We start from the raw sequence: 144,179 nt of genomic DNA on the forward strand, positions 1-144,179 counted from the left end.
ATAAAAGCTTTTTAACTGCAGCAGCTTTAGTGGACGCTACTGGAGCTAGAATTACGCGGCTGCTGGCACGAGACTTGCCCTCCAATAGATCCTTGTAAATGGATTTAAAGTGTATTCATTCAAATTAGAGGGACAATTTAAATTAAAAAGCTTAGAGCTGCCTCCACCACAGGGGGGCTATCTCGACCCACCAGCGGACAGGCACCATTATTGGGAGAGGGGGGCTGGCCGTCAGGGTTCACCGCGGCTGTGGCACAAACCCGGCGACACGGAGGTGGCACGGGCAGGAGCGGACTGGTCGTCTCGACTTCTCACTTTTTGGATTTTAGAAGGGCATGACATGCCTATATCTGTGTCTTCCCCTCCTTTTACTCCTCCACCTCTTTTCTTTTCGCATGACTATATGTACTTGTCAGTTTTCCATGTGTTAGTTGTGTCTTCTGAGTAGTTTGTCAGCTTTTGGACAACTTTGAAGGTGTTTTCTATGTGTTTCTATGTGTTTTTGTTTGCCTGCCATTGGTTTTAACGGTGTTCGAAGGTGTTCGACGAACAGTTCGACGAACAGTTCGGCGAACACACGGGTGTTCGACGAACCGAACTCGAACACTACGGGGGTGGCTCAACACTAGTGCTGAACACTTGACGGTCCCACGGTTGGCAAGTTGGAACTGTGAGATTCACTACGTGCACCACTGGTATTTTGTGGAAAAGCACATGTAAGATTCTGCAACAGTCTCTGCTGATACTCCTGCATGCGTGCATCCCTTTCTATGGCAGGAATAATTTCTGCAAATTTACTTTTGTACCGGGGATCTAACAGTGTGGCAACCCAGTAGTCAGGATTATTTCTAATTCTCACAATTCGAGGGTCATGTTGCAGGTAGTGCAGCAAGAAGGCACACATGTGTGTTGCGCATCCAGGAGCACCAAGTCCCTGTTGTGTTGGTGGTGAGGTAACAATCATGCTTCCTTCCTCTGTCCTCTCCCCCCAACCTGGCACAACAGAAATGTGATCAAGGTCTCCCTCATCTGATGAGTCTTCCATCAGTTCGTCCTCCATTTCTTCCTGGGCTCCTGCACCTTCCTCACTAGTTTGGCTGCTACCATGCGCCCTTGTAAAACCATCTCCCCCACCCTCACATGCCTGCCGCCTTGGTGCTGCCGACCGTCTGGACCTTGCAGATGTTAGCCCTTCCGCATACAACTCCTCCTCCTCTACTTCCTCCACCTCCTCTTGTGCCACCACCTGACTCCGAATTCTGTTTAACATGTGCTCCAGCATGTAAATCACCGGAATAGTCATGCTGATAATGGCATCGTCAGCACTAAACATCTTCGTCGCCATTTCAAAACTGTGCAGAAGGGTGCATAGGTCCCTGATCTGAGACCACTCCTCCAGCGTGATTTGCCCCACCTCTGAATCTCGTTGGCCCAGGCTATACGTCAGAACGTATTGCACCAGGGCTTGTCGGTGCTGCCACAGTCGCTGCAACATGTGCAGAGTTGAATTCCACCGGGTAGGCACATCGCATTTTAGCCGGTGAAGTGGCAGGCCCAACGACTTCTGTAGAGATGTAAGTCGCTGAGCTGCGGGATGCGAACGGCGGAAGTGAGCACACAGCGACTGTGCCCTCTGCAGAAGGCCATCTAGTCTGGGATAGTGGGCTAAAAATTGCTGGACAACCAGGTTCAACACGTGAGCCATACAAGGCACGTGTGTGACATTGCCCCGGCGAAGGGCCGCACCCAGGTTTGCAGCATTGTCGCACACGGCCTTCCCTGGTTTCAGGTCCAGTGGAGACAACCATTCATGAAATTGGTTCTCCAGAGCTGACCACAACTCCTCAGCTGTGTGACTCACATTTCCCAGACATTTCAATGTAAAAACCGCCTGATGACGTTGAGCCCTATTGCCAGCATAGTAAGGAGGTGTGCAGGATCCCTTCTGCGCAGTTAGAAAGCTTGTGGCATGACCAGACAGGCTTTGGGTGCAGGTGGAAGACCGAGAGGAGGTTGAGGAGGCAGAAGCAGTGGAGGAACTTTGACATAAAGAGGATTGACGCACAACTCGTGGGGACGGCAAGACGTGGACAGCAGCCCCTTGTCCTGCTGTCACCATAGTTACCCAGTGCCCAGTCAGCGACATGTAACGCCCCTGTCCATGCCTACTCGTCCAAGTGTCTGTGGTGAAATGCACCCTGTCACACACAGAGTTTCTCAAAGAAGCGGTGATGTTGTGTGCGACATGCTGGTGGAGCGCAGGCACACCTTTCTTTGAGAAGTAGTGCCGACTGGGCATCTGGTGCTGGGGCACTGCGACGGACATAAGGTCTCGAAAATCCTCTGTGTCCACCAGGCGGAAAGGCAGCATTTCTGTAGCCAAGAGCTTGCAGATGGTGAAATTCATCCTCTTAGCTTTCTCATGGCTAGGAGGAAATGGTCTTTTACTTGTCCACATCTGAGGGACCGAGGGCTGGCTATTGTGCTTAGACGGGGTTGATAAGGGTGTCCCCGGCAAACTGCCGGTCTGTGAGGAAGATGCAGGCGGACATGTTAGGTTGCCTTGATCCAAAGGTGGTGCTATCGATGTCGGACAGCGCTCACACCAGCTGGTGTTACCACCTCCAAAGAAAATGATGACCTGCCAATCACGCTGGCTGTTGCGGGTAAAGAGGTGGCAGGTCTGCGCCCCAAAACAGGTGTGACTGCTGTCCCCCCAGTCACAGAGGATGAAGAGGCCGCGGATGCACAAGATATGGCAGACGGTGGTTGGCCCGACTGGCTAGGCCGCATTGTAGCACACTGAGCTTCCCACTGCAACTTATGCTTCATGTCCATGTGCCGGTTCATGCATGAAGTACTCAAACTATGTATTTTTTGGCCTCTACTTAGCTTTTGCTGACAAATGTTACAGATAACACGAGTTGGGTCATCTTTATCGATCTGAAAAAATGCCCAGGCTATGCAAGGCTTAGCACCCATGCGACCTGAAGAGCCACCACGACTTGTGGTGAGAGGCAGAGTTGTGTTTGAGGATGCAGTTGTTGACGTGCTTCCAGTACTACGTCTCTGTCCAGGAAGGCGCAATCTGACCTCGTCATCACTAGCATCTTCCTCCACCTCCTCTGCTGACCTCATCTCTTGGCTGACTGTGGGTTGACAGTAAGTGGGATCTCCAACCTCATCATCATCACCCTGTGCGTTATCACACCCGTCGTCTTCAGAGCCAACCTGTTCCTGCCCTGACAAAAAACTAAAGTTGTCGCTCCAATCAGGTATTTGAGTCTATCATCGTCTTCCTCATTGTCTCCACCAACAGGAGTTACAGTTTGGGAATGAGGGTCTACATTATGGTCAGAACCTTCTGCGTCTGGTCCTGGATCCGACTCATAAAGATTCTGGGCATCAGTGCATATCATTTCCTCATCTGGATTCACAGAAGCGCTCGAGTCGACCTCTGATTCCCAGGCTATAGTATGAGTAAACAGCTCTGCAGACTCAACCATCTGTTCTACCTCATACTCAGACGGGCAGCTGGAGATTTGGGAGCTGTGAGGAAGCAAGTGCGATTGGGGTGACACCTTTGAGGACTGGAGTATTTGTGATGTTGAAGTTGATGTGGAGGAGAGCCCACTTAAAAGAGCACTTGATATCCGTTGAAGCACCTGCTGTTTTTGTGCCTCATCTGGAATTTGTAGCGATTGGCGTGGCCGTAAGAAAGGGATCTTATCACATTGTCCGCTAAAAGAAGTAGACATTTTAGTTTGGCTGGAAGATGGTCTTTCTTCTGCAGATGTTACTGTTGCTTTAACACCTACCCCACGGACACAACCTTTTTTCCCCTTCCCAACACGCCTATGCCCCTTTCCACCAGCAGCAGGCCTTTTTCCATTCATTTTGGTGGTTAACTAATTCACAACTCTGGAGTTGTTTGCACAAAAAAACAATGGATGGGAAACGAGCAGAGCTGAGTGGCCAAACTGTGGTATTAGGCCAAAACTATTGGCTGGGATAGATGCAGAAAAAAATTATATTCAATTTGCAACCTGATGGAGGTCAGTATAGATGGACTAATAGAGCATGTCCCACACACTGCTAGAAGCCCAAATATTTTTTCAGAGGTAGATGCAGAAAAAAATATATTCAGTTGCAACCTGATGGAGGTCTGTATAGATGGATTAATAGAATAAGTCCCACACACAGCTAGAAGCCCAATATTTTTTCAGAGGTAGATGCAGAAAAAAATATATTCAGTTTGCAACCTGATGGAGGTCTGTATAGATGGATTAATAGAACAAGTCCCACAAACAGCTAGAAGCCCAATATTTTTTCAGAGGTAGATGCAGAAAAAAATATATTCAGTTTGCAACCTGATGGAGGTCTGTATAGATGGATTAATAGAACAAGTCCCACACACAGCTAGAAGCCCAATATTTTTTCAGAGGTAGATGCAGAAAAAAATATATTCAGTTTGCAACCTGATGGAGGTCTGTATAGATGGATTAATAGAACAAGTCCCACACACAGCTAGAAGCCCAATATTTTTTCAGAGGTAGATGCAGAAAAAAATATATTTAGTTTGCAACCTGATGGAGGTCAGTATAGATGGACTAATACAACAAGTCCCACACACAGCTAGAAGCCCAATATTTTTTCAGAGGTAGATGCAGAAAAAAAATATATTCAGTTTGCAACCTGATGGAGGTCTGTATAGATGAATTAATAGAACAAGTCCCACACACAGCTAGAAGCCCAATATTTTTTCCGAGCTAGATGCAGAAAAAAATATATTCAGTTTGCAACCTGATAGAGGTCTGTATAGATGGATTAATAGAACAAGTCCCACACACAGCTAGAAGCCCAATATTTTTTCAGAGGTAGATGCAGAAAAAAATATATTCAGTTTGCAACCTGATGGAGGTCTGTATAGATGGATTAATAGAACAAGTCCCACACACAGCTAGAAGCCCAATAATATTTCAGAGGTAGATGCAGAAAAAAATATATTCAGTTTGCAACCTGATGGAGGTCTGTATAGATGGATTAATAGAACAAGTCCCACACACAGCTAGAAGCCCAATATTTTTTCAGAGGTAGATGCAGAAAAAAATATATTCAGTTTGCAAACTGATGGAGGTCTGTATAGATGGATTAATAGAACAAGTCCCACACACAGCTAGAAGCCCAATATTTTTTCAGAGGTAGATGCAGAAAAAAATATATTCAGTTTGCAACCTGATGGAGGTCTGTATAGATGGATTAATAGAACAAGTCCCACACACAGCTAGAAGCCCAATATTTTTTCAGAGGTAGATGCAGAAAAAAAACATATTCAGTTTGCAACCTGATGGAGGTCTGTATAGATGGATTAATAGAACAAGTCCCACACACAGCTAGAAGCCCAATATTTTTTCAGAGGTAGATGCAGAAAAAATATATTCAGTTTGCAACCTGATGGAGGTCTGTATAGATGGATTAATAGAACAAGTCCCACACACAGCTAGAAGCCCAATATTTTTTCAGAGGTAGATGCAGAAAAAAATATATTCAGTTTGCAACCTGATGGAGGTCAGTATAGATGGACTAATACAAGAAGTAGCACACACAGCTAGAAGCCCAATATTTTTTCAGAGGTAGATGCAGAAAAAAAATATATTCAGTTTGCAACCTGATGGAGGTCTGTATAGATGGATTAATAGAACAAGTCCCACACACAGCTAGAAGCCCAATATTTTTTCAGAGGTAGATGCAGAAAAAAATATATTCAGTTTGCAACCTGATGGAGGTCTGTATAGATGGATTAATAGAACAAGTCTCACACACAGCTAGAAGCCCAATATTTTTTCAGAGGTAGATGCAGAAAAAAATATATTCAGTTTGCAACCTGATGGAGGTCTGTATAGATGGATTACTAGAACAAGTCCCACACACAGCTAGAAGCCCAATATTTTTTCAGAGCTAGATGCAGAAAAAAATATATTCAGTTTGCAACCTGATGGAGGTCTGTATAGATGGATTAATAGAACAAGTCCCACACACAGCTAGAAGCCCAATATTTTTTCAGAGGTAGATGCAGAAAAAAATATATTCAGTTTGCAACCTGATGGAGGTCAGTATAGATGGACTAATACAACAAGTCCCACACACAGCTAGAAGCCCAATATTTTTTCAGAGGTAGATGCAGAAAAAAATATATTCAGTTTGCAACCTGATGGAGGTCAGTATAGATGGACTAATACAACAAGTCCCACACACAGCTAGAAGCCCAATATTTTTTCAGAGGTAGATGCAGAAAAAAATATATTCAGTTTGCAACCTAATGGAGGTCTGTATAGATGGATTAATAGAACAAGTCCCACACACAGCTAGAAGCCCAATATTTTTTCAGAGCTAGATGCAGAAAAAAATTATATTCAATTTGCAACCTGATGGAGGTCAGTATAGATGGACTAATAGAATGATGCTATGCCCAAAAGATTTTACTTCACTAGGTGCAGTAAAAAAATTGGTATTCTATACACAGGTGGTATATCTTGCAACACAGATAGGCTACTCCACTGACTAACACACTCTGCAATAGGCCAAAAAGGATTAGCTTTGCTAGATTCAGCCAAATGCTGTGAAAAAAACTTGCACAGCACTGGCACAGACCTGCCTGGCAAAAACTGATAGGAACTGATGTAACCTAGTCCTGAAAAGGACTGCAATTACAATTAGTCTTTACTCCCACAATCTATCTATTTAAGAGCACAGACCTGCCTGATAAAAGTCGTAGGAAATGCTGTAACCTAGTCCTTAAAAGGACTGCAATCACAACTATTCCCTACTCCCAAGCTATCTGTAGATTTGTGCGAAAATTGGCTTGAAATTAACAAAGTATAGCGCACACAGCAACAGTGGTGCCGTCTAACACGCAGCTGCAGCAGTGAGAAAATGGTGGCGACGGGGAAAATGGCTTGGTCTTATAGGGCAAGGAGATGTGACATACACTGCCAATGACACATGCCCTTGCTTGTGTGAAAAAAAGCACTTCGCTCCGTGTGTGCGCTGCTGATAGGCTGAAAGATTGCACCTCCCCACTGCAAATGCGGGAAAGAGAAAAAAAAATGGAGATCTTCATTGTTCCTGCAGAGATCCATCCCCTGCCCCTCCCCCCACCCTGCTGTACACTCAAACTACGTATTAACATTAATTTTCATCATTACTGAGAAAAAATCCAGTTATGATTTTGGTGCACGAACATTTATCGAACATAACCTCGAACAGCCGAATTTTTCTCAAATTGTTCGTGTTCGCCGAATGGCTAGAACACCGCCCAAAACAGCTCGAATTTGAGATTGGCGAACAGTTCGAGTAGAACAACGCTCATCTCTACTAATCACCTCACCAACCTCACCAATGCAGATTGTACATTGGAATTCTGCATGCTGTATATGATCGGGTTTATTGTGGGGATGACAGCGGCAAATACTAAATTCAAAAAAGAATCCAGAATATCAGAGTAAGCTGGAATCATATACACTGCTAAACATGTCCCATAGTAAATGGAGATGATTATGACATGGGATGAGCAGGTGGAGAAGGCTTTTTTTCGATTTTCTTTTGACTTCATTCTGAAGATGGTGGAGAAAATTTTAAAATAAGAAATAAAAGTGCCCATCAAAGGGATAAAAACAAATATCAAAATTTCCATGCCCATTACTAGAAAAAACATTTGCATGGTTGTGCAACTAGTCAGTGTTAGTGACTTAATATCACAGAAGAACTGGGGGATGATGTTGGAGTGACAGGAGGACATGTATAAAAGTGAGAATATAACAATTAATGAGTTTACAAAGGCGCCTGCCCAAATCCCAATAATTATCAGGAGGCAATTTCTCTGACCTTTGATTTGATGATAATGTAACGGGAGGCAGATAGCAACATATCGGTCATAAGCCATAATGAAGAGGAGAATTTCCTCTGCTGTCCCCACAGCTACGAAGAAGTACAACTGAGTATAACATTGTGAGGCGGAAACAATGTGATTCCCAGACAATAACATGTGCAGTAATTTAGGAATCGTGACCGATGTATAAAATATGTCTACAATGGATAAATTACAGATAAAGAGATACATTGGTTAATGTAACTGAACTTCCAGACATATGACTGTGATAACGGAGGAATTGACAAATTTTCCCACCAAATATATGATGAAGAATAAAGTAGAAATAATTGGTGTATTACTTGATTCTCCAAAAGAAGGCAAAAGATTAATGTATTTAACAGAAGTCTGATTTTTCATTAGTGTTATATTTATATTTTTGTTAAAATAGTATCAGAAATGTTGATGTTGATCCACTGGTCATCAAAGGTGATCAGGTGATTATTCCTAGTTTTATTCTCTTATATCCTGTATTAGAAAGTATATGATGTTTTTTTTTTGTATTTGATCACTCAAATGCAATTATGCTCTATTTAAGATAGCTGAAAAATACTATTAATAATATGTTATTTATATTGATTACTGTTTGAACAATCATGCATAAACATCTGGTTTCTTAGGTTTTTTAATTTATTTTTAATCATTTGGTTATATTTTAAAATTTGTATTGTTGTAAAAAGGCGTCTGTTGAAAAGAAGAGAAAGTGTTAATCTTGTTATTTTATACTATAACTAGATAAAATCTCATGGACATATTTTACAATTTAACATGTCCCTATTATAATAAAATGAATTTTTCAGCTGGACATGACCCCCTTTACTGTGAAACTGCACATTTTAGAGTGGTCTTTTATTCTGGCAGTCTAAGGCACTCCTGTGCAATAACCTTGCTTTCTAATGAGCTTCTAGATATGTCACACCTGTGAGCTCATGAAAAATGGGAGCAAATACAAAAATACTGCGCTTTTATTTTTGTTCAGTGCATGAAGTTTTGAGAGTTAGTCAGACCCTCCCGATCTGGTTGATGGGTTGTCCTCAGGACTAGTGATATTTTTCATCTAAAATATACAATAAATCTTGTAGTCAATATAACAATACTATATAGAATAGAAAATGAATAGAAGAACAATTTATACAGTTTATGCGATGTTTTGTAACATTTATAATACTATGAAAAAGTTTTATGCAGATGTGAAATAAATGCTGAAGGTAGGAAAGCTTTCAAACTAAGAAGTGTTTGATTCTTTTTATCAAATAATAAAATACAAAGTGAATGAACAAAATAGAAATTGAAATCATATACATTTTCCATGACCCCATGACCCTCCAAACAGCATCAAAGCTTTGATTCTTCTAGGTTCACTTGCACATATTAACTGAAGGAACTCGGCAGAAGAATGTTCCAAACTTCTTAGAGAAATGACCCCAGATCATCTATGTATGAGACTTGTGCAGATCATTCTGTCTCTTCATGTGATCCCAGACAGACAGGATGATGTGAGATCAGGGCTCTGTGGAGCCGGATCATCACTAACAGGACTCCTTGTTCTTAATTACATTGGCTGGATGTTTGGGGCCAATCTCCGGCTCCAGAATAAATTTGAAGCCAATCAGACGCCTCCCTGATGGTATTACATGATGTATAAGTATCTGCCTGTATTAGAGATGAGCGTTGTTCGACTCGAACTGTTCGCCAATCTCAAATTCGAGCTGTTTTGGCCGGTGTTCGAGCCGTTCGGCGAACACGAACGATTTGAGAAAAATTCGGCTGTTCGAGGTTATGTTCGATAACTGTTCGTGCACCAAAATCATAACTGGGATTTTTCTCAGTAATGATGAAAATTAATGTTAATACGCAGTTTGAGAGTACAGCGGGGTGGGGGGAGGGGCAGGGGATGGATCTCTGCAGGAACAATGAAGATCTCCATTTTTTTTTCTCTTTCCCGCATTTACAGTGGGGAGGTGCAATCTGTCAGCCTATCAGCAGCGCACACACGGAGCAAAGTGCTTTTTTTCACACAAGCAAGGGCATGTGTCATTGGCAGTGTATGTCACATGTCCTTGCCCTATAAGACCAAGCCATTTTCCCCATCGCCACCATTTTCTCACTGCTGCAGCTGCGTGGTAGACGGCACCGCTGTTGCTGTGTGCGCTATACCTTGTTAATTTCAAGCCAATTTTCGCACAAATCTACAGATAGCTTGGGAGTAGGGAATAGTTGTGATTGCAGTCCTTTTAAGGACTAGGTTACAGCATTTTCTACGACTTTTATCAGGCAGGTCTGTGCTCTTAAATAGATAGATTGTGGGAGTAAAGACTAATTGTAATTGGAGTCCTTTTCAGGACTAGGTTACATCAGTTCCTATCAGTTTTTGCCAGGCAGGTCTGTGCCAGTGCTGTGCAAGTTTTTTTCACAGCATTTGGCTGAATCTAGCAAAGCTAATCCTTTTTGGCCTATTGCAGAGTGTGTTAGTCAGTGGAGTAGCCTATCTGTGTTGCAAGATATACCACCTGTGTATAGAATACCAATTTTTTTACTGCACCTAGTGAAGTAAAATCTTTTGGGCATAGCATCATTCTATTAGTCCATCTATACTGACCTCCATCAGGTTGCAAATTGAATATAATTTTTTTCTGCATCTAGCTCTGAAAAAATATTTGGGCTTCTAGCAGTGTGGGGACTTGTTCTATTAGTCCATCTATACTGACCTCCATCAGGTTGCAAACTGAATATAATTTTTTTCTGCATCTAGCTCTGAAAAAATATTTGGCCTTCTAGCAGTGTGTGGGACTTTCTCTATTAGTCCATCTATACTGACCTCCATCAGGTTGCAAACTGAAAATATTTTTTTTTTCTCCATCTAAATCTGAAAAAATATTTGGGCTTCTAGCTGTGTGTGGGACTTGTTCTATTAATCCATCTATACAGACCTCCATCAGGTTGCAAACTGAATATAATTTTTTTCTGCATCTACCTCTGAAAAAATATTTGGGCTTCTAGCTGTGTGTGGGACTTATTCTATTAATCCATCTATAAAGACCTCCATCAGGTTGCAAACTGAATATAATTTTTATCTGCATCTACCTCTGAAAAAATATTTGGGCTTCTAGCTGTTTGTGGGACTTGTTGTATTAGTCCATCTATACTGACCTCCATCAGGTTGCAAACTGAATATAATTTTTTTCTGCATCTAGCTCTGAAAAAATATTTGGGCTTCTAGCAGTGTGTGGGACTTTCTCTATTAGTCCATCTATACTGACCTCCATCAGGTTGCAAATTAAAAATAATTTATATCTGCATCTAGCTCTGAAAAAATATTTGGTCTTCTAGCAGTGTGTGGGACTTTCTCTATTAGTCCATCTATACTGACCTCCATCAGGTTGCAAATTCAAAATAATTTTTTGTCTGCATCTAGCTCTGAAAAAATATTTGGCCTTCTAGCAGTGTGTGGGACTTTCTCTATTAGTCCATCTATACTGACCTCCATCAGGCTGCAAATTAAAAATAATTTTTATCTGCATCTAGCTCTGAAAAAATATTTGGCCTTCTAGCAGTGTGTGGGACTTTCTCTATTAGTCCATCTATACTGACCTCCATCAGGTTGCAAACTGAATATATTTTTTTTCTGCATCTACCTCTGAAAAAATATTGGGCTTCTAGCAGTGTGTGGGACTTGTTCTATTAATCCATCTATACAGACCTCCATCAGGTTGCAAACTGAATATAATTTTTTTCTGCATCTACCTCTGAAAAAATATTTGGGCTTCTAGCTGTGTGTGGGACTTGTTCTATTAATCCATCTATACAGACCTCCATCAGGTTGCAAACTGAATATAATTTTTATCTGCATCTACCTCTGAAAAAATATTTGGGCTTCTAGCTGTGTGTGGGACTTGTTCTATTAGTCCATCTATACTGACCTACATCAGGTTGCAAATTGAATATAATTTTTTTCTGTATCTAGCTCTGAAAAAATATTTGGGCTTCTAGCAGTGTGTGGGACTTGGTCTATTAGTCCATCTATACTGACCTCCATCAGGTTGCAAATTAAAAATAATTTTTATCTGCATCTACCTCTGAAAAAATATTTTGCCTTCTAGCTGTGTGTGGGACTTGTTCTATTAGTCCATCTATACTGACCTCCATCAGGTTGCAAATTGAATATAATTTTTTTCTGTATCTAGCTCTGAAAAAATATTTGGGCTTCTAGCAGTGTGTGGGACTTGGTCTATTAGTCCATCTATACTGACCTCCATCAGGTTGCAAATTAAAAATATTTTTTTTCTGCATCTAGCTCTGAAAAAATATTTGGGCTTCTAGCAGTGTGTGGGACTGGTTCTATTAGTCCATCTATACTGACCTCCATCAGGTTGCAAATTGAATATATTTTTTTCTGCATCTAGCTCTGAAAAAATATTTGGGCTTCTAGCTGTGTGTGGGACTTGTTCTATTAATCCATCTATACAGACCTCCATCAGGTTGCAAACTGAATATAATTTTTTTCTGCGTCTACCTCTGAAAAAATATTTGGGCTTCTAGCTGTGTGTGGGACTTGTTCTATTAATCCATCTATACAGACCTCCATCAGGTTGCAAACTGAATATAATTTTTCTCTGCGTCTACCTCTGAAAAAATATTTGGGCTTCTAGCTGTGTGTGGGACTTGTTCTATTAGGCCATCTATACTGACCTCCATCAGGTTGCAAATTGAAAATAATTTTTATCTGCATCTAGCTCTGAACAAATATTTGGCCTTCTAGCAGTGCGTGGGACTTTCTCTATTAGTCCATCTATACTGACCTCCATCAGGTTGCAAATTAAAAATAATTTTTTGTCTGCATCTAGCCCTGAAAAAATATTTGGCCTTCTAGCAGTGTGTGGGACTTTCTCTATTAGTCCATCTATACTGACCTCCATCAGGTTGCAAATTAAAAATAATTTTTTGTCTGCATCTAGCTCTGAAAAAATATTTGGCCTTCTAGCAGTGTGTGGGACTTTCTCTATTAGTCCATCTATACTGACCTCCATCAGGTTGCAAACTGAATATATTTTTTTTCTGCATCTACCTCTGAAAAAATATTTGGGCTTCTAGCTGTGTGTAGGACTTGTTCTATTAGTCCATCTATACTGGCCTCCATCAGGTTGCAAACTGAATACAATTTTTTTCTGCATCTAACCTAGCCAATAGTTTTGGCCTAATACCACAGTTTGGCCACTCAGCTCTGCTCGGTTCCCATCCATTGTTTTTTTGTGCAAACAACTCCAGAGTTGTGAATTAGTTAACCACCAAAATGAGTGGAAAAAGGCCTGCTGCTGGTGGAAAGGGGAATAGGCATGTTGGTAAGGGGAAAAAAGGTTGTGTCCGTGGGGTAGGTGTTAAAGCAACAGTAACATCTGCAGAAGAAAGACCATCTTCCAGCCAAACTAAAATGTCTACTTCTTTTAGCGGACAATGTGATAAGATCCCTTTCTTACGGCCACGCCAATCGCTACAAATTCCAGATGAGGCACAAAAACAGCAGGTGCTTCAACGGATATCAAGTGCTCCTTTAAGTGGGCTCTCCTCCACATCAACTTCAACATCACAAATACTCCAGTCCTCAAAGGTGTCACCCCAATCGCACTTCCTTCCTCACAGCTCCCAAATCTCCAGCTGCCCGTCTGAGTATGAGGTAGAACAGATGGTTGAGTCTGCAGAGCTGTTTACTCATACTATAGCCTGGGAAACAGAGGTCGACTCCAGCGCTTCTGTGAATCCAGACGAGGAAATGATCTGCACTGATGCCCAGAATCTTTATGAGTCGGATCCAGGACCAGACGCAGAAGGTTCTGACCATAATGTAGACCCTCATTCCCACACTGTAACTCCTGTTGGTGGAGACAATGAGGAAGACGATGATGAGACTCAAATACCTGATTGGAGCGACTACTTTAGTTTTTTGTCAGGGCAGGAACAGGTTGGTTCTAAGGACGACGGGTGTGATAATGATGAGGTTGGAGATCCCACTTACTGTCAACCCACAGTCAGCCAAGAGATGAGGTCAGCAGAGGAGGTGGAGGAAGATTCTAGTGACGACGAGGTCAGGTTGCGCCTTCCTGGACAGAGACGTAATACTGGAAGCACGTCAACAACTGCATCTTCTCACCACAAGTTGTGGTGGCTCTTCAGGTCGCATGGGTGCTAAGCCTTGCATAGCCTGGGCATTTTTTCAGATAGATAAAGATGACCCAACTCGTGTTATCTGTAACATTTGTCAGCAAAAGCTAAGTAGAGGCCAAAAAATACATAGTTTGAGTACTTCATGCATGAACCGGCACATGGACATGAAGCATAAGTTGCATTGGGAAGCTCACTGTGCTACAATGCGGCCTAGCCGGCCGGGCCAACCACCGTCTGCCATATCTTGTGCATCCGCGGCCTCTTCATCCTCTGTGACTGGGGGGACAGCAGTCACACCTGTTTTGGGGCGCAGACCTGCCACCTCTTTACCCGCAACAGCCAGCGTGATTGGCAGGTCATCATTTTCTTTGGAGGTGGTAACACCAGCTGGTGTTGAGCGCTGTCCGACATCGATAGCACCACCTTTGGATCAAGGCAACCTAACATGTCCGCCTGCATCTTCCTCACAGAGCGGCAGTTTGCCGGGGACACCCTTATCAACCCCGTCTAAGCACAATAGCCAGCCCTCGGTCCCTCAGATGTGGACAAGTAAAAGATCATTTCCTCCTAGCCATGAGAAAGCTAAGAGGTTGAATTTCACCATCTGCAAGCTCTTGGCTACAGAAATGCTGCCTTTCCGCCTGGTGGACACAGAGGATTTTCGAGAACTTATGTCCGTCGCAGTGTCCCAGTACCAGATGCTCAGTCGGCACTACTTCTCAAAGAAAGGTGTGCCTGCGCTCCACCAGCATGTCGCACACAACATCACCGCTTCTTTGAGAAACTCTGTGTGTGACAGGGTGCATTTCACCACAGACACTTGGACGAGTAGGCATGGACAGGGGCGTTACATGTCGCTGACTGGGCACTGGGTAACTATGGTGACAGCAGGACAAGGGGCTGCTGTCCAAGTCTTGCCGTCCCCACGAGTTGTGCGTCAATCCTCTTTATGTCAAAGTTCCTCCACTGCTTCTGCCTCCTCAACCTCCTCTCGGTCTTCCACCTGCACCCAAAGCCTGTCTGGTCATGCCACAAGCTTTCTAACTGCGCAGAAAGGATCCTGAACACCTCCTTACTATGCTGGCAGTAGGGCTCAACGTCATCAGGCGGTTTTTACTTTGAAATGTCTGGGAAATGTGAGTCACACAGCTGAGGAGTTGTGGTCAGCTCTGGAGAAACAATTTCATGAATGGTTGTCTCCACTGGACCTGAAACCAGGGAAGGCCGTGTGCGACAATGCTGCAAACCTGGGTGCGGCCCTTTGCCGGGGCAATGTCACACACGTGCCTTGTTTGGCTCACCTGTTGAACCTGGTTGTCCAGCAATTTTTAGCCTACTATCCCAGACTAGATGGCCTTCTGCAGAGGGCACGGTCGCTGTGTGCTCACTTCCGCCGTTTGCATCCCGCAGCTCAGCGACTTACATCTCTACAGACGTCTTTGGGCCTGCCACTTCACCGGCTAAAATGCGATGTGCCTACCCTGTGAAATTCAACTCTGCACATGTTGCAGCGACTGTGGCAGCACCGACAAGCCCTGGTGCAATACGTTCTGACGTATAGCCTGGGCCAACGAGATCCAGAGGTGGGGCAAATCACGCTGGAGGAGTGGTCTCAGATCAGGGACCTATGCACCCTTCTGCACAGTTTTGAAATGGCGACGAAGATGTTTAGTGCTGACGATGCCATTATCAGCATGACTATTCCGGTGATTTACATGCTGGAGCACATGTTATCAGAATTCGGAGTCAGGTGGTGGCACAAGAGGAGGTGGAGGAAGTAGAGGAGGAGGAGATGTATGCGGAAGGGCTAACATCTGCAAGGTCCAGACGGTCGGCAGCACCAAGGCGGCAGGCATGTGAGGGTGGGGGAGATGGTTTTACCAGGGCGCATGGTAGCAGCCAAACTAGTGAGGAAGGTGCAGGAGCCCAGGAAGAAGTGGAGGACGAACTGATGGAAGACTCATCAGATGAGGGAGACCTTGATCACATTTCTGTTGTGCGAGGTTGGGGGGAGAGGACAGAGGAAGGAAGCATGATTGTTACCTCGCCACCAACACAACAGGGACTTGGTGCTCCTGGATGCGCAACACACATGAGTGCCTTCTTGCTGCACTACCTGCAACATGACCCTCGAATTGTGAGAATTAGAAATAATCCTGACTACTGGGTTGCCACACTGTTAGATCCCCGGTACAAAAGTAAATTTGCAGAAATTATTCCTGCCATAGAAAGGGATGCACGCATGCACGAGTATCAGCAGAGACTGCTGCAGAATCTTACATGTGCTTTTCCACAAAACACCAGTGGTGCACGTAGTGAATCTCACAGTTCCAACTTGCCAACCGTGGGACCGTCAAGTGTTCAGCACTCAAACCGTAACAGAACCACAGTATCTGCTGGTAACATCAATTTTGCGGAATCATTTCACCACTTTTTTAGCCCATCCTTTGCAAGGCCACAGGAGACAAGTAGTCTGACACATAGTCAACGCCTAGAGACGATGGTACAGGAGTATCTCCAAGTAAACATTGAAGCCATGACTGTGTCACTGGACCCTTGCTCTTTTTGGGCTTCCAATCTGGATAAATGGCCGGAGCTAGCCACTTACGCCTTGGAGATCTTGTCATGCCCCGCAGCCAGCGTTCTGTCTGAACGTGTGTTCAGTGCTGCTGGTGGTGTGCTGACAGATAAGCGCACGCGGCTCTCCACTCATAATGTAGACAGACTCACGTTCATAAAGATGAACAAATCATGGATCCGAAATGACTTTTCTACCCCTGTGTCATCCTGGGGAGAGTAAAAGCTTGATGATTGGTTAAAATCACCCTACCAACCGTTTTAAGCTTTCAAATTACTAATCATGTTTATCTGTATCTTGGCTGGAAAATAATTTGGGCTTTGTAGCAGTGTGCAGCACTGATTCTATTAGGCCATCTATAATAAGCTCCACCAGATTTAAAATTACTAATCATGTTTATCTGTATCTTGACTGGAAAATAATTTGGGCTTTGTAGCAGTGTCAGCACTGATCCTATTAGGCCATCTATACTAAGCTCCACCAGATTTAAAATTAATAGTAATTTTTAGCTGCATCTAGCCCGGAAAATAATTTTGGGGCTCCGAGATGCGCAAGACACATAAGTGCCTTCTTGCTGCACTACCTGCAACATGACCCTCATATTGTCAGAATTCGAAGTAATCATGACTACTGGGTTGCCACACTCTTAGATCCCCCAAACTTTTCGATCAACCTTTTCATTTTAATAAAGACCAAAAAAATGGTCATTTGTGAAATTATAAGCATTAGCAGGTTATTAGAAACTGAAATCAAACAGTTTTCAACTCAAAACTTTATTCTAGGTGATGTTACATTTTCACATAGGACCCCTTGTTCGAAAGGAGCTTCTGAACTCTCTCGTCCATTGAATTTGTCAGGTTTTGGATGGTTTCTGCTTCAATTGTTTTGCATGAGGACAGAATACCCTCCCAGAGCTGTTGCTTAGATGTGAACTGCCTCCCGCCATCATAGACAATCCTTTTGATGATGCTCCAGAGGTTCTGAATGGGGTAGAGGTCAGGGAAGCATTGGAGTCACACCATAAGTTTGTCCCCTTTTATGCCCATATCAGCCAGAGATGCAGATGTTTTATGTGCATCATGAGATGGTGCATTATCATGCAAAAAAATGATCTTGCTGTGAAATACATGGTTCTTCTTCTTGAACCATGGCAGGAAGTGCTGTTTGAGAAAATCCACATACATTATGGAGTTCATCTTTAGCGCCTTCAGGGATCCTAAAGTGGCCGACAATCTCTCTCCCCATGATTCCAGCCCAAAACATTACTCCACCTCCTCCTTGTTGGCGCTGTAGCCGTGTTTGCGTGGGGTGTCCATCAACCAGCCATCCTCCACTCCATCCATCTGGACCATCGAGCGCTGCACGGCACTCATCCGTGAACAAAACAGTTTTGAAATCAGTCTTCATGTAATGTTTGGCCCACTGGAGCCGTTTCTGCTTGTGTGAAGTGGATAGAGGAGGTCGACAGGATGGCGTATGCACAGCTGCAAACCTCTGAAGGACCCTGCATCTTGTTGTTCGGGGGACGTTGGAGGCACCAGCAGCTTCAAAAACTTGTCTGCTGCTATGACAAGGCTTTTTTGCCGCTGCTCTTTCAACCTGACGTAATTGCCTGTAGGAAAGAGTCCTCAATTTGCCCTTATCAGCACGCACACGTGTGTACTGTGAATCAACTACATACTTCTTGATTGCCAAGACACTTCATCCTGATCATCGCACAATGTTGATTGTAGTCATGCCTTGACCTAAACACTCCACAATTTGTTGCTTCTCAGCAGCCGACACATCCTTTTTCTTTCCCATTTTGGCAGAAAATGTAGGCTGCTTAATAATGTGAGACAGCCTTCTTAAGTAGTCTTGCCTTTCATTGGACACACCTGCCAAACTAATTAGCACAGGTGTCTGCAATTGCTTACAGTGATATAAAGAGCCCTGACACACATCACCATCAATGAGTTTAACTGACAAACAAACAAATTCTTCCCTTATCACTCCTAAACACTTTTTGCATGATAATTTGGAACACAGTGTACATGTGCTTTTCCACAAAACACCAGTGGTTCACGTAGTGAATCTTACAGTTCTAACTTGCCAACCGTGGTCTGTATGGAGTTGTTCAATAAAGGGCCCAAAATTAAGATAACATGGATGGGAGAGGTCTCTATGAATAGGAATTCCTAAGTATTTGATACCCTGTGAGGGCCAGGCAAAGGGAAAGTTTCACTGGATGGAATCCTATATGGATTTGGGGAGGGAGACCTCGAGGGCCTCAGACTTCGCTGCATTGATTTTAAAATTTGACCATGTAACAAAGTGATCTATTTCAGCCATAACAGCATGGATGGATATATGTGATTGAGTGATATATACTAGGACATCATCAGCAAATAGAGAGCACTTGTACTCGGTGCCTACCACCTCAATCCACCTAATATTGGGGTTATGGCGAATTGATGAGAGCAGGTGCTCCGTCACTAGGATGTATAAAAGAGGGGACAGAGGACATCCCTGCCTTGTCCCATTGGTGATTGTGAAAGGTGATGAAAATGTTCTGATGCACCCCCTGGGCCTTGGGACACCCAGAGCCGGACCCTTTTTGGTGGATGCTGGTGGTTGTAGTCTTCGTGGCGGCGACCCGGTTCCATGGCTCAGGGTGGTCAAACCAGTGGCAGAACTATTTATGTGGTTTTGATGTTTAAATGTCCGACTACGCCACCCGTGGATTGCGGTCAGAGTGAACCGCCGCTGCAGGGCAGACCGCTGAGCCTGGTGTTGTGGGTGCAGAAGAGCGTAGCATAACTCCCCACGGGAGGAGTATAGCCTCAGGGCAGTGTATGCGGAGGATGGGGGTGATGGTGCAGGGCAGCAGCAGTAACGACACGGAGTCAGTGATGCAGTCCAGGGCCTTTACTCACAGTTCTTATTATCCAGACCACGTCTGCAGGTAACGGCTGCCCACGTCGTACTGTGCTCACCAGGTGAGGAGCTCAGACAACTCCCAGATAACTTTGGAGCGCTTCACAGGACCCCCTTTGTGTGTCCTTTTTCTAGCCTTTCTTACCAACCCTTCTGTCCGGCTGTCTCGGGCCTCCTCTTGGTAAACTTGGCGCCAGTTTCCCTGACCCTATGTGCTGCCCTCCTAGCTGGTGTAGCGAGGGGCTGCGCCACATAAAATGTCACAGCCTCCGGTTTCTAGCTGAGGGTCGTTTCCTGCCTCCACTAGTTTTGGGGACCGGTCTCCCCCTTTGGCCTGACCCCTCCACGCAGGTGGATTCGGGCGTGCGGTGGCGACTCGCCTGTCCGCACCCCTGGGATCCCTTCATTCCTCGTTCCTGGAGCCTTCTCCGCTCCTCTTCCTTCCTTCTCCCTCTTCCAGGCCTGGGCCTCTGTTACTAGGACTGCCTCCGGAGCAGAGCTCATGCAGAGCCCCTGCTCCCTGCCACTTCTGCTCAGACTTCTCTGCACTGAACTTAGATGGTGCCCACCTTTTATACTCCCTTCTCAATGCACCCAGGAACTGCTTCCTCCCTGCTCCTGCACTACAGGGTTCCCCTTCCTCAGTGTTCCCTCCCCCCACTCCAGCCAGGGACAGGGACTGTCGTGCCCATCTCAGAGGCATATTGGTCGCCCTGCCCCACGGCACTGTGGTGTAATGCATGCAGGTGTCGGGTCCTGATCCACACTCCATCCTTACCTGAGAGTGGGATATCACACCTCTGGGTGAGGTGCAATACCTCTGTAGCAACCGAGCCCTCAGGGTGCTACAGTTCCATTTATCTTCAGCCTAGGTGACGTATTGTGATACAGGGCCGTGATTTTGGCTATAAAAGGGTCCCCTAGACCCCTACCCCAAGCTTTATAAGAGAATCATATATGGCGTGCCAGGAGACTCTATGGAATGCTTTCTCAGCATCCAACGAGAGTATCTAATTACAAATTTTTAACTGCATCTAGCCCAGGAAATACTTTGTGCCTAGTAGCAGTGTCTGCTAGTCAGCGGATTATCCCGGCTGTTAAGCAAGCTACACCACCTGTAGTTTGGACACTTAATTTTTTCAAAGGAAATGATTCGGGACCACAGGATACTCAGTGAAGAGCATCAGGAGGCACCCCAAGGCATAGGGGCTGGGACTGGCAGTAGGATGCCTTGCGGTGGACAGCCGAGCTCGATCCTTATAAAAGCTTTTTAACTGCAGCAGCTTTAGTGGACGCTACTGGAGCTGGAATTACGCGGCTGCTGGCATGAGACTTGCCCTCCAATAGATCCTTGTAAAAGGATTTAATGTGTATTCATTCAAATTAGAGAGACAATTTAAATTAAAAAGCTTAGAGCTGCCTCCACCACAGGGGGGCTCGCTCGACCCACCAGCGCACAGGCACCAGTATTGGGAGAGGGGGGCTGGCCGTCAGGGTTCACCGCGGCTCTGGCACAAACCCGGCGACACGGAGGTGGCACGGGCAGGAGCGGACTGAACGTGTCGGCTTCTCACTTTTTGTATTTTAGAAGGGCATGACATGCCTATATCTGTGTCTCCCCCTCCTTTTACTCCTCCACCTCTTTTCTTTTCGCATGACTATATGTACTTGTCACTTTTCCATGTGTTAGTTGTGTCTTCTGAGCAGTTTGTCAGCTTTTGGACACCTTTGAAGGTGTTTTCTATGTGTTTCTATGTGTTTTTGTTTGCCTGCCATTGGTTTTAACGGTGTTCGAAGGTGTTCGACAAACAATTCGACGAACAGTTCGGCGAACACACGGGTGTTCGATGAACCGAACCGAACTCGAACACTACGGGGGTGGCTCAACACTAGCCTGTATTTCTCAGTATTGAGAACCCCATTATTCCTGACAAAATTCCCAACTTCACTGGCTAAAATCTAACCCAAACCTGCAGGACCCATCACCACTCATCACTGTTCCTCTGGACCCTCATTATTGTGCCGCTCTTCAGCCCTTCGACAACAAACTGCCTTCTGTTACAGCAAAACAATTCACATTTTGACTCAACAGTCCAGAGCACCTACTCCCAATTTTCTGCACCCCAGTTCCTATGTTTTGTGCATAGTTGAGCTGCTTTGCTTTTTTTCCCCACATTGAAAGTATGGATTTTGGACGCAATTCTTCCATGAAGGCGAATTCTGGCCAGATTTCTCCATACAATAGATGGTTGTAGCTGGGTCCCACTGATTTTAGCCAGTTCTGAGCTGATGGTACTGCTGGCCATCTTCTGATTTGGAAGAGAAGTAAGCATGATGTGTTCTTTAGTCGCTGCACTAAGTTTCCTTGTCAGATTGTTAGAACCTTGCTGTTAGGTTTTTTTTTCCTTTGCTGGTCACATGACCTTGTTGGCCTATTTAATCCTGCTCCGCCCTTCTGGCTTTGCTGGACTTCATTGTATATCTACTTTCTAGCTAGCCTGTGCTCTGTATCTAACTCTGTTAGTTTGCTTGGTCTACGGACCTCTATGTTCTATCTATTTTGTTTGTTCGTCTGTCTGCTACTATTTCTGTTAGGAGGTGTCCCATATTCCTCCCAGTCCTTAGTACTTGTAGGGATTCCCTCCCCACATCTATAGGTCTTCGTACAGACTAGATTAGGACTTTAGCAGGTCTGATCGCAGGATCAGGTTCCCTGTTACATCGTAGGGATTCAGCTGAGTCTTATAGTAGGGACAGATCTCCTCTCTTTCCTTAGCTTTGGTAGCAGAACATAACAGTAAGTCCAGCCTGCAAATTCTCTAGGGAAAGATTTTTTTATTTTTTTTTTTTTTTGTTCCATCATGGTGTCGGTTCAGGATTTGGCTAAACACCTGCAGGGACTCTCTCTGGAAGTGGCCGAGCTCCGTCAGCACGTGAGTAACTGTCCTGGAGCATATTTCTTGGAGCCTAAGGTATGTTTGCCGGATTTATTTTTTGGTGAACATCGAGAATTTTTTTCATTTAAAAATGCTTGCTTATTGTATTTTCGTTTGAGACCCAAGTCCTCTGGGGATGAATCCCAGCGCGTAGGGTTCATAATGTCACTTTTGCGCAAAGAGCCTCAGGAGTGGGCCTTTTCTTTGCAACCTAGTGATACATGCTTCAGATCAGTGGATAGTTTTTTTTCTGTTTTAGGACTATTATATGATGATCCTGACCGTGTGGCATCAGCTGAGACTGAGTTGAGACGTTTAAAACAAGGATCAGGTAATGTCGAAAAATATTGTACTCATTTTCGTCGTTGGTCCACTCAAACAGGGTGGAACGATTCTGCTCTGAAAAGTCTATTTCTTGCTGGGCTCAGTGAAAGGGTTAAAGACCTGCTAATTGCTTATCCTACACCTGAGGATTTGCAACAGGCTATGCAATTAGCTATACGGGTGGATAGAAGACTGTGTGCTAGGGTTAATGAGAGCAAATCCTCTGCTATGTCAGTTTCTGGTTATGATAATGTGTGTACTAACAGTGGTGAACCGATGGAGATTGGATCGGTGGCACCTCGCTCTCAAGAAAAAGACCGTCGTTTTTCGGAAGGCTTGTGTTTCTATTGCGGGAAATCTGGTCATTTGATTAAAGGCTGTGAGCTTCGTATGAAGAAAGAAAAAAAAATGGTCAGTCACGCCCGTATTGCCTGTTTAAATTCCAAGGGTATATTTTTAGCTGCTTCCACGATTGCTCAGGAAAAATTAATGGAATTTCGGGAGTTTGTTGATTGCGGGTCTACACTGAATGTAATTGATGGGGGATTCGTGGAAAAACTCAATTTAAAACCTGAACCTTTATTATCCCCCATTGCTGTGGTTTCTGTGGATGGCTCCCCTTTGAAGAATATTACTCTCAAGGTCAGTGAATTTCCTCTCACTATTAATGGTGTTCACCATGAGAAATTGGATTTGGTAGTGTTGAATAACTTGCCTTCTCCAGTAATATTGGGTTTGCCCTGGTTAAAATTTCACAATCCTGTACTGGATTGGTCTACCAGTGAAATTAAATCCTGGAGCCATAAATGTTATGACAAGTGTTGTAACGGGCGTATTGCAGCTTTGGATAGGGGAGAATTGCCTGTTCCTATTCAGGATTTTTGGAGAGTTTTTTCTGAGAAAGAATCGCAGGTTTTGCCTCCCCATAGAGACTATGATTGTTCTATTGAATTTGTCCCTGGAGCGACTCTTCCTAAAAGTCGTTTATTTAACCTTACTATTCCTGAGAGGAAGGCTTTGGAGGAATACATACAGACAAGTTTGACCGCCGGTCACATTAGGCCCTCTAAGTCTCCTGTGGCGGTTGGATTTTTTTTTGTAAAAAAAAAAGGACGGCGGTTTACGTCCTTGTCTGGATTTTCGTGAGATTAACAAAATTACGGTACGCAATCCTTACCCACTGCCATTGATTCCTGATCTGTTTAACCAGTTATTGGGGGCCAAGTGGTTCTCTAAAATTGACCTTAAGGGGGCATACAATCTGTTGCGCATGAAGGAGGGTGATGAATGGAAGACTGCTTTTAACACTCCTGTGGGTCATTTTGAGAATCTGGTTATGCCTTTTGGTCTTACTAATGCTCCTGCATTTTTTCAGAATCTGATTAATGACATCCTTAGACCTTTGATCGGTAAAAATGTGGTTGTGTATTTGGATGACATTTTGATTTATTCGCCAGATCTGGAGTCTCATTGGCGGAGCGTGCGTGAGGTATTACAGTTATTAATGGACAATTCGCTTTTTGCTAAGCTGGAGAAATGTGAGTTCGCTGTACAGAGAATTAGTTTTTTGGGCTACATTATCTCCAGCAAAGGTTTTGAGATGGATCCGGTTAAGGTTCAGGCTGTGCAGGAATGGCCTAGGCCTATTGGTTTGAAATCGATACAGAGGTTTTTGGGTTTCGCCAATTACTACAGAAAATTCATAAAAAATTTTTCTAGTATTGTCAAACCTCTGACTGATCTCACCAGGAAAGGTGCTGATGCGGTTCAGTATTCTTCTGAGGCCATTGAAGCTTTTGTGTATCTCAAGGAGAGGTTCACCTCTGCTCCCATCCTTATGCAGCCTGATGTTACTAGGCCGTTTTTGGTTGAGGTTGATGCTTCCTCTGTGGGGGTTGGCGCAGTATTGTCTCAGGATAACGGGGATGGATTACATCCCTGTGCCTTTTTTTCAAAAATTTTTTCGGAGACTGAACTGAATTACGATATTGGTAATCGGGAATTATTGGCTATTAAACTCGCATTTGAACACTGGCGCCACTTCTTGGAAGGTGCGGAATTTCCCGTTCAGGTTCTTACGGATCATAAAAATCTGATATATCTTGATGCTGCCAAGCGCCTGAATGCCCGTCAGGCTAGGTGGGCACTGTTTTTCTCGCGGTTTAATTTCTCCGTTACTTACATCCCTGGTACTAAGAATGTTAAGGCGGATGCCTTGTCTCGCAGTTTTTCTCCCATAGTCGGTGCTGAGAAAGAGGAAAACATTTTACAAGAAGGTGTTGTGATAGCTGCTTTAGACTCCGTTTTGGAAGATGAGATTCTTAAAGCTCAGGAGAATGCCCCATCTAACACTCCTCATGGGAGGTTGTTTGTGCCTGAGACCTTTAGGAGAGATTTGTTTGTTGAGTGTCACGAATCTCGGTTGGCAGGTCATCCCGGAATCTCTGAGACCAAGAGACTGGTGGGTCGCAGTTTTTGGTGGCCTGGATGGCAGAAGGAAGTCATTAAGTGGGTGCGCCAATGTACTATATGTGCTAGATCTAAGTCCTCACATACTCCTGCTGCGGGGTTGCTTTGTCCTTTGGAGGTCCCCAGTGCTCCTTGGACACATTTGGCTATGGACTTTATAACTGACCTTCCCCCCTCTGAGGGTTTTACTGTCATCTGGGTGATCGTGGACCGTTTTAGCAAGATGTGTCACTTGGTTCCCTTCGTCAAACTGCCCTGCGCTAAAACTCTCGCTAAGGCCTTTGTCAAGGAAATTGTCAGACTTCATGGCGTTCCTACTGACATTGTTTCTGATAGGGGTCCTCAGTTCGTGGCTCGTTTTTGGCGTGCCTTTTGTGACAGGTTGGGAATTCATTTGTCGTTTTCGTCCGGATATCATCCTGAATCTAATGGCCAGACAGAAAGGAAAAACCAGGATGTTGAGCAGTTCTTGCGTTGTTTTGTGGCAGACAATCAAGAGGGGTGGTCTGAGTTTCTGCCACTTGCCGAATTTGCTCTGAACAATCATACATCTTCTTCTGCTGGTTTTTCGCCTTTTTTTTGTTGTTCTGGGAGACATCCGTCGTTTGGGTCATTCTCCAAGTTGGGATCTGCCGTGCCTGAGGAGGAGAATTTTTCCGGTGATTTGGAAAGAGTTTGGACGGATGTGCGTGGTAATCTTCAGGAGGCCAACAGAAAATCTAAAGACTACTTTGATAGGAAACGACAGGAGGTTTTGTTCGCTGTTGGTGACATGGTTTGGTTGTCCTCTAGGAATCTGCGGTTGAGGATTCCTTCTAAGAAATTGGGTCCCAAGTTTGTAGGGCCCTTTAAGGTGCTTCAGGTTGTCAACCAATCTGCTGTTAGGTTGGAGGTTCCTACCTCCTGGAGAATTAATCCGGTCTTTCATGTCTCTCTGTTAAAAAAAGCTGTTGTGTCGGATGGTGACGCCTCTGCCTCTGTTCCTCCGGTGGTGGAGGACGGGGAATATGAAATTTCTCGCATCCTTGACTCTAGACGGTATAGAGGTAGTTTGCAGTATCTTGTGGCCTGGAAAGGTTTCAGACCCGAGGATAACTCTTGGGTGAGGTCAGATGATGTTTCCGCGTCCAGACTTATCAGAGCGTTTCACAGGAGATTTCCTGATAAGCCTGGTCCTAGGGGATCCGGAGGATCCTCTTAGAAGGGGGGGTACTGTTAGAACCTTGCTGTTAGGTTTTTTTTTCCTTTGCTGGTCACATGACCTTGTTGGCCTATTTAATCCTGCTCCGCCCTTCTGGCTTTGCTGGACTTCATTGTATATCTACTTTCTAGCTAGCCTGTGCTCTGTATCTAACTCTGTTAGTTTGCTTGGTCTACGGACCTCTATGTTCTATCTATTTTGTTTGTTCGTCTGTCTGCTACTATTTCTGTTAGGAGGTGTCCCATATTCCTCCCAGTCCTTAGTACTTGTAGGGATTCCCTCCCCACATCTATAGGTCTTCGTACAGACTAGATTAGGACTTTAGCAGGTCTGATCGCAGGATCAGGTTCCCTGTTACATCGTAGGGATTCAGGTGAGTCTTATAGTAGGGACAGATCTCCTCTCTTTCCTTAGCTTTGGTAGCAGAACATAACACAGATCAGTCTAGAGTCACCAATGTTTTCCATTACTTGTTGCTTAATTAAAACGAGTTTGAACAACACATCTTGAAACCCCAGTCTGCTTTTATGTCTTTGCATGAGGAGACCTTGCTGATGCAGTAGAACTACCTTGTGTATTGTTAATGTGCTCAGTATTGCCATAGTGTATGACCTGTGACATGAAGCTATCTTCCACATCCTCAACTTTGTAGCAGAGTTTGTCTATTCCTCACCCAGTTTTAATTTTCCTACACAGCTAGCTGTGTTTCAGTTAATTGCTATATTTCAACCTACAAATGAAATTGATAATCAATATCACCTGTCTGGTATAGTTGGTTACTCATACACCTGAATATAATCCTACAAAATCCCTGACTTTTTGAAAATGTACCTAGAAGTACTGATGCTGTTTTTAAGGCAAAGGGTGTTTTCATCAAATATTGATGGGATTTAGATTTCTCTTTTGTTCATTCACTTTATATTTTATTAATTGATAAAAATAGACTATTTTTGAAAACATATCTTACCCTGCAGCACAGCACTTTTTCCACACCTGCCTAAAACATTTCCACAGTACTGTATAATTTTAGATTATCCAGACAATTTAACTAAAAAAGAAAACAATTAAAAAGACAAAATTAAAGAATTGAAAAAAAAATAAAATGAAATGAAAAACGTAAAAATTCTTAAAAAGTAAAATTTTGTAATTTCCTACACCATGAAGTTCTGATATTCATTCTTCTATACACCGTGGCTGCTCTTGAATTGCTTTCAGCTCATCATTCTGCACAGCAACTTGTAGAAAAATTGGAAAATATATCCCAAATCTCTTCAAATATATAAATATGTTTTTCTGTATAAATATATTTCATGCATTATTTCCATCATTTGCACACTTTAGCTGCTCATTTAGACGTACATTAAATTTATTTACATTTTATAATTATGATAATATCCCAAGAAGACATTGCTATTGACCTGAGATATTTAGTTTTCTTGCATTATTGTTATATTCTATTCAAAAATGCAAATAAAATGAAAATTGGAAAAATAAATAGTTATAACAATAACCAACATTCAACTACAGGAAATGTCAAAAACATACAGAACTGACATAATATTCTGCATTAAAATGTAATAAAATCACAAATTTAATGCAAGTAATAACTTTTTTTAAATTTGTTTTAGCTGACCCGTTTAGTATAATAGTTCATGAAATAAAATTATAATAAAAATTCCAATGTCTCATTAACATACCAGTATAGTATAGGCTCGCCCGGATGTAAAATTCTTTACTGGAGTGAGAAAGATCTGTGTAGGTGATTTATATTGTGCTGGGACAATTATGACCTAATTGTCATAGATTTATAATTAAACACTCGGAAAAATATGCAATAATTATATCACCGAATTCTTGTCTCTTGTGTCCTGAAATATTATATAATTAAGATCTTTGTTTTAGATCTTAGTAAATAATTTAATTTTTCCTCAACTTCTAGACTTAATTCTCATGTACAAGTCAGAAGATGAATATTTAATGAAACAAAAATATTTTCGGGGAGAATATTAATATTTAATCAACATTTTTGTTCTTTTGACTGGAAAGTAAATCTAATATAGAGAAAAATTACTGCCTTACACCAAATGACTGAACGGTCCCAATATGTTTCGCCACAAAGGTTTCGGTAATCTTGATGGACCCTAATACAAGTATCATTATCTCCTCTGGATCTCAGTGTCCTCCTCATGGCCACCACAGCTCTTTTTTGCCATTGGTATTCTTCTTTGAGATGCTGCTATGTTCCTCTTGTCCTGCTGCTATTGTCTTGGAGAGCAGTGTCCTGTCCCTATCCACGTGTATACAAAAACTTCTGCCCTTTTAAAAGGCCAGTGCATTGTAAATGCTGATATGAAATACCCGGAAGCTGCCAAGAGACAGTATAATGGAGTATAATATTTACATTCGATCTCTGCCAAACCTGTTACCAATTGACTGATGATGATGTCCTGAGAATACGCCATCGACGAATTTGAATAAAAATCTGCTTCGAATTGCCTTCAAAATTCAGATTGTGATTGCAGGGGAGGCTTTAAAACACCACTCAAATGTTGTTTTTTTATTTTCAGTGCTGGAATGGTGCAACTAATCTAAGTTCCCTGACACTAGTACTATACTCACCAGCCCGTCTTTATCTTTTATTGGCACTTCTCCAATCCCACACAGCCATCTTGTGATCGCAACTTCTGACTGACTAGAAGTCAGAGGTATCGGTCATAATTTCTCAATTTAAGTCTATGAGAGCCTCCTTCTGGCCTCATAGATTTACATAGAGTTGTGACTTCCTGATTGCTCCAGCAAACACTGGAGTGATCCTGCTGGTCACAATGTGCAGAAGACTGAATTAAGTAGTGTCGATAAAAGACGAAGATGGTGGCTGATAAGTATGAGAATAACTGCAGGGATCTGAACAGCATTGCAGGGAACTAAAGTATTTAACCTATATACTTACATCTACTCTGCCCTCCGCACACAGAGAGAAAAGAGGGATGGAATGTTTACCAATATTTAGTAACAATACCGAAGAGGCAATTTGCATGTGACAATACTGAAAACTTTTTTGAAGTTATGATTTATGAATTGTTTCCATTTTGTCTTTAATGTACTTATTTTTTTTCTTTACAGAGTTCTGTTGTAATACTAATGCTGGCATCCCTGCAGGCTCCCCCTTCCTTCTCTCAGCAGGGACGCCAACATAACCACTGACAAAGTTGCTTGGCTGCTTCTTCTTGTTCTGCCTCGGTCCCCGGCTTCCAGCTCCTACGTACTGAGTGTGGGTCTTCTGGCAGCGCACCTACTGCACTTGTGCGCTCCTTTTCTCTTAAAGGGGCAGCAGGCGAGCTCTGTATATACCATCAGTAAATAGCTGGCAGGCATCTAGTATTTAAGGCACACTCCCCTGTAGGGAGGTGTCTATACAACGTCCTCCTTAGAATTAGTTTAGTAGCCCTTGCTAGTTAGTTGTCAGGATCCTGAATCCTAAAGTTATTCCTGCCCCTTGAGTGGCCAGGGCCTGAATTTGTACCCCTTGTCCTAGTGTGGTCAGTGACTGAACCTGAACTCCATGGCCCTTGTGTGGCTGAGGTCTGAACGGAGTCTGCACCTAAAACTGCATCGGTGGTCCCTGAACCCGAAACTGCACCAACAGTATCAGAACCTGAACCATTCCAGCGGTACTTGAACCTGCACCAGTGTCTGTCTTGGATTGTGTTCCAGAGTCTGTAATGTCAGAGCCTGTTCTAGTATCTGAATTTAGCCCTGCCTGTGACTCTATATCAGTATCTGTTCTATCTGATGACCCAAAACCTGAAAAGTCCAAATCCTGTCCTGCCAATCAGTCTGACTCCATGTCTGTGTCTGTGATCTTGACCTCTGGGGTCATCAGCTGCAGTACCAAGGGCTGCCTGGGAGTGGTACATGGTGGCTACCTTCAAGCTCAAGTCTAACTCCATCATCAGGAGATCCAGCGAATACAAGGTGGCTGCTTAGCCATGCACCTCTTAGGTAAACCTGGCCCCGTGGGACAGCGGGTCCACAATCCACATGCGCCACACACGCATTTGTGACAGTTTGTACAGGCCATGAACGCTGCTGGTCACTAGACCCCTTTGCGCTCAGAGCTGTATCGACAGATGATACATCAGCAAGATCAGCAGTATAAAATGTCCTATCTGCAGAGTGTGAATACTCGGTTGGATGCCCTGCTTCATTCGCTCCAACCCAAGTTGCAGCACCGCCGGCCATGACTAGTCAGCCTGCAACTTACGCTCCTGGAGCTGAACCCATCCTGCCTGCTCCATCACTTTATGACAGGAATCGTAAACAGTGCCGTGAGTTTCTTGAAGTGTACACACAGCACTATGAATTATTGGCCCATCAGTTTACCTCTGATAGGGTGAAGGTGGGATCCTTAATGTCCTACCTAGACGGAGAGGCCCTAGTTCTGCTCATCCATTTATGGAAGTGGGGATCCTGTGACCTCAGATTTCCAGGCCTTCATGGTGACCTTCCATAAGGTCTTCAATGAGCCAGGTCTTGAATCTTCTGCTGCATCTCCTCTTCTCAATTTCCAGAGAGGTGACGGATGAGAGGAAGCTGTTATGTCTGGCTCGATCCTTCCAGAGACCACTAGTTCCCCAACCTACTGATACAGGACAGTTGTGTTCTCTGAATCTATGCAATTTGATCATGTCAGGCTGGCTGAGCCGCAGCCAGAGCCCCGTCATGCTAAGGGATTGAACTACTGCTGTGGTTGTGTGGAACATTTCATTCATAGTTATCCTGAGAAACCTGAGAAACTCCAGAGCTTAGGGTCAGTAAGAGAAGCTACCATAGGCAAGAGTAAGACTTCTCCACTTTTGACTCTGACTGTTCCCATATCATGTGGAGGCTCTCGGGTCTTTGAGTTGGCTTACCTCGACTCTGATTTGGCAGGAGTTTTCTTGCGGCAAGTCATGGTGCATCAGTGTCGTCTTTGCGTCCGTCACCTCCAGAAACCTTTGATGGTGTCACAAGTTGAAGGAAGGGTCCTATCCGATGGCCGTTCAAGTAGTTACTGAGCAGGTGAAGCTCCAGAGAGGAATATTACTTACAGAGTATATTACCTTCTACATGTTGCCTAGTCTATTCCATATAGGTCTCCTGGGTCTTCTGTGGCTATGGGCTCATGAGCCTGTCCTAGACTGCAGCTCCAGAGAGGTATTTAGTTGGGGATAGCCTTGTCACAAGTAGGGTGTGGCTACTGTATGTCCAGTTTGGTCACCGTTGACTCCATCTCCCACTTGAGCATGCTCTGACATCTCCGAAAGAAGGGAAGTGGAGTCGCTAGCCCCACATAAACTGGGCAGTTGTTCCAGAGACTTGCCTCTGGAATCCTCACCCCCTCTAGGATGTATCATCCCAGACACCAAACTGGAGAAGGACCAGGAGAAGGTATGTTCAATTCTTTCCCTAGCATTTGGCCTCAAAGAGGAATTGAGGTACATTGGCCTGTTACCGGGGTTTTCTCCATCTCTTTAAGTGGCAGCGCAAGCATTCTGAATATGATTCCAGCCAATAGCTAGGAGGAATAGAGTATTTAAGGCACACTCCCCTGTAGGGAGGTGCCTGTACATCGTCCTCCTTAGACTTTGTTGAGTAGCCCTTGTCAGCTAATTTAACCTGGACCAGTGTCTGTCCTGGTTTGTGTTCCAGAGTTCATACTGTTCGAGCCTGTTCCAGCTCTGCCTGTGGCTCCATGTCTGTGTCCATTCTGTCCAATGACCCAGAACCCGTGTAGTCTGAACAGAGTCGTAGTTCTGTCCTGCCGGTGATTCTGAATCCGTATCCATGTCTGTGTCCTGACCCCTGGGGTCAGCAGCTGCAGTACTGGGGACTTCCTAGGAGTGGTACCTAGAAGCTAAATGCAGCTCAAGTTTAACTCCACTATCAGGAGCTCTAGGTAAGACAAGATGGCCACTTAGCCCCTCCTAGGTAAGCCTGGCTCTGTGGCACAGTCGGTTCATGATCCACGTGCGCCATACGTGTCTGTGACATCTATATTCTCTATGTAGTAGGATTTATTATAGATATGACTTTTGTATAGACTAATTTGCAAATACGATCCAGATTTTCAGACATCAGATATCCAGATATAAGAGATGAGCTGATGAGGCAAAATTTGAATTAGTCTATTCATAAGGTTTTTCCTTGGAAATTCAATTTGTGGAGATGTAATTCTCTGTAAGATTAAAGTCTTTTATTATGCTCTAAAGCAGTGTTCCCCAACTCCAGTCCTCAAGGCCCACCAACAGGTCAGGTTTTCAGGATCTCCTTAGTATTGCACAGGTGATGGAATTATTGCCTGTGCAGGTGATGTAATTATCACCTGTGCAATACTAAGGAAATCCTGAAAACATGACCTGTTGGTGGGCCTTGAGGACTGGAGTTGGGGAACCCTTCTCTAAAGCCTCCCCCGACCCCAGAGCGCAATAAATATAAGATGTAAAAAATACAATCCATTATTTAAACATATTTTCTATAAATGTTCAACATGACCCTTTTTCCCCATATTCACATGCCCTTCTGCCCAATTTTTATTTTTCCTTTTTCATATCCCGTACCCATCTTTCTTATTGTAACATGTTTATTACTTATTATGATAGTTATTCTATACTGTTATCATATTTTTAAACATTAAAAAAAATAATATAAATATATAAAAAATCCATATACTCACCTCACCACTCACCTCTCCGCTTGCTCCGCTCCTTACCATCACCGGTTGGTGTTCACGGCATCTTCTATCCAGGAGGCCTCTATGTATGCCTGCGTATGAACACAGAGCGCGCAGTGATATCATGACACCGTGACCTTTCGCATACTTGTGCAGAACCCTCTCAGGCCCTCATCAAGACAAAAATCCCAGCCCAGTGTGAGAGGCCTAGTGATTTCAGCATGAACAAAGGCAATCTGAAGATGTGGCAAAGACAAGACAGGTGGCACAGAGGGGTTCGATAGGTGAGTACAAGGATTTTTTGTAACAATTTGATGGCCTTTTACAATTCAGAAAAATAGCAGCCAGTGGCCGCAATTTTATTGTACCTGTGCGGGAACAATTTACAAAAAATCTGCATTTTGGTGAATGAGGATTTTTGTAAAATTGTAGTACAATGTGTCTTGGGGTCACTCTTTAAAACACACATTCCCATCATTAATGATCTCACCAACCCCAACAATGCAGATTGTACATTGGAATTCTGCATGCTGTATATGATCGGGTTTATTGTGGGGGTTACAGTGGCAAATACTAAATTCAAGAAAGAATCCGGAATATAAGAGTAAGCTGGAATCATATACACTCCTAAACCTGTCCCATAGTAAATAGAGATAATGGTGTCATAAGATGAGCAGGTGAAGAATAGTGTTGAGTGAATTTGTTCGGCGAATGTTCAAAAGTTTCAAATTCGCCATGAATATGGCATATTCAGATTCATGATCGCAAAGGCGAGAAAATTTTCTTAAAATCGGAAAAGTTCGATGATTTTGCGCGGGACCGCGAATACAGGGTAACCATGGAATTTTGAACAGTTTTGTTAGCATAGTGTATGATGAGCATTACATGTGCCAGGTGAGTGTGGGGGCTGTGGAAAGCTTAGAACAGGTCAGATCAGCTGCGCACTGTTTTTTTTTCCTGTGGGGGGCAACGTTAATTGAGGAAAGCGTGTCCAGCCAATCATAGCGCAGGAAGCATCTACACTGTCCAGACATAAGGGCTTCTGCAATTGGCTGCAGAAATCACATGTCCTCTCAATATAAAAAGTGACAGTGTTCCCTCAGCGCCATTATATCCATGTCACTGCTGGAGACAGACGCAGCTCAGTGTTCTCCTGTGTAGTGAGAGATATTAGCTATATAGATGGTCACTTGTGTGGTAGTCAGTGTAGATAATTCCTGGCCCGTGTACCTCTGCAACCACTGGTGCAGCACATTATTGGTGTTCTTGTGTAAGTACTGAGATTCTGACAGAAACAGAGGGCCCATGCCACACAATAGTGCTGTACACCGCTGGTATAGAGCTCCATGTCTCAATATACCTTGAATCTTTTTTTGCACTTGCTAATGTGATATAGCAAACGCAGTGCGCCTTTTCATTTACTGGGGCTGAAATTGTGCTCTGCACAGTCTGCAGAGCTTCTTATTGCGGAGCACAAAATCTGTTTTTTTTTCTGTTGCTTTTGTGATATTGAAAGCTGCGTGCACTAAAGTTTTTTTACTGTCAGATATTATTTTAGTGGAGTTGAACTTCAGGTGGTTTCAGAGTAAAAAAATAATTTTTTTTCTCTTGCTACGTCCAGTCCAAAAAATATTTTTTTCTGTGCCAAAAGTCATGCAGTGCTATAAGCCAGCTACTACGTCAGTGGCGGTCAAATTCAGCTTGTACGCACTTTCAAACCTATATATATTTTTGGTTGACAGGCAGAGTCCCCCAAAGGTTTTTTAATGTGGCACAGTTGATCCAGTCTGCTAAAAGGCAGATCCTGGCCTGAACTTGTCCTTGTTTCACAGTAAAAAAAACAAAACCTCTCTTACTAGACCCAGTCCAAAAAATATTTTTTTCCTGTGCCAAAAGTCATACGGTGCTATAAGCCAGCTACTATGTCAGTGGCCGTTAAAGACTGGACGCAGAGCTTATGCAGGGTAACCCAAAAATATTTTTTTGCTCTGAGTAAAGTGATACAGCTGGCTTGATCTGAGTTTGAAATATTTTGGAGCATATATTCTATGTCATACTGGCCTCATCCACATTCAAAAAAAAATTCTTCAGTTCCTAAAGTAATACAGCAGGGGACATCTCAGTTTGAATTTGTTTGGAGAATATCTCGTAGGTTTTATCGGCCTCATGCACGCTAACAAATTTCTTTTGTCTGTTAGTAACGTTATACGGCAGGCCATATCTTACCTTGTCATTTAGTGTCGCTGAAATTCAGGTGTGTGCTGAGCTATTGCACAGGAAAAAAATGTATTTTTCTTTAGTTAATTGCGTGCTCCTACCACTGTATCTGACCAACATGTGTGGGAAAAAGAGAGGGCGTGGTGGAAGGGGGAATAGGCTTGGTGTTCAAGGTGTACATGGGGTACATGGTAATGTTAGTGAAAGCACTAGTGACACCAACACAAACAGGTCCTATCCAAAGACAACTGACAACTTATGTTAGTTGGCGGCCTACTTCACTCCTTTCCTTTGACAGCTATACGCCTTGTTGATAAGGCTGAGAAAGAGCAGGTGCTCCAGTGGATGGCAAGCTCTGCTCTAGTGCCCTCTCCTCTTCTTCCTCCACTTCAACATCACACACAGTACAGTCCACAGAGGTGACTCCCCAATTACCCATGCTTCCCCCGCATCACAACTGGCCAACTGCCCAACTGACTGTAGCGAACCACAGATGGGCAAGTCTGTAGAATTCTTCACCCATTCTACACCATGGGCATCAAAAGTGTACTCCAAACAGTCACAGAGTCAAGGGGAGGAAAGCATCTGCGTCGATGCCCAAATTTTTTTTAGCTTGGATTCAGGGCAGGACGAAGTAGGGTCCGAACAGATTCCTGACCCTCGTCACTAGACATTAACCGCATGGGAGGGAGGTGATTCCGATGAGACTCAGATACCTGAGGCTCATTCGGACTGTAGTGTGCTGTCAGGTCAACAAGAGGACAGGGGTCACTCTGAGGACGAGGAATGGGATAACACATTGGATGATGATGAGGTTGAAGATCCTACTTGGTGTGAACCCAGAGTCATGCAGCCGAGTAGCTCATCTGAGGAGGTGGAGGAGGAAGATGAGGAGGTTACATTTTGCCCAACGGCACAGACACGGAGTGATTCAAGCACGAGGAGCACTGGCCAGCAGCAGTCACAGGTCTGCAGCTCACAGGGGTTGCAAGGGTTGCCTAGCATGGGCCTATTTTGTCACTGCAAAGGATGAGCCAACTCACGTTATCTGCAAACTTTGCAATAAAAAACTCAGTAGAGGCAAAAACTGCAATAATTTGACTACTACATGCATGAGCATTCACATGCGCAAACAACATTCTTTACGCTGGGAATCTTACCGCGCTGAAATGCGGACCAGCGCACCTCAACAAACATCAGCTGCCCCATCAAATGCATTCAATGCTTCTTCCTCCTCCTCTGTTTCCATGCCAAGTATTGTCATGCAGGTTTCCCATCACAGAAATTCTGGTTCTTTAACCGCTCCAGTCAGGCTGAGGGACAGCCCGTCAGCTGTAATGGAAGCGGACACGCTTGCTGTGTTTGTTTCACCGAGCACACCGCATGTTTCTCAATCCACTATAACATCTGCACTTCACTCACGCTCCACCAATTTTTCCGGTTCACCATACTCCGCCCTCTCTCAGCACCTTAGCTAGCCCTCGGTCCCACAGTTGTGGTTCCGTAAAAGATTGTTTCATCCTACACATTACAAAGCTAAGAGGTTGAACTCCACCATCTCCAATCTGTTGGACACTGAAATGCTGCCTATCTGCCTGGAAGATACAGACGGTTTCCGAAATCTGATCGCTGTTGCAGTCCCCCAGAACCAGTTGCCCAGTCGCCATTAATTCTCTAAGAAAGCTATGCCTGCGCTATACCAGCATGTCGCAGACAACATCACCTGTTCCTTGTCTAAATCTACGTGTGCCAGGGTGCATTTCACCCAGACACCTGGACAAGTAAGCATGTCAAAGGGCATTACATCTCATTGACTGGGCACTGGGTGAATCTTGTGGCTGTGGGGGCAGGCGGGGAAGGGGCTGCTCCACAAATCTTGGAATACCAAAGGCTTTCAGAAGAAACCTCTGTATTTCCTACTTCCTCCTCTGCTTCTGCGTCCTCCACCTCCTCTAGGGCATCCACCTGCTCACTCAGCCTTAATGAGACACGTGTTCCAAGGGTGCGGAGCGAATACACACCACCTCCGTACTGTGCAGTCAGGGCTCACCGTATTCAGGCAGTCTTCAAATTAATATGCCTTGGAGATTGCAGTCATATAGGTGAAGAGTTGTGGGCACCTCTCCAGGCTCAGTTTGAGCAATGGTTGTCTCCGCTGAACCTAGAACCAGGGAAGGCCATGTGCGATAATGGTGCGAACCTGTTAGCCGCCCTAGGCCGAGGCAAGCTCGCACACGTGCCTTGCATGGCTCACGTCCTCAACCTGGTGGTACAGTGATTTCTCTGCCACTATCCTGGCCTGGATGAGCTGCTTCACAAAGTACGGAAGCTGTGTGCTCACTTCTGCCTTTTGCACCCCTCATGTGATTGACTTGCATTGATACAGAGGTCTTTGTCCGTGTCAGTTAACAGGTTGATCTGCCTTGTGTGGTAGAATTCCACTTTGCACATGTTGCAGCGACTGTGCCAGCAGCAATGAGCTCTGACGCAGTATGTCATGACGTATAGCTTGGGGCAACGTAGTACGGACTTGGGGCATATCACGATTGCGGAGTGAGAACAGATTAAGGACCTCTGTACCCTTCTGCATGGTTTTGAAATGGACACTAAACTGGTTAGCACAGATGATGCCGTCATCAGCATCACAATTCCGGTTATATACATGCTGGAGCAAACTTTGAATACCCTGCAGCCGGAGGTGGTGGCCCCAGAAGGGATACCAATGTCTCAAATTTCCAAACTGTCATCACACAGGCGGATGCCAAGTGATGGTGGATTACAGCAATCAAGGGCGTTTGGTGATACCAGACAAACTGTTAATGAAGGTGCAAGAGCCGAGGAACTAATGGAGGAGGAAGAGGTGATAGGCGAGCAGCTGTCAGAAGATGAAGAGGATAATCATCCCCCCTCGTTTGAATGTGGTTGGCAGGAGGGGATGGAGGAAACAAGCATCATTGTTACGCAGCCCACAATACAGTCTGGCTTTGGACCTCCTGGAAGAGCCCGTCATATGAGTGCATTCTTGATGCACTTGATCAGCAACATGATCCCCGTATAGTTAGGATTTGAAATAATGCTGACTACTGGGTTGCCACTCTGTTAGATCCACGTTATAAGAGTCAATTTTGACAGATGCTTCCCGCCCTTGAAAGGTACCCGCTTATGTTGGAGTATCGAAACAAGCTTTTAAGCAACGTTAATAGATTTTTTTCCCAAGATAACAGTAAGACACATAGTGTGCATCGCAGGTGTAGTCTTTCAACCTCCGGCACGTCAGTTCGTCAACGCCAAAACATTAGCAGCAGCAGCAGAGTAAGTGGCAGAAGCAATTTCTGGGAGACCTTTCAAACATTTTTTGCACCAGCTCATGCACCAGAATAACAAAGTTAAAGTCTGACACGTGGTGAACGACTGGAGAGGATGGCATACGAGTATCTAGAGTTCAATATCAATACCATCAGGGAGGGTTTGGATCCTCTTACATTTTGGTCTTCAAAAATGGATGAATGGCCTGAGCTCGCCTCTCATGCGTTAGAAGTTTTTTCATGCCCGGCAACCAGCATTCCCTCTGAACGTGTGTTCAGCGCTGCTGGCAGTGTCTTGACGGATAAGCACATCCGGCTGTCCCCTAAAAGTGTAGACCGCCTAACTTTCATCAAGATGAACAAGTCATGGATCTCCAAGGACTTTTGCATGCCAATTGCAGACTGTACAGAATAGGAAATGTTGTTGTTTTGAGTGTGCTGCATTGATCTCTTGAAATTGTAGTCTGTGATATGGCTTCGGTTCGTGCTCTTGCTGCTGCTGCAGGTTTTAGGCCCTAATTTTGGGAAATGTGGGGAATTCTGAGTGTGTCTCCATCCATTGGGTTTGCTGTAGTGGGACAGGTTTGGGTCTGCGTTAAACTACTTGTAGTCTGATGACTAGTGTTGAGCCACCCCCGTAGTGTTCGGGTTCGGTTCGGTTCGTCGAACACCGTTAAAACCAATGGCAGGCAAACAAAAACACATAGAAACACATAGAAAACACATAGCAAACATCTTCAAAGGTGTCCAAAAGCTGACAAACTGCTCAGAAGACGCTCTCTTTAAAAAAGCCGGCTGGCAATTCAGCAGCGGCATACACCGGTACCCGACAATTTAGACAAGAAGGAATAGAGCCTCACACATAGATTAGATAGATAGAAACATGTCAGTCACATATATATGAAGTACAGTGACAGTGTTGGTTACTGTACTTGTCATTTAGTGTAAAGGATTTATCAAAAAAAATAATAGTGTTTTCGTGCACCGTCTCTTTAAAAAAGCCGGCCGGCAATTCAGCATCTGTACCCGACAATTTATAACAGAAAGAATAGAGCTTCACACATAGATAGATAGATATAAACATGCCAATCACATATATAATAAGTACAGTGAGAGTGTTGATTACTGTACTTGTCATTTAGTGTTAAAATAAAGGATTTATTAAAAAAAACAATTGGCGTGGTGTTCCCCGTAATTTTAGTCTCTAGCGGAGGTTAAGCAGACGGCTGGGGCAGATGTTTGAAGCCTGGGAAGGGGGTAATACCCACGGAGCTTCCCAGGCTACTAATATCAGCCCCCAGCTGAATACCTAGCCTTTACTAGCTACTAAAATGGGGGACCCCCCCCAAAAAATGACGTGGGGTCCCCCCTATTATAATAGCTAGCAAAGGCTAGGCAGACAGCTGGGGGCTGATATTAATAGCCCAGGAAGGGTGCCATGAATATTGGCCCCCTCCCAGGCTAGAAACACCAGCCGTCAGCCGCCCCAGAAATGGCGCATCCATAGGATTTTTGGCACTTAGCATCGCTCTTCCCACTGCCCTGTAGCGGTGGCAGTGGGGTAATAGGGCTGGGGTTGATGTCAGCTTATAATGCCAGCTGACATCAAGCCCAGGTTAGTAATGGAGAGGCGTCTATAAGACACCCCCATTACTAACCCCATAGTGAAAGTTAAAAGAAAACACAAACACCCAGAATAAAGTCCTTTAATTGAAATAAAGACACAATTCTTTATTGTTCTAAATTAAACTATACTTACCATCACGCCCATTCCAGCTGAAGCCAACGATCTCCTGCAATAAAAGAAAAATAATAAAGCAACATCATCCTTACCTTTCCATGGTTCCCACGACAGCATCAGCTCTGCTACATCGAGATGACAGGCTGGACCGCAGCAGAACGCTGCCATCCAGCCTGTCATCCCACAGACACTGAGAAGCGCAGGCATGCTTGCGCTCCTCAGTGTCTCTCTGTGACGGCATCCAGATGAGCCGAGGTCATGTCCAATGAACTCAGCTCACCTCATGCACGTCACTGACAGCGTGGGAGAATTCTCACGCTGAAGCGCTGAGTGCAGGAGAATTTTCCCACGCTGTCAGTGACGTGCATGAGGCTGATATTTAAATTTGGCGCACAAATCGGTGATTGGTCGCAGGCAGCGTCCGCGACCAATCAGCACAGTAGTGTTTAACTTTGGCGGCAAGATCAGTGATTGGTCGCGGTCAAAACGGCGACAAATCACCGATTTGTGAGGCACATTTAAATAGCGGACGCGACCAATTGGATGTCAGCGCCGCTCCCCGGTCCTCCCTTTACACCCTAGCCGCATGGATGTCACCGGCGCTGCCTGTGCGGGTACTTCCGCTGCGAGAACCCGGGACATGAGCGGGTGCTCGCAGCAGAAGTATCCCGACCCGCAGCGCCGCTCCCCGGTCCTCCCTTCACACGTTAGCCGCTGATGTCTCCACAGTATCCGCATGGTGTTACAAAGTTCCGGACATTTGTGTTAAAAATCGCTGAATGGTCGCTGGCGCTGCACGCGACCAATCACCGATTTGGGCGCCAAATTTAAATATCGGCCGCGACCAATCACCGATCTTGGCTCCACATTTAAACACCGCTGTACTGATTGGTTGCGGACGCTATTTAAATGTGGCGCCAAAATCGGTGATTGGTCGTGCCCAGCGTCGGCGACCAATCAGCACAGCGGTGTTTAAATGTGGAGCCAAGATTGGTGAATGGTTGCGGCCGATATTTAAATTTGGCGCCCAAATCGGTGATTGGTCGCGAGCAGCGCCAGCGAAAAATCAGCGATTTTTAACACAAATGTCCGGATCTTTGTAACACCATGCGGATACTGTGGGCTCATCAGCGGCTAGGGTGTCAAGGGAGGACTGGGGAGCGGCGCTGCGGGTCGGGATACTTCTGCAGTCGCTCATCTCCCGTCTTCTCGCAACGGAAGTATCCGACCAGGCAGCGGCGCTCCCCGGTCCTCACCAATACGATTAGCTGATTGGTCGCGCTCTCCGCACGCGACCAATCAGTGATCTTGGCGCTAAAGTTAAACACCGCTCTGCTGATTGGTCGCGGACCCTGCCCGCGACCAATCACATTTAAATAGCGGCCGCGACCAAACAAAGAGCTTGGCGCCAAATTTAAACAACGCTCTGCTGATTGGTCGCGGACGCCAGACGCGTCCAATCAGTGAGATTGGCGCCAAATTTAAACAACGCTCTGCTGATTGGTCGCGGACTCCAGCCGCGACCAATCAGCGAGATTGGCGCCAAATTTAAACCCCGCTCTGCTAATTATTCGCGGATGCCGGCCGCGACTAATCAGCATTATTGGCACCAAATTTAAACACCGCTCTGCTGATTGATCGCGGTCGCCGTCTGCGACCAATCAGCAGTATTGGCGCCAAATTTAAACCCTGCTCGGCTGAATGGTCACGGTTGCCGGCCGCGACCAATCAGCAGTATTGGCGCCAAATTTAAACCCCGCTCTGCTGATTGGTCACAGTTGCCGGCCGCGACCAATGAGCGATTTTGGCGCCAAATTTAAACACCGCTCTGCTGATTGGTCGTGGCCGGCGATTGCGACCAATCAGCATTATTGGCGCCAAATTTAAACCCCGCTCTGCTGATTGGTTGCGACCGCCGGCCGCGACTAATCAACATTGTTGCCGCCAAATTTAAACACCGCTCTGCTGAATTGTCATGGTCGTGACCAATCACCATTATTGGCGCCAAATTTAAACACCGCTTTGCTGATTGGTCGCGACCGCAACCAATCAGCATTATTGGCGCAAAATTTAAACACCGCTTTGCTGATTGGTCGCAACTGCGACCAATCAGCATATTGGCGCAAAATTTAAACACCGCTCTGCTGATTAGTCGCGACCACCGGCCGTGACCAATCAGTGATATAGTCGCCAAATTTCAACACCACTTTGCTGATTGGTCGCGGTTGCTGGCCGCGACCAGTCAGCGATTTTGGCGCCAAATTTAAACACCGCTCTGCTGATTGTGCCGGGTCTGCCGCATACATATTTTAGAATACCCGATACGTTAGAATCGGGCCACCATCTAGTTTAATGAAATAATTAAAAAAAAAATTGAAGTGGGGCTTCGCACTATATTTGTGTCCAGCCCGGTACAGCAGGCAGGAACGGGCTGCCCCCAACCACCAGCTGCCTATTTGTACCTGGCCGGACACAACAATATAGGAAAGCCCTTTTTTCTTAATTATTTCATGAATTTCATGAAATAATTTTAAAAAAAAAATACGTGGGGCTTCGCCCTATTTTTGTGTCCAGCCAGGTACAACTAGGCAGCTGGGGGCTGGAATCTGCAGTGCAGGGAGGCCCAAGCTTTCTGGGTCCCCCCAGCTGCAAATTGCAGTCCCCAGCTGCCCCGGAAAATGGCGCGTTCATAGAAGCGCCATCTTCTGGCGCTGTACCCAACTCATCCAGGGCCCTGGTGCGGTGGCTCACTGGGTAATAAAGGGGTTAGGGCCAGCTTGGCATTATCAGCTGGCCCTAAGCCCGAAATTCATGGGGTCACGCCAATATTAGACATGACCGCCATGAATTTCTAGTAAAGTATTTAAAAAAAACACAACACCCAGAAAAAAGTCCTTTAATGGAAATAAACACACAATTCTTTAATGTTCTAAATTAAACCATACTTACCGTCACGCCCATTCCAGCTGAAGCCAATGTCTTCTGCAATAAAAGTAAAATAATAAAGCAACCTCATCCTTACCTTTCCATGGTTCCCAGGACAGCTTCAGCTCTGCTACATCGAGATGACAGGCTGGACCGCAGCAGAACGCTGCCATCCAGCCTGTCATCCCGCAGACACTGAGAAGCGCAGGCATGCTTGCGCTCCTCAGTGTCTGGCTGTGACGGCATCCAGATGAGCCGAGGTCATGTCCAATGAACTCGGCGCACCTCATGCACGTCACTGACAGCGTGGGAAAATTCTCCTGCACTCAGCGCTTCAACATGAGAATTCTCCCACGCTGTCAGTGACGTACATGAGGTCAGCTGAGTTCATTGGACATGAATGAGCTCACCTCATGCACGTCACTGACAGCGTGGGAAAATTCTCCTGCACTCAGCGCTTCAGCGTGAGAATTCTCCCATGCTGTCAGTGACGTGCATGAGGTCAGCTGAGTTCATTGGGCATGAACTCACCTCATGCGCGTCACTGACAGCGTGGGAAAATTCTCCTGCACTCAGCGCTTCAGCGTGAGAATTCTCCCACGCTGTCAGTGACGTGCATGAGGTGAGTTCATGTCCAATGAACTCAGCTGACCTCATGCACTTCACTGACAGCGTGGGAGAATTCTCACGCTGAAGCGCTGAGTGCAGGAGAATTCTCCCACGCTGTCAGTGACGTGCATGAGGTGAGCCGAGTTCATTGGACATGACCTCGGCTCATCTTTATGCCGTCACAGCGAGACACTGAGGAGCGCAAGCATGCCTGCGCTTCTCAGTGTCCGCGGGATGACAGGCTGGATGGCAGCGTTCTGCTGCGGTCCAGCCTGTCATCTCGATGTAGCAGAGCTGGAGCCGTCGTGGGAACCATGGAAAGGTAAGGATGAGGTTGCTTTATTATTTTACTTTTATTGCAGGAGATCGTTGGCTTCAGGTGGAATGGGCGTGATGGTAAGTATGGTTTAATTTAGAACAATAAAGAATTGTGTCTTTATTTCAATTAAAGGACTTTATTCTGGGTGTTTGTGTTTTCTTTTAACTTTGACTATGGGGTTAGTAATGGGGGTGTCTTATAGACGCCTCTCCATTACTAACCTGGGCTTGATGTCAGCTGGCATTATAAGCTGACATCAACCCCAGCCCTATTACCCCACTGCCACTGCTACAGGGCAGTGGGAAGAGCGAGGCTAAGTGCCAGAATTGGCGCATCCTATGGATGTGCTATTTCTGGGGCGGCTGACGGCTGGTGTTTCTAGCCTGGGAGGGGGCCAATATTCATGGCACCCATCCTGGGCTATTAATATCAGCCCCCAGCTGTCTGCCTAGCCTTTGCTAGCTATTAAAATAGGGGGGACCCCACGTCATTTTTTTGGGGGGGTCCCCCATTTTAATAGCTAGTAAAGGCTAGGTATTCAACTGGGGGCTGATATTAGTAGCCTGGGAAGCTCCGTGGGTATTACCCCCTTCCCAGGCTTCAAACATCTGCCCCAGCCGTCTTCTTAACCTCCGCTAGAGCCTAAAATTACGGGGAACCCCACGCCAATTTTTTTTTAAATAAATCCTTTATTTTAACACTAAATGACAAGTACATTAATCAACACTGTCACTGTACTTCATATATATGTGACTGACATGTTTCTATCTATCTAATCTATGTGTGATTCTCTATTCCTTCTATTCTAAATTGTCGGGTACCGCTGCTGAATTGCCGGCCGGCTTTTTTAAAGAGACAGTGCATGAAAACACTATTATTTTTTTTAATAAATCCTTTACACTAAATGACAAGTACAGTAAGCAACACTGTCACTGTACTTCATATATATGTGACTGACATGTTTCTATCTATCTAATCTATGTGTGATTCTCTATTCTTTCTATTCTAAATTGTCGGGTACCGCTGCTGAATTGCCGGCCGGCTTTTTTAAAGAGACAGTGCATGAAAACACTATTATTTTTTTTAATAAATCCTTTACACTAAATGACAAGTACAGTAAGCAACACTGTCACTGTACTTCATATATATGTGACTGACATGTTTATATCTATCTAATCTATGTGTGAAGCTCTATTCTTTCGGTTCTAAATTGTCGGGTACCGGTGTATGCCGCTGCTGAATTGCCGGCTTTTCATGTTTCACTGTTGGCACTGTTCCCATCGATTTGGGCAATCACTGTAATGCCACAACCACCATGGCTGTGGCATTACAGTGAGTGGCAGACAATCCCTGCATGATTGGTGCTCTAAATAGCACCAGACATGCAGGACACGCTTTTGGTGCACGAACAGTTATCGACCATAACCTCGAACAGCCGAATTTTTTGCAATTCGTTCGGGTTCGTCGAACAACTCGAACACCGCCCAAAACAGCTCGAATTTGAGATTGGCGAACAGTTCTAGTCGAACACCGCTCATCTCTACTGATGACATTGATGCCACTTTGGTGGTGTTAGGCCCTCATTTAGGGCAATGTGAACATTCCTGGTTAGGTCGCCATCTCCTGGGTTGGCTTGTACTGGAAAAGGTGTAAGTCTTATTTACACTATTTGTACAGTAGTGATATTGATGTCACTTTGCTTGTGTCTGCCACTAATTTTTTTAAATGTGAATAATCCTGATTGGGTCTCCATCTATTGGTTTGGCTGTAGTGGAACTGGCTTAGGCCTCTTTTGCAATACTTATACTCTAGTGAAATTGATGCCACTTTGGTGGTGTTAGGCCCTCATTTAGGGCAATGTGAACATTCCTGGTTAGGTCTCCATCTCCTGGGTTGGCTTTACTGGAAGAGGTGTGAGTCTTATTTACACTATTTCTACTGTAGTGAAATTGATTAGACATTGCTAGTGTCTGCCACTAATTTTTTAAATGTGGAGAATCATGATTGGGTCTCCATCTATTGGGTTGTCTGTAGAGAAACTGGTTTTGGCCTCCTTTGCAATACTTATACTCTAGTGAAATTGATGCCACTTTGGTGGTGTTTGTTAGGCCCTCATTTAGGGCAATGTGAACAGTTCTGGTTAAGTCTCCATCTCTTGGGTTGTCTGTGCTGGAAGAGATGTGGGTCTCATTTACACTATTTGTACTGTAGTGAAATTGATTACACTTTGCTGGCATCTGCTGCTGATTTTTGGAAATGTGAGGAATCCTGAATGGGTCTCCATCCATTGGGTTGACTGCAGTGGAAGAGGTTTTAGTCTCCATGCATTTCTACAGTTATACTGTAGTGAAATTGAGCATTTGGTGCAGACATTATTCTCCCCAAATGGGTACACAAACATGATAAACTCTAAATTGATTTTCAATAAACAACCATGAGCCGCCCCATCAAACACCTCTGCTGCTTCTTCCTCCTCCTCTATTACCGTGCCAAGTTGTGTCACGCAGGTGTCCGACAGAACCAGCTGTATACCCGCTGCAGTTAGGCTGAGTGACAGCCCGTCAGCTGTAAGTGAAGCGGACATGCCTGTTGTATTTGTTTCTCTGAGCACACCACACTTTTCTCAATCCACCGTAACATCTCCACCTGCACCTCACTGACGGTCTATCAGTTTGTCCGTTTCACCGTACTCTGCACTCTCTCAGCACTGCAGCAAGGCCTGAATCCTTCTGTTGTAGTCACATAAAAGATTATTTCATCCTACACATGACAAAGCTAAGAGGTTGAACTCCACCATCTCCAATCTGTTGGCCACAGAAATGGTGGTCTTCGACCTTATTTTTTTAAATGTAAACACTTCCGATTGAGTCTTCATCTCTTGGGTTGGCTGTAGTGCGACAGATATGGGTCTGCATTAAACTACTTGTAGTCTGATGACATTGATGCCACTTCGGTGGTGTTAGGCCCTCATTTAAGGCAATGCGAACACTCCTGGTTAGGTCTCCATCTCCTGGGTTGGCTGTTCTGGAACAGGTGTGGATCTTATTTACACTATTTGCACAGTAGTGAAATTGATGCCACTTTAATGGCGTCTGCCACTAATTTTTTTAAATGTGGGGAATCGTGATTGGGTCTCCATCTATTGGTTTGGCTGTAGTGGAACCTTCCTGTTCAGCAGTCTAAGTTGTGTAAGGTTGCACACTAGTCCTTGCTGCACTCCTCATACAGACTCTGCCTGCTGCACTCCTGATACAGACTCTGCCTCAGGGCCGGCTCCAGGTGTTTGTGAGCCCTGGGCGAAAGAATCTCAGTGGGCCCCTTTAACACATAGCACTATTCATGATGCACATATACCACAGAAGATTTCACCTCTTACATTACATGAGTAATATCTATTGTAAATTCTACAATAGCTCAGAAACTGGCGAATTCTCTTAACGCACAGTGCAGACCGGACAGTGTAGTCCTCCATACAGTATTATGGGCCCCATATATTGCTTAATGCAGAATACTGTTCCCCATATAACGCTCCATACAGGATACTGGACACCTTATAGCGCTCCATACAGAAAACTGGCCCCCACATAATGCCCCGTGCAGGATGTCACCCCACCTTATAATGCCCCATGCAGGATGTCACCTTTCCCCCCATATAATGCCCCATGCAGGATTTCACCTCTCCCCTCTATATAATTCCCCAAGCAGGATGTCACCTCTCCCCCCCATATAATACCCCATGCAGGATGTCACTTGTTCCCCCCCATATAATGCCCCATGCATGATGTCACTTGTTCTCCCCCCCATATAATACCCCATGCAGGATGTCCCTTGGTCCCCCCCATATAATGTCCCATGCAGGATGTCACTTGTTCTCCCCCCCATATAATGCCCCATGCAGGATGTCACTTGTTCTCCCCCCATATAATGCCCCATGCCTCCATACATATAAAAGAAAAAAATCAAATAGTCACCTCACTTCTCACCTGCTGCTGCTGCTCCGGACCCCTCACTCACGCCGGAATCTTCCCAGCTGGGGAAGAGACCGGAGCTGCTGCAGAGGTAGGGGGCCTGAGCAAGTGGGTGGGAGCGGGCGCTGACACCGGCCTTCACCGCTCACAGGACCCCTTGTTCGAAAGGAGCTTCTGAACTCTCTCGTCCATTGAATTTGTCAGGTTTTGGATGGTTTCTGCTTTATTTGTTTTGCGTGAGGACAGAATACCCTCCCAGAGCTGTTGCTTAGATGTGAACTGCCTCCCGCCATCATAGACACTCCTTTTGATGATGCTCCAGAGGTTCTCAATGGGGTTGAGGTCAGGGGAGCATGGGTGCCACACCATAAGTTTGTCCCCTTTTATGCCCATAGCAGCCAGAGATGCAGATGTGTTATGTGCAGCATGAGACGGGGCATTATCATGCATGAAAATGATCTTGCTGCGGAATGCAAGCTTCTTCTTCTTGAACCATGGAAGGAAGTGCTGTTTGAGAAACTCAACATACATTATGGAGTTCATCTTTACCCCTTCAGGGATCCTAAAAGGGCCGACAATATCTCTCCCCATGATTCCAGCCCAAAACATTACTCCACCTCCTCCTTGTTAGCGCCGTAGCCGTGTTTGCATGGGGTGTCCATCAACCAGCCATCCTCCGCTCCATCCATCTGGACCATCGAGATCATTTCATGCATGATAATGCCCCGTCTCATGCTGCACATAACACATCTGCATCTCTGGCTGCTGTAGGCATAAAAGGGGACAAACTTATGGTGTGGCCCCCATGCTCCCCTGACCTCAACCCCATTGAGAACCTCTGGAGCATCATCAAAAGGAGTGTCTATGATGGCGGGAGGCAGTTCACATCTAAGCAACAGCTCTGGGAGGGTATTCTGTCCTCATGCAAAACAATGAAAGCAGAAACCATCCAAAACCTGACAAATTCAATGGACGAGACAGTTCAGAAGCTCCTTTCGAACAAGGGGTCCTATGTGCAAATGTAACATCACCTAGAATAAAGTTTTGAGGTGAAAACTGTTTGATTTCAGTTTGTAATAACCTGCTAATGCTTATAATTTCAAAAATGACCATTTTTTTGTTCTTTATTAAAATGAAAAGGTTGAAAACTCTGCTGTGCATAATAATTTGGAACATGCATTTTGAGTGCAGTTTGAGTTTTTTATTTTTTTAAAAATATACTGTTATGATAGGCAGTTTGTACAAAAACCTTTCACTTGTACTCTAATAGTTATTTGACTGGAAAATTACAATGACTGTAATTCATATAGGTAATTTGGGAAAATCTGAGAAAATATTATTTGCATAATAATTTGGAACACAGTGTAGTTTGTCCTACTGAGTCCAGCTGCTGCGCGTCCATTTGTCTGTCCTGGAGTGGCACCTGGCGTTCATTGGGAGCCAAGTCTAACCTCACCATCAGAGGTGCTAGTGAACAGTCCGGAGCTCGCTTAGTCACGCCCCTCCAGGCTCTCCGGGGTCCGTGGCACAGTGGTTCCACAAACCACATCCATGACCGTGCGCCCTCGCAGGCAGGGTCCTCTCCCCTGTTGTACCAGTCGGTGACCCCTTTTGACATGTAAAGCGCAACTGAATAAATGTCGCTGTCACAGTAATAATAATTATAGTACTTTACTCTGGGTCAATTGATGGCACTTCCCTGGTGTCTACCCCTAATTTGATGTGTTTTGGTAGCTTTTGGTCCCATTTCTAGGTGTTGTATATGCATTTTTTTGGTCCCCCCATTGACTCCTATGGGATTCGGAATTGTTCGGCAAACATTCGGCGAATATCAATTTGTTCGGCTAATTTTTCCGAACCGAGCATTGAAATGTTCGCTCATGCCTACATATAAACAAATGTCAGATTATACCTAGTAGGTAAGTGTGGGGTCTCCCAAAATAGTGACACAATGGTAAAAGAGTATCCATATTTAAATCATATGATGTTGTTTGAGGATAAAAGGAGGGACCATCATACCCATTGATAGAGTCAGCTTGACTTATTACCAAAGAAAGAATGAAGTCCCCAACACACGTTTCACTTTTTAAGCATTCAACTTTCGCAAGGGGAGTTGGTAACAGCAGTACCTACCAGGACATTTATGTATCCATGGTAGCAGTCACATGATCGTGGTCATGTGGTCAACTACCACCAATGAGATCGGGAGAGGCGGCGCATGCACACCACACCGTGCGCATCATCCAGTCACCGCCCACCCATCAGACTGCCATTGCGCATGCCCAGGAGCATGGCTGGTTGCCAACATGCACAGACAACATAACGATGTCGAAAGATGCCCAGAGACGCGCACAGGCCTTCCCTCCTTTTTTTAATTCATCACACACCATGGATTACAGATTGAAGCACCTTTTAACAGATTACCTGCATGGATATACATTAGCAGATACACCATAATTGAATACCATTAGAAACACAGAAACGTTATCAAAATATTATATTTTGCTAATTGTTGCACTTTGTCTGGGTATATTGTATTATGGTGCTTGTGAAGACCCCAGGGTCTGATACTACTCAGACAACACAGAGTGAGGGTAAAACAGCGTGGAAATACTATATTGAACCACAAAGCAAACAATAAACAAATAGAACAGTCTCAGCAAATACCCTAGATGGTACAACATTACACAGTCCTCACCCTTCCACTGGCCCGCCTTGGATAGAACAGCTATGACTTTGGGACATCCAGGGCCAACTACCTCCACCAGTGGCCCCCCACTTCTGGCAGGCCCCTGCAGAAAGAAGGTAGCGACAAGCTTAGAAAGCTAGCAGTCTATCGAGGTACAAGGCTAGGAGACCCGAGGGTCCCACCCTGGCCTCTCCAAGAGTTTCCATGGGACCAGATGACTGGTGGGTCCCAATTTGGCTTCTCCAAATGTCTCCATGGATTGCAGGTGACCAGAGGGTCCCACCTGGCAACGCAAACGTTATATCCATGGGGCCAGGTGACTTCATCGTCCCAACCTGGTCTCCCCAAAATGTATCCATGGGCTCTCTGATGGCCAATGGAGCAGATCCATATCTTTCTAGTCAGGGCCATATACCCTTAGGCCAGAATTAGGTAGAATTCAAATCTGTGTCTCTTTGGTTAAAGTCATGCTTCCAAGCTGATTGTCTCAGAGAGTCTGATTTTTGATTCTCCTTGTAAAGTCCAATTTCTGTTTCAAGTCTGACTGCTACATAAGCACATGTCCCTTAAAATAGTTATAGTTGTCCTTTTAAGTACACATTCACAAGTAAGAGGTTAGGGAGGGCATTACTCACAGGACTCAGGTCTCATTATTTGTGCATTTAATCAATTTACGTAGTTTGTCCTCCTGTTTTGTGAGTCAATAAACCACAGGGTCCACACAATGGATAATCAACAACATAATTAGCAAACATTCTTTGTTCCAGAGGCCAATAGAAGACAACAATCAGTTATACACCCAATCAGGATTATACCCCGGGCCGGATCCAGGTTTTTTTGAGCCCCGGGCAAAATAATCTCAGTGTGCCCCTTTAACACATACCATGATTCATGGTCCACAGGTACGGTGGAGAAATATAGGTATACAACACAGGGCCCAGGCTGTCCCCTCATCCTTCACATACGCAGACATGCACACATGCACAGTAGGCAGATATGCACACACAGTATGCAGACATGCACACACACACAGTATGCAGACATGCACACACACACAGTATGCAGACATGCACACACACACAGTATGTTGACATGCACACACAGTATGCAGACATGCACACACGCACATACACACAGTACGCAGACATGCACACACACAGTACGCAGACATGCACACACATACACACGGTACACAGATATGTAGACATGCAATACACAGACATGCACATACACAGACATATACACAGATACGTACACATACAGATATAGATACATATTTGAAGACAAAGTCTTAAAAACACATATAAAACAGACATAAATATATATGCACAGTCATACACACTGAAATACACAGATATTCACATCATACATGCACACACACACACACACATAGAAATATTTTTAATATGTGGATTGGGGAAGCTGGTAACAAGCCTTGCTCACCTGCCTCCAGCCTGTGTCCTGTCCAGCTCTTCAGGCATGGGGCAGTGCAGGGCTGCCACAGTCACAGACCCGGCCCTGGACCATCAGGGGGGCCAACTCGCTGTTGGGGCCCAGGCCGCTCCCCCAGCATCTCTGCAGGACCACTAGCGCTGCTTGATTGCTGTCATTTCCCCAGACATGGCTGCGCGCAGTGCGTTGTACAGCTGTGTCTGATAGTAATGACGCAGCAGGGGCGACACACAAAGGCGCAGTGTCACCCCTGCCATGTCATTACTACCAGACACAGCCGCACAGCGCACTGTGCACGGCCATGTCTGGTGAAGTGACAGCAATCAAGAAGCACCACACCGGTGGTCCTGCAGAGATGCTGGGGGAGCGGCGCACGCCCCAATGGAGAGTGGGCCCCCTGATGGTCCAGGGCCCCGGTAAAGATGCCGGCCCTGGTTATACAAATAATCGTATGTCCTTCTTGACCAGCCACATAAATACACAAACATTAAAAAGTAAACACAAAGATAATAGTGTATTTCTCTTTAATTAACAAATTGAATTGTCTGGCTGATTAAGATTATAGGCTGTATCGTCACAGTGATACTTATTGCTTTACATATATTATATTATATATACCTTTCCTTTAAAATCCCCAATGGGATTTTACCATTTAAACTCCATGTTCTCCTTCTGTTCATACTATACTATTTTGGAGTGATTCAGATTTTCCACGTTGGTAGTTTTTTTTTTACCACAGGCAGTGGTACTATCCACATTCATTATGCAATTGGGTATATTTAGCTTTTGCTGTGGTGGTTTTGTCTGGTAAGTAATACTAGCATAGAGAAAAATTACTGCCTAAGGCTATGTACACACTTGGCTTTTTTGCTGCTTTTTTTTTGTAGACAAAATCTGGTCTCTTGGCAGGAAAGAATCTGCAAGCAAAAATCATGTTTTGCTGACTTTTTTGCTACTTTTTTATGTGGTTTCGCTATGTTTTTTGCTGCGGTTTTCAGGATCCCAAAGTTAAGCTTTGCTTCCACCATACAATCATGAACAATGCAAGATGTATGTTACACCAAAAAACATTTTTGGAAAAAAGGGCAAATTGATCAAATTATTTAGTGGAAAAAGGATTTTTATGTCTGAAAAATAGTGACTATTCTGAAAAAAATATTCATGTGCTCATGAAAAATACATAATTACAAATGTAACAACAGCGAGGGGAGTTAAATTGTTCGGGAATAGTTTACTTAAGACATTAGCAGAGCATTTTTCAGGTTTGACACTGTTTACTTTCACACATTGTTCAGGGCCATTGAGTTGGACAGATATTGTTCAATTTCACACATTGGTCAGGCAATGTTTAGTTTTACACATTGGTCGGCCATTGAATTGCTCAGGCAATTGTTTACTTTAACACATCAATAATTTAATTAAACTGTAGTAATCCTAACTGCCAATCTCAGGAGAGGAGACCAAGATATTTTGGTTTAAACTTGAGAAAATCTAAAAAATAACTGGGTTCTCACATCCTGATGTACATACTTGTTTCACTTAAAACACAGCAAGAACTGATGGCAATGTTTTTGCTGCTTTTTTGCACTTACTCTTTTCTTTCTATGGGTGAAAAAAAGCTGAAAGAAGTGATATGCTACAGTTTTCAAAAAAGCAGCAGTTTTCCAATTCAGTCAGGAAAAAAAATAATGTATGTGCATGAGATTTCTGAAATCTCATAGATTTTGCCAGTACTGTAAAAACAGCTTTTTATTTGCATAAAAACGCAACATGTGAACATAGCCTTACACAAAATGACTGACTTCTCCCAATATGTTTGGCTTAGTTAATCTTGAAGTGTAATGGTTTGCTGGCTTATCTGCTCTGGATGTCAGTGTCCCCCCCACACAGCTCTTGTTTTGTCATTGGTGTTCTTCTTTGAGCTGTTATGTTTCTCTTGCCCCACTGCTACTTTCTTGCATGACACTGGTTTTTCCTTATTCTTTTAAAAGGCCAGTGCAGTGTAAATGCTGATGTGAAATTTCTGGGAGCTGAAACTAAACAGTGTAAATGAATAGTGGTGTCCAGCCCTGTTAAATGTTTACATTTAATCTCTGTTAAAGCTGTTGGTAGCTGATTGATGATGGTGCCGGGTTTCAAATACCCCATAATCTAAAAATTATAACCCATCCTGAGGATAGGTCATGAATTAAAATGAATAAAATGATTCTAAACTAATCAAATTTGCTACAAAATTCCCCCAAAATACAGATTCTGAGGGAAAGGAAGGCTTTAAAGTAGCAAACTCATATACTCACTTCTACTATGGTGGGAGCTACCTCTGACTAGGCTTCAGATATCACATATGTGCATAACGCGCGTCAATAAAGTGTGTTGCATCCCACAAAAGCCGGTGGTGCACGGTGCCTTACTTGACCCCTGGAAATTAATCACTGGCATCGGGGTGCAGCAAAGCTTAGATGAAATGTAAGGAGGGAATTTCCCTTCTGAATTTAATGACTCAAAATCAAATTTTGGTAGATTCACCCAACTATAGTCATTAATATCCTAGTATTAGAAAATATTTGCCTCCAGACTTTCAATTGAGAGAAGTAAAAATGGTGGCAAGCACCCAGTACTTGATCAAGATTTTTTCATTTATATATAACCTTTTATTGGACAACAAGAAAGTTAACCATATGATTCTAAAGTGACCTGGCACTTTACAGGAAAATCATGTCCCAGTCCCAGTGTGCTACCAGGTGTGGTGTGCATCACACTCAATTGTAGGCCACAGGCCTCCGCTTTTTCCAGACCTCCATCTTCACGAGGCGCCGCACATAACTCAGAGGACTCGCAGTTTGTTTCAACAAGTAAAAGTTTACTTGACAGTTCAGGTTCATCAGATTGTAACACGCAGTATTGGGCACAACACTTATTAGTTCTTGTTTCTTTAATACAGTGCATCTTCAGCATTACTATCTCTTCCTCCTGGTCTGTCCCATTATTTACTGTTCCTGTCAGTCCCAGGGATTTTCCTTTCAGTTTCGCTGTGCATCCTTTACCTCCCTTTCATGCGGATCCACGTCCATCGCCCCCTGTACGCCAGAGGATAAGGCACTCTTTGTAGTACCTATACTGGGCCTGGAGCTCCAGACATTGCAGAAATATCATCAAGGGATTCCAGTAAGGCTTCCCACTGCCTCAAACAATAGATGCTTGACCACTGCAACTTGAACTTCTCCTGGGTTACTGTACTTCCCCATTTGATCTGCTATGAGGAAGCAGTCCTTTTTCACTGGGGCTTTCCCCTCCCACTATGGGCTTGACCCAAACAATAGCTATGTCTGTCCCTACAGCATGTGGCTGGGCAGATTTCCTTCACAAACATTATGCATTACCTATACATACAATAAACATATTATAGTTATAATGCTTACCAGAGTCTATCTTACCCTATAGTCACTATTGTATGCCCTAAATCTTAAGCTATACCTGTTCCATACTATACATGACAAAATAAATATAAAACCGCATGACACTATTCACGTTATAAGGGGTTAGGGACACAATAGTGCAGTCTACCACTCTTACATGATCATAGCATTGACCACTACTGATAGACAATATTCTGAAGAAATGCTAGGTGGTCAGGCTAAAGGGATACATTTTCATCTGATAATTTTAGACACATGATTATTTGTGACTGAAATTCTTAATGATAATTTTTTTCTATTTGTATGAACAGTTCTTGTTCCACCATTTTCCCCAAACACACACATCTAATTTGGTAATGGTGGGATTTTCTGTCTCTGTGCCAAAAAGTGTAGCACCAAGGTCTATTAAATGGAACCTGCCACGTGCAAAAATGCTATTAACCTGCATATATTGGGTTAAAATGCAAGTTAATATAATTCGGAACCTGCCCGGCACCGGTACTTAGAGCCCCTCTGCCGGGAGGAAATTAACTTTATTCCTTCTGGCAACGTTTGGGTTTCAGTCATGAGGGTGGCATCCCAGAAATTTCAGTCACGGCTCTGTGTATAGTGAAAGGTGGTTATAACAGCACTCTCGGCACTGACTGACAGCAGGATCAGCATTAGAGTCGGCTGTCAGTCGGTGCTGGGGGCGCGGTTACAGTTGCCAATCTCTGTACTGACTGATAGCCGACTCTAATGCTGATCATATTGCTGCTCATTGGAAGTGATGGTGGTAAGACCAGCTAAGAGCGAACATGAAGAGAAAAAAGGGCTGGAGTGTTCATCAACATGTAATGACAAACCGGAAAACGTTTCATTCTTCCATTTGTGTAGCTACTTTTTTAAGGCACATCAATTTTTTTAGGCTCAACAAGGAATACATTTTAAAATATATACATGAGAAGTTAGTAAAAGTTTTGAAAAAAAAACATTTCTAACATTTAGCGTTTGCAAAATATGTTTCTAAATTTGTTCTATGGCCCATGGATGATTATATTTGAAGTGATAATTTAATAAAGAAGAATTTTATCCATTTTTCTATTAATGTATTTTTTTTCTTCTTTACAGAGTTCTGAATACTGTGGTACGATTTATCACATATATGATTTTTGTATAGAATATTTTGCAAATATAATCCATATTTGCAGACATCAGTTATGTGCATAAAAGAGATGAACTGATGAGACAAAATTTAAATTAGCCTATTCGTATGGTTTTTCCTGGGAAATTCAATTTGTGGAAATGTAATTTTCTGCATGTTTAATGTTCTTGATTATACTTTGAGGTTTCTCCAAATCCTGGAGCATAATAAATGTAAGATGTAAAAAAATAGCAAAAATCAATATACTCACCACACCGCTCACCTTTCAGGATGCTCCACTCTTTACCATCACCCGTCTGGTCTTCGCCGCATTTTCTGTCCAGGAGGGCTCTGTGCATGCCTGCATATGGATACGGTGCACGCAGTGACGTCATGATGCTGTGACCTTTTGCGTGCTTGCACAGACCTCTCCTAGGCCCTCATCAGAATGGACATCCCTGCCCAGTGTGAAAGGCACGGGGACTTGATCATAAGCAAAGGTTATCTGAAGATGTGGCAAACACCAGACAGATGGTGCAGAGATACTATATACAGTGGTGGCCAAAAGTATTGGCACCCCTGCAATTCAGTCAGATAATACTCAGTTTCTTCCTGAAAATAATTGCAATCACAAATTCTTTGTTATTATTTGCTTCATTTAATTTGACTGCAATGAAAAAACACAAAAAGAATTGTCCTAAAGCCAAATTGGATATAATTCCACACCAAAACTAAAAAAGGGGGTGGAAAAAAGTATTGGCACTGTTTGAAAAATCATGTGATGCTTCTCTAATTCGTGTAATTAACAGCACCTGTAACTTACCTGTGGCACCTAACAGGTGTTGGCAATAACTAAATCACACTTGCAGCCAGTTAACATGGATTAAAGTTGCCTCAATCTCTGTCCTATGTCCTTGTGTGTACCACATTGAGCATGGAGAAAAGAAAGAAGACCAAAGAACTGTCTGAGGACTTGAGAAAGCAAATTGTGAGGAAGCATGAGCAATCTCAAGGCTACAAGTCCATCTCCAAAGACCTGAATGTTCCTGTGTCTTCCGTGCTCAGTGTCATCAAGAAGTTTAAAGCCCATGGCACTGTGGCTAACCTCCCTAGATGTGGACGGAAAAGAAAAATTGACGAGAGATTTCAACGCAAGATTGTGCGGATGGTGGATAAAGAACCTCGACTAACATCCAAACAAGTTCAAGCTGCCCTGCAGTCCGAGGGTACAACAGTGTCTACCCATACTATCCGTCGGCGTCTGAATGAAAAGGGACTGTATGGTAGGATACCCAGGAAGACCACACTTCTTACCCCGAGACATAAAAAGCCAGGCTGGAGTTTGCCAAAACTTACCTGAGAAAGCCTAAAACGTTTTGGAAGAATGTTCTCTGGTCAGATGAGACAAAAGTAGAGCTTTTTTTGGAAAAAGCATCAACATAGAGTGTACAGGAAAAAAAAGAGGCATTCAAAGAAAAGAACACGGTCCCTACAGTCAAACATGGCGGAGGTTCCCTGATGTTTTGGGTTTGCTTTGCTGCCTCTGGCACTGGACTGCTTGACCGTGTGCATGGCATTATGAAGTCTGAAGACTACCAACAAATTTTGCAGCATAATGTAGGGCCCAGTGTGAGAAAGCTGGGTCTCCCTCAGAGGTTATGGGTCTTCCAGCAGGACAATGACCCAAAACACACTTCCAAAAGCACTATAAAATGGTTTGAGAGAAGGCACTGGAGACTTCTAAGGTGGCCAGCAACGAGTCCAGACCTGAATCCCATAGAACACCTGTGGAGAGATCTCAAAATGGCAGTTTGGAGAAGGCACCCTTCAAATATCAGGGACCTGGAGCAGTTTGCCAAAGAAGAATGGTCTACAATTCCAGCAGAGCATTGTAAGAAACTCATTGATGGTTACTGGAAGCGGTTGTTCGCAGTTATTTTGGCTTAAGGTTGTGCAACCAAGTATTAGGCTGAGGGTGCCAATACTTTTGTCTGGCCCATTTTTGGAGTTTTGTGTGAAATGATCAATGATTTGATTTTTGCTTCATTCTCTTTTGTGTTTTTTCCTTGCAAGCAAATTAAATGAAGATAATAATACCAAAGCATTTGTGATTGCAATCATTTTCAGGAAGAAACGGAGTATTATCTGACAGAATTGCAGGGGTGCCAATACATTTGGCCACCACTGTAGCAGAGTAAAATGATTTTTTTTAACAATTTGAAGGCCTTTTACAGTGCAGGAAAATAACGGCCAGCGGCCGTAATTTTCTTGGACCTGAGCAGGAACAAATTACAAAAAAATCTGTATTTTGGTGAATGAAGATTTTCGTACAATTGTAGTACAATGTGTCTTGGAGTCAGTCTTTAAAATACACATTCCCATCATTAATCACCACACCAACCTCAACAATGCAGATTGTACATTGGAATTCTGCATGCTGTATATGATCGGGTTTATTGTGGGGATGACATCGGCAAATACGAAAAATTCAAGAAAGAATCCAGAATATCAGAGTACGCTGGAATCAGATACTCTGCTAAACCTGTTCCATAATAAATAGAGATGATGGTGACATGGGATGAGCAGGTGGAGAAGGCCTTTTTTTTACTTTCTTTTGACTTCATTCTGAAGATGACAGAAAATATTTTAAATTAAGAAATAAGAGTTCCTGTCAATGGAATAAAAGCTAATATCACAATTTCCATGGCTATTACAAGAAAAAACATTTGCATAGTTCTGCAACTAGTTAGTGTTAGTGACTTAATGTCACAGAAGAACTGGTGGATGATGTTGGAGTGACAGGAGGACATGTATAAAAGTGAGAATATAACAATTAATGAGTTTACAAAGGCGCCTGCCCAAATCCCAATAATTATCAGGGTGCAATATCTCCGACTTAGGATCCGATGATAATGTAACGGGAGGCAGATAGCCACATATCGGTCATAAGCCATAATGAAGAGGAGAATTTCCTCGGCTGTCGTCACAACTGCAAAAAAGTACAACTGAGTATAACATTGTGAGAAGGAAACAATGTGATTCCCGGACAATAACATGTGCAGTAATTTAGGAACCATGACCGATGTATAAAATATGTCTACAATGGATAAATTACAGATAAAGAGATACATTGGTTTATGTAATTGAACTTCCAGACATATGACTGTGATAACGGAGGAATTGACAAGTACTCCCACCAAATATATGATGAAGAATAAAGTAGAAATAAATGGTTTATTGCTTGATTCTCCAAATGAAGGCAAAAGATAAAAATATTTAACAGAAGGCTCGTTCTTCATCAGTATTAGATTAATATTCTTGAAAAGATAGTATCAGAAATGTTGGTACTGGTCATCAGAGGTGATCAGGTGACTATATTTCTAATTTACCCTCTTTTAGAAAGTACATGACCTTTTTTCTGTACTTGATCACTAAAATTGCAAATATACTCTCGTTAGGACAGTTGAAAAATACTACTAGAAATATTTTGTTTATATTGATTACTGTTTGAACAATCATGCACAAATATCTGGTTTCTTAGGTTTTTTGATTTTGTATTAATCATTTGGTTACATTTTAAAATTGTGTTTTTATTTTTTCAGAAAGGAGTCTATTGAGATGAGAAAGTGTTTTTTTTGTTAATGATTATGATAACTAGATACAGTCTCACATGACAGCGCAATATTTTACAGTTTAACATGTCCTTATTAGACTAAAATGAATTTGTAAAAAAATATACTAACAGCTTTGTGGCAACTTATGTGACACAAGTGAATACAAAAATAGCTTTAAGGCCACGTTCACACATTCAGTATTTGGTCTGAATTTTACATCAGTATTTGTAAGTCAAAACCAGAAGTAGGTGATGAATACAGAAGTGGTGACGTGTTTCCATTATACTTTTCCTCTGATTGTTCCTCTCCTGGTTTTGACTTACGAATACTGATGCAAAATACTGACTAAAAACTGAAATGGTGAATATTGTCTAAAAGCGATCATTATCAGTCTTTGATTAATACTTTTCCACTTCTGGGTTTTGCCTGAGAAACTGCCTTAAAACCTTTACTTATTCAAATCAGTTTACTCAAAGGAAATCCCCACATAGAAACACATATATAATAATAGGGGCAAAAATTCGGGCAATATTGGAGACTACTTTAAATCAAAGGTTATAACGAAAAACCAAATCATTAGAGTATATTGTACCCAAAAAGAAATACATTTATTTCTAAAAAATTCTGCAATAGCAAAAATGCATAAAAGTAAAAGCAACATGCTGCTAGCTTATGCGGGGGCATACATTAAATAGTATAAAGATGCTGTAAATAGTAAATTGTATAGTATAGTAAAAAGATGCTTCTAGTTTATGTAGAGACATACATTAACGTGACACTTAATAGGCCCTTTGCCATGTGTATAAGTACAAAGTGTAGGACAGTGCTTTTTTCATATCCAAATATACTCCCTGAGGAATAAGGGTGAAACTTGCGTAGGGACGGTGGGGACATCTCCACACCTACAGCAATGGGAGTAGGTTTAGTACTTTCATTTTTACCTTGTTGTCAGTCTGTTTAATTTATTGGGATATGATTATCCTGCTGCACTAAGATAAAAAAGCTCTGTCCTCCACCGATCGATCCACTCATCTCTAGCACTCAATTTAGTGTGATGATATTTTTAGACTATAAAAGGGGTCAAAAACTACTCTGTTTGGGTAAATTAGGACATAGAAAAATGGCTCATTTTCCTCTAGTAAAGGTCAAAATAAAAATGTAAAATTCTCCATAAGTATGGCTGAGGTCTAAGGGGTAACATTTCTCCGTGTGGAGAGTGACACACCGGCACTGGCATGCCAAGGTAAGGAGGCTTATTCATCATGCAATGCTCCTCTGGGAAATTAAATATGCAAATTGCCTCTTCAAAGAAAAAGATAATTTGAACTCTATAGCGCCACCTATTCAAGTCGTCTTTTTCTATTATCTTTGGCTATTATCCTATTGCACGACTCGTTAAAGGGTTGATTGTGACCTGTAGGATTGCTGCTTCCAATAGTTGGCGTTATAGAATTAAAGTCCTCTTTTTCTCTGAAGAGGCAATTTCCATAAGTGTGACATCACTCTATAAGATACAAGAAGAAAAATCTTTGCAGTTTTATTGAGCATTTATATGTATATTTTCCTGTTGTTTGAAAGTGATAAGTGATAAATTAGGATAAATTGGAGCTTAGTGAGGGTATCATGTGAACCTATAAGCAGCAGGGTCACTGTGAGCCACCTCTACAATTCGCTCGAAAACTATCTTGTATGCTTACATAGATTGCAATGAACCCTGCAAGCCCTGTGGACTGCAGATTGTACAAGACCATCAAAAGTGAATATACAAAGCACATAAGAAAATTGTACATTTGACTTTCTACAACTGATAATCCATTTATTTTACATAGTAAATCTATATCTCAGAACTTTGGTTAGTGAGATCAACTATCCACTTTTCTTATCTCATTGGATCAATAGAAATAGCAGTAATTTTATTTTGAGGACATAAAAAAACAATTAACTATGAAAGTGACCATATAGGGAACATACATATTCATGGAATAAGTTCTTTTTGTCACATGTAGAGTTGCATGAGATTTGATTAAGACAACTTGGGGGAGTAGATGTAGAGGGAGTTTCGACTTGAATTTAATAAACTTGGCGCAAATCAAATCTGTAGGGAAGGAGTTAAAAAATATGAATCTCTTTTATTCACTTCAGGTTCCACTGCTGCTGCTACATCTACCTACCCGGTCCTGTGAATGGTTAGTCGCTGATCATAAGACCACACGCGGATACATAAAACGTGAAGCATGTCATTGAACATGTAAGTGACCATACACTGATCGTACATATTCGAGGCAAAACTTTTAATTGTCACATGTAGGGCTGAGAGAATCTCCTGAAATTCTATTTGGGCATTGATGTGCATCATGACAAGTCAGTGGTGGATTCCAACCTATGTGAAGAGCTGAGGAGAGGTGAGTATGGGTTTATTGTTATTTTGATCTCCTTCCTGGTCCTCAGAATGCAGCAAAATGGCATCTCTCTGCCCTCCATTTTGGTAGATTAAAGTAAACAGGTAAAAAAGTAAATTTCTCACCAGCAGTGCAAACTTCACACTCAGGCAACCTCAAGCCTATGTCCCCACCATCTAGAGCCTGCTGCGGCCCCGTCGTTGCAAAGAAATTGCCGGCGACTTCCGCTCAATATGCTAATGAGTGGTACTTTTTTTTTTTAACATGCGGACTTTCCTCATTGAGGTTAGATCTATGGGGAAAGTCCGCATGCGGACCCGCCGGAGATATTGACATGCTGCTGTCTGGAAAGACGCGCCACATGTCAGTTTCCGCGGGTGTGCCACAAATGCATAGTGGACATGGGACTTCTATAAATCCCATCCACTATGCTGTAACATCTGGCCGCTGCAAATTGAACGCAGCGCAAATGCACTACATCCAATCCGCAGCGATTACTGACCATGTGCATATACCCCAAGGGACAAGTGCAATAATGGTAATTAAAGTCCATGGCAATCCACGCACCACTCCCTGACCAGAAATCCATCAAACAAATGATGGTGTTCAGCTCACAGATAGTTAATCACCCATAATATTCAGAAGAATTTAGCGGCACACTATGTTGAAGAATAGTGCTGTTTTTTTTAAATATACATATGCACCAGACAGACACCACACACATTGGCCAATGCTGTTTCACGTGAACACATGCTTTCTCAAGGCTCCATTATTGTTCCTTAATGGGGCCCTGAGAAAGCAAGTGTTCATGCGAAACAGCGTCGGCCAATAGGTGTGTTGTCCACCCGATCCTGTATGCATATTTTTCAATAAAAAAGCATTATTCTTCTGCGTCAAATGCTGCTAATCGCAATGAAAATTCTGATGAGTTACAATTCCTCATTTCCATTCATTTCAGTCGTCGAAGGCTCGCAGTTATCAGCACATCTTGGCTCTAACTTGCAACAGCCAAATGGTGATTGCCTCCAAGTTATAGGAAGGTATTAAATCTTTTTCAAAAAACAATAATCTACACCAGATGTCTCTTTCTCTCCATGGACAATTACCAATGACTCTAGAATTAGAATTCTTAGATCTCTACTCCCATTGCAGTAATGTGAAAAAAATGTATTAAATTAAACCCAAGGAGACATTTTTTCATAGCAATTCTATTTTGTGTATTGTTTTTTTCATCAATTCTCTTCTACTTTTTGTGATTACTTATGTTTGTAATTGATAGGTTTATCAATAAAATTTTTAAGAGTGAATAAGACCCTACAAATCTGAAGTTGTTGGCTTGTCCCCAAGGCCGACTATACAAATCTCTCAGTCAAAATAACAATACTATATAAATAGAAAAGTATTAGAAGCACAACTTATACAGTTTGTGTGATGTTTGGTCAAATTAAATATACAGTACAGTGAAAAAGTTTCATGCAGATGTGAAAAAAATGTTGCAAGGTAAGAAAGCTTTCAAATAAAGAAGTGATAGTTTCTTTTTATAAAGTAATAAAATACAAAGTGAATGAAAAAAAAACAGAAATTTAAATCATATCAATATTTGGTGATCGCCCATTTTCTTGCAAATAGCATCAAAGCGTTGATTCTTCTAGGGTCACTTACACACAGTCTTGGAAAGAACTCGGCAGGGAGACCGTGTATTCATGTGATCCCAGACAGACTGGATGATATGAGATCAGGGTTTTGTGGTTCTGGATCAACACCAGGACTCCTCATTGTTAATAACATTGGCTGAAGGTTTGCGGTTGTTGTCTGGCTGCCGAATAAATTTGCCTCCTATCAGACACCTCCCTGATGGTATTACATGATGGATGCGTATTTTCCTGTATATCTCAGCATTGAGGACACCATTTTGACTTACCAAAACCCCAACTTGATATGCTCTAATGCAGCCCCAGACTTGCAGGACCCTCCACCATGCTTCACTGTCCCTGCAGACCCTCACGATTGTGCCACTATCCAGCCCTTCAGCAACAATCTGTTTGTGTTACAGCCAATCATTTCATATTTTGACTCATCAGTGCAGAGCATCTGCTCCCATTTTTCTGCACACCAATTCCTACATTTTGTGCATAGTTTAGTCGATTTGCTTTTTTTCCATGTCGAAGGTATAGATTTTGGATGAAATTCTTCCATGAAGATGAACTCTGGCCAGATTTCACAGTACAATATATGGGTATAGCTGGGTCCCACTTGTTGTTGCCAATTCTAAGCTGATGGCACTGCTGGACATCTTCTGATTTAAAAGAGAAGTGACATGATGTGTCTTTCATCAGCTGCATAAGGTTTCCTTGGTCGACCACTGCAGACCCATTGATTTCCATTTCCTGTTGCTTTTTAAAAAAAAGAGCTTCAACAGTATGTCTTGAAAATCCAATTCGATTTAAAATCTTTGCATGGGAGAGATCTTACTAAGGTAATAGGTTTTTGACAACTGTGAGAGACAATTACCTTTCACAACTGGTTCAGGACGCAACAAGAAGGGGGGCACTGCTAGACCTAATAGTAACCAACAGGCCACACCGCATATCAAATATACGAGTTGGGGGTCACTTGGGTAATAGTAATCAGAAAATATTACGTTTTCATGTATCCTTTAATAAAATATGTAGTAGAGGGGTTACAAGGACACTAAACTTCAGGAAGGCAAATTTACAAGTGTTGAGAGATGATCTTAGAGCAATAAACTGGGACGATATCCTGAGATATAAAACTACACAAAGCAAATGGGAGACATTTATTAGCACCCTGAATAGGACCTGTGCACAATATATACCCTATGGGAATAAACATGCTAGAAATAGGAGGAAACTAATATGGCTAAATAGAGCTGTAAGGGGCACAAAAATTGACAAAAAGAAAGCATTTAGAGAACTAAAGCAAGTAGGTAGTGATGAGGTATTAAATAAATACAGAAAATTAAATAAATTAAATAAATTCTGTAAATCAAGGCAGCAAAGATTGGGACAGAGAGACTCATTGTCAGAGAAAGTAAAAATAAGTCCAAAATATTCTTTAACTACATAAATAGTAAAAAACTAAAAAATGATAGTGTTGGCCTCCTTAAAAATAGTCTGGGTGAAATGGTGGATGAGGAAAAAGCCAATATGCTAAATGATTTTTTTTCAAGAAAATCGCATGACAGAAAACATGATTAGTGATGACAAAAATTCTCCATTAAATGTCACTTGCTTAACTCAGCAGGAAGTACGGCGACGTCTAAAAATCAGTAAAGTTGACAAATCCCTGGGCCCGGATGGGATACACCCACGAGTACTGCAGGAATTAAGTAACGTCATAGATAGACCATTATTTTTAATCTTTAAAGAGTCCATAATAACAGGGTCTGTACCACAGGACTGGCATATAGCAAATGTGGTGCCAATATTCAAAAAGGAGACAAAAACCGAACTTGGAAATTATAGGCCAGTAAGCTTAACCTCTACTGCGGGTAAAATCCTGGAGGGTTTCCTAAGAGAGGCTATACTAGAGTATCTGAAGAAGAATAACCTCATAACCCAATATCAACATGGGTTTACGAGGGACCGTTCCTGTCAGACTAATCTGATCAGTTTTTATGAGGAGGCAAGTTCCGGACTGGACCAAGGAAATGCAGTGGATGTTGTGTATATGGACTTTTCAAAAGCTTTTTATACGGTTCCACACAAAAGGTTAATACATAAAATGAGAACAATGGGGATAGTGGAAAATATACATTATGTATGTGGTTAAGAACTGGCTCAGTGATAGGAAACAAAGGGTGGTTATTAATGGAACACACTCAGACTGGGTCTGAGTTAACAGTGGGGTACCACAGGGGTCAGTATTGGGCCCCCTTCTTTTTAACATATTTATTAATGACCTTGTAGAGGGCATACAGAGTAATATTTCAATATTTTCAGATGACACTAAACTCGGCAGGGTAATCAATACAGAGGAGGACATTTTTATATTACAGGAGGATCTATGTAAACTAGAAGCTTGGGCTGATAAATGGCAAATGAGCTTTAATTGGGATAAATGTAAGGTAATGCACTTGGGCAGAGAAAATAAAATGTTTAATTATATGCTTAATTGTAAAACACTGGGCAAAACTGTAACTGAAAAAGACCTGGGTGTGTTGGTGGACGACAAGCTCACGTTTAGTGGCCAGTGTCAGGCAGCTGCTGCAAAGGCAAATAAAATAATGGGATGCATTAAAAGAGGCATAGATGCTCATGAGGAGAACATTATTTTACCTCTATACAAGTCACTAGTGCGACCACACTAAGAATACTGTGTACAGTTCTGGTCTCCGGTATATAAGAAAGACATAGCTGAACTAGAGCGGGTGCAGAGAAGAGTGACCAAGGTTATTAGAGGACTGGGGGGTCTGCAATACCAAGACAGGTTATTACACTTGGGGTTATTTACTGTGGAAAAACGAAGGCTTAGGGGTGATCTTATTACTATGTGCAAGTATATGAGGGGACAGTACAAAGACCTTTCTACTGATCTTTTTACTCTGAGGCCTGAGACGGGGACAAGGGGGCATCTTCTATGTCTGGAGGAAAGAAGGTTTAATCATAATCACAGACGCAGATTATTTACTGTAAGAGCAGTGAGACTATGGAACTCTCTGCCGCATGATGTTGTAATGAGTGATTCACTACTAAAATTTAAGAAGGGCCTGGATGCCTTTCTAGAAAAGTATAATATTACAGGTTATATATACTAGATTCCTTGATAGGGCGTTGATCCAGGGAACTAGTCTGATTGTCGTATGGAGTCAGGAAGGGATTTTTTTCCCCAATGTGGAGCTTAGTGTTTGCCACATGGGTTTTCTTTGCCTTCCTCTGGATCAACATGTTAGGCTATGGGTTGAACTAGATGGGCTTAGTCTTCCTTCAACCTTAAAAACTATGTTACTATGGAGTATAACTACCTTGCGTCTTGTTGCTGTGCTCCATCTTGCTATGATGACCTGTGACGTAAAACTGTCTTCCACTATCTCACCCTTGCAGAAGAGTTTGTCTGCTCCTCACCCAGTTTTAAGTTTCCTACACAGCTGTCTCTGTTTTAGTTAATTACTATTTTTCAACCTACATATGAAATTGATGATCACTATCACATGTCTTGTATAGTTGGTTACTCATACACTTGAATATAATCCTACAAAATCCCTGACTTTGTGAAAGTGTACCTACAAGAACTGATGCTGCTTTATAGGCAGAGGGGGTTCACACCATTTATTGATAGGATTTAGATTTCTCGTTTGTTCATTCACTTTATATTTTGTTAATTGATACAAATATAGTATCAACACTTCTATTTTTGAAACCATAAATAACCTTGCAACACAGCACTTTTCCCATACATGCCTTAAAATTTTGCACAATATTGTATAATTTGGGCTTATCCAGCCAATATCAATAAAAAAAATAAAAAACAAAATTAAAGAACTGAAACAAAATACAATGAAATGAAAAAATTAAAAATAATAAAAAAATCAAACTAAGTATATTAGTTTTGTAATTTACTAGAGCATGATGTTCTGATATTCATTCTCCCATACACCGTGTAGAAAAATGGTAAAATAAAACCTAAAGATCATTTAAATATGGAAATATGTTTTTCTGTATAAATATATTTCATTCATTGTTTCCATCATTTGCACACTTTAGCTGCTCATTTAGACGTACATTTAATTTACTTACATTTTTATAATTATGATAATATCCCAAGAAGACATTGCTGCTGACCTGAGATATTCAGTTTTTTGCTTTATTGTTAAGATATAATTTTCAAGAATACCACAAAATTTTTCTTTAAAAATAGTTATAACAATAACAAACATTCACTTACAGGAAATGTCTACAATATACAGAACTAACAATATATTCTGCATTAAAATTTACTAAATTCCCACATTTAATGCAGGTAATTTCATTTTTAGAATTTTTTTAGCTGACCCCTTTAGCATAATAATTTATGAAATAAAATTACAATAAAAATTCCACTTTTTTGCTAACATACCAGTATAGTAACACAGGGCTCGTCCGGATGTAAAATCCTTTACTGGAGTGAGAAAGATCTGTGCAGGCGATTTATATTGTGCTGGGACAATTATGGCCTAATTATCATAGATTTATAATTAACCACTAGGAAAAATATGCAATGATTATGTCACCGAATTCTTGCCTCCTGTGTCCTGAAATATTATTTAATTAAGAACTATGTTTTACATTACTTTTTAGACTTAGTTCTCATGTACAACTCAGATGATGAATATTTAATGAAAATAAATATTTTTGGGGAGAATATCAATATTTAAACAATACAATTGATTTAAACAATAGGTTATTTTCTGATGAGAGATTCCCTTAAATTTCATTTCCATGATTTGTTTTAGTTTTGGAGGCCACAGAAAGTCCAAGATTAGATGAAAATATTCAGAGTGCTATGATAACATCTACATCTGAGTACAATTCAGAGTCTCCATCAAAGATTCTCTAAAACTTAGGCTGAGAAATAGTGCTGTGGGTTTAGTTATTTTCCCCATCAAAACAGCAAAATCTTGGCAGGACTTGATGGAAATACTAATAACAAATAACTCGATGGAAATACTAATGACAAAATATGTGGTGGAATTGCCAAGTCCCATCAATTTAAGTCAAAATGCATTAATAACTCATCTCCTGTGACCATATTCCTATTGTTTTTTACTGGAAAGTAAAACTAGTATAGAGAAAAATTACTGCCTGACATCAAATGCCCGACCGCACCCAATATACAGTACGTCTCCAGACCTGAACCCAATAGAAAATCTTTGGAGGGAGCTGAAACTCAATGTTGCCCAGTGACAGTCCCGAAAACCTCAAAGATCTGGAGATGATCTGTATGGAGGAGGGGGCCAAAATCCCTACTGCAGTGTGTGCAAACTTGGTCAAATGGGAAACATTTGATCTCTGTAATTGGAAACAAAGGTTTCTGTACCAAATATTAAGTTCTGTTTTTCTATTTTATCAAATACTTTTTTCATGCAATAAAATGCAAATGAATTATGTAAAAATCACACAAAGTGATTTTCTGGATTTTCTTTTTTTACAATTTTGTCTCTCACAGTTGAAGTGTACGCACGATAAAAATTACAGACCTCTCCATTCTTTGTAGGTGGGAAAACTTGCAAAATCGGAAGTGAATCAAATGCTTATTTTCCGTGCTGTATGTTTCACCACAAAGTTTTCATTGATCTAGATGCAACCTATTGCAAGTGTCATGGTTTGCTGGTTATCTGCTCTGGATCTCAGTGTCCTCCCTATGGCCACCACAGCTCTGTTTTGCCGTTGGTGTCCTTCTTTGAGCTGCTGCTATGTTCCTCTTGTCTTGCTGCTATCATCTTGCAGGGCAGTGGTCTGTCCATATCCAAGCATATACACAAACTTCTGGCACTGTAAAAGGCAAGTGCATGTTAAATGCTGATGTGAAATACCAGGGAGCTGCCACCAGACAGTGTTACGGAGTAATGGTGTCTCGCTCTGTACAATGTTTACAAACGATCTCTGCTGAAGCTGTTACCATTTTATTGATAGCGGTGCCGGGTTTCAAACACCCCATGATCTGAAAATGCTAATGCATCCTGAGGACATGTCATCAATAAAGATTAATTAATTGATACAAAACTAATTGAATTTGCTACGAATTTCCCTCCAAATTTAGACTGTGAGTGCAGTGAATTCTTTAAAGCACCAGTCTTTAAAGTCTTTTTTATTTCAGTACTTGAATGATGCAACTAATATAAGTTCCCTGACCCTAGTATTATACTCACCAGTCACGGTGTTCGACTTTTATCGGCGCCGCTCCACTCACGTGCCGCCATCTTGTGACCGTAATTTCTGACTGACCAGAAGTCAGAGGAAATGGTCACAATTATTGTTGAGTGAGCATGATCGACACTGCTCGGTACTCGCCCGAGCATCACGCTACTCGGGATGTTCGGCGAGCACCGAGCATTTCCGGGTTACTCGGGCGGGAGCTCGGGTCTCCGCCCTGCATGTTTGGCACTCTATACAGAGCCAATGAACATGCAGGGATTGCCAGCCAGTCACTGTAATGCCGTAGCCATGTTGGTTGTGGGCATTACATTGATTGGCTGGCCGCACAGCGTCACCCCGAGTATTTAAAACCGGGCGCCGGGATCTTGGACACAGACGGCTGGGATCAGACAGTGTAGGGACAGTGCTGCTGATTTAGGGAGAGATATACACTGCGAAATAGTTAGTGTAGGGTCTGTAAAGGCTGCGAGATCAAACAAACAGTCCTTCTCAGGACTAATATCCATCCCAGATATCAGGCAGGCAGACAGGCAGGCTGTATAGGAGACGCAGTGGTTATACCAGCAAACGCTGCCTTACAGTCCTTTGTGCTCCTGTTGCTGAAATTGCTGGACTTAGCTCCAGGTCTCGGGGGCCAGGAAAAATCCTTTTTTTTTCATCTAAATCCTCTTTTTCTTTTTCCTCCTTCACACTGTACAAATACCCGTCTTATTAACCTTTTGGTGTCCACCCCCCCCCCAAAAAAAAGTGTGTCTCTGATTTTTCAGACACAAATATATCTGTTGAAAATAGTCTGGTGAAGACTAGAGAAACAGAAGTGTGGTTTTGCAGTTCCACGGTTCAAACCTCTGCATTATCCACTTTTGGGCCATTTGTATCTAAAAAAAAAACAGTTTGAGTGTGTCGCTCACTGTTCAGCCGCAAATATATATATTTAAAAAAGTATGGTATACACCAGTAAATTATAACTTTGGTTTTGCTGTTCCATGGTAAAAAATCTCTATTATCCTGCTTTTGGCATTTTTTGCCGTAAAAAAAAAACTAATAGTGTCTCCCTGATTTTTCAGACACAAATATATCTGTTGAAAATAGTCTGGTGTAGGCCTGAGAAATAGAAGTGTGGTTTTGCAGTTCCACAGGTCAAATCTCTGTATTATCCTGCTTTTGCCATTTTTTGCCGTAAAGAAAAACAGTAATAGTGTCTCCTTGATTGTTCAGATTGTTTAAAAGAGTCGGGTGTAGGCCAGAGAAATAGAACTATGGTTTTCCTCTTCCACGGTTCGAATCTACTTTCTATTACCCTTTTTCCATTTATAGTGCGAGTGTAAGCTATTTTACTTCCTTTACAATGGGCAAGGCGCCTGGCAAGGGACGTTTAACTGGACGTTCTGGTGATGGTGCGTGCAGAGGACGGGGCCGTGGCCAAGGTGAAAATGTGCCACAACCAACCGCCACATCTTCTTGCTCCCACTTCTTGACCGAATTACTAGGGAAGCACAGAACAACAACAGTATTGCGAACTGATCAGTGTGAACAGGTTATTAATTGGATAGCAGATAATACTTCCAGTTACCTGGGCACCACCACCTCCGGTTTGTCTTCCACACGGTCAACTCTTATTAGTCGTGAGTCTCGACCGCATACTCCTCCTCACCCTGATGCTCCTTCCTCCCACCAAGACGAGTGTCGTCAGACAGCAAATGATCCCACACTTGGACACTCTGAAGATCTGTTCACTGGTCCATTTCCAGATTTGTGCCCCTCGCATGCTCCGCTTGAAGTGGTGGAAGAGAAGATCCCATGTAGCAATGCCCAAATATTTGAACAGCCACGGCCACAGGAAGTCGACGCTGGCAATTTGTCACAAGAGGTGGGCAATGACGAGACACAATTGCCAGGAAGTGAGGAGGAGGATCATGATGTGCAAGTGGAAGAGGAGGAGGTGGTGGATAATTTAGTAACTGACCCAATGTGGCAGGAGGACATGCAGAGCAAGGCCAGTAGCACACAGGGTGAGGGAAGCAGAGTACCCCAACAGGCAGGAAGAAGCAGTGTGGTGGCCGCACACAGAAGGCAGGCAACAGTTTCCCGCAAAACCAACACGAGGGACGTTGCCAGTACAACCGGTAGGTCTTCCAGAGTCTGTTTTTTTTTTAAAGACTCTGCTGATAACCCCAAAAAGGCCATTTGTACCACCTGCCATGCCAGCATCAGCAGGGGTGACAAAGCTACCAGCTTGACCACCACCAGCATGACCAGGCACATGGCAGCAAAGCACCCGACTTTGTGGGGTGAACCCCAGGGTCCACAACCAGTGTCGGCGGGTGTCACCACTGCTTCTTCCCCTGTTGTGTGTGCACGGCAATCCCCTGTCCATACTGCATGCAATGATGCCCCCTCCTCTCAGTCTTCACTTGTTCAGGCAGTTTCTCAAGAAACAGCATCAAGGTCCACGTCCACGTCCCACCGCAGCGTTCAATTGTCCATATCCCAGACCTTTGAACGAAAGCGGAAATTCGCAGCCAATGCCCCACAGGCCACAGTCCTAAATTCGACGACTGCTTGCGTTGGATATGCTGCCTTTTAGGCTGGTGGAGACGGAATCCTTCTGCAACCTTATGGCGGTGGCCATCCCTCGGTACTCAGTCCCCAGCCGACACTATATTGCCCGGTGTGCCATCCCCGCACTACACAATCACATGTCACAAAACATCTGCCGTGCCCTCAACAATGCAGTTACTTGGAGAGTCCACCTGACAACGAACACGTGGACAATTGCTTGTGGCCAGGGACGGTACATTTCCCTGACGGAACACTGGGTAATCATAGTGGAAGCCGGGACCCTGTCGGACCTTGGGATGGAACACATCCTCCCCACACCGAGGATTGCGGGCCCTCTGTCAGTCAGAGCTGCCCCCACAGTTTACAGCTCCTGCGCATCATCCTCCTCCTCCTCCTCATGTTCAGCCTCCATCTCAGATATCACCACATCAGTTACAAGCTGGAAGCACTGCAGTACTGCCTCCGCCAAGCGGCAACAGGCTGTGCTGAAACTCATAAGCTTTGGTGAGAAACATCACACTGCTTGTGAGCTGTGGACAGCTGTGAAAGAGCAGGCAGACACCGCTGAACCTACATCCAGGCATGGTCGTGTGTGACAATGGCCGTAACCTGGTGGCGGCTCTGAGGCGAGGCGAGATCACACACGTACCATGCCTGGCTCATGTGCTTAATCTCGTGGTTCAGCAGTTTCTTAAATCGTACCCTGAGTTGCCAGATCTGCTCTTCAAAGTACGCCGCCTGTCAGCTCATTTTCGCAAGTCGGCTACAGCTTCCGCCGCCCTTGCTGTGTTGCAGCAGCGTTTGCAGCTTCCGTCACACCGACTGGTGTGTGATGTCCCCACACATTGGAACTCTACCCTCCACATGTTGCAAAGGATTTGTGAGCAGAAGAGAGCAGTTGTGGAGTACCAGCTGCATCAAGGCCGTCGATATTCAGCTCAGACTCCATAAGACCTCAGGAGTGGACCTGGATGTCTGACATATGTATCAACTTGACAAACTTTGAGGAGTCCACAAAGATGGTGAGTGGCGATGATGCCATCATTAGCGTCAGCATTCCACTTGTCTGTGTTTTGCAACACTCTCTGCAGAGAATTAAAGAGGAGGCATTGCAGCCAGATTATGATGAGATGGATCAAGACGCCGTAGTGTTCGATTACACACAGCCCAGCCTCATTTCATCCCAATGTGCATTGGTGGACAATGAGGGAGAGGAGGAGGAAGAGGAAGAACAGGAGTTTGCATCATGCGCTATAGACGTCATCATGCACAGGCAGGGGAACACTGTCAACGTTCTGGGACAGTTTTCTGAGACCCGCCCAGCTTACAGGCCCTGAGGCGTGGGGTTCTCTCACAAGGAGTGGAATGTTTCAAAAGATGGAGAGGGAGTACCTTGCCGACTGTACCAGCGTCCTCCATGAAACCTCTGTGCCTTTTAAATATTGGGTATCCAAGCTGGACACTTGGAATGAACTTGCGCTGTACTCCTTGGAGGTCCTGGCATGTCCTGCTGGTAGCGTGTTTTTGGAGCGTGTTTTTAGTGCCGCTGGGGGAATTATAACTGATAAGCGCTCTCGCCTGTCAACTGACAATGTTGACCCTTATCAAAGTGAACAAGGGCTGGATTGGGCCAGACTTCTCATCACCACCAAATGACAGCAGAGTAACATAAAGTCAAATCCACTGTGCTATTTCGGGAGGTGTATTCCAGTGCACCGCTTCACACCCACACATGGGTATACGCTTCCTCATTTCGGCTGTTTTTTGCTCTTCTTCTTATCCTCAGCCTCCACCACCACTATACCACCAGGGTGACCGTGGTCCATGTTGCCAGCATTGCAAGTTCCTTATTCCTAATTTTTGGCAGCTTTTGCTTGGAAGGCATAGGCAAAGACTATGGGAAACCCACTCCCCAATGATGGGAACAATGTTTTTAATATTCTGTACTGCATGGCTCTTGTAAGGAGCATTGCAAGTTCCTCCGTCTAATTTTTTGCAGCTTTTGCTTGGAAGGCATAGGCAAAGACGATGGGAGACCCACTCCCCAATAATGGGAATATTGTTTTTAATATGCTGTAATGCATGGCTCTTGTAAGGGGCATTAAAATCGTCTTGTTAAGCTAATGTGACCTCCACGTCTCCTCCAAGGGTCATTGATATTGTCTTTTTATTCCACTGGGACCCCCACGTCTCTTCCAAGGGGCATTGATATTTTCTTTTTATTCCACTGGGACCTCCACATCTCTTCCAAAGGGCATTAAAACCGTCTTGTTAAGCTACTGTGACCTCCATGTCTTTTCCAAGGGGCATTAAAATCGTCTTGCTAAACCACTCTGAACTCCACACTTCTTCCAAGGGGCATTAAAATCATCTTGTTAAGCTACTGTGACCTCCACGTCTCTTCCAAAGGTCATTGATATTGTCTTTTCATCTTTCTATTCTACTGGGACCTCGACCACTCTTCCAAGGGGCATTGATATTGTCTTTTTATTCCACTGCGACCTCCACCACTCTTCCAAGGGGCATTGATATTGTCTTTTTATTCCACTTTAACCTCCACCACACTTCCAAGGGGCATTGATATTGTCTTTTTATTCCACTGGGACCTCCACCACTCTTCCAAGGGGCATTGATATTGTCTTTTTATTCCACTGGGACCTCCATGTCTTCCAAGGGGCATTAAAGCCATCTTTTTAAGCTACTGTGACCTCCATGTCTCTTCCAAGGGGCATTAAAACTGTCTTGTTAAACCACTCTGATCTCCACAGCTCTTCCAAGGGGCATTGAAATGTTGTTGCTAATTACCTCTAACCTCCACGACTCTTCCAACAGGCATTGCATTTCCTCCTAATTTTAGTCAACTTTAGCTTTTCAATACATAGGCGAACACTAAGGGAGACCCACTCCCCAATAATGGGTAGAAGATTTTTAGTATGCTGTAATCCACCTCTGTTTCAAGGGGCATTGCAGTTCCTCATAATTTTTGGAAAGCCTTCCATTCACTGCTTAGACCAATAGTGTACAGGAGAACCAGTTGCTATAAATGGATAAAACGGTTTAGTTAAGGCCCTCTGACCTCCATGTCACTACCAAGAGGAATTGGAATGCCTCAAAATTTTTGGTAGGCATTGCACTCACTGTATGCCCTATAACTGTGTAGCCGAACCGCTCCTTTTGGTACAGAAACATATCCTACAAGACATGTGTGGTTGACTGGCCTGATATTGATGTGAATGGTCCCTGTTCCTCCTGCTCTTTCTCCTTTGCCACCACCTCATACATCATTCATCACCTGAAGCTTTGTTTTAACGGGAGTCATAGAACTGGGATAGCAGCAGGAAAACATTGAGCAATCCTCACAGGAGGTAGGATATGCGCCAAAACGCTGACCACCTCAGGCCTAGACACTACTACATACATGCGCTTGCATTGCAAGGAACAGAAAGCTAAGGAGATGGATGGCCTCATGATCATGAATAATTTACTTGTGTAGGAGGCCGACCACTGCTGCTGTCTACCTTCTGATCTTTGTGTTGAAGCCTGATTGACCCAGGACCCGCAATCCTCTATGTCTGGAGGACATGTTGCATCCCAGTGTCCAACTGTGTCCCGACTTCCACAATATTAACCCAGTGTGAAGGTGTCAGTGAGATGGTTAGGCTGTCATTCCCAATAAATGCACTGGGGAGGGCAGAGGTAATGTATTGGTATGCGCGCTTGTGTATAAGGCGCACCGGGACAAATAGGGGTGGCTGGGGACCGTTTATGGACACCCGGCTGCCCCCAGGATACCACCGCCGACGCAGCCATGACATGGTGACCTGCGTCTGCCTCCACATGCCTAAAAGGCCTAATTTCCAGTGCAAGCAAGCTAGCAGTATGGTATTGCAGCCTGGGGGTGGGTGGGTGGCAGACTGTTTATTTACGCTTGCATTCCAATAAAACAAAGCAAATGCTAACTTCTATCATCATCATCATGCTCCTCACCTTGGCACTCTCAACTCCCCTGATGGAGAAGCCAGGGCCCACCGGAGGAGTCTCTGGTTGTCTGGTGGGCTCGTCCAATGCTGCCCTAAAGCAGGCCAGGCTAAGAAAAGTGTGGGGAAGGTTCCCGGGACAAATAGTGGCGGCTGGGTACTGAGTATGGAGACCGCGCTGCCAAAGCAGCCATGAAGTAGTGGCCAGCTTCGGCCTCCTCCAAACTAAAAGGCCCCATTTCAAGAGCAAGCTAGCAATATAGTATTGCAGCCTGCAGGTGGGTGGGTGGTTGGCTGCATATTTCCGCTTGCATTGCAAGGAATGGGGGAGGTACAATTGAACACTGGCCTGGGACAAGGACTTGCACGGGGATAGTTGCAAGTCTGCATCTTCTGATGTGGCAAGGATCACTTCTGATGGGCACACTTTTAGGCAGTGACCTGGGTGTCAGAGAAGCTTCCAGTGTCTTCCCCATGCTGTTCCCATGTCTTTTCAGCACTGTATGCATGTGTCACACAGCACATGGCCAGATAAGGTTGTAAAATGTTAAAATGACATTTCCCGGTGAATGCATTTGTCACGGTTGAAAGCAATACAAAAGTGCAAAAACACATAAAAAATGCTACTTGTGAACATAGCCCAAGGTGTGGAGGAGTATTTTTGTTTTTGGTTATTTATTTTACCTTATACACAAGTCTTTACCCTGGAAAGGATGTTCCTCAACATATTTCACAGGAAAACAGTTTCAGTTTCGTTTTTGAACGTTTTATTATGAGCCCGTAAAAGTGGCTTTAAACCTCTGACCACGTTGTTGACAGCAGTGACCTGGGGTCAGAAATTCTTCCTGGGGCAATCCCCATGTTGTCTCCATGTCATTTGAGCACTGGGACTATCGTTTTGGGCACTTTTTAGGCTTTCTACAGACTGCCGGGGGTGCCGCCGCAAAAATGCCCGGGTCTCCCATAAACTAACATTGGGCTCGTTTATCGGGTCGAGCACCCGAGTATCACGGTGAGCATGGCCCGAGCTTCGAGCACCCGAGCATTTTTGTGCTCGCTCAACACTATTCTTATCCATCATTTTCCCCAAACACAAACATTTAATTTGGTAATGGTGGGATTTCCTGTCTCTGTTCCAAAAAGTGCAGCACCAAGGATATTATAGGGAATCTGTCATGTTAAAAAAAATGTATTAACCTTCAGATATGGGGTCAACCTGCAGGTTAATAGCATACTGAAACTGACAGGCACCAGTACTAAGAGCCCTGTTGTCGGGAGAAAACTTTATTCCTCTCAGCAGCGTTCATGTTTCAGTCATGGGGGTGGCACTGGTGTAGTTTCAGTCACCGCTCTATATATAGAGAGCAGTGGCTGTAACCGTGCCCCCAGCACTGAATGACAGAAGGATCAGAATTTGCGTCAGCTGTCAGTCAGTGCTGAGGGTGCGCGATACATCCGCCAATCCCAGCACTAACTTACAGCCAACTCTATTGCTGATCATATTGTTGCTCATCGGAAGCGATATTGCTAAGACCAATAGCTAAGACCAATTGCTAATAGCGAGCATGAAGAGAAAAGAGGGCTAGAGTGTTTATCAACATGAATTGATAAAGCTGAAAACTTTTTTATTTTTCCATTTGTGTAGCCACTTTTTTTTAAGGCAAGGAATTTATTTTAAAACACATATACAGTCATGGCCGAAGGTGTTGGCACTCTTTAAATTGTTCCAGAAAATGAAGCATTTCTCCCAGAAAATTATTGCAAGTACACGTTTTGTTATACACATTTTTATTTCCTTTGTGTGTATAGGAACAACGCAGAAAAAAACACAGAAAAAAGGCAAATTGTACTTCATTTTCACAAAACAACAACAAAATTAGACAGACAAAATTGTTGGTACCTTGGTCACACTATAAATCTATGCAAACGGCATGGATTTATATAGTGTGACCTTAAAGAATAGTAAAAAATAAAAAAATAAATCTATACTTACCTTCCGATGGCCCCCACAGTCTTTATTCGCTCAGTCCTGGCTTGCCGGCAGCTCGCAGTACTCTGAAGGACCTGCCGTCACATGACTAAATGACGTCAGCGCAGATCCTTCAGTCCACCGCGATCTGCCGGCAAGCGAAGACAAGCACACCGCGGGCCATGAGAAGGTAAATATAATATTTATTTTTTATTTTATTCTTTTTTTTACAGGTTCTATGGTACCCGGGTCCAGAGGAGAGTCTCCTCTTCTCCAGACTCGGGTACCATCCGCACATTGAAACTCTTGGATTCCACATGTACAGATCCAGTGATGCGGAATCCAAGCATTTCAAAGCAAGTCATTGGCGGCGAAAACGCAGCGCTTCCGCAAAATAATTGGTAGTGCTGCATTTTTTTCCGCAATGATAACCCACAGCGGAAATTTCCGCAGCAAGTGAACAGCACATGCGGATTATCATTGGGGAACATGGCAGGTCTTCTACCATGCATTTTTTAAGCGTTTCTGCAGCGTTTTTGCCGCTGCGGAAGCACTTAAAAAACGCATCGTGGGCACACAGCCTAAATGCAAAAGAAGCACCAAGGCCAGTATCAATCCTTAATACTGCATCATCACACCATCACTAAGCTAGTAATTGGCCTCAACTGGCCACCAAGAAAATGCAGTACGTTAATAAAATAAGATAAAGAAATGGAACAGTCTCACTGGTCCAGTGGGATGGGTTGTCCTATCCGTGGCTTCACAAGTCAATCTGGATAGTGTAAATTGACTGACGCTATTGACGCGCCCCCTGGGCCATGGAGTACTCGGCAGCCGGGCCTCTGGTTGCCGGGGGATATCACTGTGGGTGGCCCAGTCCGTGACCCAGGGGGGTCAGTAAAAGGGGGTATATATAGGGGATTTGGAAAGTTCGTGATGCCACCTGTGGAATGCGGCTAAGGGGTGCCGCCGCTGTGGAGCAGTCCTCTGAAGCAGATGTTATGGCAGCTTGTGATGGAATGGCTCCCCACAGGTGGAGCAGGCCTCAGGGCAGCATGGGGTGGAATGGATGGTGGTGCAGGGGAGAGATGGCAGTACGGTCCCGGAGGAAAGACGGACACTCACACGGGGGTAAGCTTCAGCACCATTACTGGTGATGCTGCAGGCACGGTCCAGGGTACTCCAGGTGAAGGGCGCACTTTTTGACTCTCCCCAGTGAGCGGGTATAGCGCCTCCTGGTCCGTGGCTTTACTCTCTAGGCTTCTGGCCTGCCTGGAACTAGGCCTAGCTTGGTTACTGTCTCTCCTTGCACCTGCTGACTTGGTGATAGGGCCTTCTCTTTGAAGATCACTCTCCCTGGACGCTAGGGCCTCCGTGACTCCTAGCCCTGGTACTACAATCACCATTTGGTGAACCTGGGACCTGTAGTCCTCCAGGGGTTCCGGTTGTTCCTACTGGGTGTAAAGAGTCCCTGTAGGCACGGACCCGGTGTCCGGTATATAAATTGGGGTGAGCCTGGTATGCTCCTCTGCCCCCTCGCTACTTCTTCCTTCTCTTCTCACCTTCGGCCCACTCAAGGCCCTCACTAAGCCTTCACACGTGCTGTAGGCCTTGGCTCGCCTAAGCACAGCAGCCAGCGTGCTGCTCTCTGAGCATCAGCACGCTCTCTGCTCAACTCTGAGCTCTGTCACTCTCTGTCTCTGAACACTGACTGAGCTGCCTGGCTCCACCCTCCCTATATATATTCCATATATATATAAAACGGGCTCCCTCTGCTGGTCTGAGGTGGTAGGGTGGATGTGTGTGAATGTCTGAGGGCCTCTTGTGGAGAAGTCCATCCATGCACCCTTCTGGATTCTGTGGCACCAATGCGCAGCAGGGCGCCACAATTCCCCCTAGTAAACCTCAGTACTCCTGGACTGAAGCATTTTTCTCAAAACAAGTTAACAATAACATTTACATTTCTTCCATTTATGGGAGGCACTTCTCTTGAACGTTATAGGTAACATTATTAACACAATAAGTATATGTACAATAGTTAGAGTTTTTGAGCAATTGTCAGTGCGTCCCCTAACAGGGTTTCCATTTCACTGCAAAGTACAAGGGAGCTTGAGGGACCTCTCCGTAAACCCTCCATGTACGCCCTGGGCGTGGCTGCAGGGCGCTGGTGATCCGATGTTGGACCACAAGTCTTGCCATGCCAGACAGGTTTTTCTTCAGTGGTCACTTAAAAGGCACTCCAGGGAGTGCAATATGTACAAGTAAGCAGTTTTTGGGCTGCACACAGTCCTTAGCCACCGAGTCCTTTATATATACCCTTACGGGTAATTAAATGCAATAAGAAAAGTGTCCATGTCGCCTAAATTGTCCATTGTAAGGCAAAAATACATCAATACATACATGAAAATTACACAAGAACAACATACCCCCAAGGGGCAACTATTTACTGTATACTATCAGAATTTCTCTTCCTACACTCTGTATCTGACAGGGGTCTGACCTTACGTGCTATGTGTTGACCTACTTAGTACAGGGATGTGTGGGGTACTGAAGTTTGTACTACCTCCCTGTAACATACCTGGCGGCGTCCTTGCATAGTGGTCCATCTCCCACTGTGCAAGAGCGCGCACTTGATCTCCTGTCCAGAATGTCTCTCTGGCTTCCCTCCATGCTGTCTGTTTGTGTCTGTTTCTGCTGCTTAAGGGCGGCGCCCGATCACTTCCTGCTTTTTGTACCTGCTGTGGGTCACACCTCTTGTGCGTCCTCAGCCTATTGCTGTCTGTCACCTGGTATATAGCTCAGCTGCGCCCATCTATCCCTGCCTGAGCATAGTGTTTCTTTCAGTGTGTGCTTGCACTCTGAAGGTGCCAGGTCCCGTTCTGTGTTCTCTTGTCTGCCTATCCGGGAGGCTGTATTTCCAGGCCTGTCTGAACACGCTCCTAGCCTGTTCCTCCTGCCTTCTAGGGGCCGATTACCTAGACCTGTTCCTGTATCTTGTCTGACCTGTCTGAACACGCTCCTAGCCTGTTCCTCCTGCCTTCTAGGGGCCGATTCCCTAGACCCGCTCCTGTATCTTGTCTGTCCTGTCTGAACACGCTCCTTGCCTGTTCATCCTGCCTCTCTGGGGGCCGTATTCCCAGACCCGCTCCTGTATCCCGCTGCAGTGTCGGTCTCCTCCGTACACTCAGTTCCAGTCTGAACTCTCTCCTATCCTTTACCTGTTTTTCCTCTATGTCCGTTCCCTTCCTTTTTCTGCAGAGTCTGAACTTGTACCTAACTCCTGCTTGTTGTCTCTGTACTCCCGTTTGTGAGTTTGTGGTCCACTCGCTACTTCACTGCAAGTACCCTGTGGGTGTCTGGCTCTGCCTTTCCCTTCCTGTCTGTTCCGTGTGAACAGAGCCCTGTCCCCCCTACTCAGCCTAGCCTGCTCTGACTCCTCTGCCCGCTGCTCCGGCAGTCCTGTCCTGCCCTGCTTCTGCCCCCTGCTCCGGCAGTCCTGTCCTGCCCTGCTTCTGCCCGCTGCTCCGGCAGTCCTGTCCTGCCCTGCTTCTGCCCGCTGCTCCGGCAGTCCTGTCCTGCCCTGCTTCTGCCCGCTGCTCCGGCAGTCCTGTCCTGCCCTGCTTGTGCTCGCTGCTCCTGCAGCCCCGTCCTGCTCTGTTCTTGCCCACCGCTTCGGGCGTTCCCTCTCTGCTGTGGTTGTCTACCGCATCTGCGGTTCTGTGACCCAGTCTGTACTGGGTCTTAACCTTTCTGTGCTCCAGCCCGTCCTTTCAGCCAGTACCTCCCTGCCTGCATACTCGCCTGTATCCACCCATCTGCATACCTGCCGTGTTTGCTTATATCCACCAGTCTGTGCCAGCCTAACCTGCCTGCTCCTGAGTCCCAGTGTGTACTGGGTCCTATCCCGCCTGTGTTCCTACCTGCTAGTGCCTCCCTGTCTGCACTCTAGCTGTGCTTGCCTGTACCCCTCTACCTGTATTGTTCCTGAGTCCCAGTGTGTACTGGGTCCTATCCCGCCTGTGTTCCTATCTGCTAGTGCCTCCCTGTCTGCACTCTAGCTGCGCTTGCCTTTACCCGCCTGCCTGCATACCAGTCGTGCCTGCCTATACCCTCCAGTCTGTGCGCCAGCCTAACCAGCCTGATCCAGTAATCCCTGTGTGGGTCAACCCCCGTGTCCGGAGTTTGACCTGGAGTAGCACCTGGTCCCTCTGCCCGGTTTCTCCCTGGTGCACTGGCGTCGTATGCCGTCGTGCCATCTTGGTCGGATCGGCCAGATACTTAGTCACGCCCCTCCAGGCACTCTCCGGTTCATGGTCCAGTGGAATCACTACAATCACACGCACACGCCGCTCAGCCCGGGCGTGTGCATAACAGCATGCTCAGGCCATGGTTCCCGTTGAGCCCCACGGCCTTCGCTCTCTGAGAAGTTTTCCAGCGAATACATGCATTAAAATAAATAAATAAATATATATTTTTTTCCTTTAGCTGAGTTCCAGGCGAATTACGCACCCGTCCAGATGGATCTATCTGCTCTCGTTCCCGCGGATCCGCTACGTTATTATGGGGATCCTAGACAAAGTCGTGCATTTGTGGAGCAATGCATGCTACACTTCAAGTTCTACCCTCTATGTTTTCCCACCGATCGGGTTAAGGTGGCATTCATTATGTCTTACCTGGCGGGTGATGCCTTGGAATGGATCAACCCCCTATATGAAACACAGGATCCGATCCTCCTGGACCTAATGGCCTTCCTGGTGGCCTTTCTAATGGTCTTCGATGATCCTAACCCGGAGGCTCCTGCTGAAGCTTCACTTCCCAATATCCCGGAGCAGCCCCAATGGGTAATGTGTGTGGGTAGCGCAATAGTCCTCCAGCCCAATGAGACTACTGCCCACCCAGAATCCTCACAGGGTGACTACGCTTTCCGGAATACTTCTCCCAACCTCAAGAGGCAGTCCAGACGAGCTAGACGTAGAGGCAAGCCGTCACGCCAGGGTCTGTCCTCCCTGAGACCTCCTGACCCCAACCTTGAAGTCCCTACTGAAGCTTCATCTCCCTGTATCCCGGAGAAGCCCCAACGGGTAATGTGCGTGGGTAGTGCACCAGTTCTCCTGCCCGAAGAGACTTCTGCCCATCCAGACTCCACACAGGAGAACTTCCTGCACCCGGCATCAGATGCTTCACCCACTTTAACCGGTGTGCATGTCCAAGGATGCTCCAAAGCTGTGGTTACCTCAGAGTCTGTGCACCTCTACTACCTGGCGGAGGACCCCCTGTTGCCTCCTGAATCCTCCGGGATACCACTCGATGACAAATGGAGAGAGAATTCTCTACACCCGGTACTCGATACTTTGTCCGCTTCGTCCTGTGAGCCTGACAATGGGTACCCCAAAGTGGTAGTTACCCCCGAGTCTCTACACCCCTCCGACCAGGCGGAGGACCTCCAGTTGTCTCCTGAACCCTTCGGGGTGCTACCTGGTAGCGAAAGGACAGAGACTCTCCTATACTCTGTACCTGATACCTCGCTCGCTTCGTCCAGTGAGTCCAACCTAGTGTACTCCGAAGCAGAGGTTACTCCCGAGTCTCTACACCCCTCCGACCAGGCGGAGGACCTCCAGTTGTCTCCTGAACCCTTCGGGGTGCTACCTGGTAGCGAAAGGACAGAGACTCTCCTATACTCTGTACCTGATACCTCGCTCGCTTCGTCCAGTGAGTCCAACCTAGTGTACTCTGAAGCAGTGGTTACTCCCGAGTCTCTACACTCCTCTGACCAGGCGGAGGACCTCCAGTTGTCTCCAGAACCCTTCGGGGTGCCACCTGGTGGTAAATGGACAGAGACTTTCCTATATCCTGGATCTGATACCTCGCTTGCTTCGTCCAGTGAGTCCGACCTAGTGTACTCTGAAGCAGAGGTTACCCGTGAGTCTCTACACCCCTCTGACCAGGCGGAGGACCGCCAGTTGTCTCCAGAACCCTTCGGGGTGCCACCTGGTGGAGAATGGACATAGACTTTCCTATACTCGGTACCCGATACCTCGCCTGCTTCGTCCAGTGAGTCCGACCTAGTGTACTCTGAAGCAGATGTTTTCTCTGAGCCTCTGCACTATTCTGACCCGGCGGAGGACCTCCAGTTGTTTCCTGAATCCTCCGGGGTACCACCAGAAAACAAAGAGACAGTGACTTTTCCTCATTATGTACCTGATAACCCGTCTATTTCTTCCTGTGAGCTTGACAAGATGTACCTCGAAGCAGAGATTACCCCCAAGTCTCTGTCCCCCTCCAACCCGGTGGAGGACTTCCAGTTGTCTCCTGTACCCTCTGGGGTGCCACCTGAAAATATGTGGAGAGAGACTTCCTTGTGTGCTGTTCCTGGTACTCCACCCGTTTCGTCTGTTGCTAAGGGTGGCTGGATGGGAGGTAGCATCCTAGCTACCCAGAGGAGACCAGTTTTTCCGGTGGACAGTGGAAGTGATCTCTTCGAAGTGAAGAATTGGCCCTCGAATTCCCTGCGGAAGATTCTGGCAGGCCTGAAGAAGAGGGGGCGTAAGGGGGGGGGTACTGTAACATACCTGGCGGCGTCCTTGCATAGTGGTCCATCTCCCACTGTGCAAGAGCGCGCACTTGATCTCCTGTCCAGAATGTCTCTCTGGCTTCCCTCCATGCTGTCTGTTTGTGTCTGTTTCTGCTGCTTAAGGGCGGCGCCCGATCACTTCCTGCTTTTTGTACCTGCTGTGGGTCACACCTCTTGTGCGTCCTCAGCCTATTGCTGTCTGTCACCTGGTATATAGCTCAGCTGCGCCCATCTATCCCTGCCTGAGCATAGTGTTTCTTTCAGTGCGTGCTTGCACTCTGAAGGTGCCAGGTCCCGTTCTGTGTTCTCTTGTCTGCCTATCCTGGAGGCTGTATTTCCAGGCCTGTCTGAACACGCTCCTAGCCTGTTCCTCCTGCCTTCTAGGGGCCGATTACCTAGACCTGTTCCTGTATCTTGTCTGACCTGTCTGAACACGCTCCTAGCCTGTTCCTCCTGCCTTCTAGGGGCCGATTCCCTAGACCCGCTCCTGTATCTTGTCTGTCCTGTCTGAACACGCTCCTTGCCTGTTCATCCTGCCTCTCTGGGGGCCCTATTCCCAGACCCGCTCCTGTATCCCGCTGCAGTGTCGGTCTCCTCCGTACACTCAGTTCCAGTCTGAACTCTCTCCTATCCTTTACCTGTTTTTCCTCTATGTCCGTTCCCTTCCTTTTTCTGCAGAGTCTGAACTCGTACCTAACTCCTGCTTGTTGTCTCTGTACTCCCGTTTGTGAGTTTGTGGTCCACTCGCTACTTCACTGCAAGTACCCTGTGGGTGTCTGGCTCTGCCTTTCCCTTCCTGTCTGTTCCGTGTGAACAGAGCCCTGTCCCCCCTACTCAGCCTAGCCTGCTCTGACTCCTCTGCCCGCTGCTCCGGCAGTCCTGTCCTGCCCTGCTTCTGCCCCCTGCTCCGGCAGTCCTGTCCTGCCCTGCTTCTGCCCGCTGCTCCGGCAGTCCTGTCCTGCCCTGCTTCTGCCTGCTGCTCCGGCAGTCCTGTCCTGCCCTGCTTCTGCCCGCTGCTCCGTCAGTCCTGTCCTGCCCTGCTTGTGCTCGCTGCTCCTGCAGCCCCGTCCTGCTCTGTTCTTGCCCACCGCTTCGGGCGTTCCCTCTCTGCTGTGGTTGTCTACCGCATCTGCGGTTCTGTGACCCAGTCTGTACTGGGTCTTAACCTTTCTGTGCTCCAGCCCGTCCTTTCGGCCAGTACCTCCCTGCCTGCATACTCGCCTGTATCCACCCATCTGCATACCTGCCGTGTTTGCTTATATCCACCAGTCTGTGCCAGCCTAACCTGCCTGTTCCTGAGTCCCAGTGTGTACTGGGTCCTATCCCGCCTGTGTTCCTACCTGCTAGTGCCTCCCTGTCTGCACTCTATCTGTGCTTGCCTGTACCCCTCTACCTGTATTGTTCCTGAGTCCCAGTGTGTACTGGGTCCTATCCCGCCTGTGTTCCTACCTGCTAGTGCCTCCCTGTCTGCACTCTAGCTGCGCTTGCCTTTACCCGCCTGCCTGCATACCAGTCGTGCCTGCCTATACCCTCCAGTCTGTGCGCCAGCCTAACCAGCCTGATCCAGTAATCCCTGTGTGGGTCAACCCCCGTGTCCGGAGTTTGACCTGGAGTAGCACCTGGTCCCTCTGCCCGGTTTCTCCCTGGTGCACTGGCGTCGTATGCCGTCGTGCCATCTTGGTCGGATCGGCCAGATACTTAGTCACGCCCCTCCAGGCACTCTCCGGTTCATGGTCCAGTGGAATCACTACAATCACACGCACACGCCGCTCAGCCCGGGCGTGTGCATAACACTCCCCTTCTGTCCATTCTAGGTGTGGAGGGACTGCAAGGCTGCCTTAACCTCCCTACGGGACTGGCAAGTGTACCATTGGCTGGGCCTTCTTGCTCTGCTTCTACTGGTGATCCTTCTTCCGGGGATTCTTCCTGAGCAGGCTCTTCTGGGGCACTTACAGGTTCTACTTGCTGTGGAGGGTCTTCTGGCTGTTGGTAGAAGTGGATCACAGGTATTATCACTGCTCCTCCTAGTTTGGGCCAATCTGCCGGGTAATCTCTTAATTCAGTATGTATTACTGCTTCTTTAGGCTCCTCCGGTACGATGAGAGGCACTCCTTCCTGGGGCTTTAGCAGACCTGGACACAACTTCAGATGGTTTCTAGATACCGTTGCAGTCGTTCTTCCTCCGTCATTGGTAATTAAACAGGTCTTCCTGTTATCAAATCTTGAATTTAACACAGTGTAGGGTTCCCTTTCCCACTGGTCAACAAGTTTGTGGTTTCTTCTTTTTCTCTTTAGCACAACTTCTCCTGGTGAAAAGGGTTCTGCTGGTGCACTCTTGTTGTACTGTGCTTCCTGCTTGTCTCTTACCCTATTCAGACTGTCTTCGACACAGGCTTGTACTCTCCTGTACTGTTCCTGTTGCATTGTGTCCCAGTCTTCAGAGGACATATCTGCTTTGGGTTCTACTACACCAAGCTCCAGGTCCATGGGCAACTTTCCGGGTATAGCTCGCATGAGATATGCTGGAGTACAATTGGTGGAAATCACAGGTATGTGGTTGTACAGATCTACCAGGTCAGGTAGCTTGTCTGGCCACCGGTTTATTTCTTCTAGCGGTAAGGTCTTTAACAGGTCGATGATGATGTTATTCATCTTTTCACATAACCCATTGATTTGGGGGTGGTATGGTGTAGTCCGGATCTTCTTACACCCGTACAGATGGCAGAACTCCTTGAACAATTCGGCTTCAAAGGCAGGGACTTTATCCGTCAGCACCTTATCCGGGTATCCATGGGGCCTGCAGAAGTAGGCTTGAAATGTCCTTGCTGCAGTTTCTGCCTTCAGATCCTTGACGGGGGCTACCACCAGGAACCGGGAGTAGTGATCCACCATGGTCAGGGCATATGAGTAACCTGACCTGCTGGGTGACAGTTTGACGTGATCCAGAGCGACAATGTCCAGGGGCTGGGTTGTCTTGATGGACTGCAGGGGTGCCTTCTGGCTGCTGTAGTCTTTTCTTCCGAGGCTACAGGGTCCACAATCCCGGCACCACCTCTGTATGGAACTCCGCATTCCAACCCAATAAAACCGATTCTTCAGGAGGGTTTCCAGCTTCTTCCAGCCAAAGTGGCCTGCTTGATCGTGGTAGGCCTCCAATACCATCTGGATGTCTGTCCTGGGCACTACGATCTGCCATAGCATCTCATGGGTCCTTGGGTTGACATAACGTCGGCACAGCTTCTCTCTATAGATGAACAGCCGGCTTCTCTCATTCCACAGTTTCTTGGCTTGTGGAGAAGCGTCCTTCTCCAGGGAGGAACCTTCCTGGGTTATCAGTTCTTTGATATGGCTGACAACCGGGTCGCTGTCCTGGGTCTCCTTCCAACTGTGATGAGGTAACGGGTTTAGTGTCTTACCACGATACCTCCTGGAGGTGCACTGCTCGTGGACCATCCCATTTCTCTGGAAGGCAGGTAGCTCAATCTCCTCCAGGTCATCCACTTCTTCTTCAGTGTCCGACTGGTGAAGCATTCTGGATAGGGCATCGGCGTTGGCGTTCTTGTGGCCTGCCCGGTACTTGTTGGTGAACTGATAGTTTGACAGCCGGGCTATCCAACGTTGTTCCATGGCTCCCAACTTGGCTGTCTCTAGATGTGTCAAGGGGTTGTTGTCAGTGTAAACCGTGAACTTACTGGAGGCCAAGTAGTGCTTAAATCGTTCAGTGATGGCCCACACCAAGGCCAGGAACTCCAACTTGAAGGAGCTATAGTTTTCCGGATTTCTCTCGGTCGGACGAAACTTCCTGCTAGCATAGGCAATCACCTTCTCTTTGCCATACTGCTTCTGGCTTAACAAAGCTCCTAGTCCCTCATTGCTGGCATCAGTGTACAGCAGGAAAGGTTGGCTGTAGTCAGGGTAGGCCAGGATTTCTTCGCCAGTCAGGATCTCTTTCATCACTGCAAAGGACTCAGCCTGCTCTTTACCCCACTGGAAGGGGGGGTTCTTTCCTCTGTTGGACTGTCCTACCACCTTCTTGGTGTAGTCCTTCACAAATCTCCGGTAATACCAGACCAGTCCCAGGAACTGATGTACCTCCTTGAGATTCTTCGGCTCAGGCCATTTCTGGATGGCAGTGACCTTCTTCGGGTCTGGTGCTACTCCTTCTGGACTGACGATGTGCCCCAGGTACTGAACCTTCTGCCTGAGCAGGTGGCACTTGGAAGGCTTCAATTTCATCCCATACTGGGACAACGACTCAAATATCTCTGCCAGGTGCTTCAAATGGTCCATGTACATTTTGGAGTACACTATCATGTCATCCAGGTATAGCAGTACAGTCTCGAAGTTGCGGTGTCCCAGACAGCACTCCATCAATCTCTGGAACATTCCAGGGGCGTTGCAGAGTCCGAACGGCATACTGTTGAACTCACAGAGTCCCATCGGGGTAGGGAAGGCCGTCTTCTCCCGGTCCTCCTCAGCAACTGCTACTTGCCAGTGCCCACTAATGAGGTCAAGGGTAGAGATGTAATTTGCAGACTTTAATGCAGCCAAGGATTCCTCTATATGGGGCAAAGGGTATGCATCTTTATGTGTTATGCGATTTACCTGTCTGTAATCTACACACATCCTCATGCTTCCATCCTTTTTCCTGACCAGGACCAGGGGAGCTGCCCAGGGGCTACAGCTATCTCTTATTATCCCTGCCTTCCTCATGTCATGCAACTTTTCCTTCTCTTTCTGGTAGTGTGCTGGTGGGATTGGCCTGTAACGTTCTTTTATGGGTGGATGGTCACCTGTGGGTATATAGTGTTGTACCCTTTAATCCTCCTGAAATCAAATGGGTGTTTGCTGAATACCTGTTCGTATTCCTGGCCACCCTGTATACAGCTTGTTTCTGATGGAGAGAAGTGGCATCAGTCCCAACATGGAGCTGTTGACACCAATCCCCCACCTTGGTGTCCGAGTCGTTATCCTCCACTCTGGTGAGGTTAAGGACTCCACTGTGTGTATGGCGTTGTTATCCACAGTATACAACCTGGCAACAGTGGCGTATCTTGGTAATTTAACTTCATCCTCCCCATAATTTAGGAGTCGTATGGGTACCCTCCCATTGCGTACATCAACCACCCCTCTGGCAGTTAAGAGTGTAGGTCTGTGCTCCGAACTAATGGGCTCCACTACTGCCTGATAGTTCTGTCCTTTGAGACCTATTGCTGCTCTACACCAAATCAGCATTTCACTCATCGGGGGAATCACAATGGGTATCGGGTCTGTCACCCATACATTACCAACTTCTCCACCTGATAGCTTTACCTATTGCTGGTACATAAGGGCTCGGATCTCTTTCTGGAGCACCCTCATCTGCCCTGGTTTGGCGGTGTCAGCAATCTGTTGGAGCAAAAACAACACTTTTCCCAAACAGTTACCGACAATATTTGTACCAAGTATCATATACAAGTCTGTATCACCAGGATTAGACTCCACTACAATTAGTCCTTGGTCCTCTAGCTCCGCTCTCCCCACTTTCACTGTCACATTCTTAACCCCTACTAGGTTAAGAGGAAGGCCGTTAGAGGCATACACGGAGAGGTTCGGGGCTGGTGGCTGGAGTTTGTCTATGGACCAGAACCTTTTGTAGAGGACATCAGGCATGATGGTTGCCTGAGATCCCGTGTCCAGCAGGGCAGGTGTCGCGATACCATCCAGCACAATGGACAGGAAGGGTCTTCCTCCCATGAACCGATGGTACCAGTTTGATGGGCCTGCTTGATTTACTCCTGGGTGTCGGCCCTTGGCCCCATGGTTTGCTCATTTAAAGGACAGTTCCGCGCTGTGTGACCTGCCTTCTGGCAGTGATAGCAGATGAACTCTCCTGGAGGGCGACGTTGGTCGTGGGTCCTCCCACGGGGTGGCGTTGTCCTCCTCCGGGGTGGCGTTGTCCTCCTCCTTCTTGTCAACCAGGGGACATCCTCAGGGATGTCGGTGAGTAGTATCCTTCCTTCTGGCTCGGGCTCCTCCTGTAGCTGCAGGGAGCTCATGACAGTGGCCAGGGTTTTACTTAACTGGCGCTCTTCAGAGCATAGGCTGTCCAGCTCACTAGGAGGCACTGTTTGCATCTTTGTTTTGGCCATTAGTGAAGGAGCAGTGGGTGCTGCGAGCACTGGGGTGGCCCCACCCTGGTAACGTTGGACAGCAGTATCTGTTGTTTCTAGGGGCTGCAGACCCTTTATAGCCATGTCCTTAAGGGTATTAAAGGTGGCATCTGGATTATCTAAGGCCCACCACCGTACAGTTCTGCTCTACTCCTGGGACCTCAACCCCCGGATGAACTGTTCCATCAGCATTATATTTTCATTCTGTATACTGGCTGGACTAACCTGTTTCAGGGCCCGCAGGGTTTCCTGTACGCGCCAGGCATAGTCACGGTGTCCAGTCTACCACTTTGTCCAGTCAAGTTTCTGGACACAGTGGTAGAACCTCATCCGGAGATCCATAGAATCATAGAATCATAGAAAGGTAGAATTGGAAGGGACCTCCTGGGTCATCTGGTCCAACCCCCTGCTCAAAGCAGGATTCACTAGATCATCTCAGACAGATGTCTGTCCAGCCTCTGTTTGAAGACGTCCATTGAAGGGGAACTCACCACCTCTCGTGGCAGCCTGTTCCACTCATTAATCACCCTAACTGTCAAAAAGTTTTTTCTAATATCTAATCTGTGTCTCCTCCCATTTAGTTTCATCCCATTGCTTCTAGTCTTTCCTTGTGCAAATGAGAATAAAGATGATCCTTCTACAATGTGACAGCCCTTAACATATTTGTAGACAGCTATTAATTCTCCTCTCAGTCTTCTTTTTTGCAAGCTAAACATTCCCAAATCCTGCAACCGTTCCTCATAGGACATGGTTTGCAGACCAGTCACCATTCTGGTCGCTCTTCTCTGAACTTGCTCCAGTTTGTCTATGTCTTTTTTAAAATGTGGTGCCCAAAACTGTACACAGTATTCCAGATGAGGTCTGACCAAAGAGGAGTAAAGACCGATAATGACTTCACGTGATCTAGACTGTATGCTTCTGTTAATACATCCCAGAATTGTATTTGCCTTTTTTGCTGCTGCATCACACTGTTGACTCATGTTCAGTCTATGATCTATTAGTATACCTAAGTCTTTTTCACATGTGCTGTTGCTTAGCTCTATTCCTCCCATTCTGTATATGCTTTTTTCATTTTTATTGCCCAGATGTAGTAATTTGCATTTTTCCCTGTTAAAAACCATTCTGTTGGTTGCTGCCCACTGCTCCAGTTTATTTAGGTCTTTTTGAATCCTCTCTCTCTCCTCTCTAGTATTAACTATCCCTCCTAGCTTTGTGTCATCAGTAGAGATGAGCGTTGTTCTACTCGAACTGTTCGCCAATCTCAAATTCGAGCTGTTTTGGGCGGTGTTCGAGCCGGTCGGCGAACACGAACAATTTGAGAAAAATTCGGCTGTTCGAGGTTATGTTCGATAACTGTTCGTGCACCAAAATCATAACTGGATTTTTTCTCAGTAATGATGAAAATTAATGTTAATACGCAGTTTGAGTGTACAGCGGGGCGGGGGGAGGGGCAGGGGATGGATCTCTGCAGGAACAATGAAGATCTCCATTTTTTTTTCTCTTTCCCGCATTTGCAGTGGGGAGGTGCAATCTGTCAGCCTATCAGCAGCGCAAACACGGAGCGAAGTGCTTTTTTTCACACAAGCAAGGGCATGTGTGATTGGCAGTGTATGTCACATGTCCTTGCCCTATAAGACCAAGCCATTTTCCCCGTCGCCACCATTTTCTCACTGCTGCAGCTGCGTGTTAGACGGCACCGCTGTTGCTGTGTGCGCTATACCTTGTTAATTTCAAGCCAATTTTCGCACAAATATACAGATACCTTGGGAGTAGGGAATAGTTGTGATTGCAGTCCTTTTAAGGACTAGGTTACAGCATTTCCTACGACTTTTGTCAAGCAGGTCTGTGCTCTTAAATAGATAGATTGTGGGAGTAAAGACTAATTGTAATTGGAGTCCTTTTCAGGACTAGGTTACATCAGTTCCTATCAGTTTTTGCCAGGCAGGTCTGTGCCAGTGCTGTGCAAGTTTTTTTCACAGCATTTGGCTGAATCTAGCAAAGCTAATCCTTTTTGGCCTATTGCAGAGTGTGTTAGTCAGTGGAGTAGCCTATCTGTGTTGCAAGATATACCACCTGTGTATAGAATACCAATTTTTTTACTGCACCTAGTGAAGTAAAATCTTTTGGGCATAGCATCATTCTATTAGTCCATCTATACTGACCTCCATCAGGTTGCAAATTAAAAATAATTTTTTTCTGCATCTAGCTCTGAAAAAATATTTGGGCTTCTAGCAGTGTGTGGGACTTGGTCTATTAGTCCATCTATACTGACCTCCATCAGGTTGCAAATTAAAAATAATTTTTTTCTTCATTTATCTCTGAAAAAATATTTGGGCTTCTAGCAGCGTGTGGGACTTGTTCTATTAGTCCATCTATACTGACCTCCATCAGGTTGCAAATTAAAAATAATTTTTTTCTGCATCTAGCTCTGAAAAAATATTTGGGCTTCTAGCAGTGTGTGGGACTTGGTCTATTAGTCCATCTATACTGACCTCCATCAGGTTGCAAATTAAAAATAATTTTTTTCTGCATCTAGCTCTGAAAAAATATTTGGGCTTCTAGCAGTGTGTGGGACTTGGTCTATTAGTCCATCTATACTGACCTCCATCAGGTTGCAAATTAAAAATAATTTTTTTCTGCATCTAGCTCTGAAAAAATATTTGGGCTTCTAGCAGTGTGTGGGACTTGGTCTATTAGTCCATCTATACTGACCTCCATCAGGTTGCAAATTGAATAAAAAAAATTTCTGCATCTAGCTCTGAAAAAATATTTGGGGTTCTAGCGGTGTGTGGGACTTGGTCTATTAGTCCATCTATACTGACCTCCATCAGGTTGCAAATTAAAAATAATTTTTTTCTGCATCTAGCTCTGAAAAATATTTGGGCTTCTAGCAGTGTGTGGGACTTGGTCTATTAGTCCATCTATACTGACCTCCATCAGGTTGCAAATTAAAAATATTTTTTTTCTTCATTTAGCTCTGAAAAAATATTTGGGCTTCTAGCAGTGTGTGGGACTTGTTCTATTAGTCCTTCTATACTGACCTCCAGCAGGTTGCAAATTGAATATAATTTTTTTCTGCATCTAGCTCTGAAAAAATATTTGGGCTTCTAGCGATGTGTGGGACTTGGTCTATTAGTCCATCTATACTGACCTCCATCAGGTTGCAAATTAAAAATAATTTTTTTCTGCATCTAACTCTGAAAAAATATTTGGGCTTCTAGCAGTGTGTGGGACTTGGTCTATTAGTCCATCTATACTGACCTCCATCAGGTTGCAAATTAAAAATAATTTTTTTCTGCATCTAGCTCTGAAAAAATATTTGGGCTTCTAGCAGTGTGTGGGACTTGGTCTATTAGTCCATCTATACTGACCTCCATCAGGTTGCAAATTGAATAAAAAAATTTTCTGCATCTAGCTCTGAAAAAATATTTGGGCTTCTAGCAGTGTGTGGGACTTGGTCTATTAGTCCATCTATACTGACCTCCATCAGGTTGCAAATTAAAAATAATTTTTTTCTTCATTTATCTCTGAAAAAATATTTGGGCTTCTAGCAGCGTGTGGGACTTGTTCTATTAGTCCATCTATACTGACCTCCATCAGGTTGCAAATTAAAAATATTTTTTTTCTGCATCTAGCTCTGAAAAAATATTTGGGCTTCTAGCAGTGTGTGGGACTTGGTCTATTAGTCCATCTATACTGACCTCCATCAGGTTGCAAATTAAAAATAATTTTTTTCTTCATTTAGCTCTGAAAAAATATTTGGGCTTCTAGCAGTGTGTGGGACTTGTTCTATTAGTCCTTCTATACTGACCTCCAGCAGGTTGCAAATTGAATATAATTTTTTTCTGCATCTAGCTCTGAAAAAATATTTGGGCTTCTAGCGGGGTGTGGGACTTGGTGTATTAGTCCATCTATACTGACCTCCATCAGGTTGCAAATTAAAAATATTTTTTTTCTGCATCTAGCTCTGAAAAAATATTTGGGCTTCTAGCAGTGTGTGGGACTTGGTCTATTAGTCCATCTATACTGACCTCCATCAGGTTGCAAATTGAATAAAAAAATTTTCTGCATCTAGCTCTGAAAAAATATTTGGGCTTCTAGCGGTGTGTGGGACTTGGTCTATTAGTCCATCTTTACTGACCTCCATCAGGTTGCAAATTAAAAATAATTTTTTTCTGCATCTAACCCAGCCAATAGTTTTGGCCTAATACCACAGTTTGGCCACTCAGCTCTGCTCGGTTACCATCCATTGTTTTTTTGTGCAAACAACTCCAGAGTTGTGAATTAGTTAACCACCAAAATGAGTGGAAAAAGGCCTGCTGCTGGTGGAAAGGGGAATAGGCGTGTTGGGAAGGGGAAAAAAGGTTGTGTCCGTGGGGTAGGTGCAGAAGAAAGACCATCTTCCAGCCAAACTAAAATGTCTACTTCTTTTAGCGGACAATGTGATAAGATCCCTTTCTTACGGCCACGCCAATCGCTACAAATTCCAGATGAGGCACAAAAACAGCAGGTGCTTCAACGGATATCAAGTGCTCCTTTAAGTGGGCTCTCCTCCACATCAACTTCAACATCACAAATACTCCAGTCCTCAAAGGTGTCAACCAAATCGCACTTGCTTCCTCACAGCTCCCAAATCTCCAGCTGCCCGTCTGAGTATGAGGTAGAACAGATGGTTGAGTCTGCAGAGCTGTTTACTCATACTATAGCCTGGGAATCAGAGGTCGACTCCAGCGCTTCTGTGAATCCAGACGAGGAAATGATCTGCACTGATGCCCAGAATCTTTATGAGTCGGATCCAGGACCAGACGCAGAAGGTTCTGACCATAATGTAGACCCTCATTCCCAAACTGTAACTCCTGTTGGTGGAGACAATGAGGAAGACGATGATAAGACTCAAATACCTGATTGGAGCGACAACTTTAGTGTTTTGTCAGGGGAGGAACAGGTTGGCTCTGAGGACGACGGGTGTGATAACGCACAGGGTGATGATGATGAGGTCGGAGATCCCACTTACTGTCAACCCACAGTCAGCCAAGAGATGAGGTCAGCAGAGGAGGTGGAGGAAGATGCTAGTGACGACGAGGTCAGGTTGCGCCTTCCTGGACAGAGACGTAGTACTGGAAGCACGTCAACAACTGCATCCTCAAACACAACTCTGCCTCTCACCACAAGTCGTGGTGGCTCTTCAGGTCGCATGGGTGCTAAGCCTTGCATAGCCTGGGCATTTTTTCAGATCGATAAAGATGACCCAACTCGTGTTATCTATAACATTTGTCAGCAAAAGCTAAGTAGAGGCCAAAAAATACATAGTTTGAGTACTTCATGCATGAACCGGCAAATGGACATGAAGCATAAGTTGCAGTGGGAAGCTCAGTGTGCTACAATGCGGCCTAGCCGGCCGGGCCAGCCACCGTCTGCCATATCTTGTGCATCCGCGGCCTCTTCATCCTCTGTGACTGGGGGGACAGCAGTCACACCTGTTTTGGGGCGCAGACCTGCCACCTCTTTACCCGCAACAGCCAGCGTGATTGGCAGGTCATCATTTTCTTTGGAGGTGGTAACACCAGCTGGTCTTGAGCGCTGTCCGACATCGATAGCACCATCTTTGGATCAAGGCAACCTAACATGTCCGCCTGCATCTTCCTCACAGACCGGCAGTTTGCCGGGGACACCCTTATCAACCCCGTCTAAGCACAATAGCCAGCCCTCGGTCCCTCAGATGTGGACAAGTAAAAGACCATTTCCTCCTAGCCATGAGAAAGCTAAGAGGTTGAATTTCACCATCTGCAAGCTCTTGGCTGCAGAAATGCTGCCTTTCCGCCTGGTGGACACAGAGGATTTTCGAGACCTTATGTCCGTCACAGTGCCCCAGTACCAGATGCCCAGTCGGCACTACTTCTCAAAGAAAGGTGTGCCTGCGCTCCACCAGCATGTCGCACACAACATCACCGCTTCTTTGAGAAACTCTGTGTGTGACAGGGTGCATTTCACCACAGACACTTGGACGAGTAGGCATGGACAGGGGCGTTACATGTCGCTGACTGGGCACTGGGTAACTATGGTGACAGCAGGACAAGGGGCTGCTGTCCAAGTCTTGCCGTCCCCACGAGTTGTGCGTCAATCCTCTTTATGTCAAAGTTCCTCCACTGCTTCTGCCTCCTCAACCTCCTCTCGGTCTTCCACCTGCACCCAAAGCCTGTCTGGTCATGCCACAAGCTTTCTAACTGCGCAGAAGGGATCCTGCACACCTCCTTACTATGCTGGCAGTAGGGCTCAACGTCATCAGGCGGTTTTTACATTGAAATGTCTGGGAAATGTGAGTCACACAGCTGAGGAGTTGTGGCCAGCTCTGGAGAACCAATTTCATGAATGGTTGTCTCCACTGGACCTGAAACCAGGGAAGGCCGTGTGCGACAATGCTGCAAACCTGGGTGCGGCCCTTCGCCGGGGCAATGTCACACACGTGCCTTGTATGGCTCACGTGTTGAACCTGGTTGTCCAGCAATTTTTAGCCCACTATCCCAGACTAGATGGCCTTCTGCAGAGGGCACGGTCCCTGTGTGCTCACTTCCGCCGTTCGCATCCCGCAGCTCAGCGACTTACATCTCTACAGAAGTCGTTGGGCCTGCCACTTCACCGGCTAAAATGCGATGTGCCTACCCGGTGGAATTCAACTCTGCACATGTTGCAGCGACTGTGGCAGCACCGACAAGCCCTGGTGCAATACGTTCTGACGTATAGCCTGGGCCAACGAGATTCAGAGGTGGGGCAAATCACGCTGGAGGAGTGGTCTCAGATCAGGGACCTATGCACCCTTCTGCACAGTTTTGAAATGGCGACGAAGATGTTTAGTGCTGACGATGCCATTATCAGCATGACTATTCCGGTGATTTACATGCTGGAGCACATGTTAAACAGAATTCGGAGTCAGGTGGTGGCACAAGAGGAGGTGGAGGAAGTAGAGGAGGAGGAGTTGTATGCGGAAGGGCTAACATCTGCAAGGTCCAGACGGTCGGCAGCACCAAGGCGGCAGGCATGTGAGGGTGGGGGAGATGATTTTACCAGGGCGCATGGTAGCAGCCAAACTAGTGAGGAAGGTGCAGGAGCCCAGGAAGAAGTGGAGGACGAACTGATGGAAGACTCATCAGATGAGGGAGACCTTGATCACATTTCTGTTGTGCGAGGTTGGGGGGAGAGGAGAGAGGAAGGAAGCATGATTGTTACCTCGCCACCAACACAACAGGGACTTGGTGCTCCTGGATGCGCAACACACATGAGTGCCTTCTTGCTGCACTACCTGCAACATGACCCTCGAATTGTGAGAATTAGAAATAATCCTGACTACTGGGTTGCCACACTGTTAGATCCCCGGTACAAAAGTAAATTTGCAGAAATTATTCCTGCCATAGAAAGGGATGCACGCATGCAGGAGTATCAGCAGAGACTGTTGCAGAATCTTACATGTGCTTTTCCACAAAATACCAGTGGTGCACGTAGTGAATCTCACAGTTCCAACTTGCCAACCGTGGGACCGTCAAGTGTTCAGCACTCAAACCGTAACAGAACCACAGTATCTGCTGGTAACATCAATTTTGCGGAATCATTTCACCACTTTTTTAGCCCATCCTTTGCAAGGCCACAGGAGACAAGAAGTCTGACACATAGTCAACGCCTAGAGACGATGGTACAGGAGTATCTCCAAGTAAACATTGAAGCCACGACTGTGTCACTGGACCCTTGCTCTTTTTGGGCTTCCAATCTGGATAAATGGCCGGAGCTAGCCACTTACGCCTTGGAGATCTTGTCATGCCCCGCAGCCAGCGTTCTGTCTGAACGTGTGTTCAGCGCTGCTGGTGGTGTGCTGACAGATAAGCGCACGCGGCTCTCCACTGATAATGTAGACAGACTCACGTTCATAAAGATGAACAAATCATGGATCCGAAACGACTTTTCTACCCCTGTGTCATCCTGGGGAGAGTAAAAGCTTGATGATTGGTTAAAATCACCCTACCAACCGGTTTAAGCTTTCAAATTACTAATCATGTTTATCTGTATCTTGACTGGAAAATAATTTGGGCTTTGTAGCAGTGTGCAGCACTGATCCTATTAGGCCATCTATAATAAGCTTCACCAGATTTAAAATTAAAAATAATTTTTAGCTGCATCTAGCCCGGAAAATAATTTTGGGGCTCCGAGATGCGCAAGACACATAAGTGCCTTCTTGCTGCACTACCTGCAGCATGACCCTTATATTGTCAGAATTCGAAGTAATCATGACTACTGGGTTGCCACACTCTTAGATCCCCCAAACTTTTCGATCAACCTTTTCATTTTAATAAAGACCAAAAAAATGGTCATTTTTGAAATTATAAGCATTAGCAGGTTGTTAGAAACTGAAATCAAACAGTTTTCAACTCAAAACTTTATTCTAGGTGGTGTTACATTTTCACATAGGACCCCTTGTTCGAAAGGAGCTTCTGAACTCTCTCGTCCATTGAATTTGTCAGGTTTTGGATGGTTTCTGCTTCAATTGTTTTGCATGAGGACAGAATACCCTCCCAGAGCTGTTGCTTAGATGTGAACTGCCTCCCGCCATCATAGACACTCCTTTTAATGATGCTCCAAAGGTTCTGAATGGGGTAGAGGTCAGGGGAGCATGGGGGTCACACCATAAGTTTGTCCCCTTTTATGCCCATATCAGCCAGAGATGCAGATGTTTTATGTGCAGCATGAGATGGTGCATTATCATGCAGATAAATGATCTTGCTGTGAAATACACGGTTCTTCTTCTTGAACCATGGCAGGAAGTGCTGTTTGAGAAAATCCACATACATTATGGAGTTCATCTTTAGCGCCTTCAGGGATCCTAAAGGGGCCGACAATCTCTCTCCCCATGATTCCAGCCCAAAACATTACTCCACCTCCTCCTTGTTGGCGCTGTAGCCGTGTTTGCGTGGGGTGTCCATCAACCAGCCATCCTCCACTCCATTCATCTGGACCATCGAGCGCTGCACGGCACTCATCCGTGAACAAAACAGTTTTGAAATCAGTCTTCATGTAATGTTTGGCCCACTGGAGCCATTTCTGCTTGTGTGAAGTGGATAGAGGAGGTCGACAGGATGGCGTATGCACAGCTGCAAACCTCTGAAGGACCCTGCATCTTGTTGTTCGGGGGACGTTGGAGGCACAAGCAGCTTCAAAAACTTGTCTGCTGCTATGACAAGGCTTTTTTGCCGCTGCTCTTTCAACCTGACGTAATTGCCTGTAGGAAAGAGTCCTCAATTTGCCCTTATCAGCACGCACACGTGTGTACTGTGAATCAGCTACATACTTCTTGATTGCCAAGACACTTCATCCTGATCATCGCACAATGTTGATTGTAGTCATGCCTTGACCTAAACACTCCACAATTTGTTGCTTCTCAGCAGCCGACACATCCTTTTTCTTTCCCATTTTGGCAGAAAATGTAGGCTGCTTAATAATGTGAGAGAGCCTTCTTAAGTAGTCTTGCCTTTCATTGGACACACCTGCCAAACTAATTAGCACAGGTGTCTGCAATTGCTTACAGTGATATAAAGAGCCCTGACACACATCACCATCAATGAGTTTAACTGACAAACAAACAAATTCTTCCCTTATCACTCCTAAACACTTTTTGCATAATAATTTGGAACGCGGTGTACATGTGCTTTTCCACAAAACACCAGTGGTTCACGTAGTGAATCTTACAGTTCTAACTTGCCAACCGTGGTCTGTATGGAATTGTTCAATAAAGGGCCCAAAATTAAGATAACATAGATGGGAGAGGTCTCTATGAATAGGAATTCCTAAGTATTTGATACCCTGTGAGGGCCAGGCAAAGGGAAAGTTGGACTGGATGGAATCCTATATGGATTTAGGGAGGGAGACATCGAGGGCCTCAGACTTCGCTGCATTGATTTTAAAATTTTACCATGTAACAAAGTGATCTATTTCAGCCATAACAGCAGGGATGGATATATGTGATTGAGTGATATATACTAGGACATCATCAGCAAATAGAGAGCACTTGTACTTGGTGCCTCCCACCTCAATCCACCTAATATTGGGGTTATGGCGAATTGATGAGAGCAGGTGCTCCGTCACTAGGATGTATAAGAGAGGGGACAGAGGACATCCCTGCCTTGTCCCATTGGTGATTGTGAAAGGTGATGAAAATGTTCTGACGCACCCCCTGGGCCTTGGGACACCCGGAGCCGGACCCTTTTTGGTGGATGCTGGTGGTTGTAGTCTTCGTGGCGGCGATCCGGTTCCGTGGCTCAGGGCGGTCAAACCAGTGGCGGAACTATTTATGTGGTTTTGATGTTTAAATGTCCGACTACGCCACCCGTGGATTGCGGTCAGAGTGAACCGCCGCTACAGGGCAGACCGCTAAGGCTGGTGTTCTGGGTGCAGCAGAGCGTAGCATAACTCCCCACGGGAGGAGTATAGCCTCAGGGCAGTGTATGCGGAGGATGGGGGTGATGGTGCAGGGCAGCAGCAGTAACGACACGGAGTCAGTGATGCAGTTCAGGGCCTTTACTCACAGTTCTTATTATCCAGACCACGTCTGCAGGCAACGGCTGCCCACGTCGTACTGTGCTCACCAGGTGAGGGGCTCAGACAACTCCCAGATAACTTTGGAGCGCTTCACAGGACCCCCTTTGTGTGTCCTTTGTCTGGCCTTTCTTACCAACACTTCTGTCCGGCTGCCTCGGGCCTCCTCTTGGTAAACTTGGCGCCAGTTTCCCTGACCCTATGTGGTGCCTTCCTAGCGGGTGGAGCAAGGGGCTGCGCCACATAAAATGTCAGAGCCTCCGGTTTCTAGCTGAGGGTCGTTTCCTGCCTCCACTAGTTCGGGGACCGGTCTCCCCCTTTGGCCTGACCCCTCCACGCAGGTGGATTCGGGCGTGCGGTGGCGACTCGCCCGTCCGCACCCCTGGGATCCCTTCATTCCTCGTTCCTGGAGCCTTCTCCGCTCCTCTTCCTTCCTTCTCCCTCTTGCAGGCCTGGGCCTCTGTTACTAGGCCCGCCTCCGGAGCAGAGCTCATGCAGAGCCCCTGCTCCCTGCCACTTCTGCTCAGACTTCTCTGCACTGAACTAAGATGGTGCCCACCTTTTATACTCCCTTCTCAATGCACCCAGGAACTGCTTCCTCCCTGCTCCTGCACTACAGGGTTCCCCTTCCTCAGTGTTCCCTCCCCCCACTCCAGCGAGGGACAGGGACTGTCGTGCCCATCTCAGGGGCATATTGGTCGCCCTGCCCCACGGCAATGTGGTGTAATGCATGCAGGTGTCGGGTCCTGATCCACACTCCATCCTTACCTGAGAGTGAGATATCACACCTCTGGGTGAGGTGCAATACGTCTGTAGCAACCGAGCCCTCAGGGTGCTACAGTTCCATTTATCTTCAGCCTAGGTGACGTATTGCGATACAGGGCCGTGATTTTGGCTATAAAAGGGTCCCCTAGACCCCTACCCCAAGCTCTTTAAGAGAATCATATATGGCGTGCCAGGAGACTCTATGGAATGCTTTCTCAGCATCCAACGAGAGTATCTAATTACAAATTTTTAACTGCATCTAGCCCAGGAAATACTTTGTGCCTAGTAGCAGTGTCTGCTAGTCAGCGGATTATCCCGGCTGTTAAGCAAGCTACACCACCTGTAGTTTAGACACTTAATTTTTTCAAAGGAAATGCTTCGGGACCATGGGATACTTAGTGAAGAGCATCAGGAGGCACCCCAAGGCATAGGGGCTGGGACTGGCAGTAGGATGCCTTGCGGTGGACAGCCGAGCTCGATCCTTATAAAAGCTTTTTAACTGCAGCAGCTTTAGTTGACGCTACTGGAGCTGGAATTACCGCGGCTGCAGGCATGAGACTTGCCCTCCAATAGATCCTTGTAAATGGATTTAAAGTGTATTCATTCAAATTAGAGAGACAATTTAAATTAAAAAGCTTAGAGCTGCCTCCACCACAGGGGGGCTCGCTCGACCCACCAGCGGACAGGCACCAGTATTGGGAGAGGGGGGCTGGCCGTCAGGGTTCACCGCGGCTCTGGCACAAACCCGGCGACACGGAGGTGGCACGGGCAGGAGCGGACTGGCCGTGTCGGCTTCTCACTTTTTGGATTTTAGAAGGGCATGACATGCCTATATCTGTGTCTCCCCCTCCTTTTACTCCTCCACCTCTTTTATTTTCGCATGACTATATGTACTTGTCACTTTTCCATGTGTTAGTTATGTCTTCTGAGCAGTTTGTCAGCTTTTGGACACCTTTGAAGGTGTTTTCTATGTGTTTCTATGTGTTTTTGTTTGCCTGCCATTGGTTTTAACGGTGTTCGAAGGTGTTCGACGAACAGTTCGACGAACAGTTCGGCGAACACACGGGTGTTCGACGAACCGAACCGAACTCGAACACTACGGGGGTGGCTCAACACTAGTCATCAGCAAATTTAATCAGTTTTCCCTCAATTCCTTCATCTAAATCATTGATAAAGATGTTGAACAATACAGGTCCCAGGACGGAGCCCTGTGGTACCCCACTTGAGACATTCATCCAGCTGGATGTGAAACCATTTACAACCACCCTTTGAGTCCGATCACTAAGCCAGTTATGAATCCACCTAACAGTTGCCTGGTCCATTGCATACTTGGTCATTTTTTCAATAAGGATGGTGTGAGATACTTTGTCAAATGCTTTGCTGAAGTCAAGATATACTATATCTACAGCATTCCCTGATCCACCCAATCAGTGATTCTGTCATAGAAGGAAATTAAGTTAGTCTGACATGACTTGTTAGTTACAAACCCATGCTGACTCTGGTTAATCACTTCATTCTTATCCATGTACTTACATACATGTTCTTTAATAATTTGTTCAAAGATCTTTCCTGGTATAGAAGTCAGACTCACCGGCCTATAGTTCCCTGGGTCCACCTTCTTCCCCTTTTTGAAGATAGGAACAACATTTGCTCTTCTCCAGTCTTCTGGGACTTCTCCTGTTCTCCAAGAATTTTCAAAGATTATGGAGAGTGGTTCTAAAATTTCTTCTACGATCTCCTTCAGTACTCTGGGGTGTAATTCATCTGGACCTGGAGACTTGAACTCATTTATGTTAGCTAAATATTCCCTCACAATCTTTCTGTTTACAGATAACTTGGATTCCTCTATTCCTTTAAAAGGAATAGAGGAATCGTCTCAGTGCGGTTTTCAAGCACAGTTTGCAGTCTCTTAAAGATGATGGATACTGATTCCTGGTCTGCGGCTGGCCAGGTTTCAATTTCTCGCTCGGTGGCACCAGTCAATTGTCCCAGCACAACAGCGGCTCTCTGTTTACCGGTCATAGAATACATGTCTAGCACACGGCATATTTTCCTCTTGAATCCAGACAGGGTGTCTGGTTTGCCATTATACTGGGGAAGCCATTTCACTCCAGGGATATACGGCACAGCCATGGGTATCAAAGGGGTCACGACCCCTGCAGGTGGAGCGGCCGCTCCTGCCGGTGCAGAACCGGCCGCAGGTTGGCCATCAGGAGCATTAACCGGTGCTCTGGCGGCTTGCTAGTCGTCGGCCACAGTTGCGCCCCCTAGTGAACTGGAGCCTACCTTCTTCACTTTCTCTTTCAGGTAGGCCGCAGCTCCGCGGGTGACGGTCTTCTTCTAGGACCTTGCGTCGCTTGCAATTGACGTCAGAGCGTCCTCTGGACTCATTCCAGGCCCTGACGCTGCCTGGTTCAACGTCAGGGGCGGGGCGTGTTTTAGGCTTCGCACGCTTCCAGCGATTACGCCTCTCCAATTCCCACGGTTACACCCCTCTTCTTCCCGCGCGGCAACAGGAAAATGGCGAACAATGGCGAGAAATCTCGGAATGGCGGGAAACCTTCACCACAGTAAGTATTACAGTCTTTCTAAGGCACACAGTACCTGGTGGAAACGGGCACGGAATCCTGTTCGTGATGCCAAGGCTGACGCATCCCCTGGGCCTTGGGGTACTCGTCAGCCGGGCCTCTAGCAGCCGGGGGGATATCACGGTGGCTGACCCGGTCCGTGACCCAGGGCGGTCAGTAAAAGGGGGAAAATATAGGGGATTTGGAAAGTTTGTGACGCCACCAGAGATGAGCGGTGTTCGACTAGAACTGTTCGCCAATCTCAAATTCAAGCTGTTTTGGGTGGTGTTCGAGTCGATCGACGAACGCGAATGATTTGCAAAAAATTTGGCTGTTCGAGGTTATGTTCGATAACTGTTCATGCACCAAAAGCGTGTCCTGCATGTCTGGCGCTATTTAGAGCACCAATCATGCAGGGATTGTTTGCCACTCACTGTAATGCCACAGCAATGGTTGTTGTGGCATTACAGTGGTTGCCCAAATCGATGGGAAAAGTGCTCACAGTGAAACATGAAAATCCAGCAATTCAGCAGTGGCATACACCGGTAACGAACAATTTAGAATAGAAAGAATAGAGTATAACACATAGATTAAATAGATAGAAACATGTCAGTCACATATATAAGAAGTACAGTGACAGTGTTGGTTACTGTACTTGTAATTTAGTGTTAAAGAATTTATTAAAAAAAATATTAGTGTTTTCATGCACCGTCTCTTTTAAAAAAGCCAGCCGGCAATTCAGCATCGGTACCAGACAATTTATAACAGAAAGAATAGAGCATCACACATAGATTAGATAGATATAAACATGTCAGTCACATATATAAGAAGTACAGTGATAGTGCTGATTACCGTGCTTGTCATTTAGTGTTAAAATAAAAGATTTATTAAAAAAAAAATTGGCGTGCGGTTCCCCGTAATTTTAGTCTCTAGCGGAGGTTAAGCAAACAGCTGGGGCAGATGTTTGAAGCCTGGGAACAGGGTAATACCCACGGAGATTCCCAGGCTACTAATATCAGCCCCCAGCTGAATACCTAGCCTTTGCTAGCTATTAAAATGGGGGACCCCCCCAAAAAATGATGTGGGGTCCCCCCTATTTTAATAGCTAGCAAAGGCTAGGCAGACAGCTGGGGGCTGATATTAATAGTCCAGCAAGGGTGCCATGAATATTGGGCCCGTCCATAGGATGCGCCAATTCTTGCACTTAGCCTCGTTCTTCCCACTGCCCTGTAGCGGTGGCAGTGGGGTAATAGGGCTGGGGTTGATGTCAGCTTATAATGCCGCCTGACATCAAGCCCAGGTTAGTATTGGAGAGGCATCTATAAGGCACCCCCATTACTAACCCCATAGTCAAAGTTAAAAAAAAACACAAACACCCAGAATAAAGTCCTTTAATTGAAATAAACACAAAATTCTTTATTGTTCTTAATTAAACCATACTTACCATCACGCCCATTCCAGCTGAAGCCAATGTCTTCTGCAATAAAAGAAAAATAATAAAGCAACATCATCCTTACCTTTCCATGGTTCCCACGACAGCTTCAGCTCTGCTACATTCACATGACAGGCTGGATCGTAGGCGAAAGCTGCCATCCAGCTTGCCATGCCGCAGACACTGAGAAGCGCAGACATGCTTGTGCTCCTCAGTGTCTCGCTGTGACGGCATAAAGATGAGCCGAGGTCATGTCCAATGAACTCAGCTCACCTCATGCACGTCACTGACAGCGTGGGAGAATTCTCCTGCGCTCAGTGCTTGAGCAGGAGATTTCTCCCATGCTGGGATGGCATTGAGATGACAGGCTGGATCACAGCTGAGCGCTGCCATCCTGCTTGTTATCCTTCAGAGACACTGCAGAGCGCAAGCATGCCTGCGCTCTGCAGTGTCTATGAAGGATGGCATGCTGGATGGCAGCGCTCAGCTGCCATCTAGCCTGTCATCTCAATGCCATCCCAGCGTGGGAGAATTCTCCTGCTGAAGCGCTGAGCGTAAGAGAATTTTCCCACGCTGTCAGTGATGTGCATGAGGTGAGCTCATGTCCAATGAACTCAGCTCACCTCATGCACATCACTGACAGCGTGGGAGAATTGCCTGTGCTCTGCAATGTCTATGAAGGATGGCATGCTGGATGACAGCGCTCAGCTGCCATCCAGCCTGTCATCTCAATGCCATCCCAGTGTGGGAGAATTCTCCTGCTGAAGCTCTGAGCACAGGAGAATTTTCCCACGCTGTCAGTGACGTGCATGAGGTGAGCCGAGTTTATTGGACATGACCTCGGCTCATCTGGATGCCGTCACAGCCAGACACTGAGGAGCGCAAGCATGCCTGCGCTTCTTAGTGTCTGCGGCATGGCAAGCTGAATGGCAGCTTTTGGCTGCGATCCAGCCTGTCATGTCAATGTAGCAGAGGTGAAGCTGTCGTGGGAACCATGGAAAGGTAAGGATGATGTTGCTTTATTATTTTACTTTTATTGCAGAAGACATTTGCTTCAGCTGGAATGTGTGTGATGGTAAGTATGGTTTAATTTAGAACATTAAAAAATTGTGTGTTTATTTCAATTAAATTACTTTATTCTGGGTGTTGTGTTTTTTTAAATACTTTACTAGAAATTCATGGTGGTCATGTCTAATATTGGCGTGACCCCATGAATTTCGGGCTTAGGGCCTGCTGATAATGCCTAGCTGGCCCTAACCCCTTTATTACCCAGTGAGCCACCGCACCAGGGCCCTGGATGAGTTGGGTACAGCGCCAGAAGATGGCGCTTCTATGAAAGCGCCATTTTCTGAGGTGGCTGCGGACTGCAATTTGCTGCGGGGGGACCCCAGAAAGCTTGGGCCTCCCTGCGCTGCGGATTCCAGCCCCCAGCTGCCTAGTTGTACCTGGCTGGACACAAAAATAGGGCGAAGCCCCACCTATTTTTTTTTTAAATTATTTCATGAAATTCATAAAATAATTTAAAAAAAGGGCTTCCCTATATTGTTGTGTCCGGCCAGGTACAAATAGACATCTGGTGGTTGGGGGCAGCCCGTTCCTGGATGCTGTATCTGGCTGGCATACAAAAATATGGCGAAGCCCACGTCAAAATTTTTGGGAAAAATTAATTAAAAAATAATAAAAAAAAAAAAAGAATTTAGGGACTGCATCTTTATTAACCCCTCACATGGAGGGGTTAATAAAGATGCAGTCCCTAAATGTGTTTTTTTTTAATTTTTTATTGAATTTTTCACAAAATATTTGACGTGGCCTTCGCCATATTTTTGTGTCCAGCCAGGTACAGCAGGCAGGAACGGGCTGCCCCCGACCCCCAGATGCCTATTTGTACCAGGCTAGAAATAAAAATACAAGGAAGCCCTTTTTTAATGATTTCATGAATTTCATGAAATAATTTTAAAAAAATCTCTGTGAGGCTTCGCCCTATTTTTGCGTCCTGCCAGGTACAGCAGGCAGGAACGGGCTGCCCCCAACCACCAGCTGCCTCTTTGTACCTGGCCGGACACAACAATATAGGGAAGCCCTTTTTTAAAATTATTTCATGAATTTCATGAAATAATTAAAAAAAAAAAAATACGTGGGGCTTTGCCCTATTTTTGTGTCCAGCCAGGTACATCTAGGCAGCTGGGGGCTGGAATCCTCATCGCAGGGAGACCCAAGCTTTCTGGGCCCCCCCCCCGCAGCAAATTGCAGTCCGCAGCCACCCCAGAAAATGGCGCGTTCATAGAAGCGCCATCTTCTGGCGCTGTACCCAACTCATCCAGGGCCCTTGGTGCGGTGGCTCACTGGGTAATAAAGGGGTTAGGGCCAGCTTGGCATTATCAGCTGGCCCTAAGCCCGAAATTCATGGGGTCACGCCAATATTAGACATGACCACCATGAATTTCTAGTAAAGTATTTAAAAAAACACAACACCCAGAATAAAGTCCTTTAATTGAAATAAACACACAATTATTTATTGTTCTAAATTAAACTATACTTACCATCATGCCCATTCAAGATGAAGCCAACGATCTCCTGCAATAAAAGTAAAATAATAAAGCAACCTCATCCTTACCTTTCCATGGTTCCCACGACAGCTTCAGCTCTGCTACATTGACAGGACAGGCTGGATTGCAGCCGAAAGCTGCCAACCAGCTTGCCACGCCACAGACACTGAGAAGCGCAGGCATGCTTGCGCTCCTCAGTGTCTCGCTGTGACAGCATCCAGATGAGCCGAGGTCATGTCCAATGAACTCGGCTCACCTCATGCACGTCACTGACAGCGTGGGAAAATTCTCCTGCGCTCAGCGCTTCAGCAGGAGAGTTCTCCCACGCTGGGATGGCATTGAGATGACAGGCTAGATGGCAGCTGAGCGCTGCCATCCAGCATGCCATCCTTCATAGGCACTGCAGAGCACAGGCATGCTTGCGCTCTGCAGTGTCTCTGAAGGGTGACAAGCTGGATGGCAGCGCTCAGCTGTGATCCAGCCTGTCATCTCAATGCCATCCCAGCGTGGGAGAATTCTCCTGCTCAAGCGCTGAGCACAGGAGAATTCTCCCATGCTGTCAATGACGTGCATGAGGTGAGCTGAGTTTATTGGACATGAGCTCACCTCATGCACGTCACTGACAGTGTGGGAAAATTCTCCTGCACTCAGCGCTTCAGCAGGAGAATTCTCTCATGCTGACTGCAAGCGCAGGAGTATTTTCCCACGCTGTCAGTGATGTGCATGAGGTGAGCTGAGTTCTTTGGACATGACCCCGGCTCATCTTTATGCCGTCACAGCGAGACATTGAGGAGCACAAGCATGCCTGCGCTTCTCAGTGTCTGCGGCATGGCAAGCTGGATGGCAGCTTTGGGCTGCAATCCATCCTGTCATGTGAATGTAGCAGAGCTGAAGCTGTCGTGGGAACCGCGGAAAGGTAAGGATGAGGTTGCTTTATTATTTTACTTTTATTGCAGAAAACATTGGCTTCAGCTGGAATGGGCGTGATGGTAAGTATGGTTTAATTTAGAACAATAAAGAATTGTGTGTTTATTTCAATTAAAGGACTTTATTCTGGGTGTTTGTGTTTTTTTTTACTTTGACTATGGGGTTAGTAATGGAGGTGTCTTATAGACGCCTCTCCATTACTAACCTGGGCTTGATGTCAGCTGGCATTATAAGCTGACCTCAACCCCAGCCCTATTACCCCACTGCCACCGCTACAGGTCAGTGGGAAGAGCAAGGCTAAGTGCCAGAATTGGCGCATCCTATGGATGTGCCATTTCTGGGGCGGCTGACTGTAACATACCTGGCGGCGTCCTTGCATAGTGGTCCATCTCCCACTGTGCAAGAGCACGCACTTGATCTCCTGTCCAGAATGTCTCTCTGGCTTCCCTCCATGCTGTCTGTTTGTGTCTGTTTCTGCTGCTTAAGGGCGGCGCCCGATCACTTCCTGCTTTTTGTACCTGCTGTGGGTCACACCCCTTGTGCGTCCTCAGCCTATTGCTGTCTGTCACCTGGTATATAGCTCAGCTGCTCCCATCTATTCCTGCCTGAGCATAGTGTTTCTTTCAGTGTGTGCTTGCACTCTGAAGGTGCCAGGTCCCGTCCCGTTCTGTGTTCTCTTGTCTGCCTTTCCTGGAGGCTGTATTTCCAGGCCTGTCTGAACACGCTCCTAGCCTGTTCCTCCCGCCTTCTAGGGGCCGATCACCTAGACCCGCTCCTGTATCTTGTCTGTCCTGTCTGAACACGCTCCTAGCCTGTTCCTCCCGCCTTCTAGGGGCCGATTACCTAGACCCGCTCCTGTATCTTGTCTGTCCTGTCTGAACACGCTCCTTGCCTGTTCGTCCCGCCTCTCTGGGGGCCGTATTCCCAGACCCGCTCCTGTATCCCTCTGCAGTGTCGGTCTCCTCCGTACACTCAGTTCCAGTCTGAACTCTCTCCTATCCTTTACCTGTTTTGCCTCTATGTCCGATGTCCGTTCCCTTCCTTTTTCTGCAGAGTCTGAACTCGTACCTAACTCCTGCTTGTTGTCTCTGTACTCCCGTTTGTGAGTTTGTGGTCCACTCGCTACTTCACTGCAAGTACCCTGTTGGTATCTGGCTCTGCCTTTCTCTTCCTGTCTGTTCCGTGTGAACATAGCCCTGTCCCCCCTGCTCTGCCTTGCTCACTGCTCCGGCAGTCCTGTCCTGCCCTGCTTCTGCCCGCTGCTCCGGCAGTCCTGTCCTGCCCTGCTTCTGCCCGCTGCTCCGGCAGTCCTGTCCTGCCCTGCTTCTGCCCGCTGCTCCGGCAGTCCTGTCCTGCCCTGCTTCTGCCCGCTGCTCCGGCAGTCCTGTCCTGCCCTGCTTCTGCCCGCTGCTCCGGCAGTCCTGTCCTGCCCTGCTTGTGCTCGCTGCTCCTGCAGCCCCGTCCTGCTCTGTTCTTGCCCACCGCTTCGGGCGTTCCCTCTCTGCTGTGGTTGTCTACCGCATCTGCGGTTCTGTGACCCAGTCTGTACTGGGTCTTAACCTTTCTGTGCTCCAGCCCGTCCTTTCGGCCAGTACCTCCCTGCCTGCATACTCGCCTGTATCCACCCATCTGCATACCTGCCGTGTTTGCTTATATCCACCAGTCTGTGCCAGCCTAACCTGCCTGTTCCTGAGTCCCAGTGTGTACTGGGTCCTATCCCGCCTGTGTTCCTACCTGCTAGTGCCTCCCTGTCTGCACTCTAGCTGTGCTTGCCTGTACCCCTCTACCTGTATTGTTCCTGAGTCCCAGTGTGTACTGGGTCCTATCCCGCCTGTGTTCCTACCTGCTAGTGCCTCCCTGTCTGCACTCTAGCTGCGCTTGCCTTTACCCGCCTGCCTGCATACCAGTCGTGCCTGCCTATACCCTCCAGTCTGTGCGCCAGCCTAACCAGCCTGATCCAGTAATCCCTGTGTGGGTCAACCCCCGTGTCCGGAGTTTGACCTGGAGTAGCACCTGGTTCCTCTGCCCGGTTTCTCCCTGGTGCACTGGCGTCGTATGCCATCGTGCCATCTTGGTCGGATCGGCCAGATACTTAGTCACGCCCCTCCAGGCACTCTCCGGTTCATGGTCCAGTGGAATCACTACAATCACACGCACACGCCGCTCAGCCCGGGCGTGTGCATAACAGCATGCTCAGGCCATGGTTCCCGTTTAGCCCCACGGCCTTTGCTCTCTGAGAAGTTTTCCAGCGAATACATGCATGAAAATAAATAAATAAATATTTTTTTTTTCCTTTAGCTGAGTTCCAGGCGAATTACGCACCCGTCCAGATGGATCTATCTGCTCTCGTTCCCGCGGATCCGCTACATTATTATGGGGATCCTAGACAAAGTCGTGCATTTGTGGAGCAATGCATGCTACACTTCAAGTTCTACCCTCTATGTTTTCCCACCGATCGGGTTAAGGTGGCATTCATTATGTCTTACCTGGCGGGTGATGCCTTGGAATGGATCAACCCCCTATATGAAACACAGGATCCGATCCTCCTGGACCTAATGGCCTTCCTGGTGGCCTTTCTAATGGTCTTCGATGATCCTAACCCGGAGGCTCCTGCTGAAGCTTCACTTCCCAATATCCCGGAGCAGCCCCAATGGGTAATGTGTGTGGGTAGCGCAATAGTCCTCCAGCCCAATGAGACTACTGCCCACCCAGAATCCTCACAGGGTGACTACGCTTTACGGAATACTTCTCCCAACCTCAAGAGGCAGTCCAGACGTGCTAGACGTAGAGGCAAGCCGTCACGCCAGGGTCTGTCCTCCCTGAGACCTCCTGACCCCAACCTTGAAGTCCCTACTGAAGCTTCATCTCCCTGTATCCCGGAGAAGCCCCAACGGGTAATGTGCGTGGGTAGTGCACCAGTTCTCCTGCCCGAAGAGACTTCTGCCCATCCAGACTCCACACAGGAGAACTTCCTGCACCCGGCATCAGATGCTTCACCCACTTTAACCGGTGTGCATGTCCAAGGATGCTCCAAAGCTGTGGTTACCTCAGAGTCTGTGCACCTCTACTACCTGGCGGAGGACCCCCTGTTGCCTCCTGAATCCTCCGGGATACCACTCGATGACAAATGGAGAGAGAATTCTCTACACCCGGTACTCGATACTTTGTCCGCTTCGTCCTGTGAGCCTGACAATGGGTACCCCAAAGTGGTAGTTACCCCCGAGTCTCTACACCCCTCCGACCAGGCGGAGGACCTCCAGTTGTCTCCTGAACCCTTCGGGGTGCTACCTGGTAGCGAAAGGACAGAGACTCTCCTATACTCTGTACCTGATACCTCGCTCGCTTCGTCCAGTGAGTCCAACCTAGTGTACTCTGAAGCAGAGGTTACTCCCGAGTCTCTACACCCCTCCGACCAGGCGGAGGACATCCAGTTGTCTCCTGAACCCTTCGGGGTGCTACCTGGTAGCGAAAGGACAGAGACTCTCCTATACTCTGTACCTGATACCTCGCTCGCTTCGTCCAGTGAGTCCAACCTAGTGTACTCTGAAGCAGTGGTTACTCCCGAGTCTCTACACTCCTCTGACCAGGCGGAGGACCTCCAGTTGTCTCCAGAACCCTTCGGGGTGCCACCTGGTGGTAAATGGACAGAGACTTTCCTATATCCTGGATCTGATACCTCGCTTGCTTCGTCCAGTGAGTCCGACCTAGTGTACTCTGAAGCAGAGGTTACCCGTGAGTCTCTACACCCCTCTGACCAGGCGGAGGACCGCCAGTTGTCTCCAGAACCCTTCGGGGTGCCACCTGGTGGAGAATGGACAGAGACTTTCCTATACTCGGTACCCGATACCTCGCCTGCTTCGTCCAGTGAGTCCGACCTAGTGTACTCTGAAGCAGATGTTTTCTCTGAGCCTCTGCACTCTTCTGACCCGGCGGAGGACCTCCAGTTGTTTCCTGAATCCTCCGGGGTACCACCAGAAAACAAAGAGACAGTGACTTTTCCTCATTATGTACCTGATAACCCGTCTATTTCTTCCTGTGAGCTTGACAAGATGTACCTCGAAGCAGAGATTACCCCCAAGTCTCTGTCCCCCTCCAACCCGGTGGAGGACTTCCAGTTGTCTCCTGTACCCTCTGGGGTGCCACCTGAAAATATGTGGAGAGAGACTTCCTTGTGTGCTGTTCCTGGTACTCCACCCGTTTCGTCTGTTGCTAAGGGTGGCTGGATGGGAGGTAGCATCCTAGCTACCCAGAGGAGACCAGTTTTTCCGGTGGACAGGGGAAGTGATCTCTTCGAAGTGAAGAATTGGCCCTCGAATTCCCTGCGGAAGATTCTGGCAGGCCTGAAGAAGAGGGGGCGTAAGGGGGGGGGTACTGTAACATACCTGGCGGCGTCCTTGCATAGTGGTCCATCTCCCACTGTGCAAGAGCACGCACTTGATCTCCTGTCCAGAATGTCTCTCTGGCTTCCCTCCATGCTGTCTGTTTGTGTCTGTTTCTGCTGCTTAAGGGCGGCGCCCGATCACTTCCTGCTTTTTGTACCTGCTGTGGGTCACACCCCTTGTGCGTCCTCAGCCTATTGCTGTCTGTCACCTGGTATATAGCTCAGCTGCTCCCATCTATTCCTGCCTGAGCATAGTGTTTCTTTCAGTGTGTGCTTGCACTCTGAAGGTGCCAGGTCCCGTCCCGTTCTGTGTTCTCTTGTCTGCCTTTCCTGGAGGCTGTATTTCCAGGCCTGTCTGAACACGCTCCTAGCCTGTTCCTCCCGCCTTCTAGGGGCCGATTACCTAGACCCGCTCCTGTATCTTGTCTGTCCTGTCTGAACACGCTCCTAGCCTGTTCCTCCCGCCTTCTAGGGGCCGATTACCTAGACCCGCTCCTGTATCTTGTCTGTCCTGTCTGAACACGCTCCTTGCCTGTTCGTCCCGCCTCTCTGGGGGCCGTATTCCCAGACCCGCTCCTGTATCCCTCTGCAGTGTCGGTCTCCTCCGTACACTCAGTTCCAGTCTGAACTCTCTCCTATCCTTTACCTGTTTTGCCTCTATGTCCGATGTCCGTTCCCTTCCTTTTTCTGCAGAGTCTGAACTCGTACCTAACTCCTGCTTGTTGTCTCTGTACTCCCGTTTGTGAGTTTGTGGTCCACTCGCTACTTCACTGCAAGTACCCTGTTGGTATCTGGCTCTGCCTTTCTCTTCCTGTCTGTTCCGTGTGAACAGAGCCCTGTCCCCCCTGCTCTGCCTTGCTCACTGCTCCGGCAGTCCTGTCCTGTCCTGCCCTGCTTCTGCCCACTGCTCCGGCAGTCCTGTCCTGCCCTGCTTCTGCCCGCTGCTCCGGCAGTCCTGTCCTGCCCTGCTTCTGCCCGCTGCTCCGGCAGTCCTGTCCTGCCCTGCTTCTGCCCACTGCTCCGGCAGTCCTGTCCTGCCCTGCTTCTGTCCGCTGCTCCGGCAGTCCTGTCCTGCCCTGCTTCTGCCCGCTGCTCCGGCAGTCCTGTCCTGCCCTGCTTCTGCCCGCTGCTCCGGCAGTCCTGTCCTGCCCTGCTTCTGCCCGCTGCTCCGGCAGTCCTGTCCTGCCCTGCTTCTGCCCGCTGCTCCGGCAGTCCTGTCCTGCCCTGCTTCTGCCCGCTGCTCCGGCAGTCCTGTCCTGCCCTGCTTGTGCTCGCTGCTCCTGCAGCCCCGTCCTGCTCTGTTCTTGCCCACCGCTTCGGGCGTTCCCTCTCTGCTGTGGTTGTCTACCGCATCTGCGGTTCTGTGACCCAGTCTGTACTGGGTCTTAACCTTTCTGTGCTCCAGCCCGTCCTTTCGGCCAGTACCTCCCTGCCTGCATACTCGCCTGTATCCACCCATCTGCATACCTGCCGTGTTTGCTTATATCCACCAGTCTGTGCCAGCCTAACCTGCCTGTTCCTGAGTCCCAGTGTGTACTGGGTCCTATCCCACCTGTGTTCCTACCTGCTAGTGCCTCCCTGTCTGCACTCTAGCTGTGCTTGCCTGTACCCCTCTACCTGTATTGTTCCTGAGTCCCAGTGTGTACTGGGTCCTATCCCGCCTGTGTTCCTACCTGCTAGTGCCTCCCTGTCTGCACTCTAGCTGCGCTTGCCTTTACCCGCCTGCCTGCATACCAGTCGTGCCTGCCTATACCCTCCAGTCTGTGCGCCAGCCTAACCAGCCTGATCCAGTAATCCCTGTGTGGGTCAACCCCCGTGTCCGGAGTTTGACCTGGAGTAGCACCTGGTTCCTCTGCCCGGTTTCTCCCTGGTGCACTGGCGTCGTATGCCGTCGTGCCATCTTGGTCGGATCGGCCAGATACTTAGTCACGCCCCTCCAGGCACTCTCCGGTTCATGGTCCAGTGGAATCACTACAATCACACGCACACGCCGCTCAGCCCGGGCGTGTGCATAACACTGACGGCTGGTGTTTCTAGCCTGGGAGGGGGCCAATATTCATGGCACCCTTCCTGGGCTATTAATATCAGCCCCCAGCTGTCTGCCTAGCCTTTGCTAGCTATTAAAATAGGGGGGACCCCACATTATTTTTTGGGGTGGCTGATATTAGTAGTATTACCCCGTTCCCAGGCTTAAAACATCTGCCCCAGCCGTCTACTTAACCTCCTCTAGAGTCTAAAATTACGGGGAACCTTGCGCCAATTTTTTTTTAAATAAATCCTTTATTTTAATACTAAATGACAAGTAGAGTAATCAACACTATCACTGTACTTCTTATATATGTGACTGACATGTTTCGATGTATCTAATCTATGTGTGATGCTCTATTCTTTCTGTTATAAATTGTCGGGTACCGATGCTGAATTGACGGCCGGCTTTTTTAAAGAGACGATGCATGAAAACACTAATATTTTATTTTAATAAATCCTTTAACACTAAATGACAATTACAGTAACCAACACTGTCACTGTACTTCTTATATATGTTACTGACATGTTTCCATCTATCTAATCTATGTGTGATGCTCTATTCTTTCTGTTCTAAATTGTCGGATACAGGTGTATGCCGCTGCTGAATTGCCGGCCGGCTTTTTTAAAGAGAGTGTCTTATGAGCAGTTTGTCAGCTTTTGGACACCTTTGAAGGTGTTTTCTATATGGTTCTATGTGTTTATGTTTTCCTGCCATTGATTTTAACGGTGTTCGACGGTGTTTGACAGTGTTCTAAGGTGTTCGACGAACAGTTGCACGAACCGAACCGAACCCGAACACTACGGGGATGGCTCAACACTAGACCCCACCTGTGGAATGCGGCTAAGGGGTGCCGCCGCTGCAGAGCAGTCCTCTGAGGCAGATGGTAGGGCAGCTTGTGATGGAATGGCTCCCCACAGGTGGAGCGGGCCTCAGGGCAGCGTGGGGTGGACTGGATGGTGGTGCAGGGGAGATATGGCAGGACGGTAAAGGAGGAAAGACGGACACTCACACGGGGGTAAGCTTCAGTAACTTTACTGGTGATGCTGCAGTCACGGTTCAGGGTACTCCAGGTGAAGGGCGCACTTTTGGACTATCCTCAGAGAGCGGGTATAGGGCCTCCTGATCCGTGGCTTTACTCTCTAAGCTTCTGGCCTGCCTGGAACTAGGCCTAGCTTGGTTACTGTCTCTCCTTGCACCTGCTGACTTGGTGATAGGGCCTTCTCTTTGAAGATCACTCTCCCTGGACGCTAGGGCCTCCGTGACTCCTAGCCCTGGTACTACAATCAGCATTTGGTGAACCTGGGACCTGTAGTCCTCCAGGATTTCTGGATGTTCCTTCTGGGTGTAAAGAGTCCCTGTAGGCATGGACCCGGTGTCCGGAATATATATTGGGGTGAGCCAGGTATGCTCCTCTTCCCCCTTGCTACTTTTTCCTTCTCCTCTCGCCTTCGGCCCACTCAAGGCCCTCACTAAGCCTTCACACATGCTGTAGGCCTTGGCTCGCCTAAGCACAGCAGCCAGCGTGCTGCTTTCTTCGCTGCTCTCTTAGCGTCAGCACACTCTCTGCTCAACTCTGAGCTCTGTCTCTCTCTGTCTCTGATCACTGACTTAGCTGCCTGGCTCCACCCTCCCTATATATATCCCTAACGGGCTCCCTCTGCTGGTCTGAGGTGGTAGGGTGGAGATGTGTGAATGTGTGAGGGCCTCTTGTGGAGAAGTCCATCCATGCACCCTTCTGGGTTCTGTGGCACAAATGTGCAGCCGGGCGCCACACTATCAAGCCCTAGTTTGTTGGCTGAAACTGGGACTCAAGACTCCTGTCCTTACAAGGGAAGTCCACAGCTGACCCTAAGTTACTAGTCAGCCCTGGAAAAATCCTAAAAAGTGCCTCCCGTTGCATTTCCTCATCATCAGGTGATTCATCAGGGGATGAAAGGCTGCCTTTAACATACCTTGATGGAAGGGGTGTAAAACCCTGTACTTGTGAATTTCCTGTGCCAATCCCCTGATGAATCACCCGATTGTGATGGTGTGATGCTGCAGTATTAAGAATTGATAAATTGTGCCTGGTTGAAATTGGTTGAACAATTGTTAATATTTTCTCCTATACAGGGATAAGGGCTGTCTCTAATCTGTATTGTATATGTGTCTGTGTGTGTTTTGTTTATAACTTTTATTGAATTTAGCAAAGGTTATATTTTAATTCTGCTCTATTGCTGCATAATTATTTTGTGTGAAATGATGTCCAATTTGCCTTTTTTCTCAGTTTTTTCTCATTGTTCCAATACACACAAAATAAATAAACATGTGTTTAACAAAACATATATAATTGCAATAATTTTTGGGAGAAATACCGTATTTTGCTTTGCGGATTATAAGACACGCTTTTTTCCCCTCAAATTTGGGAGGAAAAAGGTGTTGCGTCTTATATTGCGAACTTACGTTTTTACATGGGGGGCGGCGTCATATCGAGGTCCCAGAGGTTGGTGGTGGCTGCGGCAGTAGCGGAGCGATGCTGCGGGCCCTGGTGGTGAGATATTGCGTGCCCAGGCGGTGGCAGTGAGATGCTGTGGCCCCGCCCTCCAGAAGCCGGCGGTGAGTGGTGTAAAAGTCCCCTGTCCCGTGCATAGCGATGTGCTTTGGCAAAATGGCCGCTGGAGCATGCGCAAATCGACATTTCTCCAGACACCAGAGCATAATAAATGTAAAATGTAAAACATAACAGAAATCTATATACTCACCTCACCTCTCACCTCTCCAGCTGCTTCACTACTTACCATCACCCGTGTGGTCCTCGCCGCATATTCTGTCCAGGAGGTCTCTGTGCATGCTGAGTATGGACATGGCATTCACAGTGATGTCATGATACTGTGACCTTTCAGGTGCTTGCCCAGAACCCTCCCAGGACCTCATCAGCCAGACATCCCAGCCCAGCGTGAGAGGCCCAGGAATTTCAGCATGAGCAAAAGCTACCTGATTATGTGGTGAAAACCAGAAGGATGGTGCAGAGGGGGTAGATAGGTGAGTATAAGGAATGTCTTGAACATTTTCATGGGCTTTTACAGTTCAGAAAAATAGGAGCCAGAGGGCGCAATTATTTAGTTGGATCTGTGCGAGAAAATGTATTAAAAAATCTGTATTTTGGTAAATGTGGATTTTTGTAAAATTTTAGTACGTGTCTAGAGTCACTATTTAAAATGCACATTCCGATCATTAATCACTTCACCAACCTCAACAATGCAGATTGTACATTGGAATTCTGCATGCTGTATATGATCGGGTTTATTGTGGGGGTTACAGCGGCAAATACTAAATTCAAGAAGGAATCCAGAATATCAGCGTAAGCTGGAATCAAATACAATCTTAAACCTGTCCCATAGTAAATAGAGATGATGGTGACATGGGATGAGCAGGTGGAGAAGGCTTTTTTTCGACTTTCTTTTGACTTCATTCTGAAGATGACAGAGAAAATTTTAAAGTAAGAAATAAAAGTGCCCATCAATGGGACAAAACCAAATATCAAAATTTCCATGCCAGTTACTACAAAAAACATTTGCATGGTTGTGCAACTAGTCAGTGTTAGTGACTTAATATCAAAGAAGAACTGGTGGATGAAGTTGGAGTGACAGGAGGACATGTATAAAATTGAGATTACAAGAATTAATGAGTTTAAAAAGGTGCCTGCCCAAATCCCAATAGTTATCAGGGTGCAATTTTTCCGACTTAGGATCTGATGATAATGTAATGGGAGGCAGATAGCAACATATATCGGTCATAGGCCATAGTGAATAGGAGAATGTCCTCAGCTGTCACCAAAACTGTGAAAAAGTACAACTGAATATAACATTGTGAGACTGAAACAATGTGATTCCCAGACAATAACATGTGCAGTAATTTAGGAACCGTGACCGATGTATAAAATATGTCTACAATGGATAAATTAAAGATAAAGAGATACATTGGTTTATGTAACTGAACTTCCAGATTTATGACTGTGATAACAGAGGAATTTACAAGTATTTCAACCAAATATATGATGAAGAATACAGTAAAAAAAATTGGTTTATTATTTGATTCTCCAAAGGAAGGCAAAAGATAAAAATATTTAACAGAAGTCTGATTTTTCATTAGTGTTAGATTAATATTCTTCAAAAAATAGTATCAGAAATGTTGGTATTGATCCACTGGTCATCAGAGGTGATCAGGTGATTTTTCACTATTTTTCTCTTATACCATCTAATAGAAAGTGCAAGATTTTTTTTTCTTCATTTGATTACTAAAAAAATGCAAATATGCTCTATTTAAGATAGTTGAAACATACTACTAAATATATTTAATTTATATTGATTACTGTTTGAACAATCATGCAAAAACATCTGGTTTCTTATATTTTTTAATTTTGTTTTAATCATTTGGTTACATTTTAAAATTTGTATTTTTTTCAAATGAGTCTATTGAAGAGATGAGAAAGTATTACTATATCTATATAAATATTTATTTAATTATTAGCAATGTTTAAACCAGTAATGTTGCTATTTGATTTACTAGTTTAGTGTAATATACTGAAGCTCATGAAGTATAATTTATATTTAAAAATGTAATGCTTTGTTGACTTACCATTAAAGTGACACAAAGGTTGCTTTGATGTACGATATTTTACCAGATACAAGAAGGAGCTTTTTTAGAAAATGTATATGTATATCGCACCATGACATCCATGACCTGATGATAAAAGATTTAAAATGATGCATGAGGAAAAATAGTATTTGGGATCTCATAAAATTCACATCTTTATGATCTTAGAATTTTGTTTTATAAAGATCAGAGTTTGCAGAACTTTCTTTAAAATAACTTTTTGAAATTGTTGTACATTGGATCAGTTCTTGAGTCCTAGGCCATGCTGAGAAATAATAATAATAATAATAATAATAATAATAATCAGCTGTTCAATAATGTTCCATAATTTGGATTCTTGATATTTAAGCTTGGAATCTAAGTTGCTGAAAAGAGCTAGGCGATTCCCATTGTTGCCCTATCAGAGCTTACTCACGTGAGCCTGTTACCAACAGTTCTTGCCGTGCATTTCACCCCAGCCATTTGCCATTCCTTTTGTAGGTCACTTAATGTCATTCTGCAGTTGCTGAGTGACATTTGAATAATATGACAGTCATCTCGGTCAGTGGAGAGTCGTTTTCTCCCTCTGCCGGTCTGTAGCTTTGTTGTCCCCAATGTCTGCTGCTTGACCTTGTTGTAATGGACTGCCGTCTTCAAAATTTTAAGGATGGAGGCAACATGTCGCTCACTGTATCCCTCTGCTAGTAAAGCCAGAATTGAGCCCTTCTTTTCCTCACTCAAGACTTTTCTTTTCAACTACTTTGGCATTGTTAAAAGTTCTTTTTTCATTCAAATTACTTTTGGGCTCTTCCTAGCACTTGTTTTGCCATCCAGCTTGTCCTATTGCAAGTGGATTGTGAAGACCACAGCAGTGTTTTTTATACTTTCCCTCGTTACATAGGATTTCATTCAGGTGATCTCCTAATCAGAAGCACATTAAGTAGAATGAGGTGGACTTTGGTTGGAATCAACTGACATTGGAATGGAATGGCTGTCAGACATGTAGAGATGGTGATTTGTAGAAAACTGTGCAGTGGTCTCTTAATTTTTTCCAGAGTTGTATATATAGGCAGCTGCTAGTTGCCTGAGTAATCAGGAAAGTATATCATCATGCCACCATGTGCTTTTGCAGGTGTTATCCTATTCGTCCTCCAGACTTTGTTACATCTAACTGGTTAATTATCTTCCCTGCAACTCTTGTCTACTTTCCAGCATTCTACTTTCTTGCTCAGTCTGTTAATCCTCTTGCTGTTTAGAGCTTGAATTCTGCTGCAAAAAGGCAAAAGGTTCCGGATAACAAATTACTCTTTGCTATTACTTGTGCTGTTCCTTCTTCGTCTCTGCTTTCAGGTGTTATTCACACTTTTGACTCTGCAAGCAAGGTTCCTTATTATATTTGTCTCTGCTGTTCAAAGGCTGATGACACTCATAACTGCTCTATTCTTTCTCTGCCATTATATTTTGATTACTTTATACATCAATTCTGCTACTGTAGAATGTGCACAGATACTGCATCTGGTGATCCCAGCTTTGTTTGCCATCTGATATCCTGTATATTCTGCTGTCCTGGCCTTTGCTGAGTGTGGCAAGTGTATTCATACTTCATCATAACCTTCAGTTTATTCTGCACCTTCCAACTTAAGGTTTAGAGAATTAATCTAATCAGATTAGCCTTTAACATAGAGGACCTCAAGGTGCCAATAAGCTGCCAATAAAGTCATTTGCGTAAAGAAGCAAGTCGTAATAGGTGGCCTTTCAGTGTTAAGTTTTATTGGAATTTCAACATTAATTTTTTAATCAGTAAGATTGCATGTATGTGATGTGTAATAATAAAAGTCTAATTTTCCTCTAGTAAAGGTCAAAATGAAAATGTAACATTCTCCATAAGTATTACATCACTTTGTAAGATACAAGAAGCAAAATCTTTGCAATTGTATTGTGCATTTATATAAAGTATATATTTTCCTGTTACTTGAAAGTGCTAAGTGATAAATTAGGATAAATTAGAGCTTAGCGAGGGCTGCATGTGAGACTTTAAGCAGAATGGTCAATGTGAGCCACCTCTCTACTCATTGGTCGAAAATCATCTTGTATGCTTACCTAGATTGTAATGGGCCTGACAAACCCTGTGGAGCTAGTGAAAAAAACATCTAAAATGGATAAAATATTCATATTAGAAAATTGTATGTTTGCTTTTCAACAACTGATAATCCATTTATTTTACATAGTAAATCTATATCTCAGCACTTATGTTAGTGGGATCAGCTATCCACTTCTCGTATTTCATCGGACCAATAAGAATAGCAGTAATTTTATTTTCAGGATATGGAAAAACCAAGTGACCATATAGGGAACATACATATTCAAGGAATAAGGTCTTTTTGTCACATAGATTTGCATGAGATTTGATCAAGACAGATTCCCCCAATTTGGGAGAGAATGGATAGAGGGAAATTCGACTTGAATTTATTACATTTGGCACAAATGAAATCTGCGGGAAGGGGTAAAAAAAATATTGAGCTCTTATACTCACCTCGTGTTCCTCCACTGCTGCTACAACTACCTACCCGGTCCTCTAAATAGTTATTTTTTGGTATGCCGCTGATGATTAGACTACACATGGACACATAAAACTTGAAGCACGTCATTGAACATAGAAGTGACCATACATGGATCGTACATATTCAAGGTAAAACTTTTACTTATCACATGTAGAGTTGAGTGAATCTTCTGAAATACTTTTCCCCATTGATTTGCATCGCGCCAAGCCAGTGGTGGGGCCCAATGTATGTGTAGGTCTGCGGAGAGGTGACTATGGGTATATTGCTATTTTGAACTCCTTCCTGGATGTCAGAATTCAGCAAAATGGAATCACTTCGCTCCCCCCCCATTTTGGTAAATGAAAACAAATCAAATCTCCCTCAATTCTGATTTATTAGTATCCAAATTTTGGGGAAAAATTCATATATAATTTGATTTGAATCAATTAGTGCATAATCATGAATTAGAAATTCATGCTTTATGGTTGATATATTAGTTTGACAATTTATTAAAGATTCTAGACAGACCATGAGAATTTTTGTAGATGACTATGGCCACCATTGTCATTCTTGTAGGCTCTTGGAGAAATCATGGTACATTATCAGACAGATCTCCAACTGATTACAATGAAAACTCTAAGGCTATGTGCCCACAATGCAGAAATGCTCATGATTTTTTCCTGAGCGTTTCTGCATCTCCCTGGCAGAAAAAAACGCATGCGGATTGTACATGGAGCGATATTCACTGACATTTCCGCATGCGGATTGACAAGCGCTTTCCAAGCGATTAGCATCACTTGGCAAGTGCTTATGACAACTAGGTCACACTATATAAATCCATGCAAACGGCATGGATTTATATAGTGTGACCGAGAGAGTGGTTAAAAATAAAAAAAATAAATATATACTTACCCTTCGATGGCCAGCGCTGGCTTGTTTCGCTCGGTCCCGGCTGCGGTGAATTGAAAGACCTGCCGACGTCAGCGCAGGTCCTTCAATCCACTGTGAAGTGCCGGGAAGCAAGCAAGGAGCGCAGCGCGGGCCGCCAGAAGGTAAATATACATTTATTTTTTATTTTATTCTTTTTTTACAGATTTTTTATTGGTACCTGGGTGTGGAGGAGACTCGACTCTCCTTTACACCCGGGTACCATCCGCACATTAGAATGCGCCAATTACGCAAGTACAGATGCAGTCTTGCGGAATTGGCGCGTTCTAATGCAAGTCAATGGCGGCGAAAACACTGCGCTTCCGCAAAATTAATAGATATGCTGCGGATTTTTGAGCGCAGCATAAACGCTGCGGAAAAATCCGCAGCATGGGCATTGAAAGTGCGGAATTGCATAAGGGACCATGGCAGAAGGCTTACCATGCGTTTATCATGCGTTTACGCTGCAGAAATTTCACCACCAAAAACGCATGAAATACGCATCGTGGGCACACAGCCTAAGAGGTGAAAAAGTAAACACCACACTCCAACAACTTCAATAATGTTAATTAAAGTCTGTATCAAGCCAACTGCAATAATGTTAATTAAAGTCTGTGTCAAGCCAGCACCCCACTCCCAGACCAGATGTCCAAAAAACAAACAATGGTGCTCAACTCACAGATAGTTAATTTACCATAATGCTCAGAAGAATTTATCAGCACTCAATGCTGAAGAATAGTGCTGTTTTTTTTAAAATATGCATACTGCACCGAGTAGACACCACACATCAGCCAACACCATTTTCCGTAAACACACGCTTTCCTAAGGCTCCATCATGTTCCCTTGATGGGACCTTGAGAAAGCATTTCTTCATGTGAAATGTTGGCCGATGAATGTGGTGTCTACTCGGTGCACTGTGCATATTTTTAAATAAAACAGCACTACAGTATTCTTCAGTATCGAGTGCCACTAATTACAATGAAATTCTGATAAGCCACAATTCCTCATTTCTATTCTTTTCATTTTTGATGTAGTTGTCAAAGGCTCTCAGTATTCAGCACATCTTACCTCTAACTTACAACAGCCTTAGGGATGATTTCCTCCGTGTTAGGTTTTATATCTTGTCCAGAAAACGCTGAATGATCTAACACCTGATTTCTCCTTCTCTCCACGGACAATTATGAATAACTCTAGAATTAGAATTCTTAGATCTCTAATCCCATTGCAGTAATGTGAAAAAAATGTATTAAATTAAACCCAAGGAGCAAATTATGGGAATTGTTTATTTTACATATTTATATGTTAAAAGTAAAGTGATAAACCATAAAGTGTTGGTAAATTGCATATTTAGATTATTTTGGGGTGATGGAAATGGAGGTAATGTAATTGTTAGGCATGACCTTTACTCTGGGGAACACAGAACATTGTACTTTGCTATAGAACGTAGGAGAAAAAAGTATTTATTTGATCACCAGGATTTCTAACTGAACTACAGCAATACTACAATAACTTCAAACTTCAAGGCACTTGTTAACTCCTGACTGGGCTATTTTCTATTTTTTTCATTTTTGTTTTTTCCTCCCCTTTTTCCCAGAGCCATAACTTTTTTACTTTTCCATCCCCATAGCCATATGAGGGCTTGTTTTTTGCGGGACAAGCTGCACTTTTATTATGTGATGCACTGGAAAACAGGAAAAAATATTCCAAGTACGTTGAAATGACAAAAAAGTGCAATTCCATAATTGTTTTTTTTTTCATTCACCATGTTCACTATACAGTAAAACTGACCTGGCGATATGATTCTAGAGGGCAGTACAATTACACAGATACCAAACATGTATTGTTTTGTTTTATTTATGTGGTCATCAGAGGTGATCTTATACCTTCTATTAGAAAGTACATGACCTTTTCTTCTGTATTTGATCACTAAAAATGCAAATATGCTCTATTTTTCGATACATGAAAAATACTGCTAAGAATATTTTATTTATATTGATTACTGTTTGAACAATCATGCAAAAACATCTGGTTTATTAGGTTTTTTAATTTTGCATTAATCATTTGGTTACATTTTAAAAAAAAAAAATTATTTTTTTTTAGAAAGGAGTCTATTGAAGAGATGAGAAAGTATTCATTTTGTAATTAGTTACAATCTCACGTGACACAGTGCAATATTTTACAGTGTAACATGTCCCTATTAGACTAAAATGAATCTATAAAAAATCTGCTATTATACAAACAATTTTGTGGCAACTTATGTGGCACAAGTGAATACAAAAATGGCTGTAAGGCCACGTTCACACGTTTAATATTTGGTCTGAATTTTACATCAGTAATACAGGATCAGGAGTGGGTGAAAAAGGCAGAAGTGGTGACGTGTTTCTATTATACTATTCCTCTGATTGTTCCACTCCTGATTTTAGCTTACAAATAGTGATGTAAAATATTGTCCAAAAACTGAAAGTGTGAATATAGTCTAAAAGCGATAATTATTATGAGTCTTTTCCTAATACTTTTCCTTCTTTTTTTCCACTACTGGGTTTGGCCTGAGAAACTGTCTTAAAACCTTTACTTATTCAAATCAGTTTACTCAAAGGAAATCCCCATATAGAAACACTTATATAATAATATGGGCAAAAGCTCTGGCAATATTAGAGACTACTTTAAATCAAAGGATATAACGAAAAACCAAATCATTAGATAGACCACACACGGATACATAAAACGTGAAGCACGTCATTGAACATGGAAGTGACCATACACTGATCGTACATATTCGAGGCAAAACTTTTACTTGTCACTTGTAGGGCTGATAGAATCCCCTGAAATTCTATTTGGGCATTGATGTGCATCCCGACAAGTCAGTGGTAGAGTCCAACCTGTGTGGAGGGCTGAGGAGAGGTGAGTATGGGTTTATTGTTATTTTGAACTCCTTCTTGGCACTCAGAATGCAGCAAAATGGCATCTCTTTGCCTTCCATTTTGGTAGATTAAAGCAAACAGGTAAAAAGTCAATTCCTCACTGGCACAGAAAACTTCACACTCAGGCAACTTCAAGGGACAGGGGCAATAATGGTAATTAAAGTCCACGCCAATCCACGCACTACTCCCAGAAAAGAAATCCATCAAACAAATGCCGGTGTTCAGCTCACAGATAGTTAATCATCCATAATATTTAGTAGAATTTAGCGGCACTCTATGTTGAAGAATAGTGCTGTTTATTTTTAAATATACATATGCACCGGGGAGACACCACACACATGGGCCAATGCCATTTCATGTGAGCACAGGCTTTCTCAGGGCTCCATTATGGTCCCTTAATAGGGCCCTGAGAAAGCATGTGTTCATGCGAAACGGCGTCAGCCGATAGGTGTGTTATACACCTGGTGCAGTATGCAGATTTGTGTCAAATGCTGCTAATTGCAATGAAAATTCTGATGAGTTACAATTTCCCATTTCTATTCTTTTTAGTTGTCGAAGGCTCGCAGTTATCAGCACATCTTAGCTCTGACTTGTGACAGCCAAATGGTGATTGCCTCCATGTTATTGGCAGGTTTTAATTCTTTTTAAGAAGACAATGATCTACACCCGATGTCTCTTTCTCTCCAAGGACAATTACCAATGACTCTAGAATTAGAATTTTTAGATCTCTACTTACATTGCAGTAATGTGAAAAAATGTATTAAATGAAACCCAAAGAGACAATTTTTTCATAGGAATTCTATTTTGGGTATGTTTTTTCATCAATTCTCTCCAATTTTTTGTGATTACTTATGCTTGCAATTGATAAGTGTATCGATACAATTTTTAAGAGTGAATTAGACCCTACCATTCTGATGTTGTTGGCTTGTCCTGATGGCCGACTATACAAAATTACAATACTAATATAAATAGAAAAGAACTAGAAGCACAATTTATTCAGTTTGTGTGATGTTTGGTAAAAACATAATATACAGCACTGTGAAAAAGTTTTATGCAGATGTGATAAAAATGTTGCAAGGTAAGAAAGCTTTCAAATAAAGAAGTGATAGTTTCTTTTCATCAATTAAAAAAATGCAAAGTGAATGAAAAAAACAAAATTTAAATCACATCAATATTTGGTGACCGCCCATTTTCTTGCAAATAGCATCAAAGCGTTGATTCTTCTAGGGACACTTTCACACAGTCTTTGAAAGAACTCAACAGGGAGTCCGTGTATTCATGTGATCCCAGACAGACTGGATGATATGAGATCAGGGTTCTGTGGTCCTGGATCAACACCAGGACTCCTCATTGTTAATAACATTGGCTGAATGTTGGGGGTTGTTGTCCAGCTGCCGAATAAATTCACCTCCAATCAGACACCTCCCTGATGGTATTACATGATGGATAAGTATCTGCCTGTATATCTCAGCATTGAGCACACCATTTTCACTTACCAAATCCCCAACATGATATGCTAAAATGCAGCCTCAGACTCGCAGGACCCTCCACCATGCTTCACTGTCCCTGCACACCCTCATTATTGTGTCTCTATTCAGCCCTTCAGAAACAATCTGCTTCTGTTACAGCCAATCATTTCATATTTTGACTCATCAGTGCAGATCATCGCTCATAGTTTTCTGCACCCCAATTCCTACATTTTATACAGAGTTGAGTAACTTTGCTTTTTTTCCATATCGAAGGAATGGATTTTGGATGCAATTCTTCCATGAAGATGAACTCTGGCCAGATTTCTCCGGACATTAGATGGTTGTAGCTGGGTCCCACTGGTTGTTGTCAGTTCTGAGCTGATGGCACTGCTGGACATCTTCTGATTTAGAAGAGAAGTAACATGATGTGTCTTTCATCAACTGCACTAAGTTTCCTTGGCCGACCTCTGTGTCTACAGTCCCAATGTTTTCCATTTCCTGTTGCTTTTTAAAAAAGAGCTTGAATAGCACAACCTGAAATTCCAGTCTGCTTTAAAATCTTTTCATGGGGAAGATCTTACTAATATAGTATAACTACCTTTTGTTTTGTTGCTGTGCTCCATCTCGCTATGATGACCTGTGACATAAAGCTGTCTACCACAATCTCACCATTGCAGCAGAGTTTGTCTGTTCCTCACCCAGTTTTAAGTCTCCTACACAGCTGTCTCTGTTTTAGTTAATTACTATGTTTCAACCTACATATGAAATTAATGATCACTATCACATGTCTGGTATAGTTGGTTACTCATACACTAGAATATAATCCTACAAAATTCCTGACTTTGTGAAAGTGTACCTACAAGAACTGATGCTGCTTTGAAGGCAAAGGGAGTTCACACCAAATATTGAAGGGATTTAGATTTCTTGTTTGTTCATTCATTTTATATTTTATTAATTGCTAAAAATAAACTATTATCACAGGACAGCACTTTTTCCACTCCTGCCTTTAATTTTTCCATAACATTGTATAATTTGGGCTTATCCAGTGTCATAGAAAAATTGAACATTTTTTCTTCCCCCTGTCATAGATAGGAAGAAAATATTTAAAATATTCTTTCTTTCTTCCTTTCTTCCTTTCTTTCTTTCTTGATTTCTTTCTTCCCCTGAAGCCCCCCTCACCCCTCCCTTCTACCTTTTGTCCCAAGACAAGAGCTAGCAATCAACCACTTGTCAGTACAAGAGCTGTCTTTATGTAATTCTCAGCACAAAACCCCAATTGGCACACTCATGATTAAGGCATTGTACACAAAGGCTGGCATGATATGTGCGACCAGCCTAATTAAAATGCGAGCATCTTTCTCCCTGGCAGACACAGGGGGTGATTAGAACGCAGGCTTGCAATAACTTATGTGTAACTGTTGAAACTTGCTTCCCGAGGAAATCTATAGTCTTACAGGCATCAATACAAAATATGGAATAACGGAAGTTCCATAATTCTGATAATAGTGGGACCTATATTTTTAGTGGCAGGGTCAGCCAAGGAGCGATATGTTCATTTTTTCGCAACCATAAATCCCTCCGTAGAGCTGTAGCACAAAAACAGCAGAATAGCAGACCACAACAGCATGATGTGTGATCTCTAAATGAAGGTAAAATCATAATAGAAAATTTGATGTCACTTTTTGGCTTCTGGGATCAACGAGCAATAAGAAGTTATATTTTTTTAATAAGGACATGAAGGGCGGAGCCCAGCCCCTGTGATGTCAGCACAGGGGGGTGTGGGCAAGTCATCCTTTCAGCATAAAATAGTTTGCTGAGGTTGGATATTCATTCATTGCGGGAGTACATATTTAATATATGCAATGGATCCTGTTTGATAACAGTCTAATCAAATCTGGAGCATCTCACTTCCACCTATGCTGATTCATCCATGCGAACCATATAGGGTAAGTTTCTTGTTTAATCCTTATTATTTTGTGTAACTGCTTATGTATTGTAAATGTCTCCTTTGTAAAATCTTGTATATTCTTCCTAAACACTACCAACCTTTTGGATTAAATATAAAACTTAATAGTTCTGTTTCTTTTGTTCTGTAATCGTTTCCTCCCCCGAAGCCATATAGGCTACCAGAACGCAGGTGTCCTACCAGGCCTTTATTTTACTCCAAATCTGGCCGGTGGTGGCAGAAAATGTTAATAATCGGGCTATCGTGAAGCTGACAGTGACAGTACGGGGACAGAAACACATATTCCATGCGTTGGAATCCAGAGGTATGACGCCCTACTCTCACTGGTTGGTTGCCGTTACCCAAGTAGAGAGTAGTCTGGATTGTGTGCTCGCGAATTCCTGACAAAATCCGTGACAAAGTGACGGAACGGTGAGATATTGCATGATTTCCCCGGTGTCGTCCCTGGTGAGTCCCTGACATCCAGCCTATACCAATAGAAAATAAAAAAAATATAAAATACTAAATTAATGAATTGAAAAAAAAATAATAAAAATAAAATGTAAAAATAATAAAAAAGCAAAATAAAATCTATTGATTTTTGGAATTTTCTAGAGCATGATGTTCTGATATTCATTCTCCCATACACTGTGTGGCTCTTGGATTGCTTTCAGCTCATCCTATACACCGTGTAGAAAATGGTAAAATGAAAGCTAAAGTTCATTTAAATAAGGAAATATGTTTTTCTGTATAAATATATTTATTTCCAGCATTTTCACACTTTAGCTGCTCATTTAGGGGTACATTTAATTTACTTACATTTTTATAATTATTATAATATCCCAAGAAGACATTGCTGCTGACCTGAGATATTCAGTTTTTTGCTTTATTGTTAAGATACCATTTTCAAAAATGCCACATAAAAAATTATAAAAAATAGTTATAACAATAATCAACATTTAAATACTGGAAATGTCTACAACAGACAGAGCTGATAATATATTCTGCATTAAAATTTACTAAAATCCCACATTTAATGCAAGTAATTTAATTTTTAGATTTTTTTTAGCTGATCCCTTTAGTATAATAGTTCATGAAATAAAATTACAATAAAAATTCCACTTTTTTGCTAACATACCAGTATAGTAACACAGGGCTCGTCCGGATGTAAAATTCTTTACTGGAGTGAGAAAGATCTGTGCAGGTGATTTATATTGTGCTTGGACAATTATGGCCTAGTCATCATACAATTATAATTAACTACTAGGAAAAATATGCAATGATTATGTCACTAAATTCATGTCTCCTGTGTTCTGAAATATTATTTAATTAAGATCTTAATAAAGAATAGATTTTTTACATTACCACTTATACTTAGTTCTCATGTACAACTCAGATGATGAATATTTAATGAAAATAAATATTCTGGGGGAGAATATCAAAATTTAAAGAATACAATTGATTTAAACAATAGATTGTTTTATGATGACAGATTCCCTTTCATTTCATTTTCATGATTTGCTTTGAGTCTTGAAGGCCACAGAAAATCCAAGATTAGATGAAAATATTCAGAGTGCTATGATCACATCTACATCTGAGTACAGTCCAGAGCCTCCATCAGAGATTCTCCAAAACTTATGCTGAAAAATAGTGCTGTGGGCTTAGTTATTTTTACCATCAAAACAGCAAAAAACTTGGTAGAACTTGATGGAAATACTAATTACAAAAAACTTGATGGAAATACCAAGTCGCATCAATTTAAGTTCAAAATGCATCAATATCTCATCTCCTGTGACCATATTTCTATTGCTGTTGTGCTTTTCACTGGAAAGTAAAACTAATATAGAGAAAAATTACTACTTTACACCAAATGACCGACCGCACCCAATGTATGTTTCGCCACAAAGGTTTCGGTGATCTTGAAGGACCCTATTACAATTGTCATGGTTTTCTGGCTTATCTGCTCTGGATCTCAGTGTCCTTCCCATGGCCACCACAGCTCTTTTTTGCCATTGGTGTCCTTCTTTGAGCAGCTCCTATGTTACTAGTTTATTGATAGTGGTGCCGGGTTTCAAACACCCCATGATCTGAAAATGCTAATCCATACTGAAGACATGTCATCAATAAAGATGAAATAATAGATACAAAACTAATTGAATTTGCATCGAATTTCCCCCAAAATTTAGACTGTGAGGGCAGTTAAGTCTTTAAAGCACCATTCAAACATTTTTTTTATTTCAGTGGTGGAATGATGTAACTAATCTAAGTTCCCTGACTCTAGTATTATACTCTTCGACATCTATTGGTGCTGCTTTGCTCCTGCGCCACCATCTTGTGACCACAAATTCTGACTGAACGGAAGTCAGAGGTAACGGTCACAATCTCTCAATTTAAGTCTATGAGAGCCTCCTTCTGGCCTCATGGATGTACATAGAGTTGTGACTGCCTGATTACTCCAGCAAACTCTGGAGTGATCATGCTGGTCACAACCTGCAGAAGACCAAGCAGAGCTGTGCCGATAAACGATGAAGATGGTGGCTGGTAAGTATGATAATAACTTAAATTAGTTGCACCACTCCTTGTTGGAGTGGTGCTTCAAATAAAGTATTTAATTCATAGGCGGGAACTCTACTCCACTCTTCGCATTCATGTCCTGATTCCCCTTTTTTCTTCTGATTGGGTCTTTTTCATTGTTTTCTCATGCAAATGTACATTGACTCTGTGCTTATGGCGGGAGCTAACACTGACTAGACTTCAGCGGTGAAGTAGGGGAAAGATGCATGTCAATGAATTGCGTCACATCCCACAACACCATATGGTGCATGACGCCTTACAAGAGTCCTGGGATCTAACCAGCAGCATCGGTGCCCACCAAAAGCCCAGAGCAAAGGAAGAAGGGAATTTCCCTTCTGAATTTAGTGACTCTAAATCAAATTTAGAAAATATGTGCCTCCAAACTTTCAATTTAGAGAAGTAAGAATTTTTTGGGATCATAGCATTGACCACTACTGAGAAACAATATTCTGAATAAATGCTAAGTGGTCAGGCTAAAGTAATACATTTTCATCTGTCTGGACTGATCATTTTATAAGAAACATTATTATTTGTGACTGAAATTCTTATTGATGATTTTTTTCTATTTGTATGAACAGTTCTTGATCCATCAATTTTCACAAACACAAACATCTAATTTGGTCATGGTGGGATTTCCTGTCTCTGGGCCCAAAAGTGGAGCACCAAGGACTGTTAAAGGGAACCTGTCATATTAAAAAAAGTTATTAACCTACATACATGGGGTTAACTTGCAGGTTAATAGCATTCTGAAACTGCCAGGCACCAGTACTTAGAGCCCTGTTGTCGGGATAAAACTTTATTCCTCTCAGCAGCTTTCAGGTTTCAGTCATAGGGTGGCACTAGCGCAGTTTCAATCATCGCTTTGTGTATAGAGAGCGGTGGCTGTAACCGCACCCCGGCACTAACTGACAGCAGGATCAACATTAGCATTGGCTGTCAGTCAGTACTGGGGGTGCATGGTACAGCTGCCACTCGCGGCACTGATTGGCAGCTGACTCTAATGCTGATAATTTTAGTGCTCATCAGAAGTGATGATGATAAGACTAGCCAAAAGCGAGCATGAAGAGAAAAGAGGGCTGGATTCAGTGGTGTACCACCAAAGGCAGCAGGCCACGCGACTGCCTTTGGGGGCCCTATAGCAGTCACCTGCACCATGTACCCCTGCATCGGGGCCCCCCTCCTGCACCCAGGCAAGTGCCGGGGCCCTGAGCAGGCATCCTGGCACACTATGGGCCTCCCCTTGTTCAGGGCCCTAGCAGACACAATACTTTCCAGTACCCTGCAGTAGACACTAGAATGCATGGACTCCTTTCAGGCATGATGTCATTTCCGGGGCGTGTCCTGACTGTGTATTATGGGCATGTACTAGTTTAGCACCACACACCATAGTCTCATGTAGAGACACAGCTGCGGGTGAAGTTGCAGGAGGAGGTCAGTGTTCTGAGCTGAGAAACAAGAGTTTGTTTGGTTTATTAATTGCTGTTTTGATGTCTTCTCTAGTGTTGAGCCACCCCCGTAGTGTTCGGGTTCGTTTCGCTTCGTCGAACAACGGTATGTTTGCCGAACTGTTCGTCGAACACCGTCGAACACCGTTAAAACCAATGGCAGGCAAACAAAAACACATAGAAACACATAGAAAACACCTTTAAAGATGTCCAAAAGCTGACAAACTGCTCAGAAGACACAACTAACACATGGAAAAGTGACAAGTACATATAGTCATGCGAAAAGAAAAGAGGTGGAGGAGTAAAGGGAGGGGGAGACACAGATATAGGCATGTCATGCCCTTCTAAAATCAAAAAAGGCAGGAGTAAAAATCTAAAATCAGCCTACCAACACCCAGACGTCATGACAAGAAAATTAAAAAAAGAAATATCTTTAGCTAGAATGGCGGTTCCATTCAGAAAACTTTCCTTTCAAGACGTAGTGTTATCCCCGTTGTGAGTTGTGCCATAAAAGGAACCCAATACATTTGGACTAATCCACCATTTGTCATATCCATGGGGCAGGTCAGTAAACAACAACATTGACGAGGGAACCAAGTACAGTAGTGTGGCGCCGCTGAGGGTCCGACCGCCACAGGAATGGTACACTTCCCTAATGGAGTGTAGTGTTCCTCCTCTGAGGTTAGGCCAGTGTGATAGTTGTGACCTAACCTTTTGCATCCAACACCACACTTCTCCACCAGAGGGAGCTAGTATGCACTAGGTGCTGCTTCCCTGGTTAAAGGGAGACTGGGGAACACAAAGTGGTAGGAACCAGATAGTGGGTGTGGGTGGAGGACTTACAAGTTAGTTACACCTTAAATTTCATATTTAATAAAATGCTATCTTTGATCTTGGTCTTTGGGTCCTAGTTAGTCAGTTCTAGTGGTCGTACTGTGTTGTCAAACTACTGTGTGTTAATGTGACCTCCCTCCGGGAGCGCAGATCCTGTGTGGGCCTGCACCGAGAAGGGACACAGCCCTCGTACCCTGATCTGGGGATGAGAGGTAGGTTGCAGACAAGGAATGTCTCAACCCGGCCAAGGACCAGGATCAAGAAGGCCCAGGGAGCTTTAGAGTGTGGCTCCCCAGCAAATGGGTCCCGGGGAGGATGCAGACTGAGAGCAGAATGCTACCTGTCCTCGCCTACCTGATCTATTCAGAGGGATTCCGGCTGCAAGAGGGGTACTGGCCCCCGACATCAGACCTTGTACTTCATGTCCTGGATGGGAAAGCCCAGTTAGGCCCTGAGGATCCCACCGGGCGTCGGATGGAGAGGAATTGCCACCCGTGCCCTAGTCCTGAAAGGAGCTCAGAGGGAGACCTGGCCTATCCACACACGCACAGACGGGAAAGGGTGAAGTTTGTAGTGCAGGAACACTCTGTTGTAGGGTCGCTACTGAACACTGGACTTTCTCGGAGGTAGTTGGACCCCCGTCCCTGGTGGCCGCAGGACTCCGCGGGGAGCAGGGAGTCGCCTTCCCGCTGACATCTTTAAGTGAGTAAAGCTTTGGAAGTTCACCCCTATGGCCTCCGGACTGTTCATTACGCGCCATACCATGCAACGCGGTGCCCGTACTCCCCGCACTGCTACCCCCTCTCTTTCCTGTTTGACTGCCCTGAGGCCTTGCTCCGCCTGTGGGGAGCAGTGAGAACTTTAGCCGCCATGACACTGGGCCTCAGCAGACTCCAGCGGCGCTGGTGACCCTACACCAGGCACCACAGGTGGCGTAGTCATTAAAATAAGCCACTCAACCCGGACAAGCCCACACCATCTCTTTCTAATGTGACGGCCCCAACACCCAGGGTAAAACACGGCTTCTCTGAGTAGAGGCGTCACAGTAGTATATACTGTACATCCTTTGACAAGGCAATCAGGAGGATCAAGAAGTTGGAATGGGTCACCCTAATGGCCAAAACAGACATTGAAGCGACGTTCCGGTTACTTACTACCTGTGCCTCCGAATAGTGTCCACCTATTGGGCTGCTTCTGGGAAGGAGCATACTATATAGATCGCTGTTTTCCCTTGGGATGGTCCAGATCCTGCTCACTATTTGAGGAATTTAGTTGCTTACTCGAATGGGTTGTAATGGACGTTTCTAAGGGGGCACATGTTATCCATTACCTCGACAACTTCTTATGCCTTGGCCCAAAATATTCGCCACAGTGTGAATACACACAGTAGTCCACCTGTGAGAAGGAGAGAACTGGAGGGAGAGTGGACAACACAGAGCCGAGGGGTTAGATGGAGAACGGAAGAAGGAAAGAGGGCGAGGGAGGTAAGGGAGTATAGTGGAAGGCCGACCTGAGCTCCCCCACGTTCCTGCTGGGCGGGGAACAGCCCTGGGAAGAAAAGCCACTTGCGCATCCCTTTGAGGTTACGGGTGCGAGCGGGCAGAGGGACTACGCTGGAGTGACAAGCCGACACGGCCAGTCTGTTCCTGCCCGTGTGACCTCCGTGTTGCCGGGTTTGTCCCAGAGCCGCGGTGGACCCTGATGGCCAGCCCCCCTCTCCTCCCAATACTGGTGCCTGTCTGCTGGTGGGTCGAGCCCCCCCGCGGTGGGGGGGATAACATCTGCAGAAGAAAGACCATCTTCCAGCCAAACTAAGATGTCGACTTCTTTTCGTGGACAATGTGATACGATCCCTTTCTTACGGACACGCCCATCGATACAAATTCCAGATGAGGCACAAAAACAGCAGGTGCTTCAATGGATATCAAGTGCTCCTTCAAGCGGGCTCTCCTCCACCTCAACTTCAACATCACAAATACTCCTCAGAGGTGTCACCCCAATCGCACTTGCTTCCTCACAGCTCCCAAGTCTCTAGCTGCCCGTCTGAGTATGGGGTAACACAGATGGTTGAGTCTGCACAGCTATTTACTCATACTATAGCCTGGGAAACGGAGGTCTGCTCCAGAGCTTCTGTTAATCCAGACGAGGAAATGATCTGCACTGATGCCCAGAATCTTTATGAGTCGGATACAGAACCAGATGAAGAATGTTCTGAGCATAATGTAGACCCTCGTTACCAAGCTGTAACTCCTGTTGGTGGAGACAATGATGAAGACGATGATCAGACTCAAATACCTGATTGGAGCGACAACTTTACTTTTCGGTCAGGGCAGGAAGAGGTTGGCTCTGAGGACGACGGGTGTGAGAACACACAGGGTGATGATGACGAGGTTGGAGATCCCACTTACTGTCAACCCACAGTCAGCGAGTTGATGAGGTCAGCAGAGGAGGTGGAAGAGGATGCTATTGACGACGAGGTTAGGTTGCGCCTTCCTGGACAGAGATGGAGTACTGGAAGCACGTCAACAACTGCATCCTCAACCACAACTCTGCCTCTGACCACAAGTCGTGGTGGCTCTTCAGGTCGCATGGGCTCTAAGCCTTGCATAGCCTGGGCATTTTTTCCGATCGATATGGATGACCCAACTCATGGTATCTGTAATATTTGTCACCAAAAGCTAAGTAGAAGCCAAAAAATCCATAATTTGAGGACATCATGCATGAACCGTCACATGGATATGAAGCATAAGTTGCAGTGGGAAGCTCACTGTGCTACAACGTGGCCTAGCGGGCCGGGCCAACCACCGTCTGCCCCATCTTGTGCATCCACGGCCTCTTCATCCTCTGTGACTGGGGGGACAGCACTCACACGTTTTTGGACGCAGACCTGCCACCTCTTTACCCGCAACAGCCAGTGTGATTGGCAGGTTATCATTTAATTTGGAAGTGGAAACACCAGCTGGTGTTGAGCGCTCTTCGACATCGAGAGTACCACCTTTGGATCAAGGCAACCAAACTTTTCCGCCTGCATCTTCCTCACAGACCGGCAGTTTGCCGGGGACACCCTACTCAACCCCGTCTAAGCACAACAGCCAGCCCTCGGTCCCTCAGATGTGGACAAGTAAAAGACCATTTCCTCCTAGCCATGACAAAGCTAAGAGGTTGAATTTCACCATCTGCAAGCTGTTGGCTACAGAAATGCTGCCTTTCCGCCTGGTGGACACAGAGGATTTTCGAGACCTTATGTCCGTTGCAGTGCCCCAGTACCAGATGCCCAGTCGGCACTACTTCTCAAAGAAATGTGTGCCTGCGCTACACCAGCATGTCACACACAACATTACTGCTTCTTTGAGAAACTCTGTGTGTGACAGGATGCATTTCACCACTGACACTTGGATGAGTAGGCATGGACAGGGGCATTACATGTCACTGACTGGGCACTGGGTAACTATGGTGACAGCAGGACAAGGGGCTGCTGTTCAAGTCTTGCCGTCCCCATGAGTTGTGCGTCAATCCTCTTCATCTAGAAGTTACTCCACTGCTTCTGCCTCCTCAACCTCCTCTCGGTCCTCCACCTGCACCCAAAGCCTGTCTGGTAATGCCACCCACTCTCTAACTGCGCAGAAGGAATCCTGCACACCTTATTGTGCTGGCAGCAGGGCTCAACGGCATCAGGCTGTGTTTACTTTGAAATGTCTGGGAAATGTGAGTCACTCAGCTCTGGAGACCCAGTTTCATGAATGGTTGTCTCCACTGCACCTGCAACCAGGGAAGGCCGTGTGCGACAATGCTGCAAACCTGGGTGCGGCCCTTCGCCGGGGCAATGTCATACACGTGCCTTGTATGGCTCACGTGTTGAACCTGGTTCTCCAGCAATTTTTAGCCCACTATCCCGGACTAGATGGCTTTCTGCAGAGGGCACGGTTGCTGTGTGCTCAATTCCGCCGTTCGCATCCTGCAGCTCAACGATTTACATCTCTACAGAAGTCGTTGGGCCTGCCAGTTCGCTGTAATGCGATGTGCCGACACGGTGGAATTCAACTCAGCACATGATGCAGCGACTGTGGCAGCACCGACAAGCCCTGGTGCAATATGTTCTGACGTATAGCCTGGGCCAACGAGATCCAGAGGTGGGGCAAATCACGCTGCAGGAGTGGTCTCAGATCAGGGACCTATGCACCCTTCTGCACAGTTTTGAAATGGCAACGAAGATGTTTAGTGCTAACGATGCCATTATCAGCATGACTATTCCGGTGATTTACATGCTGGAGCACACGTTAAACAGAATTCGGAGTCAGGTGGTGGGACAAGAGGAGGTGGAGGAAGTAGAGGAGGAGTCGTATGCGGAAGGGATAACATCTTCAAGGTCCAGACGGTCGGCAGCACCAAGTCGGCAGGCATGGGAGGGTGGGGGAGAGGGATTAACCAGGGCACATGGTAGCAGCCAAACTGTTGAGGAAGGTGCACAAGCACGAAGGATGAACTGGCGATGGGCATGGAAGACTCATCAGATGAGGGAGACCTTGATCACATTTCTGTTGTGCGAGGTTGGGGGGAGAGGGCAGAGGAAGGAAGCATGATTCTTACCTCACTACCAACACAACAAGGACTTGGTCCTCCTGGATGCGCAAAACACATGAGTGCCTTCTTGCTGCACTACCTGCAACATGACCCTCGGGTTGTCAGAATTCGAAGTAATCCTGACTACTGGGTTGCCATAGTCTTAGATCCCCGGTACAATAGTAAATTTGCTGAAATAATTCCTGCAATAGATAGGGATTCACGCATGCAGGAGTATCAGCAGAGGCTGTTGCAGAATCTTACATGTTCTTTTCTGCAAAACACCAGTGGTGCACGTAGTGAATCTCACAGTTCTAAATTGCCAACCGTGGGACTGTCGAGTCTTCATCACTCAAACCGTAACAGTAACACAGTATCTGCTGGTAACAGCAATTTTGTGGAATCGTTTCACCACTTTTTTAGACCATCCTTTGCAAGGCCACAGGAGACAAGAAGTCTGACACATAGTCAACGCCTAGAGAGGATGGTACAGGACTATCTCCAAGTGAACATCAAAGCCATGACTGAGTCACTGGACCCTTGCTCATTTTGGGCTTCAAATCAGGAAAAATGTCTGGAACTCGCCACTCACGCCTTGGAGATCTTGTCATGCTCTGCAGCCAGCGCTCTCCCTGAACGTGTGTTCAGCGCTGCTGGTGGTGTGCTGACAGATAAGCGCACGTGGCTGTCCACTGAGAATGTAGACAGACTCACGTTCATAAAGATGAACAAATCATGGATCCGCAAGGACTTTTCTACCACTGTGTCATCCTGGGGAGACTAAAGGCTTAAGGATTTGGTAAAATCACCTCACCAACCGTTTTAAGCAACTCTGGGGCAATTGATGCCACTTAAGTGGTGTTTGAGCCTCAATTTTTGGGAGACTCTTTATGGAGTTCCCTTGCTGTGTTTTACGTGACGTTGGCATCGTCAATTCCAGGTGGGTTGGATCGCTCCCCCCTTTTTAACCGTAAGAAACTACATACACTATGGCTTGGGGTAACACAGATGGTTGAGTCTGAAGATTTGTTTACTCAGAGGTCTGCTCCAAAGCTTCAGCGTCTACTAGTTAGCTTAGTAGCCCAGCTATGAAGCAAGCTACACTGCCTGTGTATCTAATAAGAATTTTTAACTGCATCTAGCCTAGGCAGACTGTGGGGACCCCCAACCAAACCCAGACGCTCAGCCCCCCTACCACCCCACTTCCCTTGACAATACAATAATGTAACTCTTATAACTGGATGGGTGAGGATCGGTCACAGCTTTATTAACTCTTTATACTCATTCCATTAGAAAGGCATTTTATTTCTAAAATAATTCAGCTTGTTGCAGCATGCCCTGTGTCTCCACACCGGCAAGTTGGCCAACAAGTGTAACTATCTAACATGTCCTTTCTATTTCCAGGCCACGGAGGATCCTGCGTTCTCGTATGCAGGACTCTGACCCCCATCCATCACTCTTAACGCTTGTTCCACTCCGTCCTGGATTCCTGACAGGACTATGTCCAGTCCAATATCCATTAAGTGAACACCGTCGGGCCGTATGAGGGCTGCTTTATCTCCTTCCAGTTGTCGGTGTAGTATCACTACACCGCCTCTGTCTCTTCTAAATTTTGCCATCCGAATATTTATTAGCCGCCTTGTCCGTTCGATGGCCGTGATGTCTCGCGCACCTTGCCATACCGCTATCGGCACAATCTCTGACCATACTATAGTTAGTTTTGTGAAAAATTCTCTGAAGCGCTCAGTGTCTAGTTTCATTATTGCCATTAGTTATGCGCTCTTGTAATGACCTCGGTCATTTCTCCCGGCCTGTACAACTAAGATGACCGTACCTCTTGCCTCTCTCCCTACCTTGATTACCTCCATTAGTACCTGTGGCCATTGCAGGATCTAATACCTCTCCAGTTGAAATATGTGTTGTGAAACTCTAATTTCCTCCTGCCTGGGCAGACTTTCGCCCTATTTTCTGCCCAATATATATTCGAGTGGCCTATCACCCACACTGTTGGCTTAGCGTCACCTGTAAAAGAAACAAACCACATTAGGATAACAAGTCCAGTCTTATGTATCTTGCCAACATGTGGATCGAAATATCCCTATCCTCTGAACTTCTGTTTCTGACAGTCCTGCTCTTGCTACTTCCGTGGCCGTGCCTATGCGGAATGATTGAGTCCCATAATCTTTGGGGTGGTTCCCTGCCGATGTTAGGCATTTATTAAATATAGCTTGGGACTGGTATCTTGATAATGGAGTTCCATCAATGTGTGATAGGAAGAAATTACTTTGTGATCTGATGGTTATATATGTTTTTACTATTGTTACCCGACTCAGTGTACCGTTTGTGGGTTGTAGAAGTACCCAAGTGCCCCTGCCCGCTGGAACCGTTTTCGATTGGCGTATGCGTAGACGTATTGCATTATTGGCTATGACTACGTCCTGGTGTAATAAGCCTCCACTGGTGGTAATTTTGGATTGAGGGACTAATTCGCTAATGCATAGCGCCCCGAAGAAGGCGATCGCAAATGCAGTAGACAGTAGTTTTGCTTCAAATTGTGAGTGTCATGTTAATGCTGTTAGGGATATGATGTGAGAAATCAGTTTTAGTGACACGGGACGGGACGTCTACACTGCTGACTTGACTGACCCCGTTTCCACCCTTTTATGGAATGTCTGATGATGAATCTCTTTGTCACATCTCCCCAATTCAGTAGTTGGAAGTGAAATGCTACTCCTGTCAGACACCGCTGCGCTGACGCCCCTGATATGTCCCTCATCATTAGCTGGTGGAGAAATTCTATGGTGACTTGTAATCTGGCTTGTTCACATTGGTCAACCCGTCTGACTGCTACTAGTCGTGTCCACTCTTCCCATGCTTTACCGTATGCTTGCCACGTCGACGGGGCAACTGACGCTCTGATTAATGTCATCAACTATTCGCCACTTGAACCCATAGGGAAGGTGGGCAACTGTTGCCCGATGGGTGGGCATTGGAGATTAGCTCTGTGAAAATCTGCCAATTGAA

This window comes from Phyllobates terribilis, unplaced genomic scaffold, assembly GCF_046119375.1.
Source record: "Phyllobates terribilis strain yellow unplaced genomic scaffold, ASM4611937v1 Scaffold_33__1_contigs__length_13283291, whole genome shotgun sequence".
Lineage (NCBI taxonomy): Eukaryota > Metazoa > Chordata > Amphibia > Anura > Dendrobatidae > Phyllobates > Phyllobates terribilis.